Source organism: Juglans regia, chromosome 3 (genome assembly GCF_001411555.2).
Source record: "Juglans regia cultivar Chandler chromosome 3, Walnut 2.0, whole genome shotgun sequence".
NCBI classification, from domain to species: Eukaryota; Viridiplantae; Streptophyta; class Magnoliopsida; order Fagales; family Juglandaceae; genus Juglans; species Juglans regia.
The window spans coordinates 3,457,513-3,597,735 of record NC_049903.1 but is presented as its reverse complement, the minus strand read 5'-3'; the positions used below and the strand labels follow the sequence as shown (position 1 = coordinate 3,597,735).

The 140,223-nt window shown below is 35.5% G+C and overlaps 9 protein-coding genes and 1 pseudogene across 13 annotated transcripts; 4 read left to right on the top strand and 6 right to left on the bottom strand.

The window, feature by feature from the left end:
- Positions 1-5,539: 5,539 nt before the first annotated feature.
- On the top strand, positions 5,540-8,416 carry LOC108980539 (beta-1,2-xylosyltransferase XYXT1-like). Its single transcript, XM_018951480.2, has 3 exons — positions 5,540-6,127; positions 6,226-6,303; positions 6,926-8,416. The coding sequence occupies exons 1-3, from the start codon at positions 5,905-5,907 to the stop codon at positions 8,233-8,235; spliced, it is 1,611 nt and encodes a 536-aa protein (XP_018807025.1). The 5' UTR covers positions 5,540-5,904; the 3' UTR covers positions 8,236-8,416.
- A 525-nt stretch (positions 8,417-8,941) lies between these two features.
- Positions 8,942-17,135, bottom strand: LOC108980536 (kinesin-like protein KIN-14L). Of its 3 annotated transcripts, none has more exons than XM_018951477.2 (20): positions 16,986-17,135; positions 16,681-16,792; positions 16,237-16,394; positions 15,839-15,985; positions 15,476-15,740; positions 15,031-15,140; positions 14,859-14,930; positions 14,021-14,122; positions 13,587-13,661; positions 13,117-13,198; positions 12,511-12,606; positions 12,227-12,400; positions 12,039-12,145; positions 11,772-11,950; positions 11,475-11,639; positions 11,060-11,310; positions 10,733-10,896; positions 9,792-10,483; positions 9,381-9,562; positions 8,942-9,265 (listed from the first exon to the last, which is right to left on the bottom strand). In XM_018951477.2, exons 2-20 carry the CDS (start codon positions 16,748-16,750, stop codon positions 9,189-9,191), a joined length of 3,168 nt encoding a protein of 1,055 aa, XP_018807022.1. In that variant the 5' UTR covers positions 16,751-16,792; positions 16,986-17,135; the 3' UTR covers positions 8,942-9,188. The 3 variants fall into 3 exon arrangements, with proteins under 3 accessions (XP_018807022.1, XP_035544365.1, XP_018807023.1); XM_035688472.1 differs by having other exon boundaries at positions 14,021-14,110; XM_018951478.2 differs by having other exon boundaries at positions 15,049-15,140.
- A 2,539-nt stretch (positions 17,136-19,674) lies between these two features.
- LOC108989323 (agamous-like MADS-box protein AGL18) lies at positions 19,675-22,934 on the top strand. Its single transcript, XM_018962878.2, has 8 exons — positions 19,675-20,080; positions 20,303-20,384; positions 20,605-20,666; positions 20,956-21,055; positions 21,436-21,477; positions 22,064-22,105; positions 22,217-22,359; positions 22,584-22,934. The coding sequence occupies exons 1-8, from the start codon at positions 19,899-19,901 to the stop codon at positions 22,675-22,677; spliced, it is 747 nt and encodes a 248-aa protein (XP_018818423.1). The 5' UTR covers positions 19,675-19,898; the 3' UTR covers positions 22,678-22,934.
- Positions 22,935-26,213: 3,279 nt separating this feature from the next.
- On the top strand, positions 26,214-27,793 carry LOC108989321 (protein MIZU-KUSSEI 1). Its single transcript, XM_018962876.2, has one exon. The coding sequence runs from the start codon at positions 26,671-26,673 to the stop codon at positions 27,508-27,510; it is 840 nt and encodes a 279-aa protein (XP_018818421.2). The 5' UTR covers positions 26,214-26,670; the 3' UTR covers positions 27,511-27,793.
- Positions 27,794-33,352: 5,559 nt separating this feature from the next.
- Positions 33,353-34,416, bottom strand: LOC108989322 (putative disease resistance protein RGA3). Its single transcript, XM_018962877.2, has 2 exons — positions 33,926-34,416; positions 33,353-33,815 (listed from the first exon to the last, which is right to left on the bottom strand). The coding sequence occupies exons 1-2, from the start codon at positions 34,414-34,416 to the stop codon at positions 33,353-33,355; spliced, it is 954 nt and encodes a 317-aa protein (XP_018818422.2).
- Positions 34,417-39,536: 5,120 nt separating this feature from the next.
- LOC108989327 (NADPH-dependent thioredoxin reductase 3-like) lies at positions 39,537-49,277 on the bottom strand. Its single transcript, XM_018962883.2, has 10 exons — positions 48,970-49,277; positions 48,518-48,716; positions 48,283-48,388; positions 46,801-47,066; positions 45,799-46,078; positions 45,114-45,221; positions 41,571-41,657; positions 41,343-41,447; positions 40,024-40,154; positions 39,537-39,796 (listed from the first exon to the last, which is right to left on the bottom strand). Exons 1-10 carry the CDS (start codon positions 49,151-49,153, stop codon positions 39,736-39,738), a joined length of 1,527 nt encoding a protein of 508 aa, XP_018818428.1. The 5' UTR covers positions 49,154-49,277; the 3' UTR covers positions 39,537-39,735.
- A 3,502-nt stretch (positions 49,278-52,779) lies between these two features.
- Positions 52,780-55,282, top strand: LOC108989320 (heat stress transcription factor B-3-like). The gene is made up of 2 exons (XM_018962875.2): positions 52,780-53,315; positions 54,470-55,282. Exons 1-2 carry the CDS (start codon positions 53,076-53,078, stop codon positions 54,980-54,982), a joined length of 753 nt encoding a protein of 250 aa, XP_018818420.1. The 5' UTR covers positions 52,780-53,075; the 3' UTR covers positions 54,983-55,282.
- A 3,706-nt stretch (positions 55,283-58,988) lies between these two features.
- On the bottom strand, positions 58,989-107,015 carry LOC108989324 (ABC transporter A family member 1). 3 transcript variants are annotated; one of them, XM_018962880.2, is made up of 41 exons: positions 106,765-107,015; positions 106,172-106,251; positions 105,442-105,610; positions 104,522-104,604; positions 103,781-103,997; positions 101,663-101,889; positions 101,471-101,531; positions 101,212-101,298; positions 94,805-95,037; positions 94,469-94,583; positions 94,250-94,339; positions 93,731-93,951; positions 93,444-93,556; positions 92,406-92,512; positions 91,021-91,083; positions 87,646-87,732; positions 87,362-87,460; positions 87,100-87,284; positions 84,942-84,996; positions 84,757-84,828; positions 83,607-84,314; positions 83,282-83,460; positions 79,703-79,913; positions 78,722-78,805; positions 77,910-77,951; positions 77,715-77,811; positions 76,756-76,883; positions 76,561-76,665; positions 75,501-75,647; positions 74,146-74,409; positions 73,917-74,052; positions 73,389-73,468; positions 73,168-73,275; positions 72,545-72,695; positions 61,574-61,710; positions 61,413-61,487; positions 61,038-61,341; positions 60,087-60,220; positions 59,774-59,835; positions 59,608-59,690; positions 58,989-59,343 (listed from the first exon to the last, which is right to left on the bottom strand). In XM_018962880.2, the coding sequence occupies exons 1-40, from the start codon at positions 106,849-106,851 to the stop codon at positions 59,609-59,611; spliced, it is 5,685 nt and encodes a 1,894-aa protein (XP_018818425.1). In that variant the 5' UTR covers positions 106,852-107,015; the 3' UTR covers positions 58,989-59,343; position 59,608. The 3 variants fall into 3 exon arrangements, with proteins under 3 accessions (XP_018818425.1, XP_018818424.1, XP_018818426.1); XM_018962879.2 differs by having other exon boundaries at positions 58,989-59,524; positions 106,765-107,014; XM_018962881.2 differs by lacking the exons at positions 101,663-101,889; positions 103,781-103,997; positions 104,522-104,604; ... (1 more) ...; positions 106,172-106,251; positions 106,765-107,015 and having other exon boundaries at positions 58,989-59,524; positions 101,466-101,531.
- A 15,505-nt stretch (positions 107,016-122,520) lies between these two features.
- Positions 122,521-127,591, bottom strand: LOC109019450 (annotated as a pseudogene).
- A 485-nt stretch (positions 127,592-128,076) lies between these two features.
- Positions 128,077-137,851, bottom strand: LOC109019452 (RRP12-like protein). Its single transcript, XM_019001740.2, has 18 exons — positions 137,214-137,851; positions 136,530-137,076; positions 136,103-136,354; positions 135,831-135,919; positions 135,019-135,229; positions 134,183-134,391; positions 133,858-134,085; positions 132,697-132,872; positions 132,446-132,539; positions 132,272-132,328; positions 132,033-132,167; positions 131,254-131,322; positions 130,403-130,513; positions 130,119-130,280; positions 129,902-130,030; positions 129,657-129,758; positions 129,083-129,174; positions 128,077-128,981 (listed from the first exon to the last, which is right to left on the bottom strand). Exons 1-18 carry the CDS (start codon positions 137,766-137,768, stop codon positions 128,591-128,593), a joined length of 3,609 nt encoding a protein of 1,202 aa, XP_018857285.2. The 5' UTR covers positions 137,769-137,851; the 3' UTR covers positions 128,077-128,590.
- Between the last annotated feature and the right edge of the window lie 2,372 nt (positions 137,852-140,223).

The following is a 140,223-nucleotide window of genomic DNA, read 5'->3' as shown; positions in this document are numbered from 1 at the left end:
GAATTTCGCCGGCAATTTTGGATTGATTACACCTTGATTAGTGGAAACCTTGTTTGCTATTTTTTATTTCTCGAGATCGGGTTACGATCCCACGTTGACTAAGTATGGGATTAGTTAATGGTTTATAAGCTCCTAAGTATCCTTCCTTTGTAAGTTAGTTTTCAAAGGTGAGTTCTACCTAGTAGGTTCATAACAGATCGGACCTCTCAGGTCTCCGAAGCCGAAGTACAAAGTGACAGGAAAAAAAAAAAACAGAAAGAAGATGGGAGGAATGAGGAGGGAGAGATAGATTTTACTATCAAATATAAGACAGATTCCTATTTGTACCATTTATGAAGAAATTATATTGGAATGAGATAAAGATTACAATAAATATCTTAATCGTTACAAAAATTAAATCAAACTAATATTAAATTAAATTCGTTTTATTTGCACTTTGAAATATTGAATTTGAAAATTGAGTATAGCTTTCATAATTCATATCCGTAAGATGATGAAAGTGGTGTTGGTGGTGATGTGACTGTAACATCAAATTTGAAGACATGACCAATAATGGGTTGATAATGGATTAAAGCCTACAAATAATCTAACAATAATCTGAAAGATTGCGCTGACAATGAACTAGCCTCGGTAAACTATAGACCTAAATCAAAATGTCAATAGTGTTGGGCTTGTTTGTGTGGATCTGATTCTGTTTGTGAACGATCCGGTTTGATGACTTAACTCGACAATGATTTGTCGTAGATTTTTTTGTGAATTTTTAATGAGGCTTGGGTCGATATATAATATATATTTTAATCTATTTTGGCTCTTGGTTCAACTTGACCCATTGACTAGGGTTTACTAATCCAACTTGACCCGTCGACTAGGGTTTATTAATCCAACCCAACCCGCCGATTGGGGTTTATAGCCGCATTATATATTTGATTCTCATCTAAATAAAATTATATGCAGCTCAATAGATATAGGCATGTTGTCAAATCACGTAATCATTGTGTCGTGTGTGATTCATTTTATCATTTTCTTGTATTTTTTTTTTCTTATCATTCCTAATAAAAATGGGTACGAGACTTTAAACAATGCTCATAATATATCAAAAGTTAGAAAAAAAAAAAAAACTCATTGCTAATAATAATATTCCAAATGCAAGGATTTGAGATGTAACATAGTTGAATGACGACGAAAATTTTGTGAGAGGTAAAACTAGTATAAGAATTTGAAAAAATAGTCCACATGATCAAGTTTGACATTAGCTAAGGCTCTAATGCCATGATAAAAAATATAAAACATAATAAAAAAAATGGGATGAGGAAGACAGAAAGATAACGATAAACTTTGATGGCTATATATCTATTTTATTTTCAGGTATCATTGAATACAAATATTATCTAAAAAAATTATATAGATACAAAGATAAGTTAAATATCTTAATTAATTATCATATCCCACAAAGTCGTAAAGTAGACGTGATTTCCTTTTCGTACGTAGCATGCATCATCTGCGTTCGGAACTGGTTACGTTTGGATGTTGAGTTGAGTTGAGTTGAGTTGAGATAATAAAATATTGTTAGAATATTATTTATTATTATTATTATTATTTTGAGATTTGAAAAAATTGAATTATTTATTATATTTTGTATTGAAATTTAAAAAAATTGTAATGATGAGTTGAGATGAGTTGAGAGGAGTTTTAATTCCAAACGTAGCCGTAGGATGGTATTTTTCCGTAACTAGATTCCCGCGTACAGTTCATATCTTAAAAAAGATTATTTTTAGATCTATACTTTTGTCATCTCTTTCCAACGTATGTTCTACAATTTTTATTTTTATTAGACGTCTTAGAGCGTCTTCATTGGTTTGACTAAATATATTTTTAAAATTTAATCAATATCACACTTTTTTATATTTATCTAGTTCATTTAAATTCAATTTCTATATTGGATTAGTCATTCACTTTCTATACAATAATAAAATATTATTAAATTAATAATTTATTTGTATCACATTTTATAATTCTACCAATTTAATATCAAGAATAATTATATTCTAATTAAATTAATATTAAAAAAATCATATTTTTAAAAGTCATTTAATGCTAATAACAAAAAATATTTGATTAAATTCATCTAAATTTCTTAATTACAAACTAAATAATATTTTTGCTTGGAGTGAGAAACTAATATTTTAATATTTACTTAGAGTGAAAAATTAATATTTTAATATTTGATAAATCAATTGTGGTTCTTCATCTTTGGCCAATCACTGTAGCAGAAATCCATCTTATTTTAGATTTGACCAATTCAATGTGAGGTATGTTTTTAACATCAATTATGTAAATTTTAACTAACTTTTTCATTTGGCCAAGCCAATGTGGATGCTCTTAAGAGCATTAATTAGCAATAGTTTAGCCATTTTTTATCAAATTTTAATTAATAAATCCACTTTTTCTAATTTAACTAACTACTTTTCAACCACATCAAATAAAAAATTCTCTAAATCTATCACTATTATATTAAAAATATTAATTTTAATTTTTTGATTTATTTTAATTTTAATAATAATTGGAATATAATAAATATATATATTTTTTTTTTACAAACATTCCTATATTTTGTCGTTGCAAAGTATATAAACATTTATAGAACAAAAAATAAAAGAATTTCAAAAGTATATATAAGTCAAGTACTGTAATTTTTGTTTTGCCTTTTTTAGTACGCAATTATTCTATAAAAAAAGATAAACAAAATCTTTGGTCTTATTGGCATCCTCGTGCGATTTTATTGGTCATTATATTCCATTAATTAAAGAATTATTCAACGACTCCCCGGTCCTAAGCAGGAACGTCGTGGTCTTTCAGGATCGCGCGAGTCTCTGAAGAATATTTTATGGTGAATAAATGATTTGGCCAACAATTTGGGTTGGCTGGATATGTTGAGTTTGAACTTTGATGTGGATGCATTATAAGAAGCTTAGTTAAATTTTGGCGAAATTTTGACTATACCTGACCCACGATTAATGCTCCAATCGTTGTTTTAGTTGAATAAGCTCGGAGTTCATGTCTAAAGAGGGGCCCAAGACAAGCATTTTACATAGAACAGGGCTAATAGCACATGGTCAAACTTGTAATTTTCTTTTGCATATCTAGATTGAATTTTCTTTTTATGATAGTGAATTTCGTGCTAATTTATAATACTCGTATAAGCATTACTATGTGCTCTATTTATTGATCTTGCAGTCAAAGTTCAGAATGAGAACCTTGCACAATAGTGAAAAAAGATGTCTGAAGATCAGTGAGGCCTATTGAAATGAAACTTTAACGCTTAAAGAAGTAGGAGGGATACCATGAAGAAAAACTCTATGCTCAATCCATTTTGCAGACACCTTGTGGATGAACCATGCCAACTCAAAAATGAAACGGGGCGTATCAATGGAACAATGATGCATTTTTGGGAGAGTAGGAAATCTTCCATCGATTGAAAATACTCAGAAGGAATTACTGATGTTAGTAAAACGAAGATTGGTCTTGAATCTTTAAAGTACAAAAGGAACAAAATTTTTTGGTGCCTACTTATCGACGGTGAATTGTGGCAAATAGAATCATGGTCATCGGCGGTGGTTTTTGGTGCTGGTCTTTGCGGAAGGTTTGTCAGGAGAGCAAGCTTGTTTCAACGACCCAACTCCTAGGTCCTTCTCACATGTGTCACGAGTTGGGTGATGTCCATCCCATAGGTGGCGCTGCCTGTGAAGCTTTTGTCTCTGCTACTCCACTTGGTGGTGATACGCTCCTCCTTGACAGCCTGTTTTCTCTCAAGGAAGACGTCCTGGTCCTTGCCTTGTACTGTGGTGGCTGCAGTAACGCTATAGGACTTGACGCAACTACCGAGTTAGTCCACCACTTGGCCCTGTGTCTACGTGGCCTAGTCGACCTCGTAGGTAAAATTGGAGGATGGCACCAAAGCGTCCATGGTCATGTGGCCGAGGGTGTAGCAACAATAACTTCGCGGTGGATCGAGTCTTGGCTACAACCATGTAAAGGGGAGGATTCTTTGGGCTCGGGTGGCGATCGAGCCGGTGGCTTGGTTGACAATGGAGTCCAAGGTGCCACTAGCGCATGGATTTTCCTAGGTGGTGTACTTGGAATTGGAAGAGGGGTTTGTGGTTGCAGGGTTAGGATTATCATCGAAATCTCAGCTAGGAACACACCGGCTCATTTTCTGGGAAGATAATGAGAGTAGAGGTTGTGGGCTATAGTAATGGATATGTTGGTGTAGGAAGAGGAAAGGGAATTTCTTACTTTTGCATTTAAATTAACCAAGTTTCGCGTGTTTGAAATAGAGAGAGATTCTAGTCCACAGATATGGAATACAAAAATTCTATGCTCATGTCTTCTTTCTTCTTCGTGAAGGATTTGATAGAGGTGGGCTGGCCTTCAGGATCTGACATGAGGAACACTAAAATAGAGAAATGGAGGAACATGCGATTGGAATTTGGATTTGCACACAAGAGAAACAGAACCTCATCTTCTTTCTTCTTTGATTTTTTTATTCATAAAATAAGTGATGACGTCAACTTCGTGCACGAAAGTGCATGTATGTGGTGATATCCAATAATAAAAATTTTGTGTGCAGTCACTTTTACTTACTTCTTACGCAATCCATTAATATGATTGACTGCATTATTTTTTTAAAAATATAAAATAACTGCTTTGGCCAATCACATCAGGATAATGCACAAAGAATATATAAAAATGACTATATGTATCAAAATTCTAGAAAGAAAACCATTTGATTGATTTGATGTTGTTATTGGGACGTGTTTGGTACTCTAGCATTCAAGAATGTTTTGAGTGTGGATGTGGACGTATGGAAGCATACGTCTGTTTCTGATTGCCTTGGAGTGGATTTAAGAATCTCCACCAAGCAAGTTTTAAGATGGGGTTAGAATTTGGAACCCATTTTGACCACATTAAGTTATTTAATAATGTGATGACGACTGCAACTTTTTAGATTTTGGGGGCTGTTCAAGGCACCTACACCGCCACCATTACGCTTCCTTGCAAATCACCCTCTCTCCCACACGCCCCCAGATAGGCGTCGACTTTCCTCTACCTAAACAACGCGCTGGCTTGCTTAATTAACTAAGTGTTAAACAGATCCGAATTTTGCATCAAAAGCGATTTGGAGGGTTGTATCGATTTTCTTTTATTTTTATTTCAACGCACACGGCATATTGATACGAATGTAATGTGTCACAAGTCAGTAACCACTCGTGTTTTGATGGGAAGTGCCTTGAATGAATAGAAACATCTTATAAACTGAACAATGGAGGAGAGAGTCTCCCATTTTCCTTTCCAGCTTTGAAACAGCGTATAAACTATATAAAAGGATTCTTACTGTATACGTTTTTATGTGACAAATGACAACATATATAGAAGATCCAAAAGTGTTTTTTAAGAGACGCGTGGGATGCCAAACACCCTGTTGGACCGTGTTACCAACTTCAAGAAGGCAAAGAGCCAGCCAGCAACGAAGGAAATCAATTCAAAGAATGCCACCTTTGATGGCGCCTCTATCCCAGAAACAACCTATCGCAAACCACACACACTAATGACAAAACACCCTCTCTTCTCATAATCTCTCTCTCTCTCTCTCTCTCTCTGAAACAGAGAAGTCCCAGAAACAACCTGCTGGGACAAAAAAAAAAATTAGCACACACCCGATTCTATATCTTTCCTCTCTCTTCTTCTACGTTTCAGTTCAAATACATCTACAGCCTGAAATCTTTATCTTCTTCAGTTCACTTCATCAACCTGTTCAAAAGGTCGATCACATACTGCAAAAGAGAAGAAAGAAAGGTAAATAGTAATATAAACCATATCAATAAAAACAAGAGCTTCACACAGGACATGGTGCGCTATCATCGTGCTCATCACCAGTGGAGAAAAGGCGATAAACATATGGAAGAAGATGAGGAGTCTCAAGCCCTTATCATGGACTGCGGAACTGCTGGTTGTTACTTCAAGAGAACCAGGCCCAAGCTTTTATCTCTCCTGTTGCTCTCTCTTCTTTCATGTAGCTTTCTATTAGCTCCTCACCTCTTTAACTCAGGATCGACTCTCTCCCTCTTCGGTAAGCTTTTCTCTCTCATGAGTTTCACTTATTCTCAAACCGCCTTGTTTCCTATGTTTTTTTCTTGAATCCTGATTTTGTGTTTTTGGTTTTGACAGATTCATTTCGAGTAGAAAAGGAAGGCCCTGTTGCTCATATGGATGCAAATACTCCCATGTGTTCATCAATCTCAAACGGTTAATACTCTTCTCTCTCTGTTTTCTTTTTTCCCTCTCTGGAAGTTGAATCCAACAGTATCAACTTACTGGAAAAGGGGTTGGCCATATGACGATAAAATCCCGTTAGCTTCCATTTGGTAGGTGAGAAAACTAATGAAAAAATTTTTCGTCGCAAGAATAAAATAATTAATCTCGAATCGTTAACAGCAGGTTTGGATTGAGAGATGAGATCATCTCACTGTTATTTATAAATTTTAACTTATAAATCTCATTACTATTCACAAATCATCTCAACTCATCTATCTCATCTCAATCCACAAAATAATTATAAGTGTTTAAGGTTGTTGATTTTACTTCTTCCTTTTTTTTTCTTTTTCTTTTTTTTTTTCTTTATAATTTAAAAAAAAACCATGTTGATGTAGTAAATTAAAGTGGAACCCCCCACCCCCACCCCGACCTCACCTTCAGCCTTCAGCCAAGTCTGATGAAATAACAGAATCATGAATTATTACTGTGGAGATTTATATTTGATTGCTACCGTTCCCTCCTACTCGTATGATTTATAGGACAGTAACGATCAAATCATTAAAAATCATATGGAGTTATATTATTTATCTATTTTTTGGGTGATTAAATGCAGGGACTATATGTTGTGATAGAAGCAGTATTCGTTCTGATATATGCATGATGAAAGGGGATATAAGAACGCAATCCGCTTCCTCTTCAGTCTTCCTTTACATCTCAGGAGAGACCAATGGTATCATTAATTCCGGCGATGAAGAGGGAGACAAGGAAATCCAACACGACAAGATCAAACCGTATACACGGAAATGGGAAAAGAGTGTCATGGACGGCATCGACGAGTTAGATCTTATTGCAAAGAAACTGCAATCTGGTAATAACCACCATTGTGATGTCATGCATGATGTTCCGGCTGTGTTCTTCTCGACGGGGGGATATACGGGTAATGTTTATCACGAATTCAATGATGGGATTCTACCATTGTTCATTACTTCACAGCATTTCAACAGGAAAGTTGTGTTTGTCATTCTTGAATACCATAGCTGGTGGATTCTTAAATATGGAGATGTGCTTTCTCAACTCTCTGATTATCCAGCAATAGATTTTAATGGGGACAAGAGAACTCATTGCTTCCCAGAAGCCATTGTTGGCCTGAGAATCCATGATGAGCTGGCCGTGGATTCATCGTTGATGGAGGGGAGTAAGAGCATTGTTGATTTTCGAAATCTTTTAGACCAAGCTTACTTGCCTCGAATTATGGGTTTGATCCAAGACGAGGAACGAGAAGCGCATGAGAAACTGGTGCACAAGCTTTCTTTGTCCCCAAGACCATCAGAAACCTCAACGAAAATGGAAAAGGGAGTGCAAGAGGATCAATCAGAGAAGCCTAAGCTACTGATTTTGTCGCGGAATGGGTCCAGAGCGATAATTAATGAGAATTTGCTGGTGAAAATGGCAGAGAAAATCGGGTTTCGAGTTGAAGTGTTGAGGCCAGACCGGACCACAGAAATGGCAAAGATTTATAGGGCACTTAATTCAAGCGATGTCATGATTGGGGTACATGGGGCAGCCATGACACATTTTCTTTTCATGAAACCTGGCTCTGTTTTTATTCAAGTTATTCCACTTGGAACTGAATGGGCAGCAGAGACATATTATGGGGAACCTGCAAGGAAGCTTGGTTTGAAGTATATTGGCTATGAAATCTTGCCTAAAGAGAGCTCACTGTATGACAAATACGATAAAGATGATCCGGTTCTTAGAGACCCAAAGAGCGTTACTCAAAAGGGATGGGAATACACGAAGACTATCTATCTTGATGGCCAAAATGTGAGACTAAACCTCGGAAGATTTAGGAAGCGTTTGGTTCGCGCTTATAACTACTACAATGCTAAAATGAACCAGCTTGTTCATCTCCAATCACAGTGACTTGCTTTTATTTTTTTGCTTTGTTTATTCTGTTATCCGTATTCACCACTGTGTTCATACATGATTTTTTGACCGCTGTAAATTAGCTAGCAGGAAATGTAAAGCTGGAAGAATCCCTTGTATAGAGATTAGTGAAATGTATGCATATCCAGCAGCAATAAAGAAGTTTCTTTCTGGGAAATATTAGGATGCCTGAATTCTGAAGCAACAGTTCTTTATTTTCTTGTACAAACTTGGATTATTTTAATAAATCTAAATGGGTTTTCTTAATTTCTGAGTCTTCATACATTTTATTGTATTTCGTTAACATGGTATTATACAAGTTGTGAACTTTGTACATGATGAGCTTCATCCTCGTTTTTGGTCTCGAGGAATTCTATGTTTCAGCCACTATTTACTTTCACATTTCACACCTATAGTTTTTTTTTTATAAGATTCAGAATGTGGAGTATGGAGTAGTAAATAGTGACTGATGAAAAGATTTTTTCTTTTTGTCTCTAGGAAAATCAATGCCAATTTCTGATAACTATTTACTTCTTCTGTTTTCCGTTGTCCTTCAGATTATGAAATTTGAAGTGGTTTATTTTAGGGACAATTACAAAATTGGGCCTCAGCTCATTCTTAGCATATATTAAAAAAAGAATTTTTTCTTTTTGTCTTGTATTTTCACGTGAAGTGAAGAATCAGTTAACAAGAAGCAGAGACCTTTCGCAGTCAAAACCGAGCTCTGTAATGTTGGAGATATTGGAATATGCATCCGCAATCAACAATCAGCAGACAGTTCACCCCATCTGATATTCTGCTCCCTTTAAACATGGACAGTATGTTAAATATTCCGATCACTCGATCAGAAACCTGAAATCTATTCCAGGTTTACGTGTGTTGTAGCTCAATTGTCAGCATGTCAGCATGCTTTGAGTCAAAGCACCACTGCAGTCATCTGCACCTGCTGTCTATAACCAACGCTTCATAGTCTTTGTTGATGGGTGGACTGGTGGAGGCGTCTTGGCATTCCTATCATCTTTTGCATCTACAAAAAAAAAAAAAAAAAAAAATGCACAGTCTCAGATCATAAACATATAAATAAATTCAATTTGTCATATGGTTTTTGGATGGTGTAGGGACGCTAGGTTTGATTTGCTTACTAGAGTCAGTTGCCTTCCCTCCAAGAGAAGATCTTCGTGACTTGTCAGATCCTGATGCTTGAATGCCGGTTAGGGATTGCCTCCTCTGAATCCTACCATTAGCTGTCATTGGTGTCTTTGCCTCGTTTATATTAGCTGCACCTTTGATTGGTGACCGTGGTTCCATCAGGTTCTGCTGGTTCCTGCAATTTTGTAGTCACTGTAAGACCATCATACTATGGGCATATCAATGCTGTAATTCCAGCATCCCATTGTTTCTTCAATTATAGCTAATGGGATGAAAAAGCCACCAATTAGATATGAAATGGCCTATATATATATATATTTATATATATTCTGACAGCCAAAGCTCCTCCCTATCATTAAAAAAAAAAAAAAAACATTGAAAATTTATAGAAAAAATAGTCTCACCTCTTCTCAGAGCCATTTATCAGCTTTCCAATCGTCCTCAGTGATCTCCTTATTTGAGACCCTTTACCATTCGTGCTACTAATCAAGTTGGGGGTCTGGGACTCTTTAGAAAGACTGAGCTCACCTTGTATCACAACAACCTGAGCCTCATTTCTGGTGAGTATTGTTGGTTCAGGTGTCTTTGGTAGCTGAAGAGTAGGAATTTGTGTTCTACCATCTGTTTTTAGGAATCGCTTCTGATAGTTAGTACTAGTAGGACTTTGGCGGGGAGCCTTAGCATGAAATACATCCATTGCCATGGAACCTCCATTGCTAAAATGCCCGTAAAGCTTTGTGACCGCATCTGCATCTTGAATGTGCCTGTACTTCTGTGCCGACACTGCCTCAGATGATAGAGGCTTTGTTCCATCATCTGACACTTTTATCTGCAAATTTTCCTTCTTAACATATGGACCTTCCAAACTCAACCTTCTTGAACGAGTTGGCTCAGAAGGGGTTCCCTTCCTATCTTCAATATTCATTTGTTTCTCAGTTTTTGTGCTACAATTCTCAATGCTCAGTCTTCGAGGACGTGGAGGAGTTCTCTCAGCCACTGCTCTTGGTTTCTCACAGGGAGATTTCAGCTCCTTTGTTTTGTTTAACTGCATACTCTGAGCTTCCTTGTTTGCCAATGCCTTCTTTAGGCTCTCAATCTGCAAGATATATATTAACAAAATACGCCTGTTATAGTAATTAACTTGACCTGTGGCAGTTTGCGATTAACCATGGCAGGTGTTAGTGCTGGATAACTAATACGGCTCTGTTAAAGCCCCAGATCTGCTAGATATATAGAAGACTAACAGAAAAAATCCAGATAATTTTGCAATGAATGACAGAGCAATATTTGGTCCAAAATGACGAACGGAAGTAGAAGCAAATCCTTTTGTAATGAATATGTCTACCTGTTCCTTAAGTTGCATAACGTCTCTGCTCTCCCTGTTCAGACGAGCAGCTCCGAGTTCAACAGTTGAGACCCTCTGAGCAAACTTTAGAGTGCTGACTGTTTCACCAAAAGAATCTTCTTCCGGACTCCCATGAGCAAACATTAATGTTTTAGCATGTCCACCTAAAATACAAATTTATTATATGTGTCTAATTACAAAGAGTTTACTCTTTTTGGGAACAACAATCCTATGAAGTGGCTTGCCCTGGTTGGAGACTACTAGGAAGGCAGAGTACATTATGAAGAAAGAGACAAGCCAGTGAGTTGGAAAGATGAAACACAGTACCTAAGGAGTCTTGCAAGAGCAGTGTGAGTTTGCTGTTTCGGTAAGGGATGTGAGAGTTTTTCTGAGCCAAGGCCATAATAACATCTCCTAGACAAGAAAGAGACTTGTTAATATACTGTGCCTCCTTGAGCCTGTCTCCTGTAACTTCAGATTTGTCCACTCGTTCACTTCCTGCAAGGTCTACCAAATGCAGGCAACTACGAAGAATGTTTCCGGATATATCTTCTCCATGCACATGTACTGTGAGAACACTGCAGGTAAATGCTAAACCATCAAATCATTACCGAACTCAACCTCTTATTCAGTTATCAAACTTAACAAACTTAATATGTCAATGTCCAACTTGGTTGTGAAAACATCAATCTTTTTTCTAATAATTACCAAGTTCAAAAAGATAACAGCTCTCCAAACTGACCTGTGAGAACGACTACTTCGGTTGTTAATTGCAGTAGAACTGACAGCTCGATTCACCTCACCAAATTTCATTAGGTTCAGAACTTCAGTGGTGGACTTAACAGTCCGCATAGTAGCATCGGGAAGACAAAAGCCATTATCGCTAGTACAGCTCCGAATTTCTAACTTGTGCTTAGTTAAGAAAACACATTTAAGTTCACGTGCATAATCAAAACCCAATACAGTATGAATTTTCCAGTTCTTTTAGTACTCTAATCATTAGTAATCAGTAAAGTAAAAGGCCAATAGGGAAGGATATTTGGTAGTTGATGAATCTTCTGCAAGAAGGTCGCGTACTTGTTCATTATATATTTCAACCATCTGGACATGAATGTCATAATTTATCACGTCTTTTCTTTTATTAGACAACTGGAAGAGATAGTTCAGAGCAAGATAATTGATCCCTCTGTCTTTCATCGACCCACCTGGAGGGCCACTCTGTCATCACATAAAAGCATCAGATGGAAGAATGCAAAATAGAAGATTAATTATACCGAGGCAAAACCTGCCATCCTATATATCTTACCATGGTATGTGTTTTTCCAGATCCAGTTTGGCCATAAGCAAAAATGCATACATTGTAACCATCCATTACAGACCGAATTAATGGTTGTGTGTCCTTAAAAACTTCATCTGAAAATAAAAGGGAATTTATGTAAAGCAATTTCAATAATGTAAAAACTAAAATTAGTAGAACCTCATAAGATACACAACCTTGGGTAGCTGTGGGACCAAAGACCCTGTTAAACTGAAAAACTTTCTTTCCCTCTTTTTGGGGCCTTAATGGGTCTAAGATCACAAGCGTGCCATCCTCTCCAATAAAATCTATCATGTTTTTGGTTTCTGGACTAAAGGAGGGCCTAATCCTGCAGTATACTCGAATATTCCCTGAGGATAGTATTAATCAGGGATAAATCATTAGTAAGATCTTACTGCTGAAACTTAAATTAAAATTGGGCACATACATTCAATTATTATGTCTCAAAAAGTAGATTTACCTTTCAAATCCTGAACCATGTTGTATAAATTTCTGTTCTCCTTCACAACTCTATAATATCCACTAGCAGCAGAAGACATTTCCTGTACCTGATATTCTGAACCCAAACAAAAGACAACCATATTTTATTCTTCACGAAACTTATAGACTCAGTGAGGACATGGTTTTCTAAGTTCATTATCAAGCCAATATATGGGTTTAGGACATCAATCCATTTCAAAAGCTCCATATGCTGTAAAAAGTGACAATCTTGGCAAGATTCCAAATTACTGGTTTCAATTACTAAAACAAGATTAATGGTTAAAAATATAACAAAAAACAAAATATACACAAATATGCGTTATCAAGACAAATTACTGAAGAATCTTGCTTTGCAGACCTCATAGATGATCAAATTTGTACTTTTCCTGGTCAGTAAGGATGCAAAAGACTTGTCTAAAAAAAACTTAAATTGAGGGAAGCATCAAAATATGATACATGGTTTGTCTTTACATATAAGCTGATGGACTTTTTTTATATGTACATATAAGCTGATAAACGTAGGAACTAATTTACTGATAAGTTCCATGGTATTAGTTCAACAACTCTAGTTCCTCTAGCAGCATACCCAGGTCTTTCAAATCCCTCTGCAACTGGGACTGCAAGTATTCAAACTCCTTTTTTGTTGATGACCAAAGGGCCTTGAGATCCTGCAAAATGAACAACGTTCCAAGTCTATGAATTATATATGCACAAAACTCCTCCATTGCTTGTCTAAACTACATTTTAAGACTACCCTCAGGTTTAAATAAGATAAACTTTGATGTTAAAAAGAGAATCCATCTTAATTTCAACTCTATGCATTCATGCTTGTATCATTAAAAAAAATAAAAAAAAACTCAAAGACAACCACAATTTTTTAGTGTTAGAGATAAATTAGCTAAAATTTCCTGTAAGTTCTATAGCTGTCATATATTAGTAGGTATTTGATTATGTTTCCATATAAGCCATTTAAACAGTGTAAATGGAAACCTTTTGACTATGAGAAGAATTTTGCTTGAAAAAGTCAACATGGTTAAGATTAGAAGAAAAACTTACCAAAAGCTCCTTTTCTTGCATTTTAAATAGATGCCTGTGGTTGCAGTTACCTTTTCTCAAGTGAGAGCTGGGTCCCTATAAGAGAGATGTACAAAAGACAAATAACAATCTGCCATAAAAAATATAGAGTGCAGCATCTAGCTGATTAACTAAATCATGTCAATCACCAAAGCAGAGGTTCTAGTTTATTGGATTTACATAAAACACTTGTTAGATCCCAAGATTGAAATAATTAGTACAGCTTCAGGTGAAGAAAGTGTCATCTTGCGTTTCTTTGAGACTCCAAGCAAGGATTTAGATGTAAAACAATTATAGGGCAGATTTGAAAAAGGAAATAGAAATCCATTTTAAAATCAAGGTTTTGAAATTTAATAATTTCAAAAGTGCATTCATACCATAAAACCACATTATTAAGAATACTATGAATAAGATACCTTGAAGTTTTCAAGTGCAGATATATCCTCCAAAGGCTTAAATGTTGATTGGGGAGGTGAGCTACTTTTTTCTTTGAATAAATCTTTTATCTTCATTTGCATCTGATTTTGGACAAAGAAAATATAATACTATTACGTTCATAACAGCTCATGTAAGAAAAAGCATTGCCACAAAATAAATAAATAAATAAAGAGAGTTTCAAAATGACAATTAATCCCAAACTTCTCACATTAATATGACACCAAGTTTATTAAGCTATGAAATCAAGTTCCGTGGTAGGCTTATCAAAATAAAAAGAGAAACAGATCATTCAAGCAGTAAGACAATAGATGAATGGATACACCCCAATAAAAACCCATCAGAGTCATAGAGTCCCCTTATTGGTAGCAGCCAAATTCTCATCGCTCACTCACTTGTCTAGCTTATATCTTAAGGAGGGTGGCTAACCACCCAGGCTGCTCAAACCTAATGCAGCGGAAATAAGATAACTTTCTATAAGCTCAGAAAGAAGACCCAACCCTGTAATCTACCAGAACATCTTTTTTATAAGTAATATAAAATTAATCCACCAGACATGCCAATCATCATATGTAAACTATGAATGCACCAAAGAAAGAAAGAAAAAAAGAAATTTTAGGAGTTTGATATGAGTATATGGGCACATCAATCCAAGGTGGAACTATATTCATCAAACCCAAGGTTTTTCCCAATAGATTTTCATTAAATGCCAGTATTAAAGGACTCAACAAATTAAAGTCCTCACACACGGAGAAGATATAGAACAAATTTGACAAGCAAAAGAGAGTGACTTTTCTTCAAGAGTCAAATTGAACTGACCTCGGGGATCTTGTTCTGAACCTTTCCTTCCAAACAACTTGAGACAATTCTGCCTAATAGCTTTACTGGATCCTGTAGCACACATAAAGGATAAGAAGGAAAAAGAAAATCATCATCAAACCTAGCTCTATAATCCAATATTTCAAGGGAGAATAAAAATAAAGTCTTCTACCAGTGCCCTTATTGTTACCAGGTTTCTGTCCCGGAAGGAAGCAATGAAGTTGTCATCAATGTTTTCCTTTGAGTCAACCATGCAGTCAGCAAGTAACTTTACAATAGCCCCTGCATCGTATTGAGTAAAATGAATATTATTGACTTCTCCAAGCAAAAGGAAAGACAAATAAGTAAGAAATGGATGCAACATAAAACTATAAATTTTTTTAAAGCAGATTTATCATATATATTATTAACTGACTTAGCTGCTACACATTCAAGTGACTCATTAATGTAATGATATTTAAACTGTTAATTTCACATTGTATATGTACCTTATAAAAAAAGGATCAAAGTCAAATAAGTGCCTAATGGTCAGAATATTTGGGTACATGGATTCAACAAGTATGCGTAGATGTGACATATATATAGACAAGAGCATGATCAAGAGAAGCCAATTCAACCTTCAAGTTTCTGATTGACACCCTCAACGGGTGGCTGTTTCTCACATGCTGCAGACATATCTAACCGCCTGGAGGAGTCTGATGAAATTGCTGTTAAGGCATGACCAAAGTTGCCCGTGTGCATTCTGCTGGCAGAATGCTTGACCAAAGGAGATTTACTTCTGTAAGACCCATTCCCGCTGCCCATCTGTTTCCATTCATGATATGATTTAAGCGCCAATATGCAATCAACAACCTTGGACACAGATCCGGCCTCCAATGCATCCTTAAAGCAAAGCATATCCAACAATGACTTAGTCATGGGTACAAATTTAGATCCATATATATCTGCACTCATAAGATACAACGCTGTAGATGTCTTACCCTTTCAAGATCAGATGCTTCAAAAGCAGGCAGCTTCAGCTCTTCCACAGCCACCAAAAAGTTCCGCACATTCTCAAAGTACTGATAGGCAGGCAATGACTGAGATTCCCAGGTGACTGATTGTAAATGTGATTGATTCTCCACGACCTTGGATGATTTTAACAATCAAAGTGAACTTTTAAGAAACAGAACCCCATGCCTAATTTGGATGGGAGGACACAAAAGAAAAAGGCATTCTCCCGTCTGAGCCTAGCTTAGTAAAGGCAGGGATGTCTACTTGTTAAAAACAAAATCAATATCTAGCAGAACAGTCAGTGGTTCATTTTCTCTCTCTTTCCTAGGGCCGCAATCAAGCAGTTGATAAATTGTTACTATAGCCCACTATAGGAATGCAATACCTTGGGCACTGATCCTGGGTTAATCTTGTTGATGGCATTGCATAGGACCAGACCATTTCTTAAGCAAGAAATGAATGCCCTCTCTGAAGGCTGCTTTGATATGCCGAGCGGGCCGACCAAGCTCTGCAGCCAACTGACAGCTTGGTATCGCCTCCAAGCTGGAAACATTAGTGCAAAAAAATGGGCTATCAACAGGGATTATTGAAACAAGGATAAAAGCCTCGTTTGAATTCCAAGAAATTTAGGAAAAGAAAAATACACTGAGATTGGGACCCAGGAAAACAAAATATCCGCTTATCGGAAGAGGTTTGTTCCACGTTTCTTGGAAACCAGAAAGAACTTGAAAAGAAATAAAAATTTGATAACTTTCTATAATTTTCTTTCCATTTACTTACCAACAAAATAGAAATACATAAACTACTGAATAAAAAGAGAAAGACTGACCTGCTTCTTCAGCTTTTCTTGAAGCCAAGTTGAGGTCATGCAACTCGTGAGTTCTTGAACTATCCTCCATGGAAAACCCAACCACTCTTTGCTTCTTGAAATTGCAAAGCACCTAGCATATAATCAGAAACCCATCAAAACCCACGCAGTGTTCACTCTTCTCTTTCTTCTTCAAGAAAGTACATCTTCCAAGAGAAATGGTCGTACCCACGAATCAAATTTCACACTGAATAACAAAGACAAATACGCGCACACACACAAATACATACATACAAATGGTACAGAGAGACAGAGAGAGTAGCAACCTGTTCTTTCCTATTCTGCTTTCTCGGAGTTGAAATGGAACAGAGGAGAGTGATTCTGGCCTGAGGGCGATCTTTTTTACCTTTTCCTCGGGTCAAGGTTGGGATCCGAATCTGGAGACTGGGGCTACGAAATCGTAACGTTACTCTTTATTTTTTGAATTCAAATGGGTGGGGACGCATGTGCTTTGCTGCATTGGGAGGCAGTTAATAACTTAATGGAGACGATCTCAACCGTCCATTCTAACGACTGGGTAGTGGACATCAACAGACGATATTTATCTTATAATTTTGGTTTGGGCTCGTGGGTGGGCCTTTGGGCTTGGGTTTCGGTGCGCTACAAATTCCTATTGCTATATAGGAAGCGACCCAGTCGGCTTGAGTCAATCGCTCTCAAATTCCATTGACCATCACGCGTGATGCGGTTGCGCGTGGGAGTGAATATAGGCGTACATTCCGCCGTTGTGATGCGAAGCACAGCTGTATCCTGCAGGGTTTTCGTCGAAACACTCGGGGATTGTTTGCACGTAGACACATAAAACGCTTCCGTGTATCGTGTTTTGGAATCTTTGGTTGGTATGATGATAACAGGTTTAGTTTTTTTTTAATTTTTAATTCAAATTTTAAACTTTATATTATGTGTCTACTTATTTTATTATAAATATCAAAATCCAGATCATAGAATTATAAAAACCTTAAAAGTGTTTTTTAACCTTCTAAAGCTTTTTTAAAGAAAAAATGGCATGTTTGGTAATTTTATTAAAAGTACTTTAAGCACCTAAAAAAATTGAAAGTCCACTTTTTTTAAAAAAAAGAAATTAAAACTTTTATTGAAAAATTTATAAAGATAATGCTACATATTTTTTAAAACTATCGTCATTAACTTTAAAAATGTTTTTAGGTGCATGCTTACAATAAACAAGTTTTTAATAGTATACCTTTTTAATTAATTTAGTTTTTAATAGTATTACTTTTTAATTAAGTTATGTATGAATTAACTCTATTATAAAAAGTTATATTTCTTATCACAATTCTAAACAGATATTTATACAGTTACATAATGGTAAGTTTTGTGGCCCTAATTTATTTTCATATATGAGATGAGATAAGTTAAAATTAAAATTAAAAATTAAATAAAATATTATTAGAATATATATTTTTTAAATATTATTTCTATTTTAAGATTTAAAACATTTGAATTATTTATTTTATTTTGTGTGAGAATTTATGAATATTGTAATAATTATATTAGATGAAATGAAATAAATTGAAAAAAATTATGAAAACAAATGAGGTCGGAGTTAGAATTGAGTCAAAGACTTTTAAGAAATTCTTATTAATATCCTCTTCAACATGGTTAGCTTCCATTTTTGTGTGTATAATCTCTAATCTTACATTTCAAAGTTGGGCCCTTCTTAATCGAAATTTAGATTTGGTAATTGTGATATATAGGCAATTTAAATTATAAGAAAATATAAATCGCACTCTACTGTGCATAACATCTGCTACACACTAAGTGTATTGGGTGAAAAAAAAAAAAGTCACAACACTGGTGTGCTGCGGATATGGGCTGATGCCCAGAATAGCTCTTAAATTATATGTCGGCAATGATGCATACAACAAGAGACTTGTGTACTAATTCTACTCCTGTTGAAGTAAAGGGAGCGGCGACTGCAATAAGATATAGCAGGGAGAGGAAGATGGCGTTCCAGAAAATTGTGGTCGAAGGTGATACCATTATTTACTTGTATCTCTATTGCATAATTACATAATCATAAGAGATCTGAATTATATGAGATAAAATGAGATGAGATGAACCGTGAAAACAAACGAAGTATACTACATTGAAATATAAACAATCCTACCATGAACGTACTTCATCTTCTTCATACTTGATCTGAGTTTCATGAATTGAATGTTATTTTCAAGAAAAATAAAATATATATATTGATATATAATTTATTTATATTTTATAATATCTACTTTATATGAAAAAATTCAAACATTTTTAATATTTGAAAAAAACAAGCTGTCTTTTAATTTGACCAATTTATTCATGTTTTCTTTTTCAGGAATTAAAAACGGTTCAAAAACAGCAAGTTTTCCTAATTTGTTACAACCAAAAAAATCCTTCTCATTGTTGACTTGAATTACAGGCAAATTATTGCCAAAAATATGCTAAGGTTGCGTTTTGGAAAGAAAGATTTTCTGTTTATGCATTCAAGAATAGTATTTAAAAGGAATCTTCTATCTAGAGTGCAAGCCAAGTTTGGATTTCATGCAAGCTGTTGTTACGTACCACGGCATGCGGCAATGGATTATATAAAGAATAAATAAATAAAAAAAGATATTTTAAGATGTATAAATATATATAAAAAAAAGTTTTTATTTTTTTTAAATAATAAATCTTATTTTTTTAAAAATAAAAATATGTAAAATTTGCAAACCCTAAAACTATATTTAGTATTACAAAAAAAAAAAAAAAAAAAAATTATAAGAAGAAAAGAAATCACTCCAATCCACGTAATATTTGACCATCTCTTCTCAAAAGACACCCGATTCGATTGGACTTTCAATTCAATGTTACTTCCAATTAAACACTCCCAAAACAAAACGTTTCAAAAATGACAAGAACACATTGCCCAAGTAAATAAGAAAAATGCCATTTTTGGTTAATTGCCCCATATAGTATTGTATCTGTCACCTTTCTATTTAATTTGTATCCTAATTCTGGTCTCACTTTCCTTTAATTTATTAGCCCCTGATGAGAATCCCAAGCAACGCAGTTTACATATAGCGATTTGTGTTTTCTTGCTCGTCCTTTTTCTCTTCTCTGGTATTTTTAGTGCTGTTTGGAGAAGAGGAAGGAAAAATATCAAAACGGCGGCAACAAAGAAAGAAAGAAGGAAAATAATAATGGGTAGAGGGAAAATTGAGATCAGGAAGATAGAGAATCTGAACAGCCGACAGGTTACGTTTTCGAAACGTCGAACTGGGTTGCTCAAGAAAGCCAAGGAACTCTCGGTTCTTTGTGACGCAGAGGTTGCAGTCATTATTTTCTCTAGCACAGGAAAGCTCTATGAATTTTCCAGCAACAGGTACGTCCTTTTTTTTCCAAATATATATATATATATATGCATTTCCTTGGATTTTCTTTTTCTTTTTATCAATGATATTTCAACGGGAATTGTAAAATCTTTTCAACTCCGAGTCCATGAACTTATATTGTAGTGAAATTATATTATTGCTGACTATCATATGTGCATATATTATATCATTCAGTGAACTTATATTTATTGATTTTTTTCTCATTTATGAAGCATGGAACACATTCTTTCAAGATACAGCAGGAGTCTGGAAGTAGATTATCCAGAACATCCTTCGCGTGAGCATGCGGCAGAGGTTTGTTGTAATTATTAATTACTTTTTGTTAAGTTTTATTATACAAATAGCTCATGGTCATGACAGACATGACTCATGGTCATGATCTGCATGGATATGGTTTCTATTTTTTTTTAATTACATTTATTATTTCGAATTTGTATTGCATATTTGAACTTTCTCTTTTTTTTTCGATAGAAGTTTCTGATTTATATTTGAATTTGTTCTGTTGAATAAACAGCAGGTACAAGATGATATGAATACACTGAAGGATGAATTAGGGAAGCTGCGGTTGGGATATATGTAAGTTATTTTTATTATTATTTATCTATTTCATTGCGCAATTATCTAAGATGTGGGATTGTTCCAGTGCTAGGCTAGAAACCTCAGAATATATCATTTGCATAGAATGAGGGAACCCAAGAAAAGAAATGAAAAAAGAAGCTCATTCAATTGGTGATGTTAATTTCCTGGAAAATCTCAACTTTTGTTGGTATCCAAACACTTTCCCAGAGCAAGTAACCTCTGAAATTTGTTTTTCCTTTAGTTCCTACTTATATGTATATATATATATATATATCTGATCTTATAGGCGGATGTTGGGAAAGGAGCTGGATGGCTTAAACTTCAATGAGCTCCAGAACTTAGAGGACCAGTTGAGTGAAGGGGTATTATCGGTGAAGGACAAGAAGGTGCTAAATTTTAGACTTTACATCTCTATACTTCTTTTTTTTTTTTTGTCTAAATTGAATGTGCTTATTGAGAAATCAGCCTTTCATATTATAGAATTCAGTTTTAATTTTGTACCCTTAACAGCAATTCCACAGGTTTATTACATAATGAAACGATCATGTGGATAATATAATACGCATTTAGATGCGATTTTCTTTCAATATTTTTCAAATGGGTATATAGAAGGACTGATTCCTTTTATAGATGCACCTATTTAAGTCCTAATCAGTCCTTCATTTTGTTAAATGGCGGCCAAACTCTCAATTTAAAGCTGTGTTTATATGTGGTTTCTTTCAAAACTCTCAAACTGCAAGGAACTTTATTGCCTTTATTGTTGCAGGAGGAAGTACTTCTAGAGCAACTTAAGAAGTCCAGATTACAGGTAAACTAAAAGTATTTTTTATGATTCTCTTGAGTAATAAACTGCCACACTTTTCCAACCAAAAGTTTTGCTTAACTGAGGAAGAAAAGAAAGATGATCCAACCAGCAAAACAAGGCTAAAAAAGAGAGTTCTTTTTAATGTTTAAGTATCATGAAAGTCTAATCTGTTGTACCATTCTTTTTGGGTTGGAGACTTGATTTCAAGAATTCAGTTGTGAATAAATGTAGCACATGATTAAACTAATTCTCTTATATCCCTTGTAGTGATGGTTCATATTTCGGCACGACAGAATTCACTTGAAAGGAAATTTGGAACTTTGGATGGCAATAACTTGACCGCAATTTGAAACTTGGAAAATAAAATTAACGCTATCAGACTTTTTTTTTTTTTTTCTTTTGGCAATTTGGTGTCTCATTCACTCCAGAATTTAGAAATGCAAAGACATTTTCTGTTGAAGCAAAATTTCATTATCTTGGAAACAGAGGCTAATGAAAATATCAAAGTGGGAATCAATAACATGCTCTTTGAGATTACAGTTCGCTTTCTATTGGAATTAACTTGGATTTGGTTTTATGTTACCCTCAGGAGCAAAAGGCCATGCAGGAGAATGAGGCCCTGCGCAAACAGGTGAGAATTAAACGCATACATACACATCAGAACCATTTCTTCTGCATAAAATTGTGTGAACAACATAAATCTGCTGCACTGATATTGTTCATTGCCCCTAAATATGAACAGCTTGAGGAAAAACGAAGAAGCGTCCCCAAGTCAGTTTTCCTTGAATTCGAGCCTATGGAGAGGAGGTTTTCCCAAGCAGGTTCAAAAGTTGTTTCTACCTCATCTGAGGAAAATGAGCATTCAGACACTTGTTTGCATTTGGGGTACGTCACAAGTTTGCATGAGTACTTCAGTATCTCCAAGTATTCTCTTCTATATATATATATGCTAGCTAGTAGCCTATGTTCGAAAGCTTCCAACTACCCTATTAATATTAATAGTTCAATTAAACCATGGACAGTTGAATCAAAATTCAATTTATGACTCATATTTGATGGACACTGCATCCGATTTTTTCTAACAAAAATAATATTTGCCTCGATCGTAGGTTGTCAGCAGATGCTACTCGTCGCAAGAGAAAAGCACAAAAGATCGAACACATGATATGCAATGACTCAGGGAGTCAAGTGGCCTCGGAGTGACATTTTTCATTACAAGAAATCGTGTTTTGCAGTTAGAGAACTTCCATACTTTACATGTATTAGCTGCTACAAGCAGTACTTAGTCTTTCTTCTTCTTAATTTGGCATCTAGACATTATAGAAGTATTGAGATAAAATTCAGGATTTTTTTTTTTGGTTTCTGTAAATGATAAGTATTCCAAGACATGGAAGTAAGCTTTTCTGTTCATTTACGCACAAGGCTGATCTTAATGCAAATGGATGTGATTTTGAACTCTAGAAGAAGAAGAACTGCCTTAAATTCTGTGATCTCCAAAGCAACTTCAAGATTATAGGTTTTGAATTAGCACTCGTTTGGATAATAAAAGGAGATGAGACGAGATGATTTCAGTATCCAAACGATAGCTTAAACTACACACATCAAATGTGGGTCCTGAATATATATATATATATATATATATATATATATATATATATATTTACACACGGTCAATCATTATTTTCCATCCTTTCTTTGCTTTTGACATTAAAAAATAATCTCAACCGTACGTTGTTCGATCATAATTAACGGGACTCTGTCTCTGCTTTATTTTTTTAAAATCCTGGCCTCTATCCTTCCTAGTTTAAACAATGGGGATGCTGATGCAAATCAATTAAATATGATCTATATATACTTCACATATTGAAAGGCAACGTTCATGGCTGCTGGGTAGTGGGTGGTGCTTATATAGTTTGCCCACGTGGCAAACTCTGGATCCCTTTGATCAGCCCTCAAAAGCAATTGTTAGGCCACCAATATGATTGGTCAAGGCATGCATAAAACATATGCCTAGCTAGCTAGCTAGTAATTGGGAACCGCCCAAAAGAAAGAGTTACTAATTTTAATAACATTATTAATTAATGATAATATTAGTTTTGTAAAAATCATACAGAATAATTAATAAGCATATATTTAAAAAAAATATTGTTTGGATCTCCAAATGGATTGGGACAAAATTAAGTGACGTATAACGCAACATAAGGTTGCATTGACCTTCATATATATCATGCTCCTCCTTCGTCACCTCACCTTGCCTAGCTCCATCCGTATTCATGCATCCACCTGCGGGCTACCATAAGGACCGTAATAATATAGATTAAAAATTATATTTACAGTGATAAAATACAATGCACATCTTATTATTTTATGATGTGATATTAAATGATTAGAGACTATTATTATATTTTATTTATAAATCTATAATTTAATGTCACATCATGAGATGGTGTGCGGATGATAAGAAAATAAATGATGAATATATTTTTTTTTTTTAAAAATAAATAAGTAAACATGAGATTTATATAAAAAAAATAATTTTTAAATAGTAAATTCTACTCATTTTTAAAATAAATATGCAACTTTTATAGAACTCATGACTATATCAAGTACTATTATTTTTATTTATAAAGTTTGTGTTATTAATAAACACCCTCAGATGGAAATTGAATTAATTAAAGGCAATAATTTACGTGATTCGAAGCAGTTAGTGTCACGATAATTTCATCAATTTCTTTGCTCTGAAATAGATAAATCCGGGAAAATTGTCCATTCCCTCCGTTTAAATTGACTATAAATTAAGAGTAATGATATATAGATAATATATTATATAATAATATTATAAAATAATATTATTTTTATAAAATAATATTATTTTTATAAGATATTTTATAAAATATTCTTAATTTAAAATATAATTATATAAAATATTGTAAAAAATATTATGTATAAATTATTTTTCATAAATTAAATAGATTGAGCAAATATTATATATTTCAGTAGTAGGTACCATGACGGTGATCACTGATGACACTCAAGTAAACAAAATACTCGAGTAAAGGTTTGTTTCTGAAACCATGTGTGTGATCTGGTTCTTCCCATTTGCGATATAATCTCTCAGATAATCCTTTCACTACTGACTTGGAGCCGCCGCAAAGGGTATCCATCTCATCATGATATTGCCAAACATCATCCATCGATTGAGTCTTATGCCACTTTTCAGTGAGTTGTGATGAGAAATTTTAAATAAATAAATAATTATTTATTAATATTATTATTTTATAATTTTAAAAAATTAAATTATTTATTATATTTTATGTAAAAATTTTAAAAAATATAATAATAAAATAAAATAAATTAAGATAAATTCTCAATCCGAACTAGACTTAATAAAAATTTGTACATGCTCAATGGATCTCACAACAGTTATTTCGTGTAAAATGAAGTTGCCTCCGTCATGTCATGAGATTACACTTATTTTATTGGATTGTACAAAAATTGTCAGCTCTCTCTTAGCAAAAAAGGGTATATAATATTTATTTATTTTTGATTTATTTTCAATACTTCTTTAATGTTGTACTAGTAACGAAAGAGCATTTATCAAAATGACACTTTAATTACACCGAACATGCTGCGATATAAAAATCGACGAAAATGGACAATTGCGGCAATTTTGGAGAGTTTTTGAGACGATTTTGAACAGTAGAAAAATCCGGATTTCTTGTAGTATCTCTACCCTTATTGATGTATTCCTTTATCATTTAATTATAATATATATATATATAAAATACATTCTCAGTGGTTTGAAAACTTGAGAAATGATATTTATAATTGTGAGTGTACAAGCGCCGTGTAGTTACTTTAAAAAAAATGAATAAATGTGAGACCTACATGAAAAAAAATTAATTTTTTAATAATAGATCTCATTCTTTTTCAAAACGACTGCACGATATTTGTGCATTCTATGACTGTATGTAGCATTTCTCTTAAAATTTTAAATGGCCTAATAAAAGCAACATATCGTTAAAAAAGACAAAAAAAACATCTATTTAATCAGGAGAGGAATGTACTGAAATTGCCTGTCCCATGAGAGGCTGTAAAGGGCAGCTTGTTTTATTTTCAACTGTAGTTTGGACGTGGGGATCGTTTAAAGGACCCCTTCAAATAAGGGTTGGAATTTGGATAAACTTCTGGTTAAAGTCTCCATCATGTTTCAACCACTTGTGATTCTAATCCAACGGTCAACATGAAGTCGAAAAATATAATATGACGAAGAATCTTAACATACTCTTGTCAACAACAGATCATGGCAATTATATCAATCAAATCCTATCTGCACATCACTGATCTCTTGAACAACAGCCGAATATCATTTAGGTTGATGCAGTGAATCTCTCGACATAGAAACTGCTCTTATTAATTATATATATATATATGTTTGGTAAAAGCAGTACATTAAACGAGCTCGGGATAAAATTCTTATAGGAGGGTTTGGGAAAAGGGCAAGGAAAAAAAGAAGTGGGAGGTGTTGTATGTCCAGGTGGGCAATGAGTATTGACCCGTGGATTTAGTTTTGAGAATGTTTTAAAAGGGGACCCAAGAAAACTGGATGGTGGAGATGAATGATGGAAGGTGAAGGCAATACTGAGATCGAGCATAATGGTGGGTATGTAGGGACTTCCAAAAAAACTAAAGTCTCCGAAAGCAGACTATAAATGTCCCAAGAAATGATCATCATCACCACAAGCCTCCATAGTCTCCCTTTATATTGGCCAGCTCCGGACACCCTCATCATGTTGTCGGCCTCTACCCTCCCCTCTCCTCCCCCAGATACCAATGAGATCTCTCTCTCTCTCTCTCTCTCTCAAAGTTCCATCGAATTAGTTCTCATCCCCACTGTGTTCTGAGTTATCCCACTTACAGCCATCTCTCTCTCTCAAAGTTCCATCGAAGTTCTTATTCCCAGTGTGTTCAGAGCTATCCCCCACTTGCAGCCATCTCTCTCTCTCTCGGTTTAGTTCGATCGAAGTTTTCATTCCATTGTGTTAGGCAACACAAAACTCTACACAAATATATATCCTTCTCTTTGTCTCCAGAATTCAATCAAATTTTCCACTTCCATTGTGGTTCCATCGTGGTTTTGGGGGCATAACCCCCGGAATCCCATCCCCCCCCCCCCTCCTCCTCCATCCGTGTACCATGAAACACCAAGAATTCCCCCTCCAAAGAACCACCAGCACCGCCAGAAGCACCAGAAGGATCCTCCCATCCAACCATACTCGTTCCTCGTCATCTTTCCAGCCCGAAGCCGACGAAATCTCCGACAACCTCCTGATCCCAAAGCAATACTCCCCCATCTCACTTCACCGGGACCGGGACCAAAACCCTCCCACCGGCAAACCCCAGTACACCAAAAAGCTATCCTCCCTCCTCCGCTCCCTCCTCAGCCTCCTCTCATTCCCCCCCATCCTCCCTACCTGCAAATGGCTCTCCATACCTTCTCAACTCTCCCTTAACCCTTCTATTGGCCGCAAAGTCACCGGCACCCTCTTCGGTCTTCGCCGCGGCCACGTCAGCTTCGCCGTCCAGCTCGATCCCCGCTCCGAACCCCTACTACTCCTCGAGCTCGCCATGTCAACTTCATCCTTAGTCAAAGAGATGTCCTCCGGTCTAGTTCGCATCGCGCTCGAGTGCGAAAAGGTTAGCCCAGCTAATCAACCCGGTCGGTTCAGGAAGCTGTTCCAGGAACCGACGTGGACCATGTATTGCAATGGCAGGAAGTGCGGGTACGCGGTGTCGCGCGCGTGCGGGGAGTTTGACTGGCTCGTCCTGGGTACGGTGCAGAGCGTTTCGGTCGGTGCCGGAGTGATTCCTGTGGTGGATGACGGGAAAAAAAGTGGTGGCTCGGAAGGGGAGATGCTGTATATGCGAGCGAGGTTTGAGCGAGTAGTCGGAAGTCGCGATTCCGAGGCGTTTTACATGATGAATCCGGACGGTAATGGAGGGCCTGAACTTAGTATTTTTCTTCTGAGAATATGAAGAGCCAACGATGAAAACGCATCAAGAAAAAAAAAAAAATATATTAAAGGAAATTTAAGAAAGCGATCGATCGAAGACTATTCTATTTTGTTGTTGGCCGTTGGGGGATTTAAATTTAGGAAAGGAGCTGTGTTTAGTTAATTCCGTTGTATGGTGTATTTTCTCTATGCATTACCATGTGATTTGATATCTTTGTTCCTTTTTCTTCTTCCTATTTTTTAGGAGGAGCTTTATACAATACACATGCATACATTATATATACTAAACAATCTATCCAAGTCATGAATAATCCCACGGCCAAAATTATCTCTAAGTTGGTAAAATATATGCATGCATGATATATATTCTCTAATTCGTGTAGAAAAAAATAATTGTACAGTATTTACATATTTCACGATTATATATAGTATTATTATTTTTTGTACGAATCTTGAGTCATGAGCCGTTTGGTGATATGAATAATGAAATGAAGGGGGGTTTTTGCAGGATCATGGGCACGCCTGTCTAATTGTCTTCGACCCCAAAACCACGCACGACATATAGATTAATACATTTTGAGTACTTTAATAAGAATGAAGATGATGATGAGGGTGTGAAATGAAAAATGAATGGAGGATTTGGGGTTACGTTATGTTCGGAAAACCTGCAAATAGAACAAAAAAAAATACAACTTATGATAAATATTTAAAGTTGTACGTTATAATTAATTAATGTTTTGAGTGCGGATTAGTCGTGCGCCACGCCGTAATCATTGAGAACGTGTTGTGAGGACAAGCTTTTGTTGTAATATGGCAGTTTTATAGATCAGGCCGTGAGGAAAGAAAGAAAACATTAATACATGGCAGTACTAGTACTGCTGTTACCAAAACATTGAAGTACTAGTGAAATCATATATGTTTGTTGGATTAATTGCAAGCAAGATTTTTCCACAAAGTTTCATTGGTTTAGTTACAACCATTGGGACAATAGTCTGTGATAGGTTCAGCAAAACCGTTGATTTTCTAGCATAATGGTTGAGATATTAAATTTTACTAGGGTGAGAAGCTTGCTCCCTCTCCTTAAGATTCGACTACCTTTTTTCCAACCAACCCAAAAAAGAGAGAAAATGGAAGAATAGAAAAGAAAATTAATCAGAGAGCAAGAAAGTTGATTGGACTTTTGACCTTCGAGTCTTGAACAACAATTGATTCGGTTGCAATTAACAATCTGGACTTAATTTCAGCTAAATACAACCATCCGATTACCGATTGGCCTGATTGATTCTCTCGAGGTAGACCAATGATCATATATATTCATAATATTATTTCAAGAATATATGTCACCTTTTTCTTAATTATTAGATTGAACATGCGATTAATTTCATATGCTATTATGGAGCAGGAGTTTAATTAATTCCCACGCATACATATATTGAATTTTAATTGAATATATATATTGGTGTTGTCTATTCTACCAGGCAAATCAATGGCCCCGAGGAAATAGTGGAGGCCCTCCCCACGGCCATATTGTCCCCTCAAAATGGACGTTAATGTGATGAAAAATCATAAAAAAGTTGACTAGCTAGACTCAACTGGTTGGCCAAAGAGATGGAGCATTTAGTTTAATTGTGGAAGATATCATCAAGCTCCCTACAGGGCTAAGATCTTCCAGGATATGTGGAAAATGTCCCCGCCTGGATTCCAAATGAATTTGTCACACTCTACATATTCTTTGGATTCATCTTGATCTGTACGTAATCCATGAGGGTCAATGGGATGGAGAATATTACAGCTAGCCAATTAATCGATCGTTGCAGAGAACGTAGACATGCATTTCGGTGGAGAGGGAAAGAGACAAAAGATGCATGCTTTGCTTTCGTATTGTTGTACATCTATATGATCTCTATATATGTATATATATATGTGGTTCTCCTTTGATCTCCATTTTATCTTTTCCATGCAGTACGTACTTTGAAGTGAATTAAGAAGCCTTTTAATATTTACATCAACATGATCGAGGCAAGTTTAGTTGATCTATGTGCTTGTCCTGTTCATGAATGGCATAGAGCCAGGTAGGTTTTAGACTGACATATGCAGGTTAAATAATTTTCTGAGCAGAGAGGGGAGAAATAGAAGGCAGAATCATGGAAGAGATTGCTAATTACAACAAAAGATCAACTTGGCTTCTAAAGAGATCAAGAGAACATGATCCTCGTTGGCACCGAGAATAAAAAACTCTTACGTACGTATGTATGGTCTTCTTTGATCACCGAGAATAATGACAAGAGGTCCTGAGATTCGACGAATTAATTAGCAACACAGCAAGCAGAAAGGGCACATGGGAAAGGCACAATCTTGGTCGTGGGTGGGTTACTATGGAAAATTAAAGGAAGATATAACATGAATTCCGATCATCTAAAATAAGATATTTCAAGAGAAAATTAATCGTGCCGCCCAAAATAGAACCAGATATTACTTCTCCGGAGTTTGATACAGCTAGCTAGCTAAAACGATTATGGCATGTTTGGTTGGTGAGAATTTTGAACAACTTTGAGATATAGTTTGGGACATGTTTTTTTATTGGGTTTTACGAAAATGGGTAGGAAAGATGAGAAGTTTTTTGGATAAAACATTTTTGAGAAGTCTCCAACATGACCTTTTATGGGATTCCAAAGGCAAGTTCAGACATGTATAACTTAAAGATGGTAGGAACTAAATGTGATTGATCACTGTTTCTTATACTCAATTTGGTATGGGGCAAATTTTGGTGCTGCAGAGGCTGAACTAATAGAGTAACTGCGTGGCATTTTATAGAAACTTAAACCATGTCTTTAGAACAAGTATACTTACAAAAAAGAGTGATTTCAAGAAGTATGTAGCTTAGTGAGTTAAAGTAAGTTCTTTTGGTATTTCATAAAAAATCTGAAGTCTTTAGACGTTTGCACAGAAATTATCACAGAGAGGATTGTGTAATTCAGAACTTTTCACGTCAATTAGTGTGTGATATATATCTATATATTTTTTATAGCAAATTAGTAAGTGGTATTTGCTGGACTGCCCATAGTCCATTTTTTCGGTTTGTTTCTAGCTTTCTGCCCATAGCACCGAAAAGGGCCGATCTGCTATCCATCGGCCACCATCGATCACTATGCTCCCCACAATCAGAGCCTCAAGCCGCCGACCTTCAAGACGGTAGAAAAAAGCTTCCCAAAAAAGTGGTGCATGTGCCTCACGCAAGACTCATACTGCGCATGAGATTCACGCGCCGCCGCACTAGGACAGGCCTGTTGCCACCACGCACAGCGCCATTGGGTTCTATGGCCTCGGATCTCCTAGATCCGACCTTTACTTTTCTGCAAACTGTGGCGCGTGATCTGCACACGCCTCCACAATTAGTGGAGGTCCTTTGCCGGCGATTCGACCCTTTCTCCGGTTGCTACTCGTCTATGTTTCTGCTTTCCCTAACTAAGGATCAAGAGAAAATGATCGTGGAAGTCTACTTCAGCCAGTCCAACCCAGCAAACTGCAACACACTTTTCACTATGGCTTCTAGTTATAATCATATAGTCTGTTTATCAAACTATGTTAAAATCGCTTCAAGCGACTTTCTTTTGGAGGAAATGGGTGCGAGCCAATCTTTTGGTTCCAAAGCCCTCTTTTATTTTATTTCATTGATGTTGTATTTGCTGGTTTTGGGATGATTGTTGGGGACTCCCACCCCATTAAATCTTTTATCTTGTAATCTGTAGTTTATCTATGAAAAGCTTGCTTAGAAAAAAAAAATTAGTAAGTGGTATTTGGGTATCATAATTTTGATGTGAGTGTTGGACTCAAAGAAAATTTTATAACAGGATGATGAATGTACCTAATTGCAAGTTTTTTGAAGTTCAGGTATTAATTTTAGAAATGTATTTTTGGAGATATTTTTAAAATAATTATATATTATATTTATTATCAATATTATTTTTAGGGTTTATTTAGAAGTTATGAATTATTTTGAAAAATTTATAAGCTAAGGATTAGGCTTATACTAAAACGGGTCTACACTTATGTCATCAGCCATTCAATGACTCATGGTATCTCATCACTAGCTAGTATCATTATTGACCCAAAACCCACACCCTTGACAAGAAAGAAGTTATTATCCTTTATTGAGAGGATGTGACTGAGACAAAGAGGATGGATCATGCGTAGGGCTGCAAATGATCCAGTTCGTGCTCGTCCTAAACTCGATTAAACTCGATTAAGGCTCGCTCATTCATGCCCGACTCGGCTCGTTAGCTCGATTCGACTAGAGCTCTTCCATACATTATTACATATATATAATTTATTTCTATATATTAGTATTCTTATACACAGACATATATATGCTTCAATACATATTAAATTTAATAACATAAGCATAGCTACCTTTATAATTAAATATGTAGTATGTAACTCAATTGCTTATGCCTAGTCATTTGTACCTATATATTGAATATAGTTCATAATTATATGTTAGTTGATCAAGTACTTAAGTGATTAGCTATAGTATATACTTTATAACGTGTAATAGTTAGTATATAAGACTTGGCACTTTCATTATACTACAATGCATGTATAACCATATAAGAAATGTATTCATAAAAAATTTATAATTCCCTATTTTTAATTATTCAATTCATTCAAAAAATATATAAAAGAGTACAAACAAAACTCGAGTAATAACTCTACTCAGCTCAACTCGATTCAGGCTTATTAAAAAATATAAACAAATATCGATAAATAACTCGACTCGGCTTGAGCTCGTGTTTGATCAACTCAAACTCGACTCGACTTGGCAAGCTCTTAGCTCGAACTTGAACTCGAGTTATTTGAGTCCAGCTCGACTTGACAATCCAAAAGCTTGACTTGGTTCGGATTGATTACAGTCCTGATCACGCGAGATTTATCGAGAGGATGAGCTTTATTGAGAGGATGCGGCGATGAGAGAAAGATGATGGATCACGTGAGCTTGGGCGTGTAGCCCAGGAGTCTGAAGACGCACAAAAGTTTACTTTAGAAATAAAAATCCAAACAGTACGCCTAGTTGGTGGGACTCAAACCGATGCCAATTGTTTGGGGAGGCGCACATGACCGAGTCCACCATATCTATTGATTTGTAACAAGTAAATACAACATATATATATATATATACTTGTTTCAAACAGATTTAAAAAAAACAGATTTATTTTTTCAAAATTTATCATTAGGATATGTTTATTATGCAGAGAATAGATTTCTAATCTTTTGGTTAAAAATAAAATCTGATGATATTTGGGATCTAATTTTGTATGTGCATAACGCAGTTAGATAAATAGACTTGTTCTAAGCTTTATTTTATCAAAGACGCAAATTCGTTTGTAATCCGTATGCATACTGTTACTAGTGAGGGCAAATATTGTCTTAAGGAAATGGACATTATAATGTGCCTTGGAGCAAACTCTTTTCTCTTACTATTTTTTATTTTGCAGCCCCTCTGCACCAGCAATGCTGAAAATTCAGACCCCAGATCCTGAAAACATGAAAATTCAAATACTGATTATACAAATAACCCTTAGTTTAAAGATATTTTATCATGCAGACAACAATTTAACTGAAATGAAATTCCATGCGATGCAAGAAAAAAGAAGATAACAATCACTATAACATTTGCATTGCATTTCAAAGATGCCAAAAAATTGATGCTCCGAGACAAAACAAAGTGATGGTAGAAATGCTTTCTGGTAGTAAGTTCTGAATGTCTGCATATTTGCTCATAGCAAAGAAAAAGATCTATTTGTAAATATATTTATTGACATACCGAATATATCACTTACGTGAAAGTTTGCAGCAAGTAGCAATCTTTATCCAAGTCGAACTTTTGGTATGTGAGCAATCTTCAGCCAATCTTCCTGTTTGCATTTCCTACTTAATTCTAGACAATCTTGAACACAAAGTTCTCCTACTGCAGCGAGACAATCCATCCCAATCGGAAGAGATGACAGCTTGTGGCATCCAACAATATGAAGTGTCTGGAGTGAATTTGGACTTGGAAGCCACTCTGGTAAGGCCTTGAAGTTCCGACAATCCATAATCACTAGCATCTGTAAAGTGTTAGCAGATCCTTGGAGCCATAGGGGCAATACCTCCAACTTTGGTAAATGGAAGATCTCCAATTTTTGGAGGCTCATCTTGAGATCCTGATTGTCTTCTCCTCTTGTCAAACAAAGCTCTTCACAATCATTAATTGCCAAGGCCTCTAAGGCGGTTAGGAGAGTGACAAAGATATAGTCAATTTCTGAAGGTTGGCGAGGCACCCGTCCGCCTCTAGAAACAGAAATTTTAGTCTTGGGCAGTCTAGTATGCACAAGACACGAAGAGAGAAACATACTCCGTTTTGAAACAAGCATGTATCAATCGTTGTTATTGTCAAGTACCTGAGGTTGACCATGTTCGTTATATCTTTGGGTAGCCCTTCAAGCTTCGAACATCCAAGAAGTTTCAAAGCTTGCAAATTGTGCAGCTGGCAAACGGTATCAGAAAGTTTACTGATTATTTTATTACCGGATAAGCTTAGGTATCTCAAATGCTTCAAAGTACCAATAGAAGTTGGCAACACCTCAAAATATGAATTGCTAAAATCAAGCGCACGTAAGTAATTGAATCTCAAGATAAATTCTTCAACTATGGGTACTGGTTTGATAGGGTAACTAATTCCTTTTTTGATAGGGTGCACAATGGTCCGCACCCTATTATTGAAGTTGTTCAAGAACATTGAAAAGTCTGGGCTATTGTCAGAAAATGATAAAAGGCGAGATGTTCCTGCAATGTTTTTGGTGCCAAAATCTACAATTGAAAACTCTCCTGCTGCAACTGAGAGTGCAAGATCATGAACGAGATCATGGACTTTAAACTTATAAAGGCCCATTAGATCATATTCAGAAACATCTTGGAAGAAAGATCTGGACAGGAACTACTTGATGTACAAGTAGCCAACATCTTCCAACTCTCGATTTTCGTTATTAGGCTTCTGAAGGATTCCATGTGCCATCCAAAATAGAACCAAGTCGTGACTATCAAATTCATGGTCTTTTGGGAAAAGAGAAAAGTAGGCACGAAAACATTGTTTCAAGTGAGATAGCATTTGATCATAGATCAATCTCAATGCAGGTAAGATGTTGCCCTCCTTCTGTTCTACTTTCCATATCTCGTTATCTCTCACAAATTTCCACTCACGTTCATCAACTCTTGAATAAAGTAGGCCGCCTAAAGTTTTCACTGCCAATGGAACCCCTTCACATTTTTCCACGATTTCTTTTCAAATTTCTAAGAGATTTGGATGTTGTCTGTCTTCTCCTTTCTTAAACGCACATTTCACAAATAATGACAAACAATCTTCTTGGGATAGACCTTCTAAACTATATTGGGAAACAGTGTCCATAGTGGGGGCAATGGAGCTACCATGGTTGTAACTATAACTTTACTTCCTACGGATTCCCCGTAAAACATATGTATCACATGAATCCACTTATAATAATCTAAGTTTCAAACATCATCCAAGATGAGTATAAATCTTCTATCCATCAAATTTTCAAATATCAACTGATGTGTGCTCACATCTTCATCTAACACCATTTCCCTCGCAGAATAGTTAAGGATTTTTTTAATCAATCTTGAAATATCAAAATCCTCAAACTCCTGAACCCAGATTTTTAGTTCAAACTGCTTAACTACACGCTCATCATTGTAGACCAATTTCGCAAGCGTAGTCTTCCCCACACCTCTGAATCCAACAATGGGTATTACATTGACTTTACTGCCAGCAGGGTGCATCAAAAGATCTATGAGCTTTTCTTGGTCTATTCTTCTACCAATGACCTCTCTAGGATCAACAAAGGTGTGGCCCATGTCCCTCTTCCAGTGAACGAAATTCCTATCGTCAACTCGTACGGTGAGATTGAACCTATCCTTATCAGCTGCAATCTCATCTAACCTCTCTCTTATATTCCTGATTCTATCACCCTGTTTAGGATGGAATGGAAGTGGCATAGAGGGCATAGAGAACGAGTGTACCTTGGTGTCAGTGCTCCCACATGTTATTAAAAAGGCTTCCCACTCCATTTCATCTAGCATATCCTCGGCATCATATAAGATACCTTTAAGCCGGCCTAACCAGAGGTTAAGCGGGGGGATGCTTGCTTGTTTCTCTTCAGCATCCAAGAGCACTGCTTGAATGGCTGACACGGTGCCCTCAAGCGTTCTGATATCGCTTTCGAGTTCCCATGGCAAGAAGAAATCGAGGGACTCTAGCTTTTCCAATACTTTTTCAGCAATGAGAAAGGCGAGTTCTTGAGGAGATGGAAACTTGGTAGTTAGGGAAGAAGAGTGAGAGTAGAACATGGGAGACAGATTTAATATTACATTTTATAATAACTTGTATAAAGTTTTATTGTAATATGTTATTTTTATTTTGTCCTTACATGTAATTACACTCATTTTCACTTTGTCCTTTGTAGTATAAATACCTTGTATTATTTTACAATATAGATATTCGAAATATACGCAGAAGTATTTTTTTCATGTGTTTTACATTTAATATGGTATCAGTTTTATAGAAGTCTTCTTCTGCATGCCTCTTTCGTGATTTTTCCCCTTTTCTCCTTCTTCTTCGCATGGCTCCGAAATCCTCTTCTCTCTTTCATCCAGGAGACAGTCCTGGTACTGCTTTTGTTACGCAATCTCTGAATGGTGATAACTATCACTCATGGTGTCGATCGATGCACATGGCGCTCTCTGCGAAGAACAAGTTAGGGTTCGTCAATGGATTCATTCTCAAACCTTCAGATCCTGTCAATACAACGCTTCCTTCTTGGTTGCGCTATAATAATATGGTAATCTCATGGATTCTTAACTTTGTTTCGTTTGAGATTTTTGTTTGTATTGTCTACATTAATACGACACATGAGATCTAGAATGATCTCAAGAAGCGATTCTCTTAGAAGAATGGCCCCCGTATTTTTCAATTACAAAAGAAGATTTCAACTATTTCTCAAGGCCAGTTGACTGTTAGTACCTATTTTACTAAGCTGAAAGGTCTTTGGGACGAATTAATCAATGACAAACCAATTCCGATTTGTTTTTGTGGAGTTGTTCACACACTTTATTCCTATGTTCAACAAGAGCGCATACTTCAGTTTCTTGTTGGTTTGAATGAGTCCTATATCTTTGTTAGGGCTCAGATCCTCTTAGTGGATCATCTGCCTCCTCTTAACAAGGTTTTCAACCCTGTTTTACAAGAGGAGCAGCAACGTGCGATTTCTATATCTCCTGCATCTTCACATGACAATCATGCTTTTACTGTTAAGTATGATACTAATCGATCTGTGAAAGCCTATGTTCAAGAAAGAGCATCCTGTGTGCAAGCATTGTGGCCTTGTTGGTCATGTTATTGAGAAGTGCTTCAAACTTCACGGTTTTCCTCCTGGATACAAATTCAAGCCACGATTGCAGTCCATGGTCAATCAAGTTATCTCTGACAACACTTCTTTGACTGCATCTCCATTTTCATTAACTGGGTCTCAATATCAGCAATTACTGGCTATGCTTCAGCCATCTGATCTTGTTACCTCTTCTGTCATTCCACCACACACTGCTAATGCAATTTCCTCTGTTTCAATTGCTGGTATAAACTATTCTTATATTCCATCTATTTTTTCTTCCAATTTGTGTTACGTATTCATAATTTTTATATAAATTTGTGTTTGATTATATTAGATACCGACTCTCCATGCCTTAACAAAAGAAATTACCATTTCTTCATAATTCTCATATGTCTGTATTTCTATTTGATTTGGTTCATTGTGATGTATGGGTCTGAGGACCATTTTCTATCCCCACTGTTGAAGGTCATAATTTTTTTTAACAATAATTGATGATTGTACATGGACATAGATTTATCTTTTAAAATGCAAGTATGAAGTTTTTCTCTTATTCCTCAAATTTTCAAACTTTTTTCATGTGTTTTACATTTCATATTTAACGAGCCTTAACAACGTTCGCCTTAGCAAGACTGCAAGAGCCATGGTTTCATCCGCAAAATAAGACGGGGCAGAGATTTCACCAAATTAACGCCGGCGCAAGCAGAGACCTCGTTGTTGCCACCGGAAAGATTGTCTTCTGGCTTTAGACGAAGAAAAAAACGACCTTGTTCTTGTCTGAGGTTACTATTCGAGATCATCTCTATCATTGGATTATCTCCTCTCCCCATCGTTGTTTGGCACTATGGCGTCTGGCTTTTGTCTGTATATGGTCTGCAGTTTGAAACAGAGGTTTTTCTATATTACAAAAACATTTTCGGTTAAAAGCCAAAATGAAATTTTTGGTGCAAATTCTCCGAAAAGTCCCGTTGAAGAAGAATAGTTCTATTGGTAGACGTTTCCACCGCAACGTATTGATTTGAAAAATAATTTTAAAATTTAAATTTTATAAATTAAATTATATCGTAAAAAAACTTAAAATAGTACTATTAATGAAAAATAATAAAAAAGTAATGATGAAATATTAAATAATAGTGAAAAATATATAAAAAATAATAATAAAATATTCTGAAAATAGTACCCAAACTAGGCCTCAATTTGGTTATCATTCCCAAGTTACGAAAAAATTGGAGTTGTGTTCAAATAATTTTATTTTATTTTTTTAAAAAAGAGAACGCTACTATAATTTAATTAATAGCCCTTATTTTTGACATAATACCTTATGAAAAATATACCACCTTATACAAAGGAAGCATGAGACAATGAAAACAGTTCGTAGGCTCATTTTCATTGGCTTTGTCAAATAAAAAAGTTGGCTAAAATTTATATAATTGATGTCAAAAAAATTCCATATTAAATTGAGTAAATTTAAAATAATTTAGATTTTTGCTATAGTAGTTGGTCAAAGATGGAGAACTACAATTGATTCATTGAACATTAAAATATTAATTTCTTACTCCAAACAAACCTTAAAATATTAGTTTTTCACTCCAAGCAAAAATATTATTTGGTTTGTAATTAAGAAATTTAGATAAAAATTTAGATGAGTTTAATCAAATATTTTTTATTATTAGCATTAAATAACTTTTGAAAATATGATTTTTTAATATTAATTTAATTAGAATATAATTATTATTAACATTTAATTGGTAGAGCTACAAAATATGATAAAAATAAATTAAATAAAAAATTATTAAAATAATAATATTTTATTATTATATAAAGAGTAAATGGATAGTCTAATATGATGATTGAATTTAAATAGAATAGACAAATATAAAAAAATATGATATTGACTAAATTTTAAAGATAGATTTGGTCAAACCAATAAGTATGCTCTAAAACATATACTACCAACAATGCTGGACAATATGCATCACCAATGATGAGTCTTTTGCATTGTGTGTCCGACGCTCGTTTAGATTGAAACCAACTAATCGTTGAAAGACTAGCATTGATCGACTGGTGGATTTGGATACACTAAATATCTCATCTCATTTCATTTTATCATTATAATTTTTTTAAATTTTCATATAAAAATATAATAAACAATTTAACTTTTTCAAATTCAAAAATAAAAATTATATTAAAAAATTATATTATAACAATATTTTATTCAATTTTCAATAAAATATCTAATCTCATCTATTTATCCATACCCACATAACTTAAAAGGGTCGTGATTTCGATGAAAAGGAGAGGAAAGTTATTATAATTATAATGACGAGGTCGTGAGATTTGACAAAATGGTTAATTATAATTAGCAATACAACAAGCAGAAAGGCATATAAATTTAGAATAGTTGCAGTAGTGAATGCGCAAGCGACGTACAATTACTCTGAAAAAAATGAATAAATACAAGATCTATATGAAAAAAAATTAATTAAAAGATGGTGAATCTCACTCTTTTTTAAAGTAACTACACGATATTTTCGCACTCTACGATTGCATAGCATTATTTATAAATTTGTATATAGCAAACTAATTCGAAGACGAAAAAGATGGATTTTAATTAGGAACCAACTTTTAGAGAATGAGTGAAATTCAATATAAGAGATTTAAAACCGGTATTGACAAACTGTTGCTCTGCTTGCATCATCTACAGTATACTTTACCAATATGAGATGTCATTTTTAAAAAATTAGACGGTTTTGGAAGGAACAAAATTGGATAAAAAAATTCACCACCCGGAAAGAGGCCTTGAAATACTCTTATTTATTTGCTTCAATGAACTCTCGGTACTCTCTCTTCATTTTCACGCCCGACACGATCCTGCATATCCAGAATGGAATAATTAGCGGCTGCCAAGAACCAACAACCATGCACATAAGAAATAAAAGAATAAAATCAGATATCAACAGAGAGTTGATATAACCGACCTGAGCATGCAACCAGATAGCAAGAACTAGAGTCTTAAGAGGGCAAATAAATAAAATTCAAGAACACCCACGTAGAGGGAATAACAAAAAAAAAGTATGAAAGGACAAGATATAACTGACCTGAGCATCTCCTTATTTTTGAAAAACTGAACACATGGTGTACCCATAATTCCAGCTGCTTCTGCTATTTCTGGATCTTCCTCAATATCGATTTCAACAAAATGTACATTCTGATCGAAGTCATCTATTACCTGCCATCAGAAGTAGATAAAAAGTTCAGCACATTCTTAATTAGTTGTTCAACAAAATAACTGTCAAAGACTCACAGATATCATAAGCATGAATCATTGAACACGAAATAATGACAATCTTGTGGTGGTGGCATGCAGACAATGCAAAGCTCTATTAAAAATATTGTTACCCAAATAAAGATCCTTGCCAAACTTATGTTTTGAATTTTATGTAAGCACACAAACAGTTGAGAAATATAGGTGAATGTGTTCCTATGTTCTCTATTCTGAAAACAAAACCAGATAGTTGGCCAATGGTCCTGGTTCAAATTACAACGCTTCTCTGCTTTAAAACGGGTGGAGGACTAGATCACGGGTTTGATCCCATGAAGGTGTATGAATTGTATCCAAAGGAAAGAGAGAAAAAGAAAACAAGAAAAAACAGTTGATCGTTTAGGAGAAAGAACATTAAAGATCTAAGATTATACACTAAAGTCCTAAAATTTCAAATCTGATTTCACAACTCCAGAAAACATTCATTGTCCTATTTCAATAGTTAGATTTCGTACACATTCCTTCCCTTCTGGTTTATGGCACAAACCAGGTTGAAATAGTATTCCACAGAGGTAATGACTTCAGATTTTCAAGCGTCCATCACCCATTGACCTCAGCTGCATGCGGTTTGGCTTGGTCCCTAGTTGATTGTACTCTCCCTTAGGATCAAGTATGTATGTTTTATTTGTGGCTTCAAAAAAACGAAAATATCTATTTGTTGTAACAGTCCGTTGTGCAGGCTTTAAACGAAAGATATACAATTCAGCTTCTGTATGAGCATCACTTCCCTTAACGTACTTTATCTGATTGTTGCCTTAAAAAGAACCCTCAGGCTTGACTAGAATATTAATGCGATTTGCACCATGTCCAACATATGAAACAAGATTTTTAATATATATATATGTATATATAAATTTCCATATCTTTTATTAACATAATTGTCATCTTCAACACTTTCCATGCATATCAAGATTTTACATAACATTTTTTTTGTGTTTTACCACGCCTTCCCATAGAAACAGTTCTCTATCTGTCATAGCAGAACATACAAATACACATTACAATTGTGTGTGAGAGATCATAGTAACCTCAAAACTAAACTGGCATTGAGATTTAACTATTGTGAAAAATCAAAACTAGTTTCAAATCATGTACCTTGCTAAGAATAGGCTTCAAAGTCCGACATGGACCACAGGATGGCGATGTATATAGTACACATATAAGCCTTGGACTTTCATGGTACAATTTTCGTAATGCATACTGAAGAAGAGGTAAAAACAAGACGCAATGAGCTAACTTATACAGAAAACCCATAAACAAGAAACTTAATTTTGGGGACATGTTAAAATATCGGATTAATGCAATTGGATAAATAACTTGTACCTGGCCCTTATGCTTTGTAAGTGAAATGTCAAAACCTTCTCGAACATCCCTGTCTGTGAGTTCCTTCTTGACCTCTTCAGCTTGGGGCTATCACATGTAATCATGAGAAGTTTCTTAAGGGATCATGGTATAAGTGCCAAATATAATGTTACAATTGAAGATCACATTGTGAGTTATTATGAGAAGCTCTTTCGGGAAGAACATTCATGGAGACCAAAGTTAGATGGGCTGGTGTTTGAGCCCATTGATCAATTGAGTGCAGATTGGTTGGAGAGAACTTTCGAGGAAGAAGAAGTTCTTGATGTGGTACGAGGCATGACTAAGGACAAGGCTCCAGGCCCAGATGATTTTTCCGTGGCGTTTTTCCAAGCATGTTGGGACATCGTGAAGGATGACATTATGAAAGTTTTTGGTTAATTCCACTTGTTCCTGAAATTTGAGAAAAGTATCAATACTACATTCATTGCTCTCCTCCCTAAAAAGGCGGGTGCAGTGGAGATGCAGGATTTTCGCGCTTGGTAAATGGGGTGTATAAAATCATTGCTAAGGTGTTAGCCAATCGTATTAGCGTGGTTATGGACAAGATTATATCAAAGTCTCAGAACCCATTTGTGAGGGGAAGACAAATTCTTGACTCGGTTATAATTGCAAACAAATGCTTGGAAAGTAGAATAAGAATAGGTAAATCTGGAGTTTTAGTTAAATTGGACATGGAAAAGGCTTTTAATCATGTCAATTGGGAATTTCTTCTTTACATTCTAGGGAGATTTGGTTTTGGCGAGATGTGGTGTTCATGGATTAAACATTGTATTTCGACGGCCTCGATATTAGTGAATGGCAATCCGGTTGGCTTTTTTAACAGCTCTCGGGTTTTGAGGCAAGGAGACCCCTTATCTCCTTTCCTTTTTGTAATAGTGATGGATGCATTGAGTCATATGCTTGAAACAGCTGTTGAAGGAAGATTTATGTCGGGTTTTGTGGTGGGTGATGAGACTCAGGATGGTATTTCAGTATCACATTGGATTTTTGCGGACGACACTTTGATTCTATGTGATAACAATCGGGATCACCTTCGTGTTTTGAGAGCCTTACCGTTATCCTTCGAAGCTGTTTCTGGATTAAGAATTAATCTTTTCAAGTCTGAAATTGTTCCAGTGGATACGGCCAGAAATATTCTGGATCTGGCCAATATTTTGGGATGTAAGGTAGCTTCGTTACCTATGAGATACCTTGGACTACCTTTGGGTGCTCCTCACAAATCAGTTTCTATTTGGGATGGGGTGATTGAGAAGATTAGGGAGGAGGTTAGCTGGCTGGAAAAAATTATACTTGTCTAAAGGTGGAAGAGTTACCTTGATTAAGAGCACGTTGACTAATCTCCCCACTTATTTCCTCTCTCTTTCCTTTACCAGCTGGGGTTGCTAAAAGAATTGAGAGGATTTATAGGAATTTTCTGCGGGATGGTAATGGGAAGGAAAGAAAGTTTCATTTGGTGAGTAGGAATAAGGTTTGTTTTCAGGTTTCCTGTGGAGGATTGGGAGTGCAAAATTTAAGACTTTTCAACAAAGCTCTCCTTGGGAAATGGCTTTGGAGGTATCATAATGAGAGTAATGCATTTTGGAGAAATATTGTGGATGTTAAACATGGGAGGATGTGGGGGAGTTAGTGTACGAATGAAGTAAGAGGGACGTTTGGGGTGGGTTTGTGGAAGTCTATTCGGCTGGGATGGGGGGACTATGCCAAGAATACTAAATTCAAGGTGGGGGGATGGGGCCAAGATCTATTTTTGGCATGACACTTGGTGTGGGGATTCACCTTTTAAGGTTGTTTTCCCTAATCTCTTCAGGATTTCTAGAGATTCCTATCACTTTTCTAACAATCTAATTTGCTGGATTGTGGAATTTACTAGAGATGTGCAGGATTGGGAAGGAAGTATGTGAAGTTTCAGATTTATTAGGAAGATTATATGAGATGAAGCTTGATCAGAACAGGGAGGACAGTTTGCTGTGGGTGCATACAGTTAATTCCAGATTTTCAGTGAGTTCTTTTTACAAGGTGTTAACCAGTCATGGGATCAAAGATTTTCCTTGGAAATGTATTTGGAGAGCCAAGGTGCCTCGTAAGGTTGCTTTCTTCTGCTGGCTGGTGTCCCTTGGGAAAATATTAACCATGGGAAACTTGAGGAAGAGAGGTTTTCAGGTCGCTGAATGGTGTTTTATATGTAAGAAGGATGGTGAATCTATTGATCATCTTTTCCTTCATTGTGAGGTGGTGACATCGTTGTGGAATGAGATTTTTGCAAAGGTTGGCATTTTCTGGGTGATGCCTATACATTTGGTGGATTTCTTTGCATGCTGGCAAGGTATTGAGGGGAGAAGTAACAACACTGCAGTGTTGAAGATGATCCCCCTGTGTTTACTTCGGTGTATATGGTTAGAGTGGAACGGGAGGTGCTTTGATAACTGTGAACGTTCTATAGGGGAACTTAGGGAGTTTTTCCTTATTACTTTAAGCTTTTGGGTGAAGAATCTGGTAAGCTTTAGTTGTATTCTGTCTTAGCTTGTAAGTAGGTGTTCTCATTTGTATACATCATGTGTACTTGGGCTATGCCTATTTACTTGGAATAAAATTTCTTTTATTAATTATCAAAAAAAAAAAAATAATGTTACATTTTTCCAAATATAAGTAAAGCAATCTGATTTAAAGTGTAGAGGGACACAACCCAAGTACACATGACGTATACAAGAGAAAAAGAAATTCCACAAATTCTAGAAAATTTTAAAAAAAGGACACATTGTGAAGCAGCCATCTGCAAAGATATTTGCACAGAGTTGTGCTGTTGGTGTCTTTGGAGATCAGGAGAAAGGGATTACTTTGCCTACTTTGGTTGGGATAAAGTTGAGCTGAGCTGGAAGGACTAGTTAACTAGGGGGTGAATTGACACCAGGCCTAGAAGTGGATTTTACAATGGGGATGGAGTCTTCAAATTGGGTTTTGAACACTCTGAAGGATATCCCTTGGATGGTGGGGATCTCATGTTAAAGTTATGAGGAGTAGTTTATGGTTCTTATAACAGCTATCGAAGTGAGTCATTTCCGAGAGGATTCAACTTCCAACTTCAAACTAGTCAACAAAGGTACTAGTTCCAAAGGCAGAAGCTCAAACTATGGAAGAGGCAAAGGAAGGGGTGTATCAATTCTTCATGGAGCCGAAGCTGGTGGTTATGTCTTGAAGTTCCAGTTCATGGGCATGGTTTTACATGGATTGGCCTTTAAGCTTGAACAATTTGATTGGTGTAGGTTTTTTTACGGGCTTCCAGTGGTTTTAGTTTTGTGGGTTAGGAGGGTGGATAAATAGTGTCTGCGGAAGTTTTCTTTTTCTAGTGTCTTTGTTGTCTCCTCTCTTTTTCTGTTTAGGAGACTCTTCTTATATTTTCTCGCGTATTTGGTGCGCCATTTGGAGTTAATAAATTTTGATTACTTGTAAAAAAGCATCTACCTCTAGAAACAAGTAGAAAAAATTAAGAGAGATTTCCTTGAATACCTGGTGAAACTCAACCAGTAGATTATTGCTCACAAGATATCTCTCGACTGATAAAGCAGCAATGCATCCAGATCCAGCAGCAGTTATGGCTTGCCTCCATTCATGGTCCTATTAATATAACAAGAACTAGAGTTGCAAGATTGCATACTTAACAGCAAAGCAACTATTACTCTGAATGAAGTTGCAAACTGGATGTGCCTAATTTACCTACAAAATTAACATTCATTCTGTAGTTTATAAACATGAAAAGAAAGATTTTGCTGACCATCATACAGATTCACAGATTTAAATACAAGTGTAGCAGAAGCTAAAACCTATGCCTGACACTCGCCCATCTCTAAATCAGCCATGCCAAGAGATGGATTAGATGATAGTGATTATAACATGCATCGCTTCCACTGAACTTATAAAAGACCTTTCTCAACTAATTGATAGAGTTTTTTATTGGGTAAATCCCAATTCCTCATATATCCAACAAGCAATAATTACTAGACACAGGTTTTGTCATTACAGATTAATCAATGCAAATTCTGAACCTAGAGGATGACTACTAGTTGAATTGTAGCAATAACAGATATTAATAGTAAAGTTCAATTATGGGATCTAGAAGACACAATAAACCTTGACAGGTCATGGACCAATCTGAAAAATTAAGGAATTAAAATGATAATCCTAAAGAGGATACCTGCACATCCCCAGCGGCAAAAACACCTTCAACTGAAGTTTTTGCAGTCCCCTCTTCAACTAACACATAGCCAGAGCCGTCAAGCTCAATTTGGCCTTCCAATAACTGGCTATTTGGTAAATGGCCTATACCATAAAATAATCCTTTTGCCTCAAGCACAGATTCCGCCCCAGTATCAACATTTCGAACTGAAATTCCAGACATCTGGCCTTTTGTATTGCTAACAACATCCACAGTCTCTGTATTGAAGTGCACGGTGATATTTGGACTGTTGTACACTCTGAAACATTCGCGATAATCAACCTGTTAAACAAACATTCAGGTGTTTGTTTAACAGGGAGTTCAAAACTCACATACAAGCTGTTCATTAGTATATAATTTACCATCAACAAAGCAGCCAGCAGAAAAAAGAAAAAGAAAAATAACCACACCATGAACTGAAAACTTTTTAGCCACTGTCAATTGCTTATCAGTGGCCCATAATTGGACAACCAAAAGAATAACGTCTTCTCTCACATATATAAGCAAGATTGAACCTATCACCCCACCCTCCACCTAATTGTTTATGGGGTGTAAGAGATGCAATTTGGTCAAAGACAGAGGTTTGCATTAAAGACCTCTTCTGCTCTCATACATTCTCAAAATAATAATAATAATAATAATAATTATTATTATTATTATTATGAGAGTACAAGAAGAAATGGGGGAAACACTAAGGGAATCTTTAAATAGTTGTGAAGCTATAAGAAATTTGAGCACCTTCACCACAACTCCTAGAAACCACCGAGAACCTACATATGCCTGTCAGCAATTCTCATGTCATCAAACAAACCACATGCAAGAAGAAAATTTATGGTATATTCACCTTTTTTTAATAGCAAGCCATTTTATCGTTGAAAAAGAAAAACACTGAAGGAAAGAAAAATCTTTCATGTATTACATAAAAGGTATGCAACATAGCTTCAAAAGGAAAACACTGAAGAAAAGGCCACCAGAGCTCACCTATCTTGCATTGCTTTGGACGCCTTCAGATGGTCTCTACGTACAAGTAAGTGAACATGACGGGCATATTTAGTTAAGTACAATGCTTCCTCGGTAGCCGTGTCACCCCCTCCAACAACAGCAAGAACTTGCCCTTTGAACAACGGTGATGCTCCATCACAAATAGCACAAGCACTAATTCCCCTACTCCAAAATTCTTCTTCACGAGGTAACCTGAGCCTTTTTGCAGTAGCTCCTGTTGCAAAAATGACACTGTGGCACTTAACCTGAAATGTAAGCATAAGCGAAATTAATTCACAAAACTGAAGCAACCAGATTTCATTCAATAACTGAAAATGAGAGTAGAATTTACAACCTATGGACATGACATATAGTCTAATGGAAAATACATAATGAAAGGGGCTGTGGTAATTTTTAACAATGGCCATGGCAGATAATCAAAAACTGAAAATATATTGATAATATGAAACACGGGCTTAATGTGGTGAAAACACAACTTTTCTATCATCTTGTTCCTTTTTTACTTGTGATAATACCAATTTTAAATCTCAGCAACTATGCCCAAGTATTTTTGAATAAAAACTTCTATTTCACAATTGTTGGAACTAAAAGCTTAGCTAATGTTAGCCAAACAACACTATCGGACCCCACAAGAAAGCAGATATATGAGAGAAAGAACATCTTCTCTCTTTCTTTTGTTTGGTAATTTACCCACGCACATTAGGAGGCCCAAACCCCCTGACGTCACCCACCACTCATAATTATGGATGGTTGAGGTGTCATTTGGCTCAAAGGCCATTGACAAAAGGACCTATAAAGTTCAATGCGACTAAATTCTCATACAAGACAGATGTTATAGAACTGTATCAGAAATGTGTCCTACTCAGCATCATGTACACATTGACAACTATAAGATATGTTATTCTCATGCCCACTAATTGAATCGCTCTATCTAGTATAAAGACCATGACAAGATAAGTTGTCAGTTGACACTTAGTATAAGTTTGGGTAATGAGATGAGAAAAATACTTTTCAATTTTAAATCTTTAACTTTTTCATCTAATCATTACAAATTTACATCAAATTTCAAAATAAAAATCATATTAAAAAATCATATTCAAACAATTTTTTAACTTTATAATATTTTTATTCAACTTTTTTTTTTCTCCTTTCCCAAAACCTAATAAAACATCTTACCTTAGACTATTTCACTATAATTCACAGAATTCTGAGATGCTCCAAGCGTCCAAACAATTCATAATTTTCCAAAAAATTAGATAGAAACGCATTCACCTTGCAAGTCAAATAATTTTTTATGAAAAAATAAAGAGGCCATCTTCATGCAGATTCAAAGAAACAGTTTAAATCAAGTTGACTATTTTTAAAGCTCAGTAGTCAGGTATGCAATTGATTCAACACACACACACACACACACACATATATATATATACGAGACAACCAGCTGCAGAAATAATATATCACCTTACGTTCACTACTTTGCACTGTAAAAGGACTAAGTTTTACATCAATAGTTTCCACATCTTCTTGAAACAATTCTGCTCCCCAACGTTCTGCTTGCCGTTTCATCCTAAACAATACCCAATGTCAAAACTATATTCCACAATTATACTTGAAGTCTAATGTTCGTACACATATTTAACAACAAGCATTTCAAAATGAAAAAGAAAAGTTCGAGACCATATATCTTTTCTTGTACCTGTCCATCAAATCCGGGCCACTTATTCCATCAGGAAATCCAGGAAAATTCTCCACTTCAGTGGTAGTCATCAGCTGTCCTCCAGGAACCCCGCCTGCTTGATATCCCTCAAACACTACGGGCTTCAAATTGGCACGAGCTGCATATATTGCTGCTGTGTATCCAGCAGGACCAGAACCTATGATAACCACATTCTCGACTGCAAGAGAAATCATAACTATTATTCCCCAGATTTTAATAATTATCATCATCAGAAATAACGAAAGAAATCCTTTATTGCAGCACTACCCCAGCCTAGAATTAGCATTTTCAAGAGCGCAGATTCCCAAACGGCATCCAAACAGCACGTCAATTTTCTTTTTTCTTAAAGATACGCCACGACGAACCAACTAACCAGGTAACAACTAGGATTCACATATACTTAGCAAATACATATACTGAATCTACGTTACCTGGAGAGGTTTGGAGGTCACTGGAGGAGGCCGTCACTTTGAGAAGGGGAGGGCGAGTAGCAGCGGAGTGGAAACGGGGTCGTCGGCGAGTGGACCAAGTGTTTAGGAGAATTAGGCTGTTCTTGTGTGGAGTAAAAGGAGGAAGAGCATTGGAGAGAGTGGTGGGAGAGAGTGTGGAGGACATGGCGGCGACTCGGCGCGGGGGCTCCGATTCCTATCTTCGCGTTCAAACGGACCCTTGGTTTCAGACCATACAATGGACTTGCAGTTAGAAGGCTAGGGGTTGTGGCGCACGCGCTAGGATGATTGTTGTACTTGCACAAGTAAAGAAGAAGAGCAACTCGCTTCGGATTTCTTTTCTTGATTTTCTTTGTGATTTGTGAAGGGTGTAGACAGGCGAGTAGCCCTGTGGGGACAGTTGTAAAGTATGTTGGTACTTCTATCTGTTAGGTAGGGTCCTATTGATCTCGTTCGTCCCGATGTTCGCGAATTGGATCTTTGTGACTTTCTCCGTGTCCATAAAGTTTCCACGTGGTAAGCTACCCTATAACCGGATCTACTATAGATAAGCTACCCTGAATTTTATGTGCAAATAATAATGTGCCGCGTGACAGATTATTTACCAGAGTGTGAAATCCAGATAAAAGTTATTTTTTTCTTTTGGAATTAAGATCAAAATTCTGTCGTGACCTTATGGTTATAACTCTTTTTTAGGGACCCCTCCTCTGCACCCCATGGAAGATCCCTAGCGTGGGGGGTGCGAAACCCTCCCCCACACTCTTTTTATTTAAGATTTTATTTATAAGATTTATTTTTTAAATTAAATTATACTGTCCAAGTAATGTGCGGTGTAAAAATTTTAAAATAAAATACTCTTATATAAATGTTGTATAAATCTTAAAATCAACCCATGTAACGTCCTAATAAAATTACTAAGTTATGTACATGTTATAATTCATTTCACTTAAAATTATAAAAGTATTATAAAAATAATTATAAATGTATATATATCATTACTCATAAATACACTTCTTAAAAAGTGATGTCGAACAAAATAAAGATTATTCCGACGATTAGTTAATTAACAGAAACTAGGGATTGTAATCATGAAAACCCAAATTGGTGTGGGGATGATGGATCCAGATACTATTCTACATTGATTGCGCAGAACTATCTTTAGAATGTGAATTTGTTGAATTAGCTTAATTTTCTTGTCATATTTACACATGATATTCATCTTTTAAAAATAATTCAATGCATGCAATCAAAGTAAAATTTGAATCCGGATCACCATCCCGGCATGAATTTTCATTTGGAACATGTAGTTATATTATAATTATATAAATAGTCAAAACATTTTCTTCTATCAAAGGGAAAGCCAGCATGCAGACTTGTATATCAACATGGTATATTTGGTGTACCAAAGAGCTAGCGATAGCTTACTTCATTTGAAGTTACCACTACCATATATTATATAATATTAGTAGTCCAATTAGTTGGATTCAAATATATATGTTTGATTGGGTCAGAGCTAAGGGATAAGATGAGCTTCTAAATCATACAATTTGGTTCACTTATATGAAGAAATGGGATAGATAGAGGTAGGCAAGTAGGTCTTAGAATCAAGAAAAAGACAATACTAATTTTTGAGTTACATTGGACGGTACTGCTCATGTCATGTACTACATATATGTATATACATACATAGGTATATCATTGCTGGTTTGAGGCAGTTTGATCTCTTTCACATGCACCATATATTTATATATACTCATGAGTTTGAGGGTATAATTTATATATATATATATATATATATGAAGATGTGAGAAAACAAAGCAAGGGTTGGTGGGAGGGAGGGCCAATTGAGGACAAAAGCAGCAGCAAAACGTTAGAAAAAAATTGCAGCAGAAAGATGGACATTAATTAATTTTAAAATCAAGTCAAGAAAGCTCAGCTACCCAACCAGAATTATCGCAACCTTCGTTTGATCTGTCCAGATACTCTGTATTTCTTCTATCCCCATCTCAACCCCCCCTTCCAATATCCATTATTCACTAAAGCGCGTGTAATCCACGCTCACATAATCACAAGGTAATTAAGCATATTATATATATATATATATATATATATATATATATATATTTGGAAGTACGTGGCTGGTAAAGTAACTCCCAATGATCACTATCAAGGTGGTAACTTAGTTGGTACGAGCTGATATTTCATAATTTTGAGATCAGAAGTTCAACTAAGGATATAAGTTGAAACTATTTATGGACCCGTAATAGTAAAACCTGATCTTTAAGCCATGAGATGAACTTTGGACCAATTGATACTTTGGGGATTTTGTGGTGACGAGCTCGCCTTTTGGATAGTAGCTATATATATGATTCAAACCGGATCGACATTCCACAGCGGAGAGAGGTTCTTATGGTCACGTCCAAGGAGGATGGGTTGCTACGCTAGTCACCCCCACTTCCCCTATTCTTAAGAGAGAGAGAAAAAAAAACTACTCCCCATGATCATAATTTTAAATTTATTGACCATAATTTTGTGGGTAAATCTATTGATTTATCTAAATATTGCAGGCAGTAGTAATTTTACTGATCTATATATTATCTCTAGTTTTGCAATAATCTCGTTTATAATCAACGTGCATGTTAATATAATATAGTAGCTAGAATATATATATTATGCTAATCATGCACGTTAATATATTTGCATGCATATATATATATATATTAATTAAATTAATATATATTTACAGCTAGATCAGCTGATCATGAGATCAGTACTCGATCGATCATGATCATTAGCACTTTACATGCACGTTCTCAAATTGGATATATTTTGTTTGTCTGATCTTTTTAAGTACTGGTACTCATGATGTACGTGCGTGATGACCTCGAATATCTGGATTAGTTTTGCAGTACTGCATGCACGCGCTTAGTTTTTGAGTAAGAGCGTCCTTTCCTCGAGGGGAATTTTGAACATGAAATAGCACACAAAAGTCAAATAAAGTCACTTCTCTAATGGAAAACCCGAAAAGCATTTCCGGATAAAGGAAGAAATTAACAAACTCATGAATGGAAGAAACTTTGGACAGAGGAATTCGCACGTCAGATTGAAAGAATAATAATATAATATTATATCAGAATCATGCTTGTAGAAAGTATCAGCACGTATACCTAAATTAAATGACTTTAACAAACATTATATATATATATATGTATATATATTATTCCTCACACATGCATATATAGTAGCAAAAAAATGTTACAAGCTAGGAAATTACGACAATCCCACTAATTAACTCCCACAAGTACTGTGTGCTGATCTTGACCGTTCATCTAACTGCGGTTGGGGCCCAGCTAGCTTGAGATAGATAGAATATGTGATTTATGGGTTTTTCGTAATAGTTTGTGATGTGATTATTAAATTGTCAACATGCGAGTAGGACTGTTACCGTTCATCATGCAGCCTGCCCAAGATATTTAGGATTTCCGGCTGATATTATTGTTTTTGTTGAAGAGTTGGTTCTTCTTGTGTTGTAAGTATAAGTCTTTGTCAAATAACTATCAATATTCAACGTAATATACTGTTAATCAATCAACTGGTCAAACGCATAATCCTGGCCATTGAAAAGTACATCATCATATAGGCTAGTACTAGGGTTAATCATAGGATCGTATGGTGGACAATCAGTATTGTACATGCACATTCTTGACCGGGGTGTCTTAACATGAATACAAAGAATATTATATATAAACATGAAGTATATATATATATATATATATATATATAATAATGTGCATGACATGAATTTTCGCAACTATATAAGATCAAGGGGTTGGCTTAGTATGTACGTTTCAACCATTGGCTTCTTTTAGAGATCAGATCAGAGAGAGAGAGAGAGAGAAGGGGGAAGCCCTTGCATTTCTCATGAACTGTGGAGTCGTATTGGGGTTCTATTGTTGGGGTTGGGAGTTTTTGACTGCCCTCCTTCTCTTCTCGACTTATTTATCTTCCTCAATCTTCATCCTCTAGCTAGCTTGTTGGAAGTAACCAAGAATCTCTCTCTCTCTCTCTCTCTAAATTAAAAGTTCCGAATGGCGGAGGGTGGGTGTGAAAAGGGTTTGTTAGAATATGGAAGGAAGTCAAGCCCACCGCCTTTCTTGCTGAAGACGTACATGCTGGTGGAGGATCCGGCGACAGATGAAATGATATCGTGGAACGAGGAGGGGACGGCGTTTGTTGTGTGGCAGCCGGCCGAGTTTTCCCGTGATCTCCTCCCTACACTTTTCAAGCATAGCAACTTCTCTAGCTTTGTCCGCCAGCTCAATACCTATGTACGTATGTGATCAACTAACTCCCGTTAACAGATCATTACCTCTCTTTTCGTTTTAGCTCTCGAAAACTACTCTACCTTCAAATCTGATCTCTTTTATACGCACATCATGAGAAACCAAATGGAAAAAAAATAATCTACTACATCATGTTTAATTTTCGAGTCCATTTTTGTTGTCGATGGATTTGAAAAGGTTAGCAGCTCCTGTCTTAAAAAACTAAGGTCGTGGTTTGGGGGGCCTTATAAACTAATTACTCAAACAATACGGTTTTGGTAATCTATATGATCTTGATCAGCTGAACCAGGATTTTTGATATATATATATATAATATCTGATATTGTTTTGAACAGCCCGATCTCCATATATACCTATATATGGATTTTCATGTATTTTTTATTTATTTAATTGTACGTAGTTTCAGCTTGTTCCTTTTAACTTATAGCTAGCTCAACAAAACTTTAAGAGTTTTCAAAAGATATATAGGTTTGATCGGTATATATATATCACACCTTGAGGCTTCAAGACGACCTGGATTAGGTGGCATATATGCATCAATATCGATCCTACCTGAAATTGTATCATGACAGCTGCAGTACTTGGGCTGATCATAAAAACACAGAATATAGATATATGGACGAGCTGATTCAATATTTTTTGCCATAATAAATCGATTAGCCGAACTATATAGAAAAGTCAATGCTGAAAGATCATTCGAGTAATTTATTATTGTTATTAATTATAATTATTGAGACAGTAAAACTTTGACTATTTTTAAATTGATGTAAACTTCCTCGAGCCTGCGTGCGTGGATGGTCCACCCTGCATTCACGGGCGCTGGGATATATATATATATATATATATATATATATAATTAGTCAATAAAATACCAAGCATATTCCAACAAAGACTAGGTAAAACAACTTTAGCCATGGAATATATGTTTGGAATTTTGGCCCCAAAGATTCCACTATATACTTTAAAGAAAGAAAAAATTAATTAGTTGAACTTGAGACCCACTTTAATTTCAATTTTCTACAACGCCTATATTACTTTTCTACATGAACAATATCAAATAACTAATAATAATCAAAAGAATACTTTTTTCCATATATATATATATATATATATCAATATGTTTTCATATGCATGCATAGGGTTTCCGGAAAATTGTGACGAACCGGTGGGAGTTTTGCAATGACATGTTCCGAAAGGGTGAGAAAGAGTTGCTGTGTGAAATCCGTCGAAGAAAAGCATGGGCCAACAAGCAACAAGCTGCAGCGCCAGTACTGACAGCTGCACCGAACCAATCATCTGCAGCAACCGGCCAAGATCATCGGTTTGATGAAGATCAAAGATCGTCGTCAACTTCATCGTCGTCTGGTTTCGGTACTCTGGTCGATGAAAACAAGCGTCTCAAGAAAGCGAACGTGGACTTGAATTCCGAGCTTATAAGCATGAAAAAGAAGTGTAAGGAGCTTCTTGATTTGGTGGCAAAGTATACGCATTCGGAGAAGGAAGATGATCATGACCAGCTGGAAGCTGATGAGAGACCCAAGTTGTTTGGAGTGAGACTGGAAGTTCATGGAGAGAGGGAGATCATCATGAAGAGAAAGAGGGCAGAGATTAGTGAAAGCGCAAGCATTTTACTTTCTCAACCATGCAAATAAATTTCGTATAGATAGTAATTAAGCTACTTGAAATCAAGTGGCCGCAGCTTAGAGCATTAATATATTAGCGAAAAAAAAAATTTTAAAAAAAAAGAAAGAAGAAGAAGAAGAAGAAGAGGAGAAAAATAGGTTAATAATTAGACTATATATGCATGGCGTATTAAATATTAATAGTGTTAGTACTGAAGGCGGAACTGTGAAGATAGTTCAATCAAGCAGAGCATATATATGTAAATTTTTGTGTGAACAATGCTACACAATTTCTTCAATCTCCATATACTATATTTTTTAAAATTTAAATTTTTAATTTTTTTTTACAATTTTTTTAGTTTATTATTTTTAAACTAATTCAATTCATCTATTCATTATTCATATATTAAATATTTAATAAAAATTAAAAAAATCTATTATACATAGAAATCATGTGAATAGAAGAAGTTGTGCAGATTTTTTTAAAATCTTGAATATGTGATTAAACGGCAGGCACAAGCTAGCCTAGCCTTGTCAAACGAAGCACGCGCATATATCATTTATATATATATATATATATATATATATATATATATAATGTTATATACAACCGTCCTGGATAACTTTTGAGAAACCGTTTGCCCACGTGTATATGAAACACCCCATTTCATTTGATGACTCGAATGCCCCTTCCCTTCTCTTCGTCTTCTCCACTCCAGCCAAGCAGATCCTTCGTCTTCTCCACCCCCGATTGTCTCCACGAAGCCACCATTGAAGACCATTTCATCATCAGAAGTACTCAGAGAAATCCCTTCTCTTCTCCACTTAGATATGGTCTCCACAAAGCCACCATCAAAGCTCATTTCGTCTTCTCCACAAACCCACGAAACTAACCCCTTTTGTCTTCTACACTCAAAACTGGTCTGCTCAAACCCCTTTCGCTTCTCCACTAAGATCTAGTCTCCACGAACCCACGATAAAAACCATCAAAGCCCCCTTCGATTAATCCACTCAAAGCTGAAATCTACTGAGGTGAAATCCACTGAGGTGAATCCCAACACCCAAGGAAGCCATAGTCATAGACATTTGTGATTTCTCTCCCAAAAAACTAAATAAAAACTCGCCAAAGCAAACCCAGCAATGAGTGCTAGGAAGGAGAAGAGGGTAGAGAGAAGATAACAAAGAAAAGAACCCAAAAACGAAGAAGGACGAAAATATTGAACAAGAAATCTAACGCAAAGAAGATGAAGATGAGGTAGTTGGGTCTGTGAGGTTTTTTTTTTTCAAGGCCAATTTTCTGCAGAAAGATTATCTGCAGTTAGCATCCTTTCTTCATCTCGTCTCCAACTTTCTTTTCATTTTATTTAATTTAATAGATGATTTTTTTTTTACCCTGAATATCATCTTGCATCCATTGTTTGTAATTTGTCTTCATTTGCATATGAGAAATGCTTTGGGTCCTGAATTCAAAATCCAAAAAATATCCTGAATGAGATTTTTATTTCTTTTTTACTGAATGATTAAAAAATATTTTTTAATGATATTGTAAATTTTTTATTTTTTTTTAAATGTTTATGATGATTAAAAAAATATATGAAAAAAAATTACACTATTCGGGACATTTTTTGGGTCTCGAATTCGGGACCTATAGCAGTATTATTTGCATATATCTCATCTTCTGCCATAACAGCGATGCATTCAGACTTAACAAAAATAAATATATATATCGGCTGACTGTTTGATTTCCACGTGGGCAACGGTTTTCCAAAGGTTACTCAGCCGGTTGTATATAGCATTTTTGCAAAAAAGCTAAAGACAGTTGGCATGCACAATTGCCGTGAAACCGATGCCCACGTGAAAAATAAAGCACTGCCTTTTTGGTCTTAGAACTCTCTCCTTCCTTCCTTTGAACTCTGCCCTTCCCTTCATTGATCACAAAGTTTCGAAGACCCAAACCAGACTCTCCCCCTCCCTGAATCCCTTTGAACTCTCCCTCCCTTCGAAGACCCAGACCAGACTCTCCCCCTGCATTTCTTCGTATCCATCTTCCTCTGCATTTCTGCGTTTCCATTCAAGATACGAAAATTTATAAAAGGCAAGGGTAACTTATCTTTTCTATTTATAAAAGTTTTTCTCAAATACAAGATACGAAGCATCTGGGTTTGCTTTTCTGCCCATTATCGATTTTTTTTTTCTCAATTTCAAGACGAAGCATTTGGGTTAGTTTGGGGGTCCTCGCAGAGCAAGTGACCAAACTTGAGCTTGGGAGGACGATGGCTGTGTGGAAATATTTTTTTCATTTCTGTTTATTTTTTTATTTCTTGGATGTAGATTTGTTTCTCAATTTGTATTATGTGTGTGTAAATTTTTGTGTAGTCTTAAATCACATCAATCCATACAACACGAAATGGCTTTATATATCAATCACGAGCTTGAATGGAAATTTACTTTAAAAAGTACCACATTAGTTGAGGTGGCCGAAAAGTAATAAGATTTAAGATCATAAAACAACTTTTTCTCCATGTTACGAGAAAAAAAACAACTCTTACGACTTTTGTGTTTCTTTTGACCATGATATCCTAGAAAAGCATTTCAAAGGCAGGGTGTTTTTGTGTTTCTTTTGACCAGGATGTCCTCGACAAGCATGAGGCTGCAAGATGCCAAGAACACACCTACTCCAGTGGAAGGTAGCCATGAAAATTGACATCTGTAATAAGCCAAATGTTGCTAATCAGGAAAATGTAGGCTAACGAGAAAGAGAAGATCATTACTAAATTGCACGTACGAACTGTCATCTGCCATATCGCTACGATCTATTGATAGATTCATAGATTCTAGTCATCTTGTATAAGAGTGGCACTACTGCCACCGCTCCTAGATACCGCTTGAGTTAGTTATAAAAAAAAAAATTTAGTTTTTTGCTTTTTCATTCATATATTTTTTAATACTTTTAAATATATTTTTTTTAAATAAAAAAATATAATATTATTTAAAAATACTTACTTAATTACTAAATAAAAAATCACAGCGGTAGAAATGAGCGGTAATGTTTTCTAACACAAAAACACCTTGCCTTTGAAACTGAGCCTATATAGATACATATAGATACATTGTAGAAAAATATGTCAAGTCATTCGATAAAAATAAATCTATAAACTGACGTGATTTAATATGATATATTAAATTATAAAATTATTTTTATTATAAAATATATCTAACCTATCATATAAATTATATTAGTTTATAGATTTATTTTTTTTAAATCAATCTCTTTATAACTATAACACTTCTATATTATATATGTAATTTAGGTTAAAATATAACAACGTGATCTCCAACAGTATACTTGACTTTACAATGAATATAATGACTTCCATGTGATACATACAATAAATATACAAGTCAATGTATTTTCACCTTGACTTCAATGTTAAAAATTTATAAGTGGTTGATTTTCGTGAAATCAAGCTGATCGATCACATGTAGTGCACGTAATAAAAGAACTAACGACCATGAAAATACACGACGTTGATCATGTCATACTTTTCTTACAAGCCATTTGTTTTCTCGTTTTCACATTTTTGTTGTGGTCGTCTTATTTTCACTTGCAAGTTCACGTTCTTTCCCTAGTTTACTAGGTTCACAACTTTTAAATTTAAGCAATAATGTAACAATCAATATCTTTCAAAGAAAAAGAACCAATCTTAATGATCGATCCATATAGAGGTATAGAAAAAAAAAATGAAATAGAGTAATTTTATATACAACCATGAAGTACATAAACACCACATAATCATTTTAAAAAATAGTAATTTACTATTAAAAAATTATTATTTTTTCATGTAAATCCTATATTTTATTCACTTTTTTCAAAATTCACGATTACAAATATCTTTTCTCATATATATATTTATATATATATATACATTTATATATATATAGATAACCAAACCGAATGATTGGATAGGAGAATTAAAAACATGGGTTTAATCTTAGGAATCATTAAGTTCTGATCTATTATGTAAAGTCTTTGAGGTGGAGTAAGAAACTAGGAGAACCCAAAATGAACTATGATCATTCAGTATACATGAGAATTTACAACAGAATGTATGTTCCATGTACATTGATATGCATGTTCCTTTCAACAATCATGTTGTTCACATCGTCAACGACATTGATTATTTGTTTCTGTTAGATGTGGTCACCGCTGTACTAAAGACGATGGTAAGTATAGGATGGACTGAAATGGTCATGTTTTACCAAACTCGAGAGATAGTTGAGGGCTGTCCAACATAAGTGATCTCTGAACTCCCGCGGTAAGGTGGAAGACGACCATGCAGAAGAGGAAAGAGGGGAGAGACCTCCACTGGCAAAACGTTGACCATGGGATTCTGAGATCCAAGACAAGATGGTGGCTGTTATAATCAGTGCCAAAGTCACTCGCGTGATTGTTGGAACGCGATGTATTGAGACCAGGCAACAGCTTAATTTCCAAATGAAATAGGTTTGACTAGGGCAGGACGTGCCACTTTCTGATATTTACAAGGGGCCTTTGCTTGTCACAGCCTCAACCTTTTACAAGAACACGATAGATACATGTATCATTTGATCCTTCCTAACAGTTAAGTACAATATTCAGAAGAAGATGACAATACCTTATGAGTTTGCAGCAAAATGATTAAATATGGTCTCGAGAGTAGACTGGCTAATACTGTATTCAGCGATACCCAGGCGATTTCTAAAGCGATTATATAAGAAACAATCATCAGCTTGAACAAGAAAGGAACATCCAAAAACAAGAAATGTGGTAATGTATCTAACCTGTTTTGTTCCAGGTGTCCAAAAACGTCCGCAAGTGAGAGGCCGCCTTCACCATATGGCAACTGCAAGAGAATTCAACATGACTGACTACAGGTTGTAAAAGTCAAAGCTTTATCATGGCAAATATATGAAAAGACAAAAGCAACGTCTCCTTACAATTGCCCGTGTTAAGGCCACAACCAGTCACAAAATCCCAAATGCACATTTATCTTTATTGTCATTTGTAATCAGGTATGCCTTTTCATTTCACTAAGAAACATGGGAAGACCTTATTCGAATTGCATAAGTATCCCAAAGTCATTCTTAAGTTTACCTGATATTTAACACTCAATCCATTGCATCCTTGGAACGTTGCATCGGGAAACGAAGCGAGGACAAATGAATCAATCATAGAGAACTTTTCTTTGGCTAACCACCACTCAGAAAATATTGGCAAAGGTATGCCACCTATGCAAACATATATACCAATTAAAAAAATAGCAAGACAAAAACAGGAGTCACAAGATGATTATTATATTTATTATCAACTTAGAGAACCAAAAAAATAGGAGAACATACACGAATCCATAGCATATACCTTTCTTTAAAAAATGGCACCACATATACACCCAATCGGTTTTAAACTCAGAACTCACCTTTGAATCCATTCTTATGGGGTGGCGAGGAGCTATTTCAGCTAAAAGTCATTGAACTAAGATGGAAATATTCCAAAAGACAAACAGAGAGAGAGAGAGAGTTGCAATCATTCTCCTTGTAAGTGAAATTTTATTAGGATGTCCCTCATTAATCCTGACCTCCCATTTTAGAGTGATTTTCAAAATAGCTTTACTGGTGAAGATAAGTGACAAATCATTAGCCATCCCTAAAAGTTTAAGCTGAAGAGAAAACGGTAAATTAATCATCTGATCATTATTTTGACACTAATATCACGTAAGCCAAAACTATTGTCAATAAGGTACAAATAACGAGAAAACAAAAAAGTGGTGTTAAACCTGCATTCATTACTAAACTCAAAAAAATAAGGAAAAATCAAAGCACAAGTAGTACTTAAAAGTTCAAATTTATCGTTTGGGTAGAACACAAAAAACCAGACACAAAAATCACAATCAACCATAGTTTTTAAATAATCAAGGTTTGGAAGTCGGAGCCCAGAAGCTTTCTAAGCTTTATAGTCATATTTTTTACAAAATGAAAGTGATTAAGACAAAGGACAATTCACAACAAAATGAAGAACATGAATCAGCATATGTAAGGGCTCACATACCATGTCGAACCAACTGCTCAGATAACTGTTCAGTAAAAATCCCATCAGAAACAAGTGTTGAAGATACAAGTGCATTTGTTCTTTCTTCATTACCAAGACAACGTCCAATTGTGATAATCATTTCCTTCGACAAGCTTATCTCCGCAGCTGATGTTTTTTCTGATGCAATGGAGTCAATGCCCCCAATGCAAACTTCAAGGTCATCAAGTAAACTTCTTGGGTGAGAAGGAATGTCAAAAAGCCTTTCTTGAATAATTCGGCAAAGGCTTTCCAAGTCCACAGAACTGACCTCTGTAGGTTTAATCTGAAGAGAGAGAATAGAGAATTAGATTCCTTAAAATGCTCCAAAAATTCATGAGGCATCAACATACATACCTCTAGCTCAAGGTGATTTCCAAATCGTGTTTTCAGATGCTGAGGACTCCCAATGCATCTTAGTCGGCCTCCAACCTTCAAATCAAAAACAGAGAGGAAAAACAAAGATTATGTTTGTGTGAAAAGGTTTTCAAGCTTGCAGGGAGCAAAGAAATATGTACCATTATTCCAATCCTGGTGCACAGAGCTTGAGCTTCATTCATGCTGTGTGTTGTGAGAATTACTGCTGTCTTTCCTTGTCTGGTAGATAAATGGGATATCACTTCCCACATAAACCGTTTGGCAAGAGGATCCATGCCTAAAATTATAAGTTATTAGTATTGATAAAAAAAAGTTATTAGTTATTAGTTATTAGTAACAAGACATATAAGTTGATTGCTAATAGCATTTAAATGGAATAAAAAATAAGACGGGTTCTGTAGAGGGGAGTTGAAGGGTCAATAATTGATAGCCTCCAAGGATTTTATGAAGCTCACATGACTCAAATAATCTCATAGTATGCATTTCAACAGTTTTTTTTTTTTTTTTTAAGCAGCATGCATTTCAGCATATTATTCAGAGACAATTTTATAGAGCAATTTGATGTGTGGAGGCTTTGTGCTTTCACACCATCAGATGCACAAACTATAATTCGACAAAATGGCTTTTGGATCAGTTCCATAGTTTCAAGGATGCCACGTCTCCTCTCACTCTTCAAACATATTTTATACCTAAAGGTAAGGAAAAATAATATATAATCAGGATGTCTACCTAAGTCAAAGAAAAAATGTTGCATTTCAAACAAATCTCGCCCATGTAAGTGGATACAGCGGGTTAACCTTAAGTTGAGTCGTGTGCAATCTCTTCACAAACATACCTTCTCAGATTACATAGAGATTAACCGGGAGAATCAGAATACCATCATTAACGTAAAAGGCATACTGAAGCATTAACCCTAAACATGTTTAATTTAAGGGGGGAAAAACAATTAAACACAGGCAATCGAGCTCTCAAACACTTAGCCATTGGCCCAAACTATTTTTAAAGATCATATCTTGACAGAATTGCACTAAAAACACTGAAAAAATATTGCAAAAAATCATAATTTCATTGAAATAACTTATCGAATAAAAGAATCGAAAGCAAAAACATTGGATATGAACATCAGAGATTCAACATATCTTCAATTGAGAACAATGAATATGTTACACCTCACGTGCAGGCTTGAAATTGCATGTGGACCTTTAAATGGAATTGGGGTGGAAAAATAATTTATAAGTTGAAACTAAACCAAGAACTTTTATTCATAAGAAGAGAAGACATAGCCTAGGTACACAGAAAGTATACAAATGTCCATTAAAATCAATGCACCCCACCCATAAGAACAAGGTTTTAAAAAAGATAACTTTAAGTTCATCCATTGTCCTCTCGCGATCCTTGAAACTTCTATCATTTCTCTCCCACCAAATGCACCAACACATACATATAGGAGCCATTCTCCAGATTGCTGCCACTTGTGGATTACTTTGGAGGCCTCTCCAACTTGCTAGAAAATCCACCAGTCTATGAGGCATGACCCATGATAATCCAACTCTCACAAAAAAATCATCTCATATGGTCCTGGCCACCTCACAATGTAAAAGCAGGTGATCTAGTAATTCCTGATGTATCCTCATTTTGTTTGTAGTAAGAACCTTGCCCAAGGAGGTTGTCCAAACAAAAAGCTGCTTTTAGAGGAGCTTTCATCTTTAATATATTCCTCCATGGAAAAAGTGGTCATAACCTGGCTAGTTAAAACTTGGTCAAACGATCTGACTGTGAATCTACCTTTCTTGGAGGGGCTCCAATTGAATTGTCTATGGTACCCTCAGTCACTCTTACAAAAAACTGTAAAACGAAGAACTTGATGATAACCTCCAACTCCCAATCTTGTGCTACCCTAATGAATCAACATTCTATGTAGGGGAACCACGAGAGGACCAAGAGATCAGCTATAGCTGTATCGTTCACTCGTACAAGCTCAAAAATGGTAGGGAATGTCTTTTGACGCGCGACTCGTCACCCACCACAATACGTGCATGTCTTTGGAAGATCTCCCAGCCTTTTCTAATCTTTTGCCACAAACCCACCTTATATGAACCCCATACCTCATTCGAGCACCATCCTCCCCAAGCATCCCCAAACTTCGAATCTATAACTGTCTTCCATAAGACCCCCTTTCTTGTTGGTACCGCCACAACCATTTACCCAAAAGATCTTGGTTGAACTTCATCAAGTTACAATCTCCAATCCATCCCCCAGATATTGGTGTGCATACAATTGACCAATTCACCAGATGAAATTTGAACTCATCCCCTGTCCCACTCCACAAAAAATCTCGTTGTAGCTTTCAATAATGACAGAAAATTGGCAACCTTTGTGGGGAGCAGGAATAATGACAGAAAATAGGTGGGTAGGTTAAAAATAGTATTTTTAATCAAAGTAAGTCTACCCCCTTTAGACAAGTATAACTTCTTCCAAAAAGTCAATATGCGCTCCACATTTTGAATCACAACATTCCAAATCCCCTCTAATTTGAAGGAAACACCCAACGGCAATCCAACATTCTTCATGAGTATAGAAGATACCTTACAACCCCACCGGCACTAATAATTTTTTCAACAAACTTCAAAAGATTCACTCTCAAACCAAAGACAGCTTCAAAATAAAGGCAAGCCCTCAAAGATTGAATGTGCCCAATATTTGCTCCACAAAAGATGAGAGTATCATCGGCAAAAAGCAAATGAGAAAAATCAATAGAGCTGTAGTCACCATTCCCCAACAAGAAGCCATAGAGAAAAACATCTTCCACAAGGCCCAAAATCATCTTGTTGAGAGCTTCCATGACGATAATGAGTAATGAAAAGTATAGAGAGCAGATCCCACTATCTCAAAACACGAGAGGATTCGAAGAAACCCACCAGTGAACAATTCACCATGATAGAAAAGCGAATTGTAGAGATACAATACGCTGCCCAAGACACCATTTCTCCCCAAAGCCACATCTTGCAAGTAGATAAAGCAGTAAGTTCCAGTTGCCCAAGACACCATTTCTCCCCAAAGCCACATCTTGCAAGTAGATAAAGCAGTAAGTTCCAGTTGACATGATCATAAGCTTTCTCCATGTCTAGTTTGCAAAGTAACCCAGGTAGATTTGAGTCGTACGTCCAAAACTTCATTTGCAATTAATACTGAGTCAAGAATTTGTCTACCTTTGACGAATGCATTTTGAGGCTTCGAAATTAACTTTTCCATCACCGTACTCAATCTATTCGCTAAAACTTTAGAAAGTATTTTGTACACCCCCTTTACAAGGCTAATAGGGAGGTAGTCTCTAACATCCACAAGCTCCATCTTTACGGGAATGAGGCTAAAAAACTAGCATTAAGACTTTTTCAAACTTGCCATTAGTATGAAACTCTTGAAACACCCTAATAAGGCTATCCTTGATCACTTCCCAACAAACTTGGAAGAAACCCATGGTAAAATCTGTCAATCATCAATCTTCTTTCCTTTTTATTCTTCTTTCCTTATTTTATCTTTACTTCCGTTACTTAGGCTTGTACAGAATATATAGTTTCCTTATAAGGCTAAGAATGCTAGAATCACTCGATAATTAGTTTCTTCCCATGTATAGTTCTCTTGTAAAGTTTCTATATAATATACAGATCACTCAAAGGCCAATTGATTCGGCCATTCATACATGGTGTTTTGAGTTATCTTGACATGGTATCAAGAGCCCGTTGAATTTTTTTTTTCAATCTCGGTTTCGTTGTTGCCTGCGTGCATCGTATACGGTCTCGGTTTCGTGTGTCGGCGTCGTTTGAGTCTCGGCAGCATCTCTCGGCTCCTTCGATTTTTCGTGTATCACGACAGACGGCAGCGCTTCGTATTTTTTTTCTTTCGAAAATCTGTTTCTGGGCTTTTCGGCAAGTTCTGTCTCAGTTGTGGGCATTCTTGGCATCTTCTCCCTTCATCGACACGCTCCTCTGCTGGAGTCGTGTTTTCGGCAGCCTCTGTTTACGTTGGGTATTTTCTTTCCATTTCTGAGTTCTCTGTTTAAGGGGTGGTTTCGGCACATTTTTTTTCGGCTTCGTAGTATCTTTTTGGGCTTCTCACATCTATCAGCAGAAAGTAATCTATTGGTTCTTTAATTTTATTCTGAATATTTTGCTTTGCCTCGGATTCCAATTGTTTGCAATGGATTCTGCACCTGTGTGTGTCAAATTTACAGGCAAAAATTATTCTACTTGGACTTTTCAGTTTGAACTTTTCCTCAAGGGAAAAGACCTTTGGAGCCATATTGATGGCACAGATGTTGCACAAACATCCAATACTGAAAAATCAAAAGATGTCGTGTCTTCTCCTTCTTGGGATGTGCTTGATGCTCGGATCATGTCTTGGCTTCTTGGTTCGGTGGAGCCACATATTGTCACCAACTTGCGGGCTCATCGCTCCGCTCAGTCCATGTGGAATTACTTGAAGAATGTTTATCATCAAGATAATGATGCTCGTCGCTTTCAGTTGGAACATGCGATTGCCATGTTTCAACATGGTAGTCTTTCCATCCAAGACTACTACTCGGCATTTTTGACTCTTTGGCATGAATATACTGATTTGGTTATAGCGAATGTTCCTGTTGCCGCACTTTCGACTATTCAGAAGCTTCATGCGACTAACCGGCGTGATCAGTTTCTGATGAAACTACGCCCAGAATATGAATTTGTTCGCTCTTCTTTGCTGAACAGATCTCATGTTCCCTCTCTGGATATTTGTTTTGGTGAGTTACTTCGTGAAGAACAACGTCTTAGTACTCAAGCTATTCTGGAGCAATCTCATGGTAGTTCCGGGCCAGCAACTGTGGCTTATGCTGCCCAAGGACAAGGATCACCTATGACTTCTAAAAATTTGCAATGTTTCTGCTGCAAGGCATATGGGCATATTGCTGCCAATTGTCCTAAAAAATATTGTTCTTATTGTAAGAAAAAGGGTCATATTATCAAAGAATGTCGTATCCGCCCCCATAATCGTCAGGCTTAAGCATTTCAGACTTCTGTGTCTGTTTCTCCCGCAGCGACTTCTGCAGCACATGACTCTTCCTCAGGTGTTTCCTCTGATCTTGCATCTCCTCCAGCAACTTATTGTACCCCTGAAATGGTGCAACAGATGCTAATTTCAGCATTATCTGCAATGGGTTTTCAAGGTAAACATTCTACTAAACTCTGGTACGTAGACTCGGGAGCTTCTAATCACATGAAAAATACGCCCACTGCTCTGTGTCATGTTCGGCTCTATGCTGGTCAATCTGCTATTCAAACTGCCAATGGTAGTTCTTTACCAATAGCTGCTGTCGGAGATGCCTCTTCTACATTTACTGATGTGTTTCTTGCTCCTCAACTTTCCACGAATCTTATTTCTGTTGGTCAATTAGTGGATAACAATTGCACTGTTAATTTTTCTGGCGATGATTGTGTTGTGCAGGACCAGGTAACGAGGAAGCCGATCGCGAAGGGACCTAAAGTGGGGCGTTTGTTTCCACTATTTTTACCTGTTCCAGCACTTTCTCCCGTTTCTTCTATTACGTCTTTTGCTTGTAATAATGTTCCTAATCTGAGTATGGTGTGGCATCGTCATTTAGGCCATCTCAATACTCAGATTCTATCTCATGTATTGAATTCTGGTTTTCTTGGTAATAAAGAACGTCCGTCTTTATCTCTTGAGTGTGATTCTTGTAAACTTGGCAAAAGCAAAACTTTTCCCTTCCCTTTGCATGCTAGTAGAGCTTCTCAATGCTTTGATCTTATTCATATTGATGTTTGGGGACCTTCCCCCGTTAGTTCACATGAGAAATTTAAATACTATGTGACTTTCATTGATAATCATAGCAGATTTACTTGGGTTTATTTTCTTCGTTCTAAATCTGAGGTTTTTCGTACTTTCACTACGTTTTTAGCGTATGTTGACAATCAATTTTCTGCAACTATTAAGACATTACGCACAGATTCTGGTGGTGAATATTTGTCTAATGAGTTTCAGGCTTTTTTGGCTTCTAAAGGTATTATTCATCAACGTTCATGTCCCGCTACTCCCCAACAGAATGGAGTAGCCGAACGCAAAAATCGCACTCTTCTTGACGTGGTTCGTACTCTCTTGTTAGAGTCATCTGTTCCATCCATGTTCTGGGTCGAGGCTCTGAAAACTGCTACTCATTTGATTAATCGTTTACCTTCCCAAGTCTTACACATGGAGTCTCCCTATTTCCGCTTATTTGGTAAGCAACCTAGTTATGATAATCTTCAAACATTTGGTTATGCATGCCTTGTTCATTTACCTCCTCATGAGCGACATAAATTATCTGCTCAATCTGTTAGATGTGCATTCTTGGGATATAATGTGTGTCAAAAGGGATTTGTTTGCTATGATCCTACTTTACATCGCACACGCATTTCTAGGAATGTTATTTTCTTTGAAAATCAACATTTCTTTCCTGTGTCTTCTGTGTCCTTTCCTTCCACTATGGTCCTCCCCTCCTTTGAGCAGCAATCCTCAAATCTTCCTCAAGTCAGCTCTCGCTTTAAACTAGGTATTGTGTATACAAGAGGCTCCCGCCCACAGTCTCTTCCCGTGGCTCACTCGATATCTGATCCTAACATGCTCCAAAACCAGTCAGTTACAACACCTCCAGAGCCCTTGGTACGACGCTTTCCTCGAGTGTCTGTACCTCCGGATAGGTATGGTTTTCCTTCTGGGCCCTCTATTTCAGCTCTTACTGCTGCATTATCTAATTTTGATATTCCCACATGCTACTCACAAGTTGCCAAGCATGACTGTTGGCAACAAGCTATGCAGGAAGAAATTGCCGCTCTAGAGGCCAATCATACCTGGGACATTGAGCCATGTCCTCCAACAATTGTTCCTCTGGGTTGCAAATGGGTTTACTCAGTCAAGGTTCGGTCTTATGGAAGTTTGGATCGTTACAAAGCTCGGCTTGTTGCTCTTGGGAATAATCAAGAATATGGTGTCAATTATGAAGAGACCTTTGCTCCTGTGGCTAAGATGACTACTGTTCGTACAATTCTAGCTCTTGCTGCTTCCCATGATTGGCCACTACATCAGATGGATGTCAAGAATGCTTTTCTTCACGGGAATCTTAAAGAGTGTATTTATATGAAACCACCACCGGGATTGTTTTTTTCTTCGACTTCGCATGTGTGTAAGCTTCGTCGCTCTCTCTATGGTCTTAAACAAGCTCCAAGGGCTTGGTTTGATAAATTTCGAACCGCTTTATTACAATTTTCATTCCAGCAGAGTGAGTATGACACTTCCTTGTTTCTTCGGAAATCAGACGTGGGTATTGTTGTTCTGTTGGTTTATGTTGATGATATTGTGATTACTGGTTCCGATTCTATTTTACTTGGCCAGCTCAAGACTCATCTCTCTGAGTCATTTCATATGAAAGACCTTGGGTCCCTCACATATTTTCTTGGTCTCGAGGTGCATCGTAGTTCATCTGGTATTTCACTCAATCAACATACGTATGCTAGTGACCTGGTTGCTACAGCTGGCCTACAGGAGGCCACTCCTATTGATACTCCCATGGAATTGAATGTTAAGCTTCGCAAAGAGGAGGGTGATTTACTTGCGGATCCCAGTTTATACAGGAAGTTGGTGGGTAGTCTTGTCTATCTCACCATTACTAGACCGGACATTTCCTTTGCAGTACAACAAGTTAGCCAGTTTCTTCAGACCCCACGTCATCTTCATTTGGCAGCTGTCTGTAGGATCATACGCTATGTTCAGGGCACTTCTGCCCGTGGCTTATTCTTTCCTACAGGCAATTCTCCTCAACTTATTGCTTATAGCGATGCTGATTGGGCCAGTTGTGCTGATACACGTTGATCCATTACTGGTTGGTGTGTGTTCTTAGGTAATGCATTGATCTCCTGGAAGAGTAAGAAGCAAAACAGAGTATCTAAGTCATCTACAGAATCTGTGTATCGGGCAATGTCTCTTGCGTGTTCCGAAATTATTTGGCTTCGAGGTTTGCTTGCTGAGCTAGATTTTTCTGAGACCGATCCTACACCTCTACATGCTGATAATACAAGTGTTATTCAAATCACGGCCAATCCTGTCTATCATGAGCGCACGAAGCATATTGAAGTCGAATGTCACTCTATCCGTGAAGCATTTGAAGCTCGTGTTATCACACTCCCACATGTTCCCACTGAACTACAAATTGCTGATATCTTCACCAAAGCTCTCACTCGCCATCGACATTGTTTCTTAAGTGGCAAATTGATGCTTGTTGATCAACCCGCATCAATTTGAGGGGGGCTGTCAATGGACAGCTTTGCTGTCCATCATCAATCTTCTTTCCTTTTTATTCTTCTTTCCTTATTTTATCTTTACTTCCGTTACTTAGGCTTGTACAGAATATATAGTTTCCTTATAAGGCTAAGAATGCTATAATCACTCAATAATTAGTTTCTTCCCATGTATAGTTCTCTTGTAAAGTTTCTATATAATATACAGATCACTCAAAGGCCAATTGATTCGGCCATTCATACATGGTGTTTTGAGTTATCTTGACAAAACCGTCAGGGCCTGGAGCCTTGTCACTAGCCATGCCACGGATCACTTTGCACACTTCATCTTCTTTGAAGGGCCTCTCAAGCCACCTTGAATCCTGTTAGTCTAATGATTCAAAACTTAATCCATCCACTTTCAATCTCTATGCGTACTATTCTAAGAGGAGATACTCGTAGTACTGTATGATGTGGTTCTTGATAGCTAACCAATCCGAGGAAACCACTCTGTCCACCATCAACATCTAAATTGCATTGTTCCTCCTATGTGGATTAGCCACCTAATGAAAGAACTTCGTGCACTTATCTCCCTCCTTAAGCTATAGTGCCCTTGATTTTTGTCTCCAAGAGATCTCCATCAATGTTGCTCTTTCAAGTTCTATGACTACCTGATTTTGCGAGTTCCTTAGGATTCAAAGAGAGTTCCTGCCTTGTTCCTTGTCCTCCCGACATTGTAGCTCCTCCAAGAGAGAGCGCCTCTGTTGGACCATGCATCCAAAAACTTAATCATTCCAGTGCTTCAGATCATTTTTCAACGCTTTTAACTTTCATGCCATTATGAAGCTTGAGGAACCTTGAAAGCAGCAAGACAACCACCATTGTCTGATCTGTCTACAAAATCATCATATTTAAGCCACATATTCTCAAATTTAAAATATGTTATGCCTCTTTAGATGCCTCCAAAGTCTAAGATGATAGGGAAATGATCAGACCATAACCTGGGTACTCTTTTTTGAATTATGTTAGGAAAATGTAATTCCCAATCTAGAGTTATCAAAAACCTATCAATCCTCGACCAAGATGGGTGATCAAGGTTGTTAGACCATGCGAACATACCTCCAATTAATGGAATATCTGTACGAAAATGAAGTCAGAATAATCCCTCATAGCAAGGTTAGTTTGGGACACACCCGATCTTTCGCTCTGAGAAGCGAGTGACATTGAAGCCATCCCTATATAACTTGGTATCTCCCACCAACTAAGAAGCCCCGCCAACTCTTCCCACAATACTCCTACAAATGCCCATAGGAATCCATCTTCTATATTATTAAATGAGCAAGCCATAGTAGACTCTCCCACACATTAGCGTTGTTGGTCAGGCTGACACCAAAATCTTAGAAGTTAGCTCAAGTGATAAGGGCCTTGGTGTTGGGAGATGTTCCCCCAATATCCGGTCCCATGCCCCATCGGTGAAAAGCGGATAATTTATTGATCCGCATTATGTGAGCGCATTACACAAGTTTGGAGCTTAACTACATAAAATACATTGCGTCTTGATGGTCTATAGGATTCCTCAAAAAAAAATAAATAAAAAAGAAGATTGACACCAAAGATGGCAATACAACCTCACCAAATTCCGATCAAGTGAGATGAGGCTCGGGTCGGTTGGATTGGTGAGGAAAATGATTGAATCTGGTATATAGGTATTTTCCAGTGACAGCAGTACCTCAAACCATCTGGGAAAAATCAAATGTGGCCAGACAAGGACGGCTGTGGGGCATGGAACGAGGAAAGGAGGGAGGGGATCACATTGGCAACAGTTTTGAGTGGTTTCATGCATGTTACAGGTTTTTAGAGTCAACCAATCCATTTAGGATAAATGTTGCAGTGGAATTGATTCACCCGCTAGATCCTATGCCCTTTTCAAACCATGATAATTTTTTAATGAGTAATATATGATTTTATTGAAACTAGTAAATAGGCATAGTTCAAGTACACAGGAACTATACAAACAGCAAACACCTAATTACAAGTTAAAAGCTGGAAAGTGATACAAGAAAATCATTTAAGCTGGCTCCATTAAAAACACTGGCAGAAGGCCAAAGAAATAATGTATGGAAGAAGAAACTTCTAAGCTCATCCGGAGAACGTTCCCTATCTTCAAAGCTTCGACCATTCCTTTCAATCCAAAGACGCCACATGATACATAAATGAATCATTCTCCATACATCTGCAATATGGGAATTGCCCTGAATCCTTTGCCAACAAGCAAACAAATCTACCACCCTCTTAGACATCACCCATGCAATTCCAGTCCCAATAAAAATCTCCACCCATAGCATCCTTGCCACCTCACAGTGAAGTAAAAGATGATCCACGGACTCATCACTCTTCTCTCTTCTTTACACATATAGCACCAATCCATCACGACAAGTCCACACTTCCTCAAATTGTCAATAGTCAATATTTTCCCAAGAGATGCAGTCCAACCAAATAAAGCAATTTTAGGAGGCACCTTACTTTTCCAAATGCACTTCCGAGGAAACGAAATATGATTTTGACATGACAAAGCCTTGTACAAAGATCGCACCATGAACTTCCTACTCCCAAAATGGGAATTCAAACCATGATATTAATAACAAGACATTCTTTCCTCATTTAATATTACATTTCAATAAATCTTGATAAGTTAGACTAAAAGACAAGTTTTAATTAAAAGGATCAAATATATTTGATAACACAACTTAGAATAAGAAATATTTGTCAAACTTCATGATCAAGATGGAAAATGAAAAAAGCAGTACATACCTGTGGATGGCTCATCTAGAATGACTATAGGAGGATCACCAATCATTGCAATTGCAACAGATAATTTGCGCTTGTTTCCACCACTAAGGGAGAATGATGGTTTTTCGGCATGCTTCAACAAATCAAACTCCTCTAACTTTTCCATTACAACCTGTTCAGATGGTTTGAGGCATTAATGATCCAACATATGATCATCTCTATATGCCAATCATACAAATTGAAGTTAAGAAGACTTATCCTACTTACGTATAAAAAAAAAAGAGACTTATCCTACTTAAAATCTTATGCATTTAACTGAGCAGGAAACTTGATTCACATGCATTCATTAGATAAATTATCGACTATTTGATAACCATAAACCAGATTATCATTATCCCTTCTCTCCATCTTTCCCCCTTTTTTTCTCTGAAGAAGAACACCAAACGCTGCACATACCGAACTAAAGCAGATTGTCACAAATAAATTCAACCACAAAAGGAGGGGAAAAATCTAGAAGAAAGTTGAAACCAATTCCTCGCATATCAAATATGAACCCAATTTTAAGTCAGTTATAACTGTCATGAGCACACACAGATTCTACTTAAACTACCTGCTCAAGGCATAAAATTCAGTATAATACATACATCATCTATCCTGTATTCTGGAACTCCCTTTATTCTTGCATAAAGCTCAAGATGCTCTCGGGCAGTTAAAAATTCCAATAGAGCATCAAATTGTGGGCAATACCCAATCTGAGAATGAATAAAACAAGAACACGAGTTAGCTTGGTTCCGTCAATATGTCATAGATAGAGAGTTTATCTTCACTTAAAACAGAGAGAGAAAATAAATTAATCAAGATATACATGTCGACGAGCAGCCTTGGGATTGGAACATATATCTCTGCCAAAAATATAAGCAGTTCCATCAGTCGGGGATTCTTCTCCTGCATGGTAAATATTTGGTCAAAAACAGGTACCTCACTGAGCATTTCAAAATTTAGAAATATGGCACTTGTAGATATTTCAAGTACTATCTATTATTTTCCTCATTACTGATTAGGTGTTTATCCCATATACTCCCTTTGTACCTGGATACCAATCTTTTTATTGTCAATTGAATTTTGTGTTATTTCTATGAAAAATGAAAATTGATTAATATCTAAATCCTGGGTGTGTTTGTCTAAAGTCCATTCTGGGGACCGCATATACGAAAAAACTAAGAAGAACAGTCACTATATAATAATGACCTTTAATATAGAAAAAAAATGTTATTACTTATGAAGTTATATCCTCCAATAAATTAATTGATTCACAAACTCTTATGGCAGGGATAAGATGGTTCAACATTCCACAGATAGAATATTCATGTATCAGTGCATAATTTTTACATACCACAGAGCATCGAAAGAGTTGTGGTTTTCCCAGCTCCATTTGTTCCTAAAAATCCAAAACATTCTCCAGCTTGAACTGAGAAAGTCAATGACTGAACTGCAACTTTTGCGTTGCGATGCATTCCTCCAGGATACACCTAAAGTTGGTATAATAGAATAACAGGGATGAAGTATCGACATCATAACGGTAAACTTTAAAAACAAGTAATTTTATGCAAACCAGGTATTACCTTCCGAAGATTATGCAAGTAAATGATGGCATTATCAATTGACCCCGAAAGCACCCTATTTCTTTCTGATTTCACATCAATGTCTTCATCAAGATCAAGAGCAACAGCTTCTGTGGAAGGTTTCAGAAGAGGCTCCAAATAGCTAGAAGAAGTGCCACGATGGAAACCTTTAATACGGCTCCACCATTCCTTGATTGTGAAAGGAGCCAATTTGTGGGAAGGCAAGAGTTCAAGCCCAAGTGTTAAGAAGAAGAAACTAATGCTCTGCCACGGGTGAGAAAATTGAATGGAATCATAGGAAACCCATTCCAGAAATAAATTTCTATCTTCATTTCAAACAATATTTGAAGAGAATACTTATCCAAGGAGTAAGGTTGCTGAACTCATAGCTTTAAATTTTCCACTGTCACATCTTATATATGGGCAGATTATTGTTTAAACTAGTAGAAGCCCATGCAAAACCCTAGCCATACAAGACAGTATAAAAAACAAGCTAAAAAAAGTTATTTATTTTCTTTCATTGCATTTTATTAAACAAATTCTATTATGGTTCCATGTAAAAATTAGTTTCTAGATATCCGAATGGTGTCAAGATAAAAGTAGACTACGCAAAACAACTATTTTTTTTTTCAGTAAATAAGAATTTTTATTAAAATAGGCGAAGTCAAGTACATGGGACATATACAAGAGCAACACCTATGCATGAGTGTCTAAAGATACAAGGAAATCAACTAAAATGGGTGTTTTATCATCAACCAAATATATAAAATGAATTAAAGTTAGGAACAGTTTAATATGAGCCACATCTATATCAAGATGGGAAATTACGATTATTGGGTAAACTCAGGATGGATGTCGATACTGCAACTCCATGGCATGATAAAATTTGGGAGATGAGAAGGTGGTACCTTTAATCTTTTAGCAATTGCACAGAAAAAGAAGAGCAACAGACTCGGGTTAAGTTCAGGATTCAAGCAACCCAGGTTAGAGTAGGTATGTTTTATCAATTTTACTAGGTACAGTGTATCCTATATGAGCAATGCTAGATACAGTGCTATGGTGTGCAAGCCCCACGCACTCCCTTTGGAAAAAAAAAAATGAGACTCACCATTAAAAAAAATATTTTCATGTGGATCTCATATTTACCCACTTTTTTCAAAGGGTGTGCGCAGAGCTTGCAGACTCTAGGACTGTACAAATCATTTCTCATCCTGCATACTGTGATTAATTTACAGTAAACGAATTTCAATTGCTCATTCCAGCTCATTGACATAAAATCAAGGAACTAAATTTCTATAAAACATTATTTAAATGGCAAAAAAGCTTTTTAAGCAGGATTGGGACAAGAAATGAACCTCAAGACCAAGATAACAAATGGAAGCACCAGTAACATTCCAATCAAAAACCCCATCACTTGATTTATCTTTCATCCCTTGCCGTAGAAGAGCCAATGAAGCAAGCCCATCAGCAAAGCAAAACCCTGGAGATAATCTGAAGAAATTCTGGAAGGATATACAAAAATGCAAGGAAAGATAAGATGGTTAATACCACCCTGAATGCTGGCTATATACAGAGGCAAAAGTATTTAGTTACAGGAAAGGGAATTGTATTCATTGCTCTTGGAATTATTAGATAGTATCTAATGGCAACAACGTCTGGAAGCAATCACATGCATTTCTGATGGAGTAAGGCATTGCAGAATGGTAGTACTTTTCTTAAGAGAATTGACAGCATGTACCTCCATTTAAATGAAAACTAAACAAACTTTCAGTCCACACTGACTTCATTATTCAAAAATGATATCCAGAAACATAGACAACGTGTAGCTTTCAAGCATATTGACCAGCAACATACTCATTGACCAGCAAAACCATATTCAACACAGAGCATATAACAATAATAAAAGGGATAAAGGATTAGGGCGCAAGATTGGATTAAAGACTCCATCATAGGGAACGAATCAAGGTGACATTTCTCTGACCACTAAGTTTTAATTTCTTAACTGTGCTCATGGTTGTTTTGAGCTTTAAGTCCACTGTGAATTGCATCTACGTCCTCCATCAACGAGTATCTATAGCTTAAAACTGTCATTTGACATTAAGAAATAAATTTGCACTCGTTGTTGTTAGGGCCAAAATAGGGCCTGGGGCGTCATGTTATGGAATGGCACAAGATAGAGATCTTTGTGAGCTTAAGACTGTCATTTGACATTAAGAAATTAATTCACACTCGTTGTTGTGGCCGAAACAGGGACAGGGGCATTACGTAATGGAATGGCACAAGATAGAGATCTTTGTGACCACTCACGTAACTTAACTGTGTTGGTGATTAACAGATAGGTTTGTTGTTAAAGCCACCCTAATGCATTCTTCAAAATACCCAAAACTCATAATGTAGACAGAAAAAGCATAAAACCTTAAGAAAAGAATTGGCGCTTGCTGTTGTCTGTATAAGCCCCATAATGAACGAGATAACCATAAGGATGAGCCCCGTGAAAAAGTGGACCAAGAGAACCACATTCTGCAAGCAAAGTGAAATATAAGCACACACAAAAGTATAGTCATGATGCTCTGGAAGTTAAAGTAACCTGTTACGAATGAAAGTTCCAACCTGTGCCATGGTATGGTCAGAAAAGAAAAACGTAAGGCAATACGTCAGTGATGCAATTGATAATCCATACTCCAAAAACATGATGACTGTTGACAAGACATAGCCCCTTCCAATAAATTGATCCAACCCTACAGAAAGTTTTATGAAAAATGAAAAATAAAATGAGTGTTGAGCATAAAAATAATGTAAACATAGTGATTGCATGAAAAACAGTAGTCATTAATCAAGAAATGGGGAAGGCGAGAGGGAATGGAACACCAGAGGGGAAGGACCGCTACCTGGCTAAAGTAAAATAAAAAGAATAGGCTACAAACTTCCTCTGTAATGTTCTAACTCAGCACCCCAAGATTTGCTTAAATAATATGGTGGGCCCCAAGCAACCCCCCCCCCCCCAAAAAAAAAAAAGCCCCACCACCGAAAAACACCCGCACGAAGACTGAGGAGAGATGCAAATTATTGCGCCATTGAAAGGATGAATTGCAATTACTATGCAAAATTGGGGTTCATGATGCTGTAGAATTGAGCTGGTTGAAGAAGAATTGCCCATTGTCGAAGCCCAAAACTAAGCTTATGGGCCCTTTGCTCAATAATTGCCCATCTATCATGTATTATTGTAAATATTTATGACTTTAACGTTCTTTCAATGACGGTTATACTGTAGGACCAAGATAAATTTAATCGTAGGGCTGGAGTTTGTTTTTGAGTAGGGTTTTCATTGGCAATACAAAAAGGGCCGTAATTCTCACGTTCTGACAGTATTGCAGATTATTGACGATTGACAGTTTAGAGCTGTGTTTGATTTCCTTTCATCTCTCTTTTTTTTTTTGTTTATTTCTCATTAGTTCTACTTGCCCTTTAAATTATTCTTCTCTCCGTAGTCTGATTGTGACCAAAGTTAACTGCAAATAATTCTGAATTCATCACAAAGATAAATATAGAAAATAAAGTTAAGGACGTACCAAAGATGTAAAAAAGAATTATTGCAAAAGATGAAGGAAATAAGAAGCTGACAAAGTCCCATATAAATGTAGAAGCCCAATACGAAAGTACGGAAACCTGCGCAAGGAGACATTGTCATAAAACAAATTCCTTAATAGTACTAACGAAACAAATAGAAGGAGCCAGTATTTATTTTTTCAAGAAAAAAAACATACACCACTAATTAGTTGTTGGTGTTTGGCTTTTACTTCACGCTCCTGCATTAAGTGCATAGAAATTATTTTTCCAAGAAACAAGTAGAGGACAATTACAGTTCAAAAGCAATACGGAACAAGTTACATATATTCTTAAGGCAGTTCTCACTAATGAAATTATATAGGCAAGATTTCCATAACGGATTATAAAAAAAATGATTAGAAATTATGGACCAATACTGCATATCCCACGAGAGTGGCAGGCCAAAAATCACATTTCATTTTAATTTTCCTTACCAGGAGATCTTGTTAGTTGATTAGCATTCAATACAAACAGAATTATATGCAAACTTTACTCTTCGATTTATTTATTTGATTCAGAAAATAAATGGAACCAAAATTATCAAAATAACCTACTTGCCTTGCATTAAGCACTGCAGAGGTCTCAGAACTTGATATCAAAACAACCAGATATAAGTGCATGCGAGCCATGCTCATACATGTCTTATAATCTCTCCATTTATTATTATTATTGTTGTTGTTGTTGTTGTAATTGTAATACTATTAATAGTATTTTTTTTATAACTAGTAGTAATCTAGCATCAAATAAAAGACATACTTGAACATGGTTGTCTATATACACACCTGGAATCTTGCTGAGAAAGTAAACAGTATATGGATGCTATGGTACCATCAATTATAACATAGCAGCAATTTTTCATTTTTAAACAAACATCAAATAATACATTTTACCCTTTTTCTAAATTTATGAGATCAGTAAACTTCAAATGAAAATATATGATGCAGGGAGAAAGAAAGGTTATAGAAAATACCTTGACAACAGCAACAGCAAATGAGGCAGGAATGAAAGAGAAGGCAATGTTAACAATAACTGCAGCAGAAAACGCATCAAGATCCTACAAATTGGAAATGAAAATACATGACTCTCTTTGTATCAATACAGTTTAAAAAGTGTTTCTTGCATTCCCCGCTTTCCCACAGAAAGAACGGAGGGAGAGAGAGAGAGACCAACTACATCATGATGTTGAGATCTTGCCTTTGGTAGGGCTGATAATGTTCACATGACTAGAACTATATATGACAAACTCAATCAAGACTGCTTCAAGGCAAATTCTACTTTTGGCCATTGTGTAATGCACAGCAACTAATAAGAATGGATGTCAAACACTTTCAATACCAAATCCCATACCGTGTTCTTGCATTGAACAGAGGAAGTTATCAAAAAATAAGGTGGAAAAAAATTATTGTTGTAGCAGTCAAACGCCATGTACTCTATGATCAGAGAATGCTCAATGGCTTGTGAAGTCATCACATTCTAATGCTTTTCCCAGAAGGATGCCTGCGATGTAATCCTACAGGTAAGCTAACAACTAGGCTGTATTACTAAGGGCACAATCCCTTTAGAACTTTTACAATATTCCATGGTATCCAAAGATAATAGTCCTTTCAAATAAATCAAGAAATGAAGGGAATGCATTAATCAAAATTCCAAGAGAGTAAAAATAATGAATAAATGGGAAATAAACATTATGAGAAGTACCTAACTAAGGTTTACAACCAAAAGCAGAAAATCATGGACATTTGAGAGATTTGATTCCTAATCCAGCTAAGGAAAAGCCTCAAGCATTTTCATGGTAAGAAAGAACTAAATCATCTTGTCTATAATGTCAACAAATATATACGTACAAGGGTTTAAGGCCTCATTCTTGTGGTAAGATGTAAGTTCATTGCAATACCTGTTAAGTGGTCAAACTTTAAGGACTACCGATATTAAAATAAAATGGGTAGCATACATGACGTTGCAGGCGCTGGCTTTCTGTCATTGGCAGAGGATGGTTCCGCGTTTGAATAGTCATATTATTTTTATGAGTAGCAAGCCTAAGGATCGCAGCATTCATCAGATTGATAAAGGTTGGAGCAGCATGCTGACAAGAACTGTTGTGTAGTACAGAGTATCCTAGACTTCCATCCTCATTCTGATCATCCATCACAATTGCCCCATACCTGCACATCAGAACGAATTAAACTCAAGTAAATTTCCAGTAAGTAGTGGCGTTCAGAACGATTTATTCTGTTGTTACTTTTTCAGGTTGCTGATGGCTCAAATTTGGGCGAAATGCGAAATATGCTTAAAAAAGGGGAACTTTTCTGGTAGATATACTCAAAAGCTTTTGTAGTATTATCTTCATTTGTTTCACCTACTGTGTGACAATTTTGGGATAATCAAGTTGCTTAAAAAGACATTCCACCTTGATGAACATAATTTACAGACAATGTGGAGGACTGCATCAAGTTGACATAGGACAAGTTACCCATGTATTTTGAGGCAGCCCAACCAATGGGGAACAAAAATCATTCTTTTGGGAATCAACATAATTTTCTTTTTTTTTTTTTTTTTTTTTGTGGGTCCAAGACTCAACAAGCATCACAAGTCTCAAGAAACTTGCGACCCTCATCTGATTATATATTTCCTACATTAACGAGTCTAGGATAACTACTATAAATAAGGGCATACTTTATGCTTAGCCTTCAAGTTAGAATGTTATCCATCAATTTTTTTTTTTTTTTATAAGTAGAATGTTATCCATTATTCAGTTGTCGGTATAATCTCTGAGGTTTGTATCCGTTATAACTTGTGGGTTCAGGGTTTCCTAGTGGAAGCTATGGCTCCTAGTGAATCAAGTGTATTCCCCGGTTGTACAATTTGTTACAGGCCTTTCTTTCCATCACTTCCAACTTGTGTCTAACATCCCTCGACGTGATGAAAACTTGCTTCTATGCCAATCACTTGGCTGAAGAATATGAGGTAAGCAGAGCCATGTGCAGCATGCTGAGAATGGCTTGGTGCGAGGCATGATGGCTCAAGCCATGTTCACCGTGTAGATTCAAGGTTTAGAATCGGCTTCTAGGGCACTAGTAGATTCTAATATATTCATTAGTTATCAAAGTTAGCTACAACCTGCAACCCTTTCCATGGCTTCCGTCTAGCCGCAAAACTGTACAAATCCGTGCTATACTCACCAAATTCTTTCCATGACCATGTTAATTGGGACTTTTTGTGTTATTTAATTGGGAGGTTCGTTTTTGGGAATAGATGGATTACATGGATTAGGCATTGTATATCTACGGCTTGATTCTCAATTTTGGTAAATGGAGTACCGGAATGATTTGTTTACAGCTCTAGGGGCCTCCGGCAAGGGGACCCACTCTCCCATTTGCTATTCGTGGCTGTTATGGAAGCACTGAGTTCAATGGGTGGGGTTTCCATATCTCATCTTCTATTTGCTTATGACACTTTTGTTTTGCAAGCAGAACATTGATAATTTGCAGTATTTGACGGTTGTACGACTTTTTTCAAAGCGGTGTCAGGCTTGAAGGTAAACCTATCAAAGTCTGAAATGGTTCCTGTGGGTAGTGTACATAATATCCAAGTTTTGGCAAACATTTTGGTTGCAAGGTTGCCTCGCTGCCTTTGAAATATCTAGGCCTCCCGTTGGGGGCTACTTTCAAGACGAAAACCATTTGGGATGATGTTTTAGAAAGGATTGAAAGAAGATTGGCTGGGTGGAAATGGATATATTTGTCCAAAGGTGGTCGTTTGACTGTTATCAAGAGCACTCTTTCTAATCTCCCTACTTATTTCTTATCTCTTTTTCCATTACCTGCAAGTGTGGCTTCTTGTATGGAGAAAATATTTCGCAACTTTCTGTGGGGAGGTATGGGGGAAGATGAAGTTCCATCTTGCGAGTTGGGATAAAGTTTGCTTACGCATTCAATGTGGTGGGTTGGGGGGGTGTAACGTGAGGGCTTTCAATAAAGCATTATTGGGGAAATGGTTGTAGAGATACCATAAGGAAGGGGAGGGTTTATTATGGCAAGAAGTCATAGATGCTAAATATGGGAGTATGAGGGGTGGTTGGTGTTCTAAGGAAGTTAGAGGAACACATGGGGTGGGCTTGTAGAAAAATATTAGAGCGGGATGGGGTAGGTGCTCCAAGTACTATAGATTTGCAATTGGAAGAGGTGATAGAGTTTACTTTTGGCACAATTCTTGGTGTGGTGAACTGGTCCGAAAGCAGGTGTTTCCCGCGCTTTATCAGATTTCCAGCAACAGAGAGGCTGTCGTGGCTGACTTAAGCTGCATTTGGATATTGAGCTAAGCTAAGTTGAGTTCTTTATGAATAGTAGTGAGTTGAGATGGTAGAGTGAGTTTTGTGAGGTCCACCTAAGATGAGTTTAAATATATTTATAAGAAGTTGAAAACGGTTGTGGGTCACACGTGTAAAGAAGTGTTGAATTGAAAAAGGTTGTAAGTCACACGTGTAAAGAGGTTTTGAGTTGAGATGAGTTTAGTAATTTGAGAGTTGGGTATTTGAATGTTAGACTTAACTTAAAATTAGACTGAACTAAGTTGAACTCAGATGAGTTTAACAACCAAACGGGGCCTTAGTGGTAATTTCTAATGGTTTTGTCAATTGGGATGTAAGCTTCTCGAGAGCTGTTCATGATTGAGAGCTGGATATGCTTGCTGAATTTTTTGACTCGTTATATGCAATAGCGATGGGCAATGAGATGGAGGATAATACAATCTGGATTTTGAATGGCAATAACAAATTTTCGGGGCGCTCTTTCTACAAGACCCTCTTGGGAGTTTCTAATGATCATAACTTTGCTTGGAAGGCCATCGACACTGTAAAGTACCATCTAAGATCGCTTTCTTTGTATGGACTGCATCTCATAGGCAGATCCTCACGTCGGATAATTTGAGAAAACATGGCCTTATCAGAGTAGATTGGTGCTTCTTGTACGAGACTGATGGGGAATCAGTGGATCATCTTAAGTTACATTGTGAGGTGGCAAGGTGTTTATGGAATGAGATCCTTAATAGGACAGAGGTGGCTTGGGCTATGCCCATAACAGTTAGAGATATTCTGGGGTGCTAGAGAGGAATTAGGGTGAATTCACTTATAGCTGCTGTGTGGAGAATGATTCCTCATTGCATTATGTGTTGCTTGTGGCTAGAGAGAAATAAGCGGTGCTTTGAAGACATGGAGCGTTCTTTGGAGGAGCTAAAGCGATTCTTTTACAATACTTTATTTTCTTGGGCTTCGGCCATTATTTGTAATACGGATAATTTCAATGACCTGCTTGTATCACTCACTAGTACCTAGATGTAATTAGGTTTCATGACCTGTTTGTATACTCCTAGAGTACTCTGTTTCTATTCTTATTTCAATAAAACTTACTTTTACCTATCAAAAAAAAATATGTCATACAACTTAAACATTGATTAAAAACCAAAAAGTCACACAACGTCATCCAAGTAACTGACAGAAAAAAACAATGAAAATAAGATATATGGGTTAACATACCTTGACTGGTAGGATTCATTAAAGCTAGACATCAAAAATTCACTCATTGAAAGTAGAACTGGACCCAGAGTAGGCCCTGCAGCCTCAATTGCATCGGCTAATGCTTTTTCTGAATCCGGGAATTTATATGCACTCGGTTTGAAGCTTTGAATCCACCCGCCATCAATATACCCTGCAATCTACAGTATTTTATAGAAAGAATTACTACAATACATGCCATCAACAAGTACTTTTTTTAATCTCCACTACATGGATGATTATAGCAGCATGCGACATCAAAAGGAAAAAGATGGAATATCAACATGAATTAATATGACTATCAAACCTCCTTTGCAATAGGCCAGGATAGATCAAAGGGAATTGGACCACCACCACCACCACCACGTAAGAGAGGATTGAATTGTGAAGTTGTAAAAGTCAGAGACAGCTGATCAGGATGTGGCTTGAGCTTGAGAAAAAGAAGTCCAAAAAACAAAAAGACCACAGGAATTACAAGTTGGAAAACAATTGTTTTGTGGTCTCTCCGAGCAGATATCATCCTTTTTATGAATAATGCTCTGGAATGTTGCCAAAATGTTGACCTTGAAATGAAACAACAGCTACAGCACTGCATACTTAAAAAGTTTATGAAACTCAAAACTGTAGCAAATATTAAGCCACAAGCTCTCCCCACTATGGTTGATATGACCCCAAGAATATATTTGTAATTTCCAAGAAGTTTGGAGTCCAAAATGTTTTTGGGAGCACAATCATGCAAAGCTTGAGAAACCACAGCATCAGGTAAAAGAAAGTCCTCATTGCGCTCAATGCATTCAGCTTCTTCACAATCACCTCCAGCAACTCTCAGGAATACCTCCTCCAAAGTTGTTACAGAAATACCATAACTTTCGATGCCGAGATAGTCTTTGCCCTCACACCCACTTGTTTCAGAGTTAGAAAATGTTCTCCTCGTGCAACTCTCAATTTCCCTAAACATATTTTCAAAGGAAGAGGAAGATGCTAAAGGAAGCTTGAAGGAAATCTCAGTTCCAACCTGAAGGTGGGGGAAAATCAGCATTAGCAACACCAGGAATGGAGTCTGCATGCTGACACACCCAATGGACGCACACATATGTAACAAAAATTTATAAGTGGACACTAAGCAAGATTAACCCAATTACCCACCCTCCATTGTCACCCAAGCCAAGGGCCAGGGTCATTTTTTATCATAACATTAATTCATGTATAATGAAAAAATAAGGTATAAAACAAAGAGGATATCTGCTAAACTTCAATTAGCCAAACATTGAAGTAAAGGGTTTCACAGGTCACTGGAAAAAAGGATATATCAGGCCATTGAAGTAAAGGGTTTCAACTTAGCAAAAATAGTAGTTACACATGATAGTAGTTGAGACGATGTGCATATTAAAAGATAAATACTTTATATGCAAGATTTTTATTTGAGCAAAATAAATGAGTTATAAAGCAAGCAATACCTCACTCACACAGGTTGCTGATGGAACATGACGGTACACAATATCAGAGGCTACAGAGGCAGTAGGTGCAGACTGAAAGGAATAGACCAATAAAGACATCAGATGCCACATTGGTGCTTGGAAAATTACAATGAAACAACAATTCCGTGGAATGAAGAGAAAAATAAATGAAAATAGGAGCACACCTTTGCTAGTGTTAGAGTATAACCAACCCCATACTGGTGCTTCAAGAAAAGGGAGCTGTTGGAAAAATGAGCATCCAAGGCAAGGTATTTTAGAGATACTTAACACTTCTCATAAAACTAGAAACAGTACAACCTACATTTCATATATGTTTTGATTAGTCACAACATTTATATCCCAAAAATGGAGGCCAACTTGAGGGCTGAAGTTTGACACACCACTTTGGTCATCCTCAAGGGATATCCTCAATGACCATATACAAGAGGAATGGTAAGATGGGGGTAAGTGGAAGAGACTAGAGCTTCTTTTTTCACCTCTTTAAAGAATTATTATATTGAAAATAGTTGGCAACAAAGCACTAATGAAAATAGGAAAAGACCTTTTTCATAAGTTATAATGTATCCAAACCCACTTCTTCAGAACAATAACTTTTCAGTTCTCCATGTTTGTTAAACATTTCGACCCATCATCTTCTAGATCCAAAACATACTCCAAGTATGTTTTTCCTTTTAAATCACTAAAATGAAAAACCTTTCTTAACAAGTAATTGAAATTTTATTAGAAATCACAAAGGGAAGCTACTAGTACATAGGAGTAGACAAGAGAAATGCTAAATATTTCAATACCTCTTAAGATATTGGCGTCTATAGCTTTTCAAAGGTATCAAAAAGACTTCCATTCTAATAGTTTGTTTTATCTTCCGCAATTGACAAGCCACAATAGAAGAGATAGGCCAAGTTTTTCTTGTCATAAATCATGGGATTTGATGAAATCAACCCTAGTTCATCATCTAAAAGAAGTTGGGAAAGTCATTTTTTTCATCTACTTTAATACATGGTCCAAAAGAAGTTGGGAAAACAGGTCTGAAGAGACAAAACAAATGATTAACAACTACGACCCCGAGTTGAGACTCCAGATCAGCAGCAGCATAGGGAACACCAGGAAAACAAGAACAAGTGTCTTAGAAAGATGTGGAAGTAAAATTTTATACTTTAGATATTTCAAAGAGCTCCAATTAAAAAAACATATATTTCAAAGAGTTCATGTGCTGTTGAGTGTCCTGTATACTTTATGAGTTTTATGATAATGTAAGCATTTATAGTTTCCTTGGTTCCCCTCATGTACGGAACTAAGACCTTATTTGGTTACGCAGTTCAAATGAGATCAGATGAGATATTTAGAATAGTAGTGAGATTTTTTAGTTAAGATGAGATGAGATGGTTTGTAAAAAAGTGTATTTGGATAGTGAGATGAGATGAAATTGTTTTTACTTTTTGGAATTCGATAAAGGGGTGAGTCCCACCAATGATTGAAAATCATTTAATAATTATTGGGTAATAGTTATGAATATATTAATAAAAAGTAATATTTATGAGTAATTAAAAAATCTCCCATAAATAAATTTAAAACACAAAATATAATTTTTTGTTATTGGCCGAAATTACTTATATTCCCAAAAATTAAAATTTCTTTGTTAAAAGATATTATTCTAATTATGACCTATTTATTTCTCTATATATAGGAAATTCGAAATTTTTTATTCTAATTATAAATTAGAATAATTTTGATTATTGTAAAAGATAATTATATGTATTAAAAGTGTGGTATATATTTTTGGGAAATGGGAAGGGAAAAAAATGGTATTGGGAAATGGCAAGTGGTGTGCACATTCCGTCCCAGCACGTTCCGTCCCAAAAATATATGTATTAAGAGGAGGACTGCGGGTCACTGAAGAAAATTTTTTATTCTAATTATAAATTAGAATAATTTTGATTATTGTAAAAGATAATTATATGTATTAAAAGTGTGGTATATATTTTTGGGAAATGGGAAGGGAAAAAAATGGTATTGGGAAATGGCAAGTGGTGTGCACATTCCGTCCCAGCACGTTCTGTCCCAAAAATATATGTATTAAGAGGAGGACTGCGGGGTCACTGAATCACTGAAGAAGACAGTGCTTTTGCACTGTTCACTCACTTTTTACTGTGTATTGTCAGACAGTAATTGCATTTGTTGAAAACAGGTTGAGATGAGATACAATTGTGTATTTCGTCATTTGGATAGACAGACCAAACCAGCCATACCGTTCAGATGAGATAGTTTCAAACCATTAGTAGTAAGAAAAATAAAAAGAACTTATTCCTTTCTGGGAGGATATACCTTCCACAGCATCTCAAAGAACCATTAGCCATGATAGCTATCCGATCTCCTAGTTCATCAGCTTCGTCCATCGAGTGTGTTGTCAGTAATATTATCCTGCCCTTCTTTATTTTTTTTATCAACTGCCATGTCAAGCGCATTGAGTATGGATCCATTCCGCTAGTAGGTTCATCAAGAATAATGACCTGTAGTAATAATAAAATGAACAATTACAATCAACACGAGGGAAATCAACAAAATGTATAACCAGATTGTTTGCCACCTTGCTATCTCCAATCAGTGCGATTCCAAGAGACAATTTCCTCTTCATGCCACCAGAAAGAGCCTTAACTGCAGTGTTGGTTTTATCAGCCAAACCCACCTGGCCATAATGATAGCGGTAAATGAACCATTCTGGCTTAATCTCAAAGCGTAGTGGGAAAAAGAAGGATGATCTCAAATGTATCATTCCTTAGCTACTAACATATAGTTGAGAATATAGTTGAGATTGAGAAAACCAGGCCAACACAAGCATACAAGACTCCAGTAATGCAAAAGGGAACTCACTTCATCAATCATATCCGAAACAACTCTCTCCAAAAATTCTTCCTTCACACCCTTCAATACAGCAAAAATTTCCAAATGCTCTCTCACCTGGATAAAGTAATTAATCAGGTCAAAACTAAAACCGAGCATACATAGGTATCAAGCAATTGAAGTTACAGATAAATTTTTTTTTTTTATAAGTAAGAGATAAACTTTATTGATGTGAATGAAATAGGCATGTACCTAGTACACAGGAAGTATACAATAGAACACCTAAATACATTCTAAGAGCGATGAACTAAGGATAAGAATTCATGAATATCATCCCCATTTAATACAATAGCTGAAAACCAAAGCAATAAAGTATGTAGAAAAAAATTCTTCAGCTCCACCATTGTTCGTTCCTTGTCTTCAAAACAGCGTATATTCCTTTCCGTCCAAATACACCACATGATACACAACGGAATCATTCTCCAAACTGCTGCCACTTGATGACTGGCCTGCAATTTTCTCCAACAACCCATCAAATCCACCACCCTCCTAGGCATTACCCAAGCCACACCAACCCTTTGAAAAATCTCATCCCACAACCCTCTCGCTACGTCACAAGGTAGTAAAAGATGATCTACCAATTCTTCATTCTTTTTACACATGTAACACCAATCCAACACAACACATCATCCTCTCTTCCTCAAGTTGTCCGTGGTCAAGATCTTCCCAAGGGCGGCATTCCAAACAAAGAAAGCAACTCTAGAGGGCACTCGAGTCCTCCAAATGTTCCTCCAAGGGAATGAGGTGTGATCCTGTGTAATCAAAATTTTGTAATACGCATTTACTGTGAATTTCTTGTGATCCTAAAACCTCCATTTCAACCTATCATGATGTGCCATAGTAGACCCTAAGGAGTGTAGCAAGCTGAAAAAGTCTGAAACCATAGATAATTCCCAATCATGAATATCCCTATTAAACAGAATATTCCACTGATACGAACCATGAGCAAATAACCGCACATCCGCCACTAAAGCCTCCTTATTAACTGCAATACGATATAAAGCTGGAAACACTCTTTCCAATGCATGATCTCCACACCACACGTCCCGCCAAAAACTGATTCGGTTGCCCTCACCTGCGACAAAACGAATATGATTTACAAAACTTCTCCACCCCTTCCTTATAAACTTCCATAGCCCCACTCCATGCCCCCCTCTCACTTCTTTGGAACACCAACCACCCCAAGCAACACCATAGCTAGCATCTATAGTTTCCTTCCACAAAGATCTCCCTTCCAAATGATATCTCCAAAGCCATTTCCCCAATAACACTTTATTAAAAGTTCTCAAATTACAAACACCCAACCCCCCATTCACAACTGGAGCACATACTGTCTTCCAATTAACCAAATAAAATTTCTTCTCCTCCCCTATGCCTCCCCATAGAAAAGCCTTAAAGAGTTTCTTAATTCTATTCACCACCCCTGCAGGCATAAGAAAGAGAGATAAAAAATAAGTGAGAAGGTTAGTGAGGATGCTCTTGATAAGAGTGAGACGACCCCCTTTCGATAAATACATCATTTTCCATCCAGCCGACATTTTCTCTATCTTCTCTACCACCCCATCCCATATTACTCTACTCTTGAAAGTAGCACCTAGCGGAAGGCCCAAATATTTCATTGGGAAAGAGGACACCCTGCAATCTAGAAGACTTGCTAGACTGCGTATATTAGGAACCACACCCACCGGAACCATCTCAGACTTGCCAAAGTTCACCTTAAGCCCTGACAATGCTTCAAAACAAAGTAATAATGCACGTAAAGTTTGGACTTAACTCTTATCCACTTCACAAAAAAACAGAGTGTCATCTGCGAAAAGGAGATGTGAAATGATACAAGGGCTACCAGAGCTATTTCCCACCTGAAAACCAGATAAAAAACCCCCACCAACAGTAGCCTGCACCATCCTACTCAACGCCTCCATAACTATGATAAAAAGAAGAGGAGATAACGAATCACCCTGTCGCAAACCCTTCGAGCTATCAAAAAAACCAGCAGGAGTGCCATTAACTAGCACTGAAAAACGGGCCGTTGAAATACAATGACGCATCCAAGAAATCCACCTATCTCCAAAACCACACCTCTTCAACAAATACAAAAGGAAATCCCAGTTCACATGTCATAAGCCTTCTCCATATCTAGCTTGCAAAGAATACTTGGACTTCCCTCCCGCAATCTAGCATCTAAACTCTCATTTGCAATGAGCACCGAATCAAGTATATGTCTCCCATGAATAAAAGCATTTTGAGGCTTGGAGTAAAACAGGCCGTTGGAGATAATGTTTGTTATAGATAAATATGGCATCAGATGGAAGAAAATGCATTCAATAAATACCAGATATCAAAAGCTAAAAAGAGAATGAAAATAATGTTCAATTTAGCATCCTGGAAGTTATTATTTGCAAGAAAATCAGCATAGAATATTTTTTTTTATAGGTGAAAATCCTTTGGCAAGCATAGAATATTATAGACATGTAGATTCCGGATTGATTAATCAGTTTCATACTTATTTGTTGAGTTAGATCTACATGACCTTTTTTCATAGAAAAAGATTATAAAAGGATAGGGGCAAACCAATATAACGGCACAAAACTAACATTAACCAAAAGAAGAAAACAAAGTGGGTTATGAAAATGAAAAATGAAAAAACAATTGTAACCATTAAGCACCAACACACCGTAACATGCCTCAAACCTCCAGTTGTAACACAGTAAGACAAGCTAACAAGAAACAGATCACAGCATAAATTTCATTTTTTAATAAGTATCATAGTATAAATTTCTATAAAGGCTATAAGGATCTGAACCCTGATATACCAGGTTACCTAGAGCAGGTCAAGTGTGCCAGACTAGATCAAACTCTCAATCAAACTAATAAGCACTTCTATAGAGCCCCACAGGATCTCAACCAAGAGATCTTCCATAAGCGAAGTTGAAGAAAGAAACCAAAATAACCACAACCAAGGTGATGATCGGGCCAAGGGCTGCCTCACTCTCCTTTCCCTAATATGAACCTCGAGTCATCAAAGCCCTGACTCAGCCTTGCCTAGTCACCCTACATGACTGGCAGTTCAAAAGGCTGTACTCTCGTCGTAATTTGGCAACCTAAGGGGAAGAAACTTTTTTATTCTAAAGGCAAACACTCGGCCCAGCAGGCAAACATGCTGGGCCCTTTTGCCTGCTGGGCCCCATTGACACAAGCATCCATAACTACTGTTCAAATAGTTTTTTTTTACAACTTTAAAAAATGGAAATTTATTGTTAGCATCTTAAGACTTTATCTTACCAAATACAATTTTATATATCTTGCCAATACAGAAAATGGAAATTACATGAGCTTCCTACTTACGGTCAATTCTGGGAAAAGAATATCAATTTGGGGGCAAACACCTAGTCCCTTCCGTATCTCATCCTGAAAAACAAAATCAAATTGAAGATTAGGTTTTTAAAAAAAGCACAACTCCATCTCCAAAAGAATAGGGCAAACTAAATCGATCAGACTAATAAGATTAAATTGACCAATGAATGTCCTAAACCACAAAATCCTAAAATTAACAAAGTGTAGGCATCACACATTTGAGCAAATGAATAACTAATAATCATGACAAGATAATTGAGCATGCCAGCAAACTATCATTGGATATTTCTGCAGCATTAATCAAACCCATGATAAATTAAAACAAAAAAAAAAAAAATCATATTTTGAACACCTAATGCTTTATATACAATCTCATGTTCAAAAATTGGCTGATTACACCAAGTTTGACTCCTTAACAGTTAAGAGGGTCCATGTGCAACACAAACTCAATAGGTAGTATGTGCAGAGCTGCTTGTAGATAGCATACAAATTATGTTCGATCTAGTTTCTTCTTTAACACAATTGTCCAATCAGATCGTACCTGTTCATATAATCAGGCATCGATAATTTTTTGATAAGTCGGTATCCAAAAAGAATGTAAAACTGATTTAACTGGATTTGCATGTTTCTTATTTAATACAATTGTGCAATCAGAACAGGGTACAGGGCATGGCAGCTTCGCAATCCTAAGGGCAGGTTTGGGACATCAAACAAAACACAAAATTCTCATCTCATCTCATCTCATCATTACACTTTTTTCAAATCCCCATACAAAATATAATAAACAATTCAACTTTTTTAAATCCCAAAACAATAATAATATTAAAACTTAATATTTTAAACTTCAAAACAAAACACAAAATTCTCATCTCACCCCCCAAACCTACCCTAAGAGACAAGGACACAACTATTTATATATCTGCACACAAACACACGTGTTCTCCCTTTTTTATTATTATTATTATATTGCTATAATTTCAACCAGAAATGCTCATATATAAAAGATCCATACGTTTGCAAATAGTCAATACTTAGGTTGACATGCATGAAAAAGATGAGAACACAAAAACAAAAAGAAATATTAAATATAGAAAATATCAAAAAAATGCAGACACAACCATAACTGCTTACAAGCTGCTTATAAGTACCCAAACAAGTAATAAAGACCACAACAATTGGTGCCATAGAACTACCCTACCTCTGATAAAAAACTTAATAGGACTTTACGAGGACGTCAATTATTATCTCACTCGAAAGGCAAAACAATCCCAAAAGAAAGAATAATATTTATCTAATCACTACCAGAAAGATATTCTGCAAGTGTAGCATAAAGAGAGGAAGGTGGACACAGATCATCTGAAAAACACATAACTCACCATGTCTGTTATGATATTCTTCCCAAAAACCGTAGCATCCCCTGAACTGGGGGGGAGAAGGCCAACAAGCATCGAAATCGTTGTGCTTTTACCAGCTCCATTGTGCCCTTCAAGATTGATATCACAAATTCAACTCCAAAGTAATGATACATTGCAAGTACAATAAGAGAACTTGTTATGTGGGTAGATAAAGATAAACGCATTTAGCATGTAGCAGATTTGGACGCAGGACTGTAATTGTTTGGCTCTTTTTTCTTTTTCGTTTTCACTTTTTAGAAGAAAAATTATTAGAAACTCCAAGGCACACAATTCATTAACATAAAGGATTTTTTTATGAGTAAGATTTTTATAAATATCAATAAAGGAATAGGCATAGTTCAAGTACACAGGACATATACAACAGAGATAACGCCTACCTATGAAGAAGAAATAGATACAAGAAAATCATGAACATTGAGCCTATTAAAATCTATATCCATTGCCCAAAGAAGTAATGTATCGTACAAAGGTCTTTTTAAGTTCCTCCACCAAACGTTCCTTTATCTTAAAAGTTCCGGTCGTCTCTCTCCTAAGGCAGTTCTTTCCAATACCTCCCAAGCGCTAAAAGAAAAGAGTGGAGAAGCCACCTTCACTGAAGCTCCAAATGCACCACAGAAGGCAGAGAGGGATCATCTTCCAAATTACTGCAATTTGTGCAATGCCATAAAGACTCCTCAAGCTGGTAAGAAGATCAACCACTCTCCTAGGCATAACCCATACTAACCCAACTCTAATGAAAAATCATTTTTTGTAAGTAATAAGAGATTTTATTAATGCAAGTAAATAGGTATAGCCCAAGTACACAGGAAGTATACAAGCTAGGGACTAGGAACTAGGAAAGGCTGAAAGGAAATCATTAAAATTATCCCCATTCAAAACAAGAACTTTCGCCCAAAGACAAAAATCATCCCACAAGGTCCAAGCAACCTCACAAAGAAGTAGCAAGTGATCCATAGTTTCAAATTATAACGACAAAGAAAGTATACAAAACAAACTCACCTAGAAGAGCAAGAATTTGATTTTCATACAAGGTCAACTTCAATGAGTTAACAGCACAACAATTCCCCTTCTTTGTAGCATACACCTTATGCAGGTTCCTAATTTGGATGCATCTACAAGTAAGGAAGAAACTATAAGTGAAAAGTCGGTGGAGAAGCACCAAAATGAGCAGTACGAGAACACAGGGTTGCGTACAAAAGAAAAGCAGAAAATAAGAATGTACGGGAAAGAATCAATTTGAATGTACAAACACTAATGCATTCAAATTTTAGTACATATTTGATTACCTGCCATCAAGCTCTTGTTGCCTCATGTCCAAGCTTATTGCTTCCACAGAAGGTTCAAGAGCATCCTTCCTAGAAAAACCTACCTTTTTCTTGGAAATGTTGTCGTTAATTGTAACTTTTAAACTGGAAGTGTGATGTTCAATGATACTTTTCTTTTTCCAGAAGGACCCTTGGAATATGAAGTTCCATGGATAACGCACACCATTCTCTCGGGGAAGGACCTGATCATGTGAAAAAATTAAAACAATTTCCATACACAACATACAGTTGAAGAACAGATATATATATATTTTTTTTTAAAAAGGTTTATACAAAAACATGCTTAGTGGAGCGTGGAAAACACTTTATACTCAATCAAATTCACATAATCAATTTTAAATTGTCCCAGTAATAACTGAGTCATTGGATCGCTGTATACCATGCACATTTTCCCCACATAAACATATTGAACAGTAGGATAACTATTCTTTATCACCAAAACAACTTTGAAAGGAAATATTTAAGAGCTTAAAGACAAACCTTATCCAGGTAAAGACCAATCACACAGTACAGCAGCGTGTCAAGCAACATCATCAGGAGACAGACCAAAAAATTCACTCCAGATGATGCCTATACCGATCATTTCTAGAAGAGTTAGACACATGAACTCACACAAAAGAAGGAAAAAAAATCAGTTAAACTCAATATCAGGCAGCGCTCCACCCCCTCCCCCAAAAAAAAAAAATATGCAGAGCATACCCGCCATATGTTGCTCCAACGAAGTCCAACATGCGCACGCTCATAGTCAGCAAAGTTAATCGACCCTAGAGCAAAGGCCGTAGGAGAAAGCAAAGAAGCAAGGACCTTTAAAGTACTGAAATAAGAAATGCAAATGTATCCCATCAGATTTCTAGAATAGGGGAGTTATGCAAATGTATTCCATGATTTTCTACTTTCGGTTGTAAACTCTAGTTAGGTATTTCTCAGGTATACTCCGTGTACTTGAGCTTTGCCTACTTTTATGAATAAAACTTCTTGATTACCTATCAAAAAAAATTTCTAGAATAGGGGAGTCAAGCATAAAGCATTACTTACATAGGGACAGCCTGGTCGTTGACAGTGTAATAAGGGAAATAGGCACCTAGAAAAGATAGAGTCCCAACTGCAACAGCTGTTTTGGCTCGTGTGAAGAATGTAGATATCAAAAATGACAGCATGATCGCACTAAGTCCAAATGAAAAGAAGTACACAAACACCACTGATTTATCGCTGTACTTGAAAAGGGTGTTCATGGTGCAGGCTGTAATGATCCCAGATGAAATTGCAAACTGCAAAAAAGTTTAAACTATGGGATAATGAGAACTCCATGGCATTTCCTTTTCTTTAATTTTTGGAGAAATGAAAGAAGGATGCTCATGTTCAGAGCAAATTTACTTGTGAAAAAAAAGTTCAGAGCAAATTTTAAGAACCATATAAGTTCAACCTCTAATAGAAGCTGAATGAGAAATCTATTGAAACCTGAACTAGAATATCAAATAGCAATATAATTATCCAATCCACCACTTTATGATGCTGCCACACATTGATCCAATTGGCGGCTCATTAGAATTAAAAATAAAATTCAAAGAAAAGAAACAACCTAAATAGTGCAAATCAATCATAATCATCCATCAGCCTGATTTAAAATAAGAGAAACTTTAGTATGCAGAGATGGAAGAGGGCTGTGCATCCCATTTTTCTGATTGAGTATGAAATAAAAAATATATATATAAAAAAAAAACTATTAAATTAAAGGAAAGGGAATAATTTATCAATCACTTGTTTAAATTCGCGAAAAGGTGTGATTTCAAATATTCGTTTCTATTTTTCTCTGCTGAGTAGGCTATATCAAATTTTTGCACCAGTAAGACTGCAAAATGTTTTTTTTTTTTTTTTTGACGAGGAACCTCTCCAAGGCAGGGCCCTTTGAACCCTCCCCTGCAAAGTAAACTATGGTCCCGTGCACCGCACCCTCGGAAGTTTTCCTACACGGAACTGGTTAAATCGCTGGCTTTTTACCAGAAGGTGTAGCCCCAAAGGATTGTTTGCACCCATAAGGGGTTGAACCTTGGACCTTGAAAGGAGTGATACCCCAAGACCAAGGCCTTCACAACTTGGACCAACCCCTTGGGTAAGACTGCAAAAATCATAAAATAAATCACCATCAAAGCCACGACTACCACCTACACCAAAACACTGCCACTTTTAACACCAAAACAAACAACACGACCACAAAAATAGGTTTACGTAACCAATTCACCAACAAATTAGCCACAACTTCCAGTCCACTTTATTGTGCCTACTATCACCTCTACCAATTGTGTAGCTAAACAAAACATACAGCATACATGACTCATATTACTCATGTTGCTTAGACCGCATAAACTCTCCAAATCTTTTTAATCATTTTCAGCTTCTCCCTTCTTCTTTATTGTAAGTTGATTATCTCACAATGAAAGTGAACTTGATTATCATTTTCAAACATATCCAGTATTAAATTTGAAACAACCCAAAGAAAGCCCAAACCACATATAAGCTTATACTAAAAAATACTAGTCAATATTCTTGTATACTCCCAGTGTACTTAGGCTATGCCTATTCTTATTAATATAATCCTTAACTTACAAAAAAAAAATACTAGTCAATATTTTTTTTATATAGGTAAACATTAATATTATATTGAATAGGCATAGCCTAAGTACACAAGCGGGTATACAAGAGATAACACCTATTTAGGAAGAGGAGATAGAAATAAGAAAATCATGAAAATCGAGGCCGTTGAAATCTACAGCTTTGGCCCAAAAAAACATGGTTCTAATTAAAAGTAATCTAATCTCCTCCAATGAACGCTCCTTGTCTTCAAACGTCCTGTCATTTCTTTCCTGCCATATGCACCAAAAAATACATAGAGGAATCATCTTCCACATAGCTGAGATTTGTGGAATACCACCCAGATTCGTCCAACATGCCAGAAGTTCAACCACTGTTGCAGGCATAACCCAGGCTAGCTCTACACTTCTGAATACCTCGACCCATAGTGTTCTAGCGACCTCACAATGTAGTAGAAGATGGCCCACAGTCTCACCACATTGTTTGCACATACAGCACCAATCCACTACTATCACCCCGCATTTTCGTAAATTATCCATCGTCAAGATCTTTCCCAAAGACATTGTCCAAGCAAAGAATGACACCCTAGAACGTGTCTTATTTCTCCAAATTCTTCTCCATGGGAAGTGATTATTCTACAGTTGTGTGAGGGCCCTATAAAAAATGAATTGAAAAAGTACCTTTTCTGGCAGGTACCCACCACAAAGAGTCGGAAAAAATATGCAAAGTGGCCGACTTCCCAGTCTTGGGCAGCCCTAGTGAAGCTCACATTCCAATGTACTAGATCACATGCCATCTCCGTTAGGACCGCCACTGAAGCTTCTTTCTCAAGTGCAAGCAAGAACAATGTAGAGAATGAGTCCTTGAGGGCACTATCTCCACACCATATGTCATGCCAGAATTTAGTTCTTGAGACATCTCCCATCACAATTCTAGTGTGACGCGCAAACACGCCCCACCCTCTAGAGCCCCTGGAAATCATTATATTACAATTCTACTAGTCAATTGGAGCCCCTAGAAATCATTATATAAGGGCAAGAACAACTCCCTCTCAAGTAATGTCGAATCGCATTCAATACCTTCGTATACTCAAAAGGGAGTATTGCAATCTCTATCCTTTAAAGTCTCAACGTCCTCGCCAAGCCATTTTGTATACACTTCTAGTTGCAATTGACATCAATACCGTTTAAAATGATAGGGGAAAAAAAACTCAAGGCACATATGAGCTTATACATTTGAGTTTATACTCTAGAAGCCCAAGGCCAAGTCACATATGGGCTATATTCTTCAAACTTCTAGAATACTATGACTCCCAAAAGGATTCCGCCAACAACTCCACCACCTGTTAGGGCATAACCCACACGATCCCAAAAGTGCTAAATATCGAAGCACATAAATCCCTTGCCTACTCATAATGAAGCAAAAAATAATCAATGCTACCCCACTGCTTACACATATAACAGAACTCCAATAAGGCCCAGGGCCTTATCACCATAGGGAGCATTCACCACCTCATGAACCCAACTATCAAAGGTTCTTTCCATCTTCTATGCCAATTGAATCAAAGCTAAGACCATCCATCATAGACCTCACGGTGAACTGTTCAGGAAAAAAAAAATTATAAAACTACAAGATATGCTCACTAACTTGTCTTGTGTGAAGAGACTGCTACATTGATTTTTTTTCAAAATAAAGACAATTGTAAAAGTACAAGATATGTTTTTTTTTTATAAATAAAAATATTATATATATATATCAATAGGAGTAACCAAGAATACTAGACGTATAAAAGAAAAATACCTAGCCCATACAAGAAAGTTCATAATGACCCAAAAGCCCATAAAAACCTACCCAAAATACACCAAACCCGAATTGGAAAACTATCATTACACCTCCCCGACCCCATCCCCTAGATTTCTTAAAACTAATCCTCAACCCGAACATCACAAAGCCCTCCCTTTACCCTTCCCTCGACTTGAGCTACCTCCCTTAGCATTGTAGTTAATTGCCCATGAAAGATTCTTCAACTCCATGCTTTTCTTAAACTTAGATTTGGTTTCAAGCGCGTGACTTGCCTCGATTGCAGTGAGTAGTGTTTTAAATTGGTCTTCATATTCTCCTTGTTCTCCATATGAAAGTCCTAGGGTTTGTAGAAACCCGTTATCTTTATTCAGAATCCAATCCGATGTTGAACCAGCTATATCGTTGCTCAGAGGAAGAGAAACCAAAGGAACGACATTATCCCCAACCACAATACCTGACTGACATCTATATGGTTGTTGTCCCCTCCATCTGTTACCATTGCAGATTTCTCCCCTCCATCAACATTGTGTGTATTATCTCCACCCCTCGACGATCCTTGCTGTGTTGCTTCCTCAAGAGGGGAAGCACTGCCTTCTGTAGCACAGTTTGCATCTTCTAAAAGAGGCTCGACTATATCTTCCAAAATGCTCGAGACCTTGGAGGGACCCTCGTCTTCAACTACAAATGAACTCTGGAAAAAAGGACCAACTTCATCTGCAACTGGTACCTGAGACCCTACAGCTCCCTCAGAAGGCATAGTGACACTGGCATGAACAAAGATGTCAGCGTCCAATGACCCTATCGTTGACACACCATTTGCCTACAAACTTTCCGGCACACTTGGTAGCACACTTGTACCCATGACTAGGTCCAGCCCTTTATCCACTTTAATCATTAGATCTCTTACATAATTCATAACTCCCTTCAATTGGGATTTGTCATCCCACAAGACTCCCTCCAACTCTCCCAATATCACCTGAAGTCTTTTGTCTCCTACAAGTGCATTTCCATTTCTTTCTACCGCTGAGCTGATCTTGGCCTGACTACCTGCCAGTGACCTCAACACCGCTGTGTACGAAGCACATTTGATTAAGGAAGGTCTTCCCACTGTTTTTCCATCAACAAACTCCCTGCTTCTAGTAGTGGCTTAGGATTCAGTGACACTTAGAATGGACTACAGAAAACCTTTCCATCCAATGCCATTTGCGCCCTCCAGAATCACCAATAAACCTTTTCTCCTTCCATTTCAAAATTCAGAGAGCTGCAGAAAACTGCCCCTTGCATTAACATGATGATGAATGCTAAAAACTCCATTACCCATCCTTAGCTCTCTGAAGAAACCTTCATGACAGTTAAGTTCTAAACAATCCTCAATTCCCTTAGCCACCCACGAAGTTGTCGTCCCCCTAGATACATGAACTTAGCTATCCTTTTGCTACGTTCAGAAATACGAAAGATATTTCCTCCCTCTTTTGTAAAAACAAAAGCTTTGTATTCAACTTTCAACCACCTCTCTCCTTCCAACTAGGACGAAACCGCATCGTGCTTCGTCGTCATTGTCAAAACCCACTGCAAATATGTTCCCACTTCATCCTCTTAAGGTTAAAAAAAAAAAAAAAAAACCCACAAATCTAAAGGAGACCCTGAGTTAACGGAGAAAACTACCAGTAGCCGAAGGATGACCGACATCGGAGGCCCACAAAATGGTCGCCGGAGTCTGTCGAAGCAGCCTGTATCGGTGGCTAGTGGAAAGGCTCAAATCACAGTTTATTGGAGGAGGTAAAAGTACAAGATATGTTCACAAACTTTTGTTGTCCGAAGAGACAGCTATATTTTTTAAAAATAGGATGAGGCTTTATTAATATCTAAAGGCAAAACCCTAGTACATAGGAAGTTTACAAGAGATCCATCTAATTAGCAAGGGAAAAAGTGCTAGAAATTCATGGAAGAGATTGCTAAACTAATGACTAGAGAGAATCAGGTGTGTACACCCCAAGGAAGGCCTAAGTCATATCTGGGATCATACTCCAAAAGAACCAGTCAATGGTACAATTGGAGCCTATTGGAGTCATAAATAGCGAGAACTTCTCTATCTCACGCAATTAGAAATCTCATTCACCACCTATACTTACTATAGGATATCACAAAGTGTGTTGTTTCTACATTTCGAACTAGCCACAGTGAAAAGAAATTGATATTCGTGTCTCCCTCCTTTAGCCAAATAGCTCTTGATTTCTATCTCCAGCACATCTCCTCCAAGAGGAGAATCCTTTTTGACCCACTAGAAGCCTCAGATGTGCTCATTAATTCAGCTCAAATCAAATTTGTCCTCCTGCAAGAACATCAAATCTTTTGAATTCATCCTAAAAATATTGCTTTTGCTTCCCAATATGGCCAAACACCTCCTCATTTGTCCTCTTTCTTCTACACTTATCAAAAAAAATTTGAGGCTTAGTTTGCTAGCCATAACATAGTAGGGGAACCTTGAAAATTATAAGACCTCCACCATTGTTTCAATTTATCCACAAAACCCTCAAATCTTAGGCACACCTTCTCAAACTTGCAGCACCATTTCTCCAAACAACATCACCACAAACAAGCAATTAAGGAAAATGGTCTACGAGTAATCTAGGAAGCTCTTTTGGGAAACATTGGAACTGGGCTTCCCAACCGAGAAAGAGAACAAATTGTAGGATCGAAAGAAAGCTATAGCCAGCAGCGGATAATATTAAAATCGTCCCCCAAAAACCACCCTAGGTTCCACCAACTAATAAAGCCCACCAGTTCATCCCAAAGTAGTCTTCATCATCATCATTAGGACCATAAACACCTAGATTTTTTTTTTTTTATAGGTAAACGATTATAATATATTAATACGATAGGACCATAACCATAACCACCTCCGTTAGTAGGCAATTATAACAATTCGACTAATAAAGGTCGCACAACATATAATAATAAAAGAAACCCTTCACAGAACTCTTAGAAAAAAGCAAAGGTAGGCAATTATAATGATTCAGACAAGGGAAAAAAAAAAAGAATAATATTACCTGTAAAGCAGATGCAATAAACCAAGAAAGATGGTAAATCCCATCTTTTAAGCCCATCATGTGAAGACCTTCTTTTATTTTCTGTTCCTGAATATTAAAAATTTAAATAGGTTCACTTCAAGAGCTTGAGGGCAGATAACAGTTCACTTCATATCGAAAGTGTAAGAACAAGGAAAAACTCAGTATGAGCTAAATGCACAGACGGTTAGGTAAATCATAGGCTTTATGTCATTTACAGTAATTACAGTAATTACCAAACCTTCTCGAACACATAACAGCTGATCAGGCGAGAGGTTGGGTAGAGAAATCCCAAAAGATACCTGCCCATCCCAGTTGCAGGTCACCAAAAAATACAATTCATTACAAATCAAAGCTAAGTCACTATTTTTAATAAAAATAATACAAAAACAAAGGGCAATAACAAATACATAAAATTTCAAGAAGCACGTACAATACGCCCATGACATTCTTAATGATGGACTGGAACTCATCAGCGGTGTATTCGCGAGTTGGAAAGGGAGCTATTCGTATCTTTGAAGGGCTAAATTGCATCAACGGAAACATGAGAGAGGAGGCTGTGCCAGAGGATTGTCCTGATGTAAGTTCTATATTTTGAGAGGAGTTAGTTTCAGTTTGCTGAGCAGCAAATATTATGAATGCATCCATTACTTGTTGGATCTGCAGAAAGTATGAAACCACCAATTACAATTGTAACACATTTGCATAAAAATGGAGTTTGAGATCAAAGTATATGAGGTTTTAGCTGGAGTTTGAAAACTCACATAAAAAATAAATAGAAAAAAGGAACAGTTGAGGCAGGATTATGGAACAATTCATACATTAAGTCATAATGAAAGTGAGAAAATTGACCCAATCACGATGACTAAAAAGCGATAAAGCAAGATTCTGTGTGTGTTGCAACCTACATGATACTTTGAATTTGACATCACAACATAAGATTGAAGCAGGATTGTGTTGTCACATACAAGGTTAGAAAACATTCTACTTTGAATGAATTGTGAGTGCACAAGCTGTGCGCCCACAAGGTTAGAAGACATCATACTTTCGAATTTGATGACATCACACTTTGATTTTCCATCAAATCCTATGGATCTCAAAGGGAAACAAACAAAAAACTCTATTTGATGTAGATGAAGGAACCCTCAACTAGAACCTAGTTGCCACAAAAGCTAATTTCATCATTAAAACAAGTCATCAGTTCAGCAAAATTATGTCTTTCCTTCCATGTATGAAAACTTAAAAGGGTACAACACGAATAATTATTGATATTAGTCATTAAGGTAGGTCCAGCAGTATAATATTACTCAACAAAATGGATATAGAAAGAAATAAGATTTTTTTACGAGTAAAATAGAAAAAAAAAAAAAAAAAAAACACACAAAAATCTTATGATGGTACCAGTAGAGTTATGCAGTGAAATTTCATTTTTCCTAACCAGCAAATCCTGCTTCAGTTACTGTAAGTATTATGATGGACTGAAATTGCAGAATAACTAGTTCTCCTGACTAGATGTGTTTTAAAATATTTAGAGACAAGAAAGATCAAGGATTAACGGTATTTACTTCAAAAATTATCCATGCTCGTCAAGCTCTTAGGTGGTAACATCAAACAGAAGTCATGACATTATCATTACATTTGAGACCCTGCTGGCACACCTGACTTCATCATTTGTTGGTGTACTACCATGTCAGCACTCTTATTATGTATCTATACCTAATCACAAAATCATCAAACATATATGTTGCTACTCACTTCGTACTCAGCAACAATAGTATCAGCCACATACCCATGTTCTCAAATGCTACTACACCAACGTTCATTTGGAGAAAGCAACAGTCATAACCTAGTTACATAAGCAGTATACAACTGGGCACTTACAAAGAGAAAAAACAAGAGAGGAAAACTAAGAAAAGGAAATCTAATATTTCTGATGACAGCACCAGATTTACTCTTTTTTTATAGGAAACCCATGAACTAATACAGGTTGAATGGTGTCACCCTCCACCCTTGGATCCTGGTATACTATCAAGGAACTGCAACAATAAACTTTTACATCATCTAGATTCAGGGAAGTTACTAGTTATTGACGAGATCATGTAATTCAAGAAAAGAACATCTATCATGTTTCCTAGTAGGATAAAATATTTCCCCGTAAATCCCCACATCTGTTCTCTCTTCTTTAGAAGATAAGCAACAGCCGAGAAAGAATACCGGCAAAAGAGGCACAACAGATCATTCTAATTGTCATTAGGATGTCCTAATAATCAAAATCACCTACAATCTGCCAATTGAAACTTAAAAAGCAAAAAAAATATATATATAAATAAAATTAATAAAGAACTTAAAAGGCAAAAATTTATAAGTGAATGATGCATTCGTAGACCTTAACTTGCATAAATGATTGAGAAATACCAAAGAAATGCAGAATTTGTACTTGGGCAACGCCTATTTACTTGTTTCAATAAAATTTTATTTTACCTATCAAAAAAAAAAAAGAAAGGCAGAATTAAAGGAAAAAAGTAGGGAAGAGGTAATAGGGGAACCGTACAGTCAAAAATCCACTGAAGCTATACTGCATTGTTGGTACAGTACTAACACCCAGTGCCAAGTCATTGAGATAAGGACCATTTGTGTCCATTATGGTGTTTACATCAGGGAATCCCGAGAAAGCCCAAGTGTGGTTGAGGCGGATGCTGTAATCAAATATTAAAGGACCTTGATCATGAAACACTACTGCACCTTTGATCTTCGGATTTGAACAATTCCTAATCAAAGAGATGAATTAAATTTATCAGTAAAAGGCCAAAAATATTGAGCCTCCAAAGGCAATAAACCAGATGGAACATATACAAAGCCATTAATGAAAAACACTGCAACAGCAGATCTAAAAAGAACAAGCAATTCCAAGTGACAAGACTAAGTCATATAACTATCATAATTGCTTTCAAGAAACCAGCCAGATTGTATGCAAAAACAATCTTACAATGCAAGATAAGCAGAGGACGAGACCAACATCATCTGTATCCACCATGGGGTACTTAAACAGTTAAACATTTGCCATATTTCAGAAATTAAACTCATGTTAAACTCAAATCCTTTAAAATGATCTGATATTCTAATTCCTAACTAAACATAATGAAAAAAAAAGGTTATGTTTTCCCATTTCAAAAAAAAAAAAAAATACTATCTAACAGTTACACTGCAGCACATAATTATTTCAAAAAAAAAAAAAAAACTCCGTTCTCATCACATTGCCTGAATATCATTGCAGTTACATGGGATGACTTACTTGACTTGATTGAAGGTACCATAGAGATTTGAGCGCACATAGGTTTCCAGGTCTAGCTCATCTTTGTAAACTTTAGTGACTTGCTGTAAACATGAATTCAATTCAATTAGCTTGAGTCATGAGATACTTATCAAGGAACTAAGTGAAGATGATACAAAAAAATTGTTCCACTTGGCTCATGATACAAGAAGATCTCAATGACCAGAGTTCTCGCTTGCCATGGACTTGTCAGCACAGCGGAGGAAGGTGTTGTTAGGTTTGGGTGGGGACAAAGAGAGAGGATGCGGAGCCATTGTCTTATTTAGGAACACAATAAAAAGAAACCCATGTGGCACAAGAAGAATCACTCATATCCCTCGTGTCCCCTTGGGTCCACTATTATTGAATATGAAATGATAAAGTTGACGAGGGTCACAGGAGGAAATCAAAAGGCAATAGTAGATACATCTGTTCTACGCAATAAGTTGCTCATATGAAAGACTAGGTTTTAACATATTACTAACTTTTACTTTTTCTATTTGGAGAAGTACCTTTTATATTGAACTGACAATGTATTAAATGTTGTTCTCGTGTGCCATATTACATGGCGCAGAGTTATTCTAATAAGTATTCAGCTAATCTCTTAATTGAATGGCTACAAAAAATTAACACCATAAAATAACTTCCATGCTGGGAAAATAGGAATTGAAAGCATAGATAGGTGAGATAATCATGAAAGCATGTCCTAAATGAAAATTATATGCATATAAAAGGTAAAATATGAAAAAAATAGTAATTAATGATAATGCAAGCATGAGTTTCAACCAAATACTGTTTAAAAGAGATATAAGTCTTATACAAATCATCAAGGACTAGGGGGAGTAGCAATGATACACACGTGCAAGCTTGTGCACACATACTCCTAATGGAAAAGTGGGTACCTTCAACAAGGGAAACTTCATTGACATTAAGTTAATCATTGTCTCTGTCTCTTCTGTATCTGGTGCAAAGGCCAAATACTCTCCTTTTGCCAGCAACAATTCTAAAATTTGTTGGAAACTTGGGGACATACCTTTGCCCACTTCCACAAACATTTCTTTCTGTATATACCTGGTCCAGTTCCATAAAACCAAGGCATCATTACTTCTCATAAAATCATAACTGACAAACCCAATATTAAGCCAAAGACGTTATAACAACGAAAACATTACTTCCTTTTCCTTTCCTTTCACAAAATTAGAATCAAATAATATGTTGCTAGGCACAGCTGTTACAATGCTGATATTAAGAAAATGTTAACGTAATTTTGAGATGCGTGTAAAAAGTAATTTCATTTTTCGGGTTTTTGTGGAAGTGGATAGATGAAAACTATGTTGGGGAGATGAAATATTATGGGGTTCCAAACATGTTTGCATTTTATGTTTGAAGAAAAATGGAAGTTTTTTTGTTGACAAGCATGATCTAAAATTTTCATGTCCAAAATCATAGTTGCCTTGCCCAAGACCCGCATTAACAGGGGGCAACATCTCTTTTTCTCGACCTTTAAATGAAATTGATTACCAAGTAGAATTTTATTTTGTTTTGACTGTTTCTAGTTTATTCAGTAATCAAACAGAAGGTACCACTGACACACATTGATGGGCAAGATAAGCAGGGTTTATGAATACTCACGGCCGTGCTGGGTGAATTTGTGTATCAACTCGCGTCCGTATTGCTATTAACAACAACATCACAACTGTAGGAAGTAATATCTGCCAGAAAATTTAAATAAACATTTTGAATTATTTAGGTATTATTGATCCTTGTCGCAAAAGTTCCAAACGCAAAAACACATACAATAGCTCCTAAAAAATGCCACATTATAGCAAACAAAAAAATAATAATAATAATAATAATATTCATATAGACAACTAAAAATGTTTTTGAAGAAAAGAACAACCTCGGCTGCAAAGACTCAAAAATTTATTCTCACTAAAACAAGATGATCATCCAAGAAAATTAAGAAGAAACAAATACAAAAGTAATCGGAATTCATCATACAATCGAATCTTAAACTCAAAAAAATAAAATTAAAACACAAAAACACACACACAAAACAACAAATTCTTAATTACCAAGTGATCAAGCATCAGTCAAACACGCCACAAGAAGAACAAAAGTTAAATATTAAAAACAACTAAGATTAATAGAGCAGAAACTCGAAGCCACATATATATACATATATATATATATGGAGAGAGAGAGAGAGAGAGAGTGATAGTGACCTCGGCAAGGGTAGCGAAAGGGTGACGAGTTTTGAGGAGCCAGTTCTTGCGAAGCATGGCCTTCAACTGTCTCCGCCTGGTTCCCATCTCCAGAAAACCCTAGAGAGAGAAACAGTTGCAAGCACAAACACAAGAACGCATACACGGAAAGAGAGAGAGAAAGAGAGGGGTAGGTGGTTGTAAAGGAAAGGGTAGAGGAAAGGAGGAGGAGGTGGCAACCAGTCCAAAAGACAATTCACTGCTTTGGTTGGAAGCTTGAAGGAGAAGCAGTTAGCTCCATTAAAAAAAGATTCCCCCCTATTTCCCATTTATTTTATTATTATTATTTTTTATTTACTCTGCTCCAACGAGCAGAAAAATTATTTAAAGATTCTGTTAAGTTTATCGGAGACGATTTATTAAACGAGAGAAAAGATTATGGTGTTTAATTGAATTGAGTTTAAGTAATAAAATATTATTTTTTAATATTATTATTATTATTTAAAAATTTAAATTATTTATTATATTTTATATTAAAATTTAAATATTTTATAATAATAATTAAAAATAAGTTGAGATGAATATGGATACAAACGTAGCTACTAGCCATAGGTGGATCAAGCAGAACGTGTCCGGCGGGGCGGCTGCACGTCGCCATCACTTTTGTCTTCAAACAATATTTGGCGAGCGACGCTACGCTTGTACTTTGAGATCATTTAAGATAATTTTTAAATAGTAATATAATTTTATTAAAATGTATTTAAATATAAATAGTTTGAACTATATTTAAATATATAAAATATATTTTGATTAGTTTAAATTTTTTATAAAATTTTGAAAAATAGAAAATTTTATTAATAATCTATTGGAGATAGATTAAAGTGAGTTTGTGTTCCAAAAACCTAAATTTTGAGTAATGTTTGAAGTTTTAATATTTATTAAACAATATATACTCTTTTAAAAAAATTAAAATTTACATGAAATAAATTTTTTTTTTATATTGATCCCAGATTTTTCTTACTTTTTTTAAATATATATGCTGAGTTTGCACATTTTATAAATGTATAAGTTATGTTAAATTTTTTATTAAAATTAGATTATATACGTTTACTTAAACAAATCTTAATTTAACAAAAAGTTCACTAAAAAAATTAACTAAGAAAAAAATAATTGATACATCAATATATCAAATCAATTTTATAAAAACCTTGGATAAACGAATAATTGTGATTTTATATTTAAATATGAAGTAAATAAAAATAGGACTAAACCCATTTTTTCTTTTTTAAACTTTCCGTGATCATTTGGCTTGTTTGGATACATAAACCGTCTGACATTTATTCGTTATAATTTTTTTAAATTTTTATATAAAATATAATAAATAATTTAATTTTTTTAAATTTTAAAATAATATTAATATTAAAAAATAATATTTTAATAATATTTTATTCAATTCATCTAAAACCATCTCATTTTATATTATTTCATCTCATTATTCAAACTAGGGCTGCAAACGGGCCGGTCCGGTCCGGTCCGGCGATGGACCGAAAATTTTCGGTCCAGTATTTTTCCGGACCGGACCGGACCGAACACCCAAAGGGACCGGACCAGACCGATAGCTTTCGGTCTGGTCCGGTCCGATCCGGTCCAGTCGGTCCGCCCTCTTTTTTTTTCTTTTTTTAAGAATTAATAAAAAAATTTATTTAAAATACTAAATTAAACTAAGTGACTTATTAATGTGGATTATGTAACAAACTCAATAAAAAAATATTTTATATGGTCAATGATAATAAATTAGATGAAAATTATATTATTAATTTATATAATTACTATATAATTAACTAATTGATATTATATATTTATTAATTCATAGAATATTAACAAGTGTTAATAATATATTTAAAATTTTATATTGTTAATAGTGATAGGTTAAATGAAGATATATATAAAATATTGTTAATTTATAGAATATTAATAAGTATTAATAATATATTTAAAAATTTATATTGTTAATTGTACAATTATTATATATAAAATATATATAAATTTTTTTTTTTTTAATTTTTCATTCGGTCCGGTCCGGTCCGAAAAAACTTTAGACCGTGGATCGGACCGAATGATTTCGGTCCTCTAAAATATGGACCGGACCGGACCGGTCTAAGTCTCGGTCCGGTCCGGTCCGGTCCGGACCGAAACGGTCGGTCCGTTCGGTACGACCGGACTGTTAATCACCCCTAATTCAAACGAGCCCTAATATGTGATGTTTTGATTTCACTTGTTTATTTTTTAATTTTTAAATTATACTCATCATTCATTGTACCACACACTAATATGTAATTTATTCTTTTTATTATTTTATTTAAACACATATATTAATGTATAAATATATATATTAAATAGAATGATAAAAATAAATAAATCACATATACGTTAATATGTAGCGTAGATATAATGAGTACCATTTTACTTTTTTCAACCGCTGACCATTCTTTTACAATTTTTCCATAAATAATAGCATTCACGAAGGACTTATGAGTCGATTTTTTTTAAAGTCGACAGATTTGATCATGGGATGAGGAATTTTTTGTATACGACGTCATCTAATACTCTTAAAGAAATTCAAGGCTAAGTCGTAATTTATTTTTATAATTATTTTCATTTTATTTCATCTTATCTCATATAATTATTATAATTTTCTTATATTTTTTATAAAAATAAAAATAAACAATTCTTTTTTTAAAATTTTAAAACAAAAATAATATTAAAAATATATATTTTAATAATATTTTATTCAATTTTTAACTTTTATTTCAACTCATCTTATATCGTCTCATATGTAAAAACAAACGAGGCCTAATAATTTAATTATTATTAGATCCATCTAATTTTTCTTTGAAAATATCTAGAACACATCGACCCGGAAAATTAAAGAATATGAAATAATTTGGATTTAATTTAATTCAACTTGAGTTGATTTTAATTTAATGGACCATCTAATTAAGTTTCTTCTCTTTTTTTTTTTAATACATAAGGAGAAAGATTCGATTATTAGTTCTCTTAATAAGAAATCAATATATTGCTAATTGATCTAAAAGATATTGGCAATTAAGTTCCTCCTTCAATGAAAAACAATAACTTCATGTTTCATTTCACACATGATCTCTAATTATCGGCTATAAAGCGAAACATATTAAAGTGAGTTAAAATAACGAATTGTAGCATTTCTTGATAAGAAAATGCGAAGGAATTGGTCGTTGACGATCAGTTTGGTTGCATTCGAAGAGTTTCAACTTTCAACCACCATTCAATACAGAGAATAAAGAGTAGTACTGATGAAAATATTATTGACAAAGCCACGATGTTGTCAAGGAATTTTATATATTATAAGCAGGTTTTTATAAAATTATATACCATTTATTTTAAAAGTTTAAACTGGAAAAAATATTTATATTTAATTATTTGTATTTAATTATTAATAATTTTAAAATAAAATAATGAAAATAATTACGGTGCGAGCGATTGGAATAATGTAAGAGACAGTTGAAAATGTGTTCATGAAAGAGTTATTGAAAATCTCAATATTCTCATTCAGATTTTATTATTTGTCTTCCATTGTCATTTTGCTGTTTTTTTTTTTTCTTTCAATTATCACTAGTTTTATTCCTTTTGTCTCTCAATTCTATCACTTTCCTTGATTAATATCACTTTATTTTCCATTATTTTATTCTTTCTTCTATCACTTTCATATTTCCCACTAATTTTAAAGTTGTCGGCACATGATTATCTTTCGTCATATTATTTTTTAATAATGCATTAATGTTGCTTGATAATTATTATCACAATAGTGTTTTTTATTTAATAATGATGATAAATATATAATATTTTTTCTTATTTTAAATATGCTATAATAAAAGAAATAATTTCTGTTCAGATGTTACTGTTTTAATTTGTGACTAAAGATTGACATTTGAACCCATCCAAAAGATTTATCTTATGAAAAATGCTTTGGGTCTTAAATTTGAAATTTAAAAAATGTGTAGAATGAGATTTTTTTTTTTTATCGAATGATTAAAAAAATATTTTTTAATAATATTATAAATTTTTTATTTTTTAAAAAAATATTTATAATAATTAAAAAATTATATATATAAAAAAATTATTATTCTCGAAACATATTTTAGATACCGAATTCGGGACTGCAGCAATACTCTTATCTTATTTCTGGTGTCTAGCGAAACAGTGAGGTTAAAAATAGGCTAAAAAAAAAAAAAAACACACAGGACCTAACTTTTTAGGATCATGCTGCAGCCCCGCTGGGGCTCCCGCTGGGCTGTAGTATATATTATATGTGTTTTTTTTAAGTTATTTTTTATATGATTTTTTTTAATATTTTTTAATATTTTTTAAAAAATAAAATAAATTTAGAATATCATTAAAAATATTTTCTTAATCAAGAAGTAAAAAATATTTATTATTAAAAAATACGTCCTTAATCACGAAGTAAAATAAAAAATTATAAAAAAATATTTTATATTTTACTTCGTGATTAAGTAAATATTATTTAATAATATTATAAATTTTTTTATTTTTTAAAAATATTTAAAATTATTAAAAATATCTATATAAAAAAAAATTAAAAAATACACCTAATAAAATATACTGGAACCCCAGCGGGAGCTCTCAGCGGGAGCCCCCAGCGGGAGCTCCAGCATTTTCCTACTTTTTATGGACGCAAATATCTTGGGGTTGCTTGCACGAAAACGGAAGCAATTATAGGGAAACGAGATATTTGCGAGTCTTTCTGTTTCGCGAAGCCGATAATTCGTCCCGCGCAAATTAATGGATCTCCACACGTGTGAATCTGTAAAGATTGTCGTGTCAGCTCCAGGCTATGCATATCCCACTTGTCACTGCCATCATTTCTCCCTCATTTTAAAGTCCTCGGGAAAAGAGGGTAGAGTATATTAGAGTATTGACATTAATTTTATTAAAGTTATTTTTAAAATTTAATAAAAAATATATGATTTTTATAAATTTAAAATTTTTTTAATCATAATTTTATATTGAATTAGTTATTAAATTTATTAAAATAATAATATAATATTATTTTTTAAATAAAAATATTTTTATTTTTTTTATATTTTATAATTATATTAATCATATATTGATTAATAATTTAATTTAATTCTTATATTATTATTACAATACAGTTAGAGATTAAACGTGAATAGAAAAGATTTTTAGAGATTAAAAATGAATAAAAAATATATTTAATGAATGAATAGTAGATTTTTAAATTTGAAGAAAATTATAAATTTACTGTAACTCAAAATTTTATATTTATCTATTTAATTAATTCAATGTAACCTTATTTTAATGAAATTCATAAAATTTTATATTTGACTAGATTTTTGATGAAGCTAATGTCAATACTCTTATATGAGAAATGCTTATTCAACCGATGGTTTATCGATGTTTGACCGATGATTTTTTTTTAATTAGTAATTAAGAAAGTAAATATTATTTAATTTATATATTTTTTTATAAAAAAAAAGTATTTAAAAATGTAAAAAAATACTTGAAATAAATGAAAAAAAAAAACTCTAAAAATACACTACATCGGTTGACTATCGGTTGGGACTATCGGTTCCAGTGGCACTATCATATTATATTGTTTAAGATTTTTAAATATTAAAAAAGTATTAAAAAATACATATAAAAAAATAAAAATAAAAAATAGGCTACAAACCAAGGCATCTGCGAAGATACCTTTTTTTTTTAAAATATTTAATTTTTTAATTTCCGGTGTTTAAAAGGCGACTTTGCTTCTTCCGGCACGCGATCATGACGTGAATTTTGTCTTTTGTCCAGGATAAATGGTAGTATCTAGGTCTCGTTTATTTTGAGAAAATATTTTATTTTATTTAATTATTATAATATTTTTAATTTTTAATGTAAAATAAAATAAATAATTTAATTTTTTTAAATTTTAAAATAAAAATAATATTAAAAAATATACTCTAATAATATTTTATTTAACTTTTTAATTTTAATCTCATCTCATCTCATTTTCAAAAATAAACGAAGCCTTAATTACTTGATTACCGAGTTTATTTGTCTGAAAAATAAAATATAAAACAACCACAAATTGCTTGTTAAATGGAGGAGATGAAAGTTAAAAAAATAAAAAATAAAGATTAAAAAAAAATTAAAACTTCAATAAAGTATTTAATCACATGATTATTAAAGATTAAAATATGATCATTCACTAAATTCTATAAAGACGATATAAGTTAAATAGTAAAGGATCTTAATAATCTTTTGATAAAACAGGATTTTTATTAAATTCTACAAATGAGCTACACGTTAAATGATCAAGAATTTTAAATACATCTTAATAAAATATGACTTAACGGATTTAAGAGAAAAACAATAAAAGTTAACAGAAAAAATAATAAAAATTACTATTCACAGTTAGATAGCTACTTATTATAATAGAGTAGTAGATATATAAATTTTAAATATATTTAAGAAAAATTTATAAAAATTTATTTTTTCACATGTCAGTTATTGATACGTTAAAAATTATAAATATGAAATTTAAATTTTAAATTTAAAAAAAATAATAAAATAAATCTTATAAATAAAACTGTAAGTATATATAATACTACTCATATTATATATGTATATATATATGTGTGTATGTATGTATGTATCCCCTCCTGGCGATGAAAATTAAGAGCATTTGATTTTGTATAATCCGAGGATGACTTTTTTTTTTTTTCTCACCAAAATAAATGGGCCGGTAGAGTTTTTATGCAGAGGATATATAAATTAATATGGAGATTCTGTGGCTTAATTTCCAAATAGATAACAATGCTTGATTTTGTTGCCTTCTAATCAATCCCTTATTTAAAAGAGTATGTTCCCCCACAATAAAACATGCATCATCATGTGTGCGTACGTGCGTAGCTTCGATCGGAGAACATGCAGTACCGTTCAAAAATAGGTGGCTGATTTTGGCGTGCATGATGATCAATTGGTATACAATCTTGCACACTTCGATCACAAGTACTGCTGCTGCTGCTACACGAAAAATAAAAAAATAAAAGAACGAAGAAGATTAAGAAGAAGACTAATCATCTGATGATCATGAAGATGATAAAAAAACTCGAACTGCGATAACAGTACTTCATCCGCCAGCTCTTATCTAATTATATGCTTTAATCAGATTTAAACGAGAGAGAGAGAGAGAGTGTATTACAAGCAGAATATACGAACTATTAATTAATACCATCTAATAAATATATATATATATATATGTCAATAAAAAACTGATTCGGAATTATTATCTCGCATGCACTTTTGATCTCCAATTAATCTCATCAATGACGACTAATTACCATGATAATTAACTAATATTTTCATTCCATATATATATATATATATATATATATATATAACTTAGATATCTACATGTTTAGATGAGGGGGAGAAGAATTAACTGGTAAAAATAAATTAGGGAGGGCAGACGTAGGGGCCGTGATTTATCACCTCCAGCTCGAACCACCTTTAAGAACCACGACTTCCAGTGGCATCACCTTTTTCAAATACAAAAACGCACAGAGATTGAAGATCGATCGAGTACTGCTGCCGTATTCGATCCCTTTCTTCTTCTTCTTCTTCTTCTTGGTTTTTTTTCCCCCCCTGTATTTAGCAGTTTGATCAGTACGTACGTACTTGTTGATAGAGGGTTATATATAGCTGTTCAGTACAGCTTCTGAAATATGAAGTGGTTGGAGGGAAAACGGGTGTCATATATGTTGCGCAATGCAAGAATCCTAGCTAACTTAAGGTTTAAAAAGAAGAAAAAAAAAATTATAATAGATGAAAGGTAAGTAAACGTTGCATTATTAAGAAGCTACGAACGACGGGAGGAGGGGGGTTTTTTTTTTTTAAATAGTTGCGAATAATGTATAGTGAAAAAATAATAATAAAATCTGAAAATATCTAAAATATTCTTGATACCCAAAGGCACAACCACAATCTGATCACGATCACGACATGCAATGCAATTTGAGGAAATTAAAGGTACAACATGATGAGGCCGTGTTGTCCTTATCTCCTCAGCATTTACTAACTCGAAAACCAAAAACCTACCTATATTAACTAACAGTGTCTGTTCTACGTGAAGAATGGAGAAATTATTAAAGGCCCCCGCCCAGGCCCCATCTATTATTATGTCAATTATTCTCGCGAATCTTAAAGTGTGTATATATATATATAGATATAAAAAATAAATAAAATGAAATTCAAGTAGATAAAGTTAATGAAAAATGTAAGGTCTTTAACTTCTAATTAATTAAAACTTCACATGGTTGAGGACGCATAATTTGTTTGGTTTGGTTGGTTTCCTTTTATTTTTGGTCCGATAGCTAAAGGTATATACGTACGTAGGCGTTTGTATGTAATGTCTAAAGGTGGTCTTGATTTTGGTTGAAAGGAGGAAGTTTCGTAGTGGGCCCAGGCCTCTATCCCATCATAGGACTGCTCTGGCTGTGATCTCGACAGTTAGATAGGCTTGATCCACTAGAGGGTTTGATACTCTCCAACCAAAGCACTTTTCGTGGGACCCACACTGATAATTATCACTTCTTAAAAAATAATTAATAATAATTACAAAACAAAAGGAGAGAGAGAATAATCTCAGCATCATTCTCTGTGAATTATGGAAAGCCGTGAATGATGTTGGTACAAAGTCTTATCCTAAAAATGTTGGTAATGTGTGATTCTTTTCCGATCAAGTTATATTATTAACTCATGATAAAAAAAATTAAAAAAATAAATTTTTTTTAAGGTATACATCCAAAGAAAAATAAGCTCTACCATTTTAGAAAGTTTCGTATATACTTTTTAAGAGCATTGATATTGATTTTATTAAAAGTCTAATTAAATATAAAATATGATGAATTTAATTAAAATAGAGCTACATTAGATTAGTCAAATAGATAAGTATGAAGTTTTAAGTTAAAGTAAATAGATGAGTTTTTTCAAATTTGAAGGATTACTATTCACCCATCAAATTTATTTTTTATTCACTTTTTATATCTAAAGGTTTTTTTTATTTACGTTTAATCTCCAATCGTCTTGTAATAATAATGTAATAATTAAATTAAATTATTAATTAATATATGATTAGTATAATTGTAAAATATGAAACAAATATATTTTTATTAAAAAAATAATATTATATTATTATTTTGATGAATTCAATGTGAGATTATGGCTATGGAGGTCTTAGATTTATAGAAATAATATATATTTTATCAAATTTTAGAGATAACTTTGATAAAACTAATGTCAATACTCTTAAAAAATAGATATATTTAAGATTTATATAAAAAATTATTATTTTAATTTTAGACTCTACTTTTTTTAGAATGTACAGACTTTATATATCCTATAACTCTCTAACTATAAGGATGGAAATTGACTATTGTGCAAGTAAGTGTGCGCATCTTTTCTTTTATTTTTTTTCACACAATGGCTCTTGAACTGATCATTCAAAAAATCGAGTGTCTTTTAAGCCATTGTGAAGCGGCGGACCTCGTGTCTGCATGAAATTGCGGATCTTAATTATTATAATATATATAAAATCAACCTCTTAAGGTCACTTCACAATATAGTTGAGGCCCTCAACTCGAGGGTTCATATCTTCCACGCAAGGACAATTAAAATGATACTCAAACTTTAAGGGTTGGTTTGCTTCTTAAATTTATTTTTACTTATTATTACAATTTTTTAAAATTTTAATTCAAAATATAATAAATAATTCAACTTTTCAAATATCGAAATAATAATAATATTAAAAAATAATATTATAATAATATTTTATTATCTCAACTTAACTCAGTTCAACGTCTAAAAGCAACTTAAGATATAATAATTTGGTGGATGAGTATTGGCATTAGCTTCATCAAAAGTCTAGTCAAATATAAAATATGATGAATTTTATCAAAAGAGAGCTGCATTGGATTAGTCAAAGAGATCAGTGTGAAGCTTTGAGCTACAATAAATAGATGGATTTCTTCAATTTTGATGGGTTACTATTCACTGATTAAATCTATTTTTTATTCACTTTTAATATCTAAAAATATTTTTTATTCACGTTTAATCTTCGGCCATTTTGTAATGATAATGTAATAATTAAATTAAATTATTAATTAATATATGATTAGTATAATTGTAAAATATGAAAAAAATAAAAATATTTTTATTAAAAAAATAATATTATATTATTATTTTGATAAATTTATTGGTTAATTTAATGTGAGGTTATGGTTAAAGAGATTTTAAATTTATAAAAATTATATACTTTTTATCAAATTTTAAAAATAATTTTAATGAAATTAATGCCATCATTGTGATATATGTTTTATTTTTCACACTTCTGCATTTTAAAATTTCAACATACATAGGTAGGACTCGACTCAAAGTTTTCCAATCAGAATTAAGTGGTCAAAGATAAGGATGCTGTTGTTCAAAGAAGAGGCGAGAGAGAATTCACTCTGCTGCTGCCTGCCTGCCAATTGGGGGTGGTTGGAGGTTGTGGTTAGAAAAGCTCCTTAATATAAAGACTTTTCAATCTTTGCTGCACGGCTGAGTCTGTAATTCCCTAGGGCAGACCGTTAGATGTGGAAAATGATGTTGCCGCCTTTAGTCCCTCATGTTTCACGCCATTGATTTTTTTTATGCATAGTTGACCAAAAGCTTTTTTTTATTATTTCAAAATATTCTGATTACTTCAGCAAATTAGGCCGTAAATACAAGATTTTTTGTAGGGATTAAGATCTCCTACCTGCATTTTATAACATAAATAACTTTTTTATAATTCAGAGAGATAAATGAACTCTAAAGTTTTAAATGCAGCCCGCAAATGATATAGACCCAATATTAATTACAGTGAATTCACATGAGTGTTTATATCTCTTCAAAATTTAAAAAATGTTTGAATGAAAAATTATATATATATTTATATAATAATAAAAAAAAGATACGTGCATGAGGTATTTAGTTAGGATAGGAATTTGCTGCCGTGTGTTCAATCTGGGTTCTCTAAATTGGTTAGGACTGCGTTATCAATCTTTTTTCTTCAAAACCCATGAATCAAAAATGGGGGAAAAAGAGAAGAAATTGATTGGGCCTTATGGTAGGCCATTGTGCACATCTTGCACATCTACCTTGGCCCATGGGCTTCAGCATCCACTTCAAATTACTCGCACAATCTTCTAATATATATATATATATATATATGTCATTATCAATTTTATGAATCTCATTTAAATTTCATATCATGGCTCACATGTATTTAATCTAATCAAATTTATTTATGTATTTTTCATATTTCCTCATATTTTTTCATAAAATTAGTTGAAAAAAATTATTTTTCATCATAAATTTTGTCACCGAGTCATATTAATTTGAGACGTCATTTTTTTAGTGACTGCAATTTAATGAAAACACTCGACAATATTTCATCAAGGAGCGTGATTGAAGATAACAAAATTTAAAATGAAAGAGTTGTATTCCTTTTCCTTTATCATGGGTAGTAGAAGATCGATTCATTGAGCAGCAAGCTGGTTAGCCTCTAAAAATGTCCCAAGCCTAATTGTAGGCTAAGTTGCTAGGTTGCATGATCTTTGTCGGCATTTTTTACTTAAAAATAGAGTTTCGGAACTTACCAAAAAGCAAATAATAATAGAATTCCAAACTCATTTGTTCTACTGGTATTGAATCAGTAAGTGTAGGAAGTTGACTCGGTGGCAATGAGAGAAATGGAATGTTAGTCCCGTTTGGATTCAGAAATTAGTTGAGATGATTTATAAATAGTAATGAGATTTGTGAATAGTAGTGAAATGATCTCAACTCATTTCTCACGTTTGAATGATTATGATGATAGTGCCAGCTCATCACTGCCACGTTATCAATAGAGAGAGAGAGAGAGAGAGAGAGAGAGAGGTATGGAGTCAGCTGCAATATGAAGGCTGCTCCAAAATGAAATAGGAGGAGGTTCCCTAGCATTCCATCAATGGAGAGCTGGTACTGCCACAATCATTTGATTAAATTTGGGTGTGAAATAAGGGGCTCCCGAGAAGAAAAGAAGACAAACCATCTACAGAGACAACAATCTGTGCAAGTTATAACTAACTACGTTCTTACACACAGCTTATACTCTTATTGCAGTACAAATATGTTCAAGAAAGACTGACATATTTCCTCGTCTGTTTTTCTTCATCAGTATAAACTTTAAGACACATTTATATTTCCTTTCTGTATCCCTGGATCTGGAGTTTAAAAAAAAGGGGCATCAAAGATAATAAAAATCCTATTCTGAAGACAAATTAAGCTACCATACTTTTCATAAGATGTTTTCTGGTGTTTGCTAAGAAGGCATTGCCATACCTTCCAGATAGAAGGCAAAGCTGATTTTCCACCTTTCACCAAATTGTAGCACAAAAAGAGAATGAATATGCTGCTCTTCCTCCCCATGCAAGAGTGTTGTAAGTTGAACCGGTCTCAGTCTTTGTAGCCTGCATTGCAACGTTATAAGCTTTTGATGGGGATAATGGCTATAGTGAATGAGATAGGGAACGTACCTCCCACTACACCATCTTACCAGTAGTGATCACCAGGGGCTGCAGGGAGACATATCATCATTGTTTTTCAAACAGTTCATGGACCACTTACTGTCCCTGCCAACTTGTATTGTTAGATAAAATTTAAATTCATAAGGTGATGGGATAAACTGCTTGTTGTCCTTCATTGATAATTTTTTTTTAATAATTAATAAGAGATTTTATTACCAAGAATAGGCATAGTCCAAGTATACAGGAAGTATACAAAGGAAATACCTACTACACTATAGAAGCAGGAAAAAGACTAAAACAGATTCACTACATTATCATTATCCCTTACAAAAATCCTAGCCCACAAACACAAAGTAAAAGTAGAAAAGAAAAAATTCCGAAGTTCTCCAAGAGAACGCTCTGTCTTCAAAACATCTCCCATTCATTTCCAACCAAATACACCACATTAAACACAAAGGAATTATATTCCATCTGGTAGCTACACATTTCCTTCCCTCAAAACCTCTCCAAAATGCAAGAAGATCCACAACTTCCTTTGGCATCACCCAATATAAACCTGTCCGACTAAAAACCTCATACCATAAAGACTTTGCCACCTCACAATGAAGAAAGAGATGATTTACAGATTCACCATCCTTCTTGCACATGACACACCAATCAACAATGCACATATCACGTTTTCTAAGGTTATCCGTGGTCAAAACTTTCCCTAGAGCAACCACCCAACTGAAAAACACCACCTTAGTAGGAACCTTCACTCTCCAAATGGTTTTCCAAGGGAAAGCACAACCAGAATGACAAGTCAACACCTTATAAAAAGAACAAACAGAAAACCTGGACTTTCCAGCATGGTCCCACAATAAACTGTCCTCTCTTCTCTGCATCACTTTTGAATTATAAATTCTTCCCAAAAAGTCAGAAACACCATTCACTTCCCAGTCATTTACCTCTCTAATAAAATCAACATTCCACAGAATATTATTCTCCGTATGTAGGAAATAATCTGCCACAGCAGCATTTTGATCCCTTGCAATCCTAAAAAGATAGGGAAAATCATATTTGAGAGCTGATTCCCCACACCAAATATCATGCCAAAAAAGAATCATCTTGCCTTCCCCCACCTTATAGATGTGTTATATTTTTGTGAAATTTGTTTGATAAGCGTGTTCTGAACTGTGCTTGCTGAAAAAATGGAAGATGTTCTAGTATATATGTTTAACATAATGTTTTAAGTTGTTCTTGCCAGGGATGATCCTTAATCTTTATGTTATTGTTCTACGGTTTCGATTTCCTTTTTCTTCTTTAATTTTACTAATAGTTAGTTGAAGATGGAGAGTAGTTTTTGGATTGAAGCGAAGAGGTTCGTGATTAGTAGGAAAGGTGGAAACTTTTTTTGTATTACTGAGAGGAGCAGGAAGTTGTCTAAGTTTGGATGGCAAAGGTGGTGGAGGATTGGCAGAGGTTATCGGGCAAAAAGGAATCTTTTCAGACAAAAAGGGAAGGTCAGAGAGCTTTTATGGTCCAAAGATGTCAGAATGAGTTTGGGAGGTTTGTGAAGCTGATTGAGTTTGGTACTGGTATGGGGAAGGGAATCATTGTGATTCCAAAAGGGAGGCACACCGTTATTGATAATTAGTTAGTAACATCATTGATAATTAGTCACACCATTACAAAAGAGAGGCACAAACTCATACCCTATCTAAATTTAATAACAGCAATGATGTTTTACTTGTCAGGTATTTTCAGCAATGATGTTTAAATAGAATTGTTAAGTAACAATCCTCACAGCTTCTGGTATTGTCTTATTTGTTTTCAAATTATTCTTTATGGGATTATCGTTGTCATTTTCTTCAGTCCAGCTTAAGAGAACAAAACCCTCACAAGAAATATACCAACCTCAGCTGTACGAGAAAGGCCAGTAGGAAGAACTGGAACTAGAGACGTCCAGAGAATGGGATCTACCAAGGGATCCCATTTGTTGATGTTCTTGCTCATCGGTTTTCAATTAAAGATCTTGGACATCTATCTTATTTCTTGGGTGTGGAGGTAGTCCCAAATCAGCAAGGTATTTTATTATCTCAAAGGCGTTATATTCTGGATATTTTGGCTCGAACTCATATGACTGATGCCAAACCCGTGCTCACTCCCATTCCAACTAGCCCACCTTTGATGTTAAAATCGGGCTCTCCTTTGTCTGATCCTACAGAGTACAAAACAGTTGTTGGCAGCCTTCAATATCTCTTGATTACGAGACCAGACCTTGCGTTTGTGGTTAACATGCACACTCCAACAACCGACCATTGGAGCTTTGTTAAATGTCTATTACGCTATCTATGTGGAACCATTAATGAAGGCATCCAAATACATCGCCAGTCCCCATTGAACCTACATGCCTTTTTAGATCATCTTCACCAGTCCCCATTGAACCTACATGCCTTTTTAGATCATCTTCATCGTGACTCAACACTCAACTTACATGCCTATTTAGACGCAGATTGGGCAGGTGACAAGGATGATTTTTCATCCACCAGTGCTTATGTCATCTATCGTGGTCGCAATCCAGTCTCCTGGAGTTCTAAGAAGCAGAAAATTGTTGCAAGATCTTCCACTGAAGCTGAATACAGATCAGTAGCTAATGTAGCTGCTGAGCTCAACTGGCTTTGTTATCTCCTAACTGACCTTGGTGTTCAACTACCTAGCTTTCCCGTCTTATACTGTGACAATGTTGGTGCTACCCAACTCTGCTCCAATCACGTATTACACTCCAGAATGAAACATGTTGCCATCGATTTTCACTTCATTAGGGATCAAGTACAAAATGGTGTCCTTCAGGTTGCTCATGTATCTTCAGCAGATCAACTTGATGATGCACTCACCAAGCCTCTTCACCGTGCCCGCTTTCTTGATCTCAAATCCAAGATTGGACTTCTATCTCGAGCTCCATCTTGAGGGGGCATATCATGAGTCATAGGACTACAACGGATTGTAACAGCCTCTTAATTTCTCTATTTTTTGAATTCATTTCAAAATAGTTGTACAGATTGTAACAGCCCGTCAGTTTCTCTAGTTTAGGTTCATTCAAAATAGTTGTTCCTTAAGAGTTAGGAAATAGTTTCAAACTGCTCTATATTTTAGGATCTCAAACAAATGTTTGTTATCCCGTATGTGTATTTAACTGCTGCAAAATGTATATGAAAGAGAGATTTTTGATTTCCACAATCTGATAGTAGGCAGCTGACCGTGACAAGATGCTAAAGGCAGTCACAGTAGAACCTTTATGCTTTCTCCCTTCATTGGACATGCCCAAATGCGGCAACTGGTATGGTTCAGTCAGCTGAACTCTGGTTCCAGTATTGTTAGTTCCATACCAATATCCCCAGAATGCTTTGTTTCTTCTGAAGATTTTGTCACAGCATCTGTCTGACAGGTTTTGTTGGGCCCCCACCACTTTATGCCAGTTGTCAAGTTAATCTTCTTTCGTTGCAGAAACTGGCTAAATATTCAACTTCTGCTGCTGGATCATCGCATGCACCTTAGAATAAGTTAGAATAGTTATATAGATAGCGAGACTTTGGGAACAAGCATGGGTGGAAGAAATAAGATTATTTCAGATGAAGATGGAGTCCTCAAGGCTTAGGTGAATTTTTAGAACTCTCATATTCGTATAAAATTTTGCTTGAACATAAAGTTCGTCAGAACTTACTGTAATGCATACTGTTCAAGTACTCAGATCCAGCCAGCTGGCAAAATGGCTTACATCGACTGCTTTGTGATGGAACCAAGTGTCAAAAAGAAAGCAAAAGCATAAGATCATTAGTCATAACTCTATTTATTTTTTCAGGGAATATCATGCTTATAATTAGATCTCATTAAAAAAAAGATAAATGGACTTCAGAGAAGATCATTACAGAAACTCTCTTCTTAATCAAATCATAATAGCAAAGTATACAACAGAAAGTTTATATCGCATGCTATCATTTTGTCCGACTCAATGATAAATGATCTCAGGTAGTTTCTCCATGAACTGCGAAAGCTTGGGGGAGGGGGGAGGTGCATACAACTCCCAAGTGATTAATAAAAACATCCACGCCAGGTTCTTAATATTCACCAAACAAGCATTCCTCGGGAAAAACATTCTGTTAAATATCTTGCACGCATGTAATTACCTGGAAATCCCAGGATATTTTGTCCTCTTGAGAAACCACTACTCTTTCTGCAGAGAGCATCAAATGTAAGCAACAGTGCAAATTCAGTTAACAAAATATGTTTGCAAAAGTGTATACACGCCTCCACAGAGATGCAAGGTATCTTCTCTCGAGAGATTCTGCATCTGTTCAAGATCCCTTGTATAATCAGTAACCTTGCAGGCTTGCAGACACATATCCCATGTCATTCAAATAGAACTATAATAGTGGATATGGAATCATATGAACCAAGTAAGAAATATAGGAAGATGACATTTTCCTTTTAAACTACTAGAATCATGCTTAATGATCCAAAATCTAAGAACCGAGTGGATGGGGTTAGCAACTAAAACCTAAATTAATTAGAGGAAAAGAAAATTTCCATTCTCAGGGGATAAGAAAAAGGACAATAAATAAAAAAAAGAATGAACTTGGATGCTTATTTTTGCCGTGCAAAGAGCTTAAAACTCACTGGAAAATTGATGAGAGTGCCAGGCCCCAATATTTTAAGAGTTTTGCTACTTATCATCTCCACCACGCACCAAATCTTTTTCAATTCTGCTACAGGTATCCGTATTCGGTACCCGTTGCGGAATCATTAGCCACGTGGAAAAAAAAAAAAAAAAAAAAGAAAGAAAGAAAGAAAGAAAGAAAAAGAAAGGATGGAAAGCATTTGTGCAGAAGAAGACAAGTTTCATTCTTCATCGTGGGGAAAAGACGAAGATTTGCGCAGAAGAAGACTAGCTTCCCAAACTTGCTTTCCGTCTGTTCTCCAAGCAACACAGAAAAAGACGAGTTCCGTTCTTCATCGTTACCATTTGCGCTGAAAAGAGAAGCACCAAAAATGTTCTAGTGCTAAAAACAAAAGCACCGGAACCCATTTTACGCTGAAGAAGAAAAGCACCAGAACCCAGCGTGTACTGAAACCATTTTGCCAACCGCGGGTTCGTCGTTCTTCATCGAGTTCGTCGTTCTTCAAGTGAGTGCCGTCGTACCCATGGCCTGAGCAATTTTTTTTTTTTCTTGATTTTTCTTCATCGTGTTCATCGTGTTGTGGGTATGCTCTGTTTTAGTGATGTTTTATTTTTGTATATTTTTCGCCACCCAGTGTGACAAAGCCGCGATAGCCTTTCTTCTACTTGTATATTCCTCAAGAAAAAACACCTTGAGGAGCTTGGATGAGGCTGTTAGCATCCTGCTGCCGCGGAGTCCTGAGAAGATGAGGGAGTTGATGCGCCTCACGTTTGTAAGCCCAATTACAGGCCGTGCCCTCTTGCTTTCTCAACGATTTCATCCAAGTAAGTGGTCTTTTATATTGAGACTTGGGGGGATTGATTAGAATTGGAATTTGTATCTCGGGATTACTTCAACGTTGGTTCAAATTTTACAAATGAAAATTAAGCGAAGAAAATTACAACCTTGGGGGGGGGGTATTTCATCCAAAGTTGTTTGAGGAGAAGCTTATGGCCACCCATTGTACCTCCGTGGGGGAATCATCTTTGTAGCAAGTTTGGGAAGCTTGGAGGTGTGAAAGGACGAAGATTGGGGTGTAGCAGTCTTCCATGGATGTTTCTGTGTTGAGTTCAGTCCTAATCGTCTGAAGATAGTCTCGTCTTCGTGGGTCAGTTTCATTTCTCAAGTGTTGATAACAAGCAGAAAAAACGATGCGTTTAACTTAGGATTTAAACGCACCGTTTAAATAAAGCTGACTTGGAACCCGGGTACGCGGCGTGTCCCCGTCCCGGATGCAAGTAGCTTTTTTCAATCTTTTTATATAGAAAAACTCTACTTGCACCCGGGACGGGGAACACGCCGCATACCCGAGTGCTAAATCATCATTATTTAAACGGTGTGTATCATAAGTTAAACGCACGTTTTGAATTATTTACATGGGGTGCCAGTGGGAGCTGCCCAGAAGGCTAGTAAAACCGAGAAAAACTCGAACTGCTATTTTTGTTATGAACAACCTCGATGCTGTTAGAAAGAATTATGCTTTTCCTCAATCTGCAAGGGCGTTTTCCAGTTTGCAAGCTGCAAAAAATGAGTTCAGTGACCATTTTAGGAGTCGAGTGTTGCTAAAGTAGACATGAGCGGTTCAGATAATATGCTTTCTATTTTCCAAGTGGCTTCTGCTTGTAACCATGCTTCTGCTCAAAGACGAAAGAAGAAAGACGAAGGACGTGCTGCCAGTTGGCAGAAGCTTTTGCTCAAACAACCTGCCCCACGGCCGTGCTGCCAGACGAAAGACGAAGGGATTAAAACAGAGCATACCCACGACAAAAAAGCTTAGATGCATTAAAAAAAAAAAAAAAAAAAAATTGCCCAGGCCATGGAAGACAGCAGGAACACGATGAAGAAAAATCAAGAAAAAAAAAAATTGCTCAGGCCATGGGTACGACCCACATGAATCCCTTTCATTGTTCAACTGGGTGCTGCTCCTCCAGTGAACCAACGCGTGGATCTATGTAAACCATCTTCCTGGCACTATGATAAGCCCAAACATTGACCAGGAGTTCCAATACACGACAGTAACAGTGCCTTTTCTGTTTTGATAATTAAACAAGCAAAAGTTAGGGCAATAAAGCTCCCACTAGGACCTGAAAATCAACCAAAAAAGCTTTGATTCCTTCCATGGGGTGCCAAAGATAAAGAATTCCTGCACATCGTTCTCTTCCATTTTCGCCCTGAAATCGCTGCTGCTGCTATTGTTGTTCCTATACTCCATGAACTCCACGGCCATCTCTCAGAACCATCAAAGACAGAGAACGAAAGAGAAAAAGGGTAAAAGGGAACAAGGAGAGCTAATAAAACGAAAGGTGGGTCTCTATCTGAAATCGATTTTTTTTTTCTTTTAATATCGGGAATGGTACCCCACGGCTGGTACATCTAGCAGAAGTGTTTTATATATATATATATATATTTTTTAAAATTGATTTTATTTTTTTTAAATTAATTGAATTCTTTTACTCACCATCTATATACAACATATTTAATAAGAGAAAAAAAAAAATATGATGTTTAGGATCATGAATAGAATTTTTCATATTTTAAGGCAGTAAGATCATAGGCTCTAGCTGCAGCCTCCTCGTCATCATATGGCCCTGTATACATCGTGCGATCTAACGATTCGTTGAAATACAGGGATATTTCAAGTTTACCCAAAATAAAAGAAAAAAATAGAGGGAAATGTACGCTAAAGCCACCAACTTGCCTAAGTAAACTGGAATAACAGTTTGCGTTACCAGCCATTCCATGCACACCAGGAGAAAATTAAAACGGTGTCAGCAACACGGGAAACTTTTGGGTACAATGCCAGAGATTAATTTTTTCTTTTTTTTTTTTTGTGAGAGAGAGAGAGAGACCTTGTTTTCCCTTTTGATTCCGATTATAATTCCAGGCACTCTGGTCCCAAATATGAGCTTCAAAACGTCTAGTCCATCTATGCCTTTAGTTTCATCAACATTATAAACAAAGAAGACGAGTCTAAATTCAAAAGAGCTACAGGCATAAAAAAAAAAACCAACAGAAAGCGAATTCCACGCGCCAATTCAAATACTAGGCGCAGTATTAATCCGACTCCCCGTGATATTTCTCCTCAACCAAACGGATTTGATTTGAGTTGATATCGAGCTGGTCAGTACCTGGTGACTCCGCGGTAAATGGAGCTGCGCTTTCCGGCGGCGCAGGGAGGAATTTTATTGATGCGCTCCTTAGCCGTACACCCTCTCCTTCGATTTCTTAAATCCTCTGTACAGAAACAGCTGATCGTTAGGTATCACTGCCGCTGCTGCAGCCAACACCACTGGCTTCCAAATTCAAACCAGGATCAGAGGACAACGAAGCCATGGTAGAATCGAAATCCTAATTATATGAGAGTGACAGAGTGTAATCTAGAGTGTCGATTCGTTTGCAGAGTTTGGATTCGGTATTTACTTTTGTGTTGCTTTTTTTGAGTGACAGTGGAGGATGAAAACTACGAAGTTTTGGAGGTGTTGAATTTACGTATATATTCGGACGAGGATTTAAAGTTGGTAGTGAAAAGACCAAGGCAGTGTTATCCCTGTTGAAAGACATTTTGCCCTCAATATCTGGGAGATTGCATATACAGACATTTTATTAAATTAAAAAAAAATTATTTTAGAAAAAATTATTTTATAATTTTATTTTCTTATATTACAGTTCTTAAGTTCTTATTTAAAGACTATACATAGTATTGCTCTTATTCTAATATTAGAATAAATTTGATGTAAAAATCTGACAGATCATATTACAATAAAAAATATATATTAACTACAAAGTCACAAACTTGTCTTAATATGAATATCAGAATATAAATGTATATTTGTGACTTTATTTTTATAAAAACTTTTTGTGATTACAACATTTTTTATTAAAAAAAATAATAGTAACATTTTCATTTTTTTATTTGATTTTTTTGATGTGTTATCACGTAAAGGAGGCCTTCGTTTCTATAAACTATGAAAAATGAGAGTACTGAATCACTCGGTAAAATTCAATCGGCAAGCTTTTGTTTAATAATTTAGAGGGGACTGAGACCCCTCAAAGTATCCTACAAATGAGATTAGGGATCGCCGGATCGGAAATAGGGGAAATGAGCACGCAACACAGACACTGCTCTTGCAGACTAACAGACACGTGTATACATTACGCCTTCCTGCAACATCCATGTAGAGTTATCCTTCCAACCAGCCACAAGCATCAGCAGGTACACTTGATGCGCTTGACCAGAATTGATGACATTTGCTCATTTCAGCACTGCCAGAAGCCCATCTTTAGAAAGATCAACGGATCCTATCCCTCTCTTATTATAGATTTCCTTCTTGATCTCTGCAGTTCTGTGAGAAAAGGACTTCCTGGCAAAAATATAAGTGGCTTGCTCTCCTCCTCCTCCTTCATGAACGTACCTCTACACTTACAGCAGTACAAGGAGATTGTACCGAACTCTTGTTGTGCTTCACAAAAGCAATTGCTATTCAGACTTGAGCACATTGTCACTCATTTGTTGATTTTCAATCTTTTCCTCCCTAAATTCTGGTGTTTGCGTGATTTGGAAGCGCTAGAATGTGTAGTAACTCTGGCTTCATCTTTCTTCATGTTTGTCAACTCCATCTGTTTTCTCTTTTTACCGATCATCGGACCAGCGTTGTAACCCCTCTGGCTCTTTTTTAGTCTTCCTTCTGACTGACCCTTTCTTGATTTTGCATTATCAGAATGCATCTCTCTGTTAGTTGATCTTAAACCGCCACTACTACCATTAGACCAGTGGCCTTTGTTTGAGCCAGGGGTGTGGGCATTATTTTCCTTCTCCCTCTTCGCCTTCCTTTGTTCTCCTGAACCGTATTCCTTCGACGGATAAGCCAGTTTTTTGTGTTTCCTTTTCTCTGGCCTAAAAACAACATGTAAAATAAGGTAGTTCAGCGGTAATGAGACCATGAGGATCTGAATCTGAAAACAATAGATTGACAAAAGAAAATTATGCAGTCGTACATGGAATCAGAAGCCTTAGTAGATGAATATGCAGGCATCATTTCCGTATCGCCACTGCCAGATTCTTTGGAACTTGTTTTGTTATGGCGGTTCTGCAATAAGATACGCCATGGACAGGATTTTCTATCATATATTGGAATATGACTGTTCATCAAATTCACTTCAAATAAACTCCCAAACAAAAATTTCGGTCACAGGTACAATAGATTCAATAGGTTTAAACCCACAATGCTCATTTATTAAGGGAAAAATGTCTGCATGCGTGTTTCCTTCATGGGCTTCATATCTATGGATATTATGGTTCTTTGGACAGGTGGAAAAAATAGTGATTTTCTCAAGATTATACAGCAGATATTTCTAAAGTCATAGAAGCATGTGGCTTATTCTAATGCATTTCATCGGTAATCCACCTCTTAAAACAAGGCCCAATTATCTATTGACATGAAGTCTATGATCTAGCTCTGTTTCTGTCATCCAATTGCTTGAACAAGTCCTCTCTCTCTCTCTCTCTCTCTCTCTCTCTAAAACAGAGAAATCTAGAAAAAAATAGGCCAAAGAGAAAATGAAGAATTACCTCAACAACAGTCTTAAGAAAACTCTTATATTTCTCTGGAGTCACTGACCCCACTGCTGCAGAACCACACTTCCGTAACATTATCTCCATTATGACAGTGACCTGTAGATAAAATAAACATGCATATGTATGAAAATTAACAAGGCAGGACAAGTATCCATCTCCTCCCCCCTCCCCTCTCTTTCTCTCTCCCTAACAAGTACTCATTTATTATGGAAAAAGGTTAATGCTAAATTTGCATGTGCCTTTTCTCTAAAGTGATGTCTGGAGACAGATGACCATCGGAGAACTTCATTGACGATTTCAGAAAGAAGACTCCGCAGGCCATTGGCTTCTAAGCAGGAGACTAGCACTTTCACAAAACCCAAAACAGCCTGTTGAATACGCAGTCATCACATCAGCATAAAAAGAAACACTGAACGAACACCTGAATGAGGAACAACTGAGTAAGAGAAATCTCACCTTTATAACTTCCACAGCTTTGCTATGCAGCAACGATAAAATAGAGGGTACCAGGTCAGGCACGGAAAGACATATATCAGCGTCCTTATATACCAATCCTGACAAGGCAGACACTGCTCCACTCTTTATATGAGGGGATGAACCAGAAAGATAGCCCATTATCTGAATGTTGTAAATCATTAGTTATTAAAGAAGAAAGCAGCTGCAAATGATATACCAAAGGACCAACAGTTAAACCATCACATAAAATCAGACATTCAATGCCAAATCCTTCATGCACTTACCATGCTAATCAGCTTATTATAGGGTGGATCAGAAACAGATGGTGAGTCTCTTAAACTGGAACTTATCATAATAAGTACATCATAAGCAGCTTTTCTAGCTTCTTCCTTGCCCTATATATTAAGTAGCATGCACATATTATTAGTACACCTCTTGCATTGTGAAGTCAACAACTATTGCTAAAAACAAAAATGAAGTAATTAAATAGAGAATACCAGATCAGGCTAAAAAAATGTACAAAAAAGAAAAAGAAAGATCCCGGTGCAGTCCAACAATACCAAACTCTCAAGTTATCTCCAGAAACAATTAATCAAATCAGAGCTTTTACTCAGTTCAAGGACTTGTAATCTGACTCCAAAACTTGAGGCCAAGCTTTTCTTCCTGACTGGGGAGAATGATGCAGCCATTGGAGGAAAGGTCAAGTTGCTGTGATTGAAATCATTTCAGTTTTAGCAACTTGAAACTTTTCATGTATGGGGTTCATTTATAAAATTGGACCCAGACAAGTTCTTTATGATTTTGAAGTTCTGCTTCTTAAGAGCCTGGGGTTAAACAAGTTACTAATTAGGGTTTTTGATCTCATTCGTATTGAGAGGCATAATGTGATTTTATGCAACTTCAGCAAATTAAAAATATTTTGGTGGTTAAGAGGTGTAGGCATTTTATTATGCTTATGTACACAAGGTCAAGCCCAAAGTTTACCAAGAGATTTCCAACTGGTACTTCTGTTTTAGATGTAACCTTGAGGAACATAAAATTAACTTCACAGAGAGCGAGATTCAGCTTGGCCCTAAATAAAAGTTTGGATAAAGCATAGGTAAAACATCAAGCTTCTTGAAGTAGTAGCTCTTACTTCCTTTAAGGTGAGTATAATCTCGTTCAGAAAAAGAAAAGCCCTTGTATTCTCCTCCTCCAGGCTCATCTGCACAGCATTTAGGAAGGTATAACAAAAATAGTGTTAGAAACTCAACAACCATCTAAAATGTACACTGTACAGAGAGGGCTGCTGCTTTGCATATGTGGCAAAAGTAGAGATGTTTGTAAGGAATGGACAAGCCATACATGATGTACCTAATTTTTGTATTACTTGTAAAAAATAAATGTATCTAATGAGTTGAAAGCACAAATTTTTATCAACTCGCCCATATAACCTTCAAGTTAGTTTTTGCTACACGATTATTCTATTTCTATTATTTTTTTCCCTTTCTGAATACACTTCTGTGACTCTGTCTTACCATGCCGAAAAGTAGCGGTTGTTATCCTTGACCAGTTGCATGATAGGCATCCCATAAGAATGCCAAAAAAATTGAAATTTGGATGGATACATTGCATTGGTCTCAAGACTCGATAATTAAGACAACAGAAAAGAAGTTAGAGAAAAATAATTACATTTAACATGTTTGAATTTGATAATATTTTTACAATAATAGAAGTGGAGAAAGAGATTAAACTGGGGAAAGATGAAACCAAAGCTAGAAAGAGCACCAAGGAGCCTCTAATATACAGTTATTCATTAAACAATCATACAATCTGTGTAACAGAAAAGCAAACTGACCTCTACTACTACAGAACACGCATACAACTACCCCATCCTAAAAACTAAGTTTATCATTTCCTCTGCTAACTCTTTACCTTCAGCGTGTGAACCATTAGAACATGGAAACATGCAAAGCGATCTCTAATAGATGCAATATCAACAGGAGACTTGACATCGAGTAACAAAGAACTCAGCTCACTAAATCGAGATGAAGAAAACCAAGCATGTTCCTGTACCATTGGATAAGACAAATTAGACAAAATTGCATCCATAAGGAAGGATATCAGGCACCAAAAATAATGAACATTACAAGAACTGTGATGCCAACATCAACCTCTAGAATTCTGCTCATGGTATGATATGCTTCACGATGCCCAGTCTCATCAGTTGCCTGTAAACCAAAGATCGACGAATAGTTTAGACTAGACTATATCCATTACTCATAGAAATAATAGAATTGGTAGTGACACAAACCATGTCACTGAGGTATTTAGTTTCTATAATATACCTGAAAAGTATGCTTAATAAATTTATAGATAAGATCAATAAGATCCTCTTTGGCTCCTCCAACAAAAGATGATGCTAGCTCCATCATTACACACCTGAAAGAATAACCACATTAACTAAAAACTACATCATCAACCTATTTCATTACAAGAAAGTGAAAAAACATGTTGTAACATTCTATACAGTATCAATTCTGTAGACTCCAAGTTGGCTGATAACCCAATTTTAAACTATGCAAACAGTCACATTTACCTCTGAACATCTTTCTCTGTACTACTTAGATTGCCTTGTTCTTTATCAATCAACACTTGGTTACACATTTCAAATTCTCCCTCACCATCTATGAACTGAAATCTCTCGAATAATGACATGAGAATCTTTTTTATTAATGAAGAATCCGTAATAGAAGCCAAGCATCCAATGGCATCCTGAGAAAATAAGAACAAGAGATTTTCTGGTATTTAGATATTAACCAATATGTAATACCGCCAATAGAAAGCTCGACCAAAACGAATTTCAGAATGTACGTGACAGTTAGCACCAATCTCAAACCATAAAAGGGTTAAAATTTCATAAAAATTGATATAAAATCAAAAGACCACACATATAGACATATTTAAGTAATTATTATTACTGAGGGAATTTTAGCAATTTGGAAACCTATTCGCTGTTTTAGGTCAATTACCAAGTGTAATGGTTTGATGAAAATTTATTCCAAAAAAAAAAACTTTTACTCTCCAAATACGCTGGTAGATATCGAATTCCGTCTGGATTCTCCAAGAACCCAGCATGAAGTGGTTGGCCTGGCAGGTTCACCTAAAGAACAGATTAGGTTGGCATGTCAATGTTGGTAGTAATTGAACTTGTGTTTATTACCATCATGGAGTGATCACAACTCCCCAAAATCAGGCAGTATCAGGTAAGGTTGATAGTTAGCACCTGTCTGTAACATAAACAAGTAGTAACAATTTAAAGGGTCACAAAACTAAAAAGGGGATGAACCCAAAGCTTTATTCCTTAACACTCTATACTTGTCGATGGCTGCCATTTATGTTTCCCTAGCTTTAGTTTTCAGGATTTTCTTGATTTTTTTACTTTCTCTAGTTAGGTATATCTGATACACTCAACGTACTTAGATAGTGCCTTTTTTTTTATCATTAACAACAATTATCTTATAAAAACAAGGACATAAAAAAGGAAATAAAGGCTAAAAAGGCAATCAAAGCAGTACAAAACTGTGAAAGAAGTTGCCAAGGTTCATGAAGGGTCCAGCTCTCCATGGCTACATTGAAGAAATTTAATTGTTTTATGGATAAATATTGCAAATATGTGCATTAATTAAAGGAAAGGGGAGACTGAGATAACATTAATCAATACTATAAATACGACTTCACTGAGTGACAAAAGGAGAACCTTTAGATATGAGCGCTTCTCAGGACGTGAATCAACAAATAAGTCTGTTAGAGCCTCGAGCAACTCTGTTGAACACGATTTCAAGGCCCTGATGTTTTTGGTTGCTGTCTTCTCTGAATAAGTGGGTATATTCCCAATCTCCACAACAAAGTGTTTTACTGCAAACAAATTTGATTGATCGGCATCTCTTCTAGGACTAAGAACATTTTTGTTTTGAGACACGAGAACCTACTCAACAAGCCAACAAATGCATTAAAGATAATATAATAAAACAATAAGCATCAAATAAACACCAGGGCCCTAAACATTGTAAAGGAGAGAGCACCTGTAATGCAATGGCAATATTTTCATGCATGAATGAGTCCTTCTTTAGGAAAGGAATTAATATCTCAGCCAAAGGTCCAATATTTTGGTAAGTATCAGTTGGACGACGACAAAATCCAGGGAGTAGTCCCCAGAGGTCATGCGCATGTGCCTGCAGATCTTGACTGATAGCTAACTTCTTTTTATCAGTACTGATTGCTAACTTCTTAGCTGGAAAAGAAGAGAAAAAAAAAAGGATAGATAGGTCAGAGAGTATTACACATCTAAATTCGCTTTTTTTCGTCAGTAAACAAGAATTTTACTGATGATAATAGGCATTGCCCGAGTATAAGGGACTTCGTGGATTGGTTAAATGGATGACAACTATAAACTACAGCTAAGATGGAAATCATTGAAACAAAATATGGCGTGAATATGAGGAAGGACACTGATAAGGACAGAAACTTCTAAGTTCATAATTTTTTTTATCAGTAAAAGAGGTTAAACAAGAGAAACGCTTTGAAGTTTCATAATTACTGACTAGATTTTTTACTCCAAAAATACCAAAAGGCTCTGGTAACAGGAATATATAAATGCTCAATATCTTCAGACAGCAAGAACCAATAAGCTGTAGCTTAATATATCAAATGTCATTTAAAGGAATTTCAGCATTAGAGATTGGTAGTTCAAGCTTTAGTAAGGTGGAGATAGCATATGTTCCATCCCAGGAAGCAGCAGTAATGTGGACATGCAGAAAAGAGTCACACACTTCTACTTAATTTTCAGATCACCGAAACAAGAGAAACTGTGGCAGAATCAAAATAAAGGATGGAGTCCCTTTATAAAGTTATGGAATACCTTTACGACTAGCCCGCTCAAAAGATTTTGCAAGAGGCACAATATGCTCCATATAGTACCTCAATGATGCTCCAACAACATAGTCTTTTAAAATAGGTACCAACCAAAGGTTCATACAAGTGAAGTCATCAGCATGAAGGGAGATAGGTAAAAGTGTCAGTATCCTCTCTGGTCCCATGGCAATTACAGCAGATCCAATACAGTTCTGAAGCTGTGTATCATTGGAGTAGAAAGATGTCAATCAATTATCAGCGGACACCAATTTCAATTAACTCATTTGCTAGATTTTAAGCTTACCATAAAGAAAGGTCAAGCAGAAGTTCAAAAATGAAAGTTATAAATCAATAACATTCATAAGGAACCTTGCAGATCCAGATTATAGTGTGGTAATAATAAATCCAATGAGTTGCTTAAGCTGTTAACAATTTACAATCTAATAATTAGCAAAGATATATAGAAACTATGCTAGATGTAACAAAATCTCAGTTGGTAGAAAAACCACAATATCTTCCCCAGGTGGATACACAAACAATGAAAATCCAAGGGCTTCTTCTTGCCATTCCATACCACTTTCACACCAATAAACTAAGATGAGGAGAACTTCTTGGGGGGGAAATCATAAATACAAATAACAAAATCCAGTTCACTATAAGGTCAAAAGACTAGCATCGACTTGGTGAATGATAGTCCCCAAAATTTTGAGTTTCGGGTAGATGAGAACAAAACCAAACATACTTTATATATTTGAGTTGTCATTTCATGCCGGTTCCCTTAACAGATGGATAAAATTAGAAGGAAATCCATCAACTTACATGGTTATTGTAGGACGTGCCACCACTATGAAGAATCAAGTCAGCAAGTTTAAGAGCTATATTCTTCATAAAAACAAATGACCTCTCTCCTGTAACCAAAAAAGCGTAATATGAGCAAAAATTGTAGCGTCATTAAAATTACTAGTGTTTCTCACGAACAGCTGCAACATAGATCTGAACAAGAAGTTGCAGAATTTACAAATTGAACTTAGTAAAATTTTCTGAAGACAACATTATGCTACAGAATATAGTAATAAATGGCATATACATACCAAGCTTGAGGAACAAAACAGATATGACGCCTAAAATATGCTCATTTGGAACACCATCAATAGCACTAAGGGTATTCTCAAAGATAGCACATATCGATTTCATTGCACTAGCTTCCATGCTGTCCTGACATTCATTGTCAAATTGTTTATCTTTGGGAGTTGAGAAAGATTTAGGATCCACGTGGTGACTGAGCAAGTCTTTCAAGATACTTGAAGTCTGTGATGCTGTGCTAGCCTCAGAATTTAGAAGACCTAAATGTATTGGCAGCATGAATCAGAATGAGCATAGATAAACATAGATGAATAAGCCAACAGAGGAGGGGGGAAGGGGGGCAGAGAGAGAGATGGTAAAGAGCTTCTTTTATTAGTTTTATTGCTACATTAAACTTTAGATTGTAATTTCTCGAAGGCTTTCTGAAAAGCATACCTGCTAAAGATTCACAAACAAGAGGAAGACTTCTTGTCCACGAGCTGCGTTCTCCATCATGAAGTACATCCAGTGCACGTTTTAACAAGGTTGCCGCAGATATAACAGTGTCCATGGGGTTCCTATCTCCCAAAGACACGTAAGAAGCAAGGGAATCCACAATGTTGTCCATCTCCGGAACACCAACTTCAACTCTAGATGTTTCAAAAATTGCTTCAATAATTTTAAAAACGTGCCTTGTAACCAGTGAGAAGTCCGACCTCACAAGTTTACACATTTCTGACATTACTTTTGAAGTGATTTTTGCCGAGAGATAGGGAACACTAATCTTCACTACATTTAACACATAAAGGACCTCCAGATGTTCGGGTTCAGACGATGTTTCATCTTTTGACCCATCTACAGGTCTCAAACTACTTAATTTGATTGCCAAGGGCATGTGATTTTTGAGCAAAGACATTACCAACTTGCTCGCTTCCTTGACAACAGCCAAACACCTGAAAGACGTAAAAACCTTCTCAAGATAATCTTGAGCGCATCTCCTAACCTGCATTGATGCAATTTAAACAACTATAAAACATTTACATTAACTTGCTTTATATCTTTCATCCAATTAACACATTTAGCGATATATACACATACGTAAACAGGAATCGACGATCTATAGTATATACATATCCATACCTTTGGACGCCGATCGACCGCGAGATTCAACAGCGTTTCAAACCCTAAGTTGATAGAATCCCAATCCTGCAAATCACAAAACCCTAACAAAACCCCCAAACACTTCACGACGGCTCTCACACTAGCCATGGCCAGCTCCTCCCTCTCCTTCCCAACCAATCCTACCAGCACGCCCACCGCCTCGCTCGCCTTTGGAGCTGCAATCCCCTGCGGCGGCACCAGCGGTACCACCATCGACAAAAACGACAACAGCGCCGAGATGGCGGTGGGGTCCAAGGTCCGGGAATTGGATGACGCAGAGTCGATGGCAGCAGCGAAGTAGGCGGATGGGATCATGGGGAGGGACTCGGAGGCCAGGATCGAGCGCATGGCAACGGCAGTGGCGATGAGGTGGCGGTGCTGCGGAGCGGAGGACTTGGCGTAGCGATCCATGAGCTGTTGGCAAAAGTCAGAGCCACCTTTAAACAGCTCCGATTGTTCTTCTTGTTGGTCTTGAAGGTCCTGATTGAGCTCTCGTCCCCGCATGGTGCTTGGGGTTTCGGTCGGTTTTTTCATTGGTAAGGTTGTGAAGGGTTTAAGGAGGGTTTTGGGGAGTGATGGGTGTTCTAGGATTTTGGGTTTCGGGTTTAGCCGCGATTTCGTGCGGGGCGTTATGTTTTGGGTTAGGCTTGTTGAAGTTTTCGTCTTGGGCTTTTGGAGAGGAAATTGGGAGAGTATTCTATGATCTTTTGAAATGCCTCGGGCCGGTAATAATAATAATAATAATAATAATAATAATAATAATAATAATAATAATAATAATAATAATAATTTTTTATTAGTGTATTTATTTAAAAGGGATGAAATTGTTAGAATCAATTGTATTTCACAGCACCACTTAATTACCATAACATTTTATAAAGTCTTCGTACAAGTGGGCAGGCTCAATTTGGTTACATGAATCATCTCATTTTATTTTACTTTATTATTATAATTTTTTTAAATTTTTATATAAAATATAATAAATAATTTAATTTTTTAAAATTTTAATAATATTTTATTTAATTTATAATTTTTATATCATCCATTTGCTTAACTAAATATACCCATAGTGAAGAGAATATGTGTATGGGTTTCATGAAAGAAAAATGATAAACACATAATATTTTATACAATATTATTTTAAAATGAAATATATTTTTATAAAATTAACATTATTTTATAAAAATATTTTTATTTTATAATATGTATTAAAAAATATATCGTAAAATATGTTGAATGATATCTCTACTATTCATGGAAACTTCAACTAGATCTATGATCTATCGTCAGAAAACAGTACGCCACACAGAAGTCAAGGATCTCTGGGGCCTTTTTATTCAATGCCATGATCTTAACTTTAAGCGATCCCACACGTCAGATCCTTTTTTTTTTTTTTTTTTTAAGTTTAACCGACAATAAATTTGAGGCGCGTGCATTCACCTTCCATCACATGGCAATAATATTTGGCTATGATTGAGTAATTAGCACGAGAAGATTTAAAAATAAAAAATAAAAATCATGGGGGAACACATACCATTCCTTCCATGGCATGGATAGCACTAGATAAGAAAGGCTAGGGATGAAAATGTGGCATGTAGCCGGAGATTTAAATCAAAGAGACAAACAAGGAATAGATCGAACATCGAATGAGAGCTGGAGCTGTGAATGTTCTTTGCCTTTTCTTTTGTTTTGACTGCTTTTCATCTCATTTTCGAGAAAATTAATAATAATAATAATAATAATAATATGGGAAAGCTGCTTTTGTTTAGCATGTCATGAGAGCACGTTACAGCTGTAAACACTGTTTGTTAGTGGAATAAAGATAAATGATTAAACGGCTTAAAGTTGCAGGGACGAACAATGATTATGACATGCTAAACATATTGCCAATCTAGTAAGAACAAGAATAGTGACAAACCGCTTGCAGAATAAGACACGAACAATGATTATGGTATTTTCGACGTGGAAAATTATTTATATATAATATTTTTTATAATTATATTTTAAATCAAAAATATTTTTATAAAACATTTTATAAAATAATATTATTTTATAAAAATATCCTTATTTCATAATATTATTATACAATATATTATATAATGTACAACATTTCATATACAACACACTGTTTTCTTTATAATTCAAAATAGGCCTAAAAATATCTCTAATATAATTTTTAAATAATAATAAAATAATTAAACCTACAAAGAGGTGTCCTCTCACTGGATTCCAATCTACCGAGCCTTGACGACCAATCACATCCCACATTGTCGGCAGGATTTTTTTCCCCCCTAATTTTTGTTTACTTTTTTTCTCTATTTTTTTTTCTGAATTTAACGTTACTGTTTGATTTAGTCCCCATTTGTTATCATAATTTTACTATATATAAGTAAATTTGTATATCAATATGCATATTAATATTAATATTTTTATATTTTAAATTTAAATTAGTATTATTTTTAATAAAATTTATTTTTTAATTAATCATATTGAATAGATGCGAGTATTAATACGCATAATCGTTTATAATTAAATTTATTTTTGTTATCAAGAAATTTTTAATTTTATCTCATTTTATCTAATTATTATAATATTTTTAAATTTTCATATAAAATAAAATAAAATAAATAATTCAATTTTTTAAATTTTAAAATAAAAATAATATTAAAAAAATATTTTATAATAATATTTTATTTAACTTTAATCTCAACTCATCTTATCTCATTTATGAAAACAAACTAGACGTAGACTCGTGCGTCTGCCATGGTTTGTTAAAAAACATTGTCCTAATCAATTTCCTCTCTATTCGTATGGTTTATCTATTTTGTCTATACATTAATTTTAAAACTCTGAATAATTTTTCTATAATCCTATCATTGGTAGAAGACTGAGCGTGGACACTTCAATGAAAAAAATATTTTTTAACTATTATGAATATGATTGAATATAAAATCAATTAGAATCCAATCTATTAAAAGGAATAAAAGTA

Coding starts and splice junctions, on each gene's coding strand:
- LOC108980539 (XM_018951480.2), top strand. CDS start 5,905: ATGGTGCGCTATCATCGTGCTCATCACCAGTGGAGAAAAGGCGATAAA. Junction 6,128..6,225: donor ATCGACTCTCTCCCTCTTCG/GTAAGCTTTTCT, acceptor TGGTTTTGACAG/ATTCATTTCGAGTAGAAAAG. Junction 6,304..6,925: donor GTGTTCATCAATCTCAAACG/GTTAATACTCTT, acceptor GATTAAATGCAG/GGACTATATGTTGTGATAGA.
- LOC109019452 (XM_019001740.2), bottom strand. CDS start 137,768: ATGAAAAAACCGACCGAAACCCCAAGCACCATGCGGGGACGAGAGCTC. Junction 135,230..135,830: donor GCACGTCCTACAATAACCAT/GTAAGTTGATGG, acceptor AATGATACACAG/CTTCAGAACTGTATTGGATC. Junction 129,759..129,901: donor GACATCACTTTAGAGAAAAG/GCACATGCAAAT, acceptor TTTTATCTACAG/GTCACTGTCATAATGGAGAT.
- LOC108989321 (XM_018962876.2), top strand. CDS start 26,671: ATGAAACACCAAGAATTCCCCCTCCAAAGAACCACCAGCACCGCCAGA.
- LOC108989320 (XM_018962875.2), top strand. CDS start 53,076: ATGGCGGAGGGTGGGTGTGAAAAGGGTTTGTTAGAATATGGAAGGAAG. Junction 53,316..54,469: donor TCCGCCAGCTCAATACCTAT/GTACGTATGTGA, acceptor ATGCATGCATAG/GGTTTCCGGAAAATTGTGAC.
- LOC108989327 (XM_018962883.2), bottom strand. CDS start 49,153: ATGTCCTCCACACTCTCTCCCACCACTCTCTCCAATGCTCTTCCTCCT. Junction 48,717..48,969: donor TGACCTCCAAACCTCTCCAG/GTAACGTAGATT, acceptor TTTCTCTTGCAG/TCGAGAATGTGGTTATCATA. Junction 41,448..41,570: donor TTACAAAGCATAAGGGCCAG/GTACAAGTTATT, acceptor CCTCTTCTTCAG/TATGCATTACGAAAATTGTA.
- LOC108989322 (XM_018962877.2), bottom strand. CDS start 34,416: ATGGGCCTTTATAAGTTTAAAGTCCATGATCTCGTTCATGATCTTGCA. Junction 33,816..33,925: donor ACGAACATGGTCAACCTCAG/GTACTTGACAAT, acceptor TTCTGTTTCTAG/AGGCGGACGGGTGCCTCGCC.
- LOC108989323 (XM_018962878.2), top strand. CDS start 19,899: ATGGGTAGAGGGAAAATTGAGATCAGGAAGATAGAGAATCTGAACAGC. Junction 20,385..20,604: donor CGCGTGAGCATGCGGCAGAG/GTTTGTTGTAAT, acceptor TTGAATAAACAG/CAGGTACAAGATGATATGAA. Junction 21,478..22,063: donor TTAAGAAGTCCAGATTACAG/GTAAACTAAAAG, acceptor TGTTACCCTCAG/GAGCAAAAGGCCATGCAGGA.
- LOC108980536 (XM_018951477.2), bottom strand. CDS start 16,750: ATGGAGGATAGTTCAAGAACTCACGAGTTGCATGACCTCAACTTGGCT. Junction 11,640..11,771: donor GAAGATTCATCAACTACCAA/ATATCCTTCCCT, acceptor AACTAAGCACAA/GTTAGAAATTCGGAGCTGTA. Junction 11,311..11,474: donor CGAAGTAGTCGTTCTCACAG/GTCAGTTTGGAG, acceptor ATTTACCTGCAG/TGTTCTCACAGTACATGTGC.
- LOC108989324 (XM_018962880.2), bottom strand. CDS start 106,851: ATGGGAACCAGGCGGAGACAGTTGAAGGCCATGCTTCGCAAGAACTGG. Junction 101,299..101,470: donor GCTGTTATGTGTTCGAGAAG/GTTTGGTAATTA, acceptor TTTAATATTCAG/GAACAGAAAATAAAAGAAGG. Junction 61,488..61,573: donor GCACCAGGATTGGAATAATG/GTACATATTTCT, acceptor TTTGATTTGAAG/GTTGGAGGCCGACTAAGATG.